The sequence below is a fragment of the Chenopodium album genome, chromosome 2 (assembly GCF_948465745.1).
Source record: "Chenopodium album chromosome 2, dcCheAlbu1.1, whole genome shotgun sequence".
NCBI lineage: Eukaryota > Viridiplantae > Streptophyta > Magnoliopsida > Caryophyllales > Amaranthaceae > Chenopodium > Chenopodium album.
This window is the reverse complement of record NC_137835.1, coordinates 80,161,539-80,282,954: the sequence shown is the minus strand read 5'-3', so window position 1 is coordinate 80,282,954 and position 121,416 is coordinate 80,161,539. Positions and strand designations below refer to the sequence as shown.

General features: G+C 34.3%; 11 protein-coding genes and 3 pseudogenes across 16 annotated transcripts; 6 read left to right on the top strand and 8 right to left on the bottom strand.

The window, feature by feature from the left end:
- The first annotated feature begins 10,250 nt into the window (after nt 1-10,250).
- LOC145602642 (uncharacterized) lies at nt 10,251-15,821 on the top strand. The gene is made up of 8 exons (XM_081658814.1): nt 10,251-10,527; nt 12,379-12,875; nt 13,360-13,525; nt 13,609-13,659; nt 13,766-13,948; nt 14,096-14,195; nt 14,360-14,997; nt 15,279-15,821. Exons 2-8 carry the CDS (start codon nt 12,412-12,414, stop codon nt 15,627-15,629), a joined length of 1,953 nt encoding a protein of 650 aa, XP_081514940.1. The 5' UTR covers nt 10,251-10,527; nt 12,379-12,411; the 3' UTR covers nt 15,630-15,821.
- An 818-nt stretch (nt 15,822-16,639) lies between these two features.
- LOC145589364 (LIM domain-containing protein WLIM1-like) lies at nt 16,640-19,438 on the bottom strand. The gene is made up of 5 exons (XM_081645904.1): nt 19,076-19,438; nt 17,832-17,928; nt 17,705-17,742; nt 17,294-17,383; nt 16,640-17,193 (listed from the first exon to the last, which is right to left on the bottom strand). The coding sequence occupies exons 1-5, from the start codon at nt 19,211-19,213 to the stop codon at nt 16,897-16,899; spliced, it is 660 nt and encodes a 219-aa protein (XP_081502030.1). The 5' UTR covers nt 19,214-19,438; the 3' UTR covers nt 16,640-16,896.
- A 2,537-nt stretch (nt 19,439-21,975) lies between these two features.
- LOC145577063 (large ribosomal subunit protein uL6m pseudogene) lies at nt 21,976-22,305 on the top strand (annotated as a pseudogene).
- Nucleotides 22,306-26,067: 3,762 nt separating this feature from the next.
- On the top strand, nt 26,068-27,688 carry LOC145602631 (uncharacterized protein At5g50100, chloroplastic-like; annotated as a pseudogene). The gene is made up of 6 exons (XR_014104579.1): nt 26,068-26,251; nt 26,363-26,508; nt 26,597-26,796; nt 26,888-26,948; nt 27,055-27,098; nt 27,455-27,688. The product of XR_014104579.1 is annotated as an uncharacterized protein At5g50100, chloroplastic-like (transcript).
- On the bottom strand, nt 27,554-30,425 carry LOC145602610 (UDP-glycosyltransferase 74B1-like). Its single transcript, XM_081658794.1, has 2 exons — nt 28,858-30,425; nt 27,554-28,426 (listed from the first exon to the last, which is right to left on the bottom strand). The coding sequence occupies exons 1-2, from the start codon at nt 29,494-29,496 to the stop codon at nt 27,686-27,688; spliced, it is 1,380 nt and encodes a 459-aa protein (XP_081514920.1). The 5' UTR covers nt 29,497-30,425; the 3' UTR covers nt 27,554-27,685.
- A 13,019-nt stretch (nt 30,426-43,444) lies between these two features.
- On the bottom strand, nt 43,445-47,643 carry LOC145602574 (succinate dehydrogenase subunit 7A, mitochondrial-like). Its single transcript, XM_081658763.1, has 4 exons — nt 47,434-47,643; nt 47,238-47,306; nt 44,876-44,978; nt 43,445-43,939 (listed from the first exon to the last, which is right to left on the bottom strand). Exons 1-4 carry the CDS (start codon nt 47,485-47,487, stop codon nt 43,881-43,883), a joined length of 285 nt encoding a protein of 94 aa, XP_081514889.1. The 5' UTR covers nt 47,488-47,643; the 3' UTR covers nt 43,445-43,880.
- Nucleotides 47,644-50,693: 3,050 nt separating this feature from the next.
- On the top strand, nt 50,694-52,891 carry LOC145602620 (uncharacterized protein At5g50100, chloroplastic-like). Its single transcript, XM_081658798.1, has 8 exons — nt 50,694-50,916; nt 51,028-51,173; nt 51,259-51,366; nt 51,777-51,833; nt 51,934-51,999; nt 52,091-52,151; nt 52,258-52,301; nt 52,658-52,891. Exons 1-8 carry the CDS (start codon nt 50,781-50,783, stop codon nt 52,694-52,696), a joined length of 657 nt encoding a protein of 218 aa, XP_081514924.1. The 5' UTR covers nt 50,694-50,780; the 3' UTR covers nt 52,697-52,891.
- On the bottom strand, nt 52,757-55,362 carry LOC145602601 (UDP-glycosyltransferase 74B1-like). Its single transcript, XM_081658785.1, has 2 exons — nt 54,062-55,362; nt 52,757-53,629 (listed from the first exon to the last, which is right to left on the bottom strand). The coding sequence occupies exons 1-2, from the start codon at nt 54,698-54,700 to the stop codon at nt 52,889-52,891; spliced, it is 1,380 nt and encodes a 459-aa protein (XP_081514911.1). The 5' UTR covers nt 54,701-55,362; the 3' UTR covers nt 52,757-52,888.
- A 149-nt stretch (nt 55,363-55,511) lies between these two features.
- LOC145602584 (calmodulin-binding protein 60 A-like) lies at nt 55,512-60,621 on the bottom strand. Of its 2 annotated transcripts, none has more exons than XM_081658769.1 (7): nt 60,187-60,616; nt 58,957-59,023; nt 58,447-58,499; nt 57,838-58,328; nt 57,205-57,365; nt 56,728-56,934; nt 55,512-56,633 (listed from the first exon to the last, which is right to left on the bottom strand). In XM_081658769.1, the coding sequence occupies exons 1-7, from the start codon at nt 60,303-60,305 to the stop codon at nt 56,037-56,039; spliced, it is 1,695 nt and encodes a 564-aa protein (XP_081514895.1). In that variant the 5' UTR covers nt 60,306-60,616; the 3' UTR covers nt 55,512-56,036. The 2 variants fall into 2 exon arrangements, with proteins under 2 accessions (XP_081514895.1, XP_081514902.1); XM_081658776.1 differs by having other exon boundaries at nt 56,504-56,633; nt 56,706-56,934; nt 60,187-60,621.
- A 13,660-nt stretch (nt 60,622-74,281) lies between these two features.
- Nucleotides 74,282-80,024, bottom strand: LOC145602555 (alpha-mannosidase I MNS5-like). The gene is made up of 15 exons (XM_081658747.1): nt 79,689-80,024; nt 79,161-79,203; nt 78,997-79,062; nt 78,852-78,913; nt 78,655-78,754; nt 77,760-77,942; nt 77,349-77,397; nt 77,087-77,266; nt 76,860-76,980; nt 76,490-76,571; nt 76,311-76,396; nt 76,118-76,218; nt 75,283-75,424; nt 75,033-75,183; nt 74,282-74,911 (listed from the first exon to the last, which is right to left on the bottom strand). Exons 1-15 carry the CDS (start codon nt 79,823-79,825, stop codon nt 74,681-74,683), a joined length of 1,734 nt encoding a protein of 577 aa, XP_081514873.1. The 5' UTR covers nt 79,826-80,024; the 3' UTR covers nt 74,282-74,680.
- A 1,809-nt stretch (nt 80,025-81,833) lies between these two features.
- LOC145589350 (F-box protein CPR1-like) lies at nt 81,834-84,531 on the top strand. Of its 3 annotated transcripts, XM_081645889.1 has the most exons (3): nt 81,834-82,106; nt 82,428-83,214; nt 84,228-84,531. In XM_081645889.1, the coding sequence occupies exons 1-2, from the start codon at nt 82,006-82,008 to the stop codon at nt 83,194-83,196; spliced, it is 870 nt and encodes a 289-aa protein (XP_081502015.1). In that variant the 5' UTR covers nt 81,834-82,005; the 3' UTR covers nt 83,197-83,214; nt 84,228-84,531. The 3 variants fall into 3 exon arrangements, 2 of the variants coding, with proteins under 2 accessions (XP_081502015.1, XP_081502009.1); XR_014101661.1 differs by lacking the exon at nt 82,428-83,214; XM_081645883.1 differs by having other exon boundaries at nt 81,834-83,214.
- A 16,517-nt stretch (nt 84,532-101,048) lies between these two features.
- On the top strand, nt 101,049-101,768 carry LOC145577040 (F-box/kelch-repeat protein At3g23880-like). Its single transcript, XM_081634728.1, has one exon. The coding sequence runs from the start codon at nt 101,049-101,051 to the stop codon at nt 101,766-101,768; it is 720 nt and encodes a 239-aa protein (XP_081490854.1).
- Nucleotides 101,769-103,460: 1,692 nt separating this feature from the next.
- Nucleotides 103,461-106,441, bottom strand: LOC145589334 (putative DNA glycosylase At3g47830). Of its 2 annotated transcripts, none has more exons than XM_081645869.1 (4): nt 105,863-106,441; nt 105,122-105,322; nt 104,713-104,769; nt 103,461-104,633 (listed from the first exon to the last, which is right to left on the bottom strand). In XM_081645869.1, exons 1-4 carry the CDS (start codon nt 106,274-106,276, stop codon nt 104,400-104,402), a joined length of 906 nt encoding a protein of 301 aa, XP_081501995.1. In that variant the 5' UTR covers nt 106,277-106,441; the 3' UTR covers nt 103,461-104,399. The 2 variants fall into 2 exon arrangements, with proteins under 2 accessions (XP_081501995.1, XP_081501999.1); XM_081645873.1 differs by having other exon boundaries at nt 103,461-104,624.
- A 2,972-nt stretch (nt 106,442-109,413) lies between these two features.
- Nucleotides 109,414-111,543, bottom strand: LOC145602545 (U-box domain-containing protein 41 pseudogene; annotated as a pseudogene).
- Nucleotides 111,544-121,416: the final 9,873 nt, after the last annotated feature.

Here is a 121,416-nt window from a genome sequence, read left to right as displayed (position 1 = left end):
TTTAATAAGGGCCTACAATGGTTCCAAGTTGTAGGATGGTTTTATTTTACTTCGTTTGACTTTGGTTTTGACTTTACTTTCGTTGGTTGACTTTTCAAGTTGACTTGTTTTGAACGGTTTTGAAGTTAGTCTTCCGCTGTGTGTCTTTGATGGTTGCCTTAGCCGTTTTCACGGTGGCGGTAATATCTTAGATATTCCTATTTAAAATTTTAAACAGGGCAAAAACAGGTATTTTAAAAGAAAGGAATTTCTAGGGTGTTACAAGATTAGACAGAAGTCATCCAATTTTTTTATTTATTTATTTATTTATTTATTTATTTATTTATTTATTATTATTATTCTGCATGAAGATGGAGTAGCTTTAAAGCAAAGAAGTGCATCATCTGCGAAGAACAAGTGGTTTATTTAAGGTGCTCTTCTAGCTAGCTTGATTCTCGATCTACAACTCTCCTGATTGTTGAAGAGCATTTAATCTTCTCGACAGTACTTCCATCACAAGGATGAATAAGTAAGGTGAGAACGGATCACCTTGTCTTAGCCCTGCTTTTGGAAAGAAAATCTCACCTCATTCACTAGAATAACATAAGAGACTGTAAAGATACATTTATCCAGCTTGCTGACAACTCCATTTTGACTAGGATTCTTCTGACTAATTTCCAACTCACTCTATCATAAGCTTTGCTACGATCAATCATCAAAATACCCTCAAATCTTCCACCCCTTTTTTAACCCTTGACCCTTGTGGGAATCTCTAGAGCTATGTAGCAATTATCCATCATAAGCCTCCCAGGAACAAAAGCATTTTGAAAATCACCAATTTACTCTAGGAGGATATAGCTTAAAGTCTATTCACCATGCGTTTAGAAATTACTTTATATAGCGAATTGCATAAGCTTATCGGCCTAAATTCATCAACCCTTTTTGGTTGCTTTGTTTTCGGAATGAGAGTGAAGTGTGTCATATTTGTTTCCTTTAGCATTCTCCAAAATTTGAAGAAGTGCTGAATTCTATTTATTACATCACTCTTAATGGAATTCCGGTTCTCTTGGAAGAACAAAGGGGGAATTCCATCTCGGGCCAGGAGACTTTAACGGGTGTGGGACAAAAACCGCTTTCTTAATTTCATCTTCTGAGAAGGGCCGGTCCAATAAGAGTGTATGGGCTTCTGAAAGTCGTGGTAGGCCCGCTAACCATTCTTCCATCATGAGTGTAGTTTCTTGGGACTGTTATTATTACTATTATTATTAAATATTTATTATTATTATAATTATTAATTTTAATTATATTTTTAAGCAGAGTAGAGTAGAACGGAGCAACTCTAAAGAACGGGGCCTTGATGGAATGCCAGTTCTTTGGAAGAACAAAGAGGGAATTCCATCTGGACCGGGTGACTTTAACGGGTGTGGGACGAAAACCGCTTTCTTAATTTCATCTTCTGAAAAGGGGTGGTCCAATAAGAGTATATGGGCTTTTGAAAGTCGTGGCAAGCTCGCTAACCATTCTTCCATCATGAGTGTAGTTTCTTAGGTTTGCTAATTTGGTCCACCTTGAAACTATTCTTAGGTGCACACTCATGCACCTAGAAATAGGTGTAACAACAACACAATATGAACATTAGCTTTCCAAAAAGTGAACATTAGCTTTCTTCTCCTCTATTTTTCTCCTTCATTTATTATTTTCTATCTCCTCTGTTTTTTTAATTTCCCCCCTTTTTTACACTTTCTTGATTGAATTTATTTCTTACAACATGAAAGTAGTTATTAAGTATGAATTTTTGTGTGAATTTTGATTTTGTGATTTATTGATTAAGATTTTATGAATCTTTGAATTCACAAATTATACTATGTTTTTTCTCTTTCCTTCTTTAATTCCTTTTTCCTCTGTTTTTTTTTTCTATTTTTCTCGTTTTCCGATTTAACGATTGAATATGTTCCTTACAATATGAAATTGGTTTTATTTATCTGATTTTTTGAATTCATATGAATTGAATTTTTTTAGCTTTGATCAATTTTATCTGTGTATGTATTTTATCTGATTTTCTGCATATTTTTTTTTTATCAATGAACATAATCATGCAAAATATGAACAAATGCATAGGTTCCCATAAATGTGAACATTAGCTTTTCAGAAAGTGAACATAGGCATGAAACATATGAACATATGCATTTCAAAAAGTAAACATAACAATTCATAATATGAACGTAAGCATTGGTTTCCTTAAAGTGAATGTAACCATTTAAAAGGTGAACATATGCGTAAAAAATATGAACATGTGTATTTAAGAAAGAGAACATATGCATAAACAAACTTAATGACGATATTTATGAACAATAAATATTTATATTATGAACATATAAAAAATTATTATGAATATAAGGCATTTAATTATGAACATAAAAAATTGAAGAAATAAAAAATAATATGATTATGAAACATATGCATCATAAGTATTAAAACTATGAACATATGCATTCAAAATATGAACATATTTATTGGTTCATTTTTTACTGCGTATGAACATATATAATTAAGCATTTCAGAAGTTGAACATATACATAAAAAATATGAACATATGGATTTAGAAAGTGAATATAAGCATTTTAGAAAGTTTACAAAAGGATTCAAAATATGAACATAAGAATTCAAAATATGAACATATGCATTTCAGAATGTGAACATAAGGTATCCGTTTGATTTCACTAATTTTTTTTAACAATTCTAATAACAAATTTCAAACAATAGAGTTTCGAACAATAGAGTATCTAACAATATTCAAACAAAATTAAATGATAATCATATAGAAGAAGAGTTTTGAGTTTGGAAGTGGCGTTACATTTATTGGGTGTGGGTGAGTGTATTGGAATTTCCGTGTTTTTTAGTTTTAGGGTTTTTTTTTAATTGGGTTGTATGTAATTGGGCTTTTGGGCTGTGTTGTTATACACCTATCTAAGGTGACTAATTGCAAATTACTAAAGAAAAATGGAAATTGGGCTAATCTCTTAGTTTTCTGTGATCCATGACCCATTATCATATTGTAAAGCCCTTATATAGTTATATCAGCTTTCGAATTTCTTTCTTTTAACAATATCGCAGAATAATCCCAAAAGCCCCAAAAACACCGAAATTAGGGTTAGGGTTCATAGTTTTTATTCAAATTCCAATTGTTATTCAAACCCCTATAATAGAGGAAATTCAGTATTCGTTGGAGGTTTTATGTGATGACTAAATGCTGAAAATTCCGCTTGAACTCCCAATTGATCAATTAATAGTGATCACATTATTAATAATAATAAGAACACCTTAGATGAAATAGTTAAGTTTGAAGGGAAATTTAAATTTTTTGGGCAGTCAAGGGGTATACTTTTGATTCAAAATAAGAGAGATTGTTACTATTTAATCCAGATTGAGAAGTAAGTTAATTCTTCCTGAGTTGCCAACTGATTCTAACACTTATGAAAAAGAAGCATTTGTTGGTGATCCCTTTTATTTGTTTCAATGTTTTGCTGCTGCACCTTATTTGAATGAATTTGAATTCAAAGTTGTAGCCTATAGAAGGATAGGAGTGGAATTAAGAATGGCTATACTATCTTTTGAGAAGTGTATATGGAATTGTAAAAGTTATGAAGTTAAATACATGTCAAAGTGATCATGTCTTTCCTTATTAAAGGAAGAAGTTGTGATTTTGTTTGGGATGGCAGAGCTGGTTGGGTGAAACGAGATTTTCACTTTGTATGGGAGGATATCAAAATTCTGATATTTGATTTCCATAAAGAGAAATTTGGGGTTGTTTTTTTACCCAACCTGAGAGATACGACATGCTTAAAAGGGGTGTTTATATCGGAGGAATCTATTGTAGTTTTTGTTATATAAAGAAAGAAATGGTGGATCAGAGTACATGATAAGGAAGTAAGTAAATGGATCCAATTAATGACTGGTAAAGGTTTGGACAAAGTGTTTTGATTCATGACAGTGGGATATTCTATGTTGTATCTATTCAAAATGAAAGTTTAGATGTTATAAAATTCAGCCCTGCAAATCCTCTGGAATTTACCTAGAAATCTCTTACTTGGAAACATACACCTCCTTTTGGCCCTATGCGTGGGTATTCCTAACATTACACTTGGAATCTCAAATGAGATTATGAATTGTTAGAGTTTTTTTTTTTTTTTTTTTTTTTTTTTTAGCATGAGACTTGAATTTAGTAATTTTTGAGTTTCAATTGAATAATTGATTATGCTAAAGTCTTTGTTGTTTTTATGCATATGGTTTATTCTGCTTGATTTGGTTGAATTTAGAATATATAATTTTATATACTATGGAGTACTTTTATTGCATTGTGTTTTGCTCAAATTGCTGAGGCTTAACCCCAAGTATTGCTCCTAGCAAGTAAGGCAACGAAAGCTAAGTAAGTGAGAAAGTAAGTAAGAACACAAGAGAGTAAGCTTAAGAGAAATTGTATTGCTTGAGAGTGAGTGTTTACAAAATGCTTGGATGGTTTGCAAAATGAGGGGAAGGTCGTTATTTATAGGACTCCCAAGTACCTAGAGAGTTCTACTCTATAACATTCTAACCTCTTCAAATGGAGGGTCCTAAAACAAGGTTGTTCTAGAGACTTCTATACAATTCTAAGTTACATCTCATATGTAAAACATTCTGGAGTATTCTATAATACTCTAAGCCTACAAGAATGTACAAGAATATCCTAGAAAGTTCTAGAAGCTTCCAGACGCATCCCGAGACACCTAGCACGTTTTGGAATGTTCTAGACTTCTCCTTGAGAATTAGGCTTCACCATTGTCTTTATTGGGCCCAAAAACGGCGGACCCCCAAGTTTGGGCTCATTTGGGTTTCATTTGGTCCCCAAATGACCCATTATTGTGTTACTGTCAATTGGGTGTTCACTAGGAAAACTGTACTAGATCAAAATAAAGCTCTTTAGGGGAGTGGTGCTTCCTAACACTCATGGGCAACTCCCCTGGCTCGAATGGTTGCCTAGTGCCTAATTGACGATGCTGCTGCCTTGGTGGGTGTGGGACTTGAGTCGTGACATTGAGCTAACTACTTTGCATGATTGTAATTTGTTCAGATTAGTGAACCTCCTAACTACTTATCTTATTTGATGTTTTTTTTTGGAGGATAAACCTCTCTAAAGTCTAAATACTTTGGTTGTAATTTTTTTTAGTCTCCATTAAAGAAAAAAAAAAAAAAAAAAAAAACAAACAAACTTTGTGCTCTATTCTATTTTAAACTTTGTCTATTCTTTTCTCAAATCTAGAACGAGAATAAGTTAATTTTGTTCTAGAATTTGGTAGTTGTGCTCCATTTAATGTGGTAGTGGGGCTAAGGGAACATTGTTAATTTGAAAATAAATCACATACAAACTAGTCAACTATTTGTGCACCTCCGAAGAGAGTAAAATACAGTATTTGACATGCAAAGTACATTTTAACAGGGAATTCTCCATGGTATACTCACTTTAAAGACATAATATGTTGTATAAAAAATTTCGCTGAGGTCATCTCTTTTAATTATCAAAGAAGCATTGACACAGGAAGGCAACACAGATTAGTACTTGTATATTATAACTGCGAGTTAATAGACAATGCAAAATCATCAATTGGCTTTCAGATAGTTGACTACATTGAATAAGAAAAATGAAGTTTCTTCGTGCAAAACTATATAAACAAATGTATTACATCAAAATAGCATATTCCTCTTTATGAGTTAGAACCCAGCCAGCCAGCTGGTTGAGCAACTGCATTCTTGCTAGCCAACTTATTTGAATCCCCAAAACGAAGGGATTTAAAGATCCGAGAGCTAGCAGCAGGAACTGCAGTGAAGCTATCATTATCAAATTCCAATCCATCTTGTGTTGATCCAGCTGAAGCACCTTAGAGTGACCATTCCTAGTCCTAACAAATTTACATGGATCAGCTAGAGATGTTGGTGAAGGGGCAAATGCTCCAACATTGCGCCTTTGTTATTTGCTCTCTGACATGATCCAAGTAAAATAAGTTAAAACTAAAAAAAATCGAGCAGTTATTGTACTACAACTAGTTATACTATAGATCTCCCTAAAGGAAAGATGTGTGAATGTCAAAGATGTTACATTACAAGATGTTACATATTACCCCCTTAATAGTGTTTGAAGTCGACAAATTAGTTGCTTCCCTTGATGATGGATACAGGCGGCGAGCTTCTCCAAGCTAAGGCACTGGATTTGGAGTCCTAGTGCAACAGAAAGTGTTGTCACAAATTTAAAACTTCAATGAATCATGTTCAAATTTAATAATACGAGTTGATGTAAAACCCTATAATGTGAAAAAGACAAGCTTTAATATATTATCTACGTGAATGAATAATATCTGGTTAACACCAATCTTTAAACATATCTACGTGAGTGACAACTGAATACCTTCAATTATGTCAGAAGCTGTTTCACGCATATGAGGTGGCCGATCAGGTAATGATTTCTGTGATCCGACAGGTAATAGTTCATTGACACGAAACCAGACCTATAATCACGAACACCACAATCAGAAAAGCCCCTTTAACACACTGACAATAGTACCTATATCATTTATACTGATGATCTAAACTAACCTAATTTTATGGAGATGCCAATCAAGCTAAGTGCTTGCCAGTGTGATATCTGGTCTGGATTCTGGGGAAGAGTTTAGCATGTCTCGAATAAAATTTGTGATAGGTGAATTGTATTTCGGTAAATCTGGGATAAGGTAATTTCCATTCAGAAATTAAGTGTTAATAAAGAATTTCGTGGAACAATTATCTTACTGATTAATCCAATTACGAAGATCAATCATATAACTAATATATAAAGCTAAACTTTTAGCCAGACGACGAGGTAGTGACACTTGGCGTTCCAACTTTTCGCCAAGTGTCGTGCCACGTATGATAGAGTTATATAGAATTCAATTTGTAACATAAAAAAGTTAGTTTAGAATTTTATTTCAATCAAATTTGGATAGAATTTTAGGATAAAATTGTTAATTTAGAGTTTTATTTTTAAAGTACCAATATTTTTATCATAGAATTTTATTTTTTAATAAAGTACAAATTGAATTATAATTTTATTGAAAAAATAGTTAGATTATAACTCTCATAATTATCATATAAATTTATTTTTTGTATCATAATATTTTTCTGGAGCGAAAGAATTAGTTCAAAATGTACCACATCCATTGTTTATAATATATTATAATCAATTAAAATAATATACTTTACAGTCTAATATAATTTTATTACTGTGTGTAGACCTGTAAATCAGGTCGGGTTACCAGTCATTTTACGCAGGGTCATTATTTCAGGTTACGGGTCAAGACATATTTTTCACCAATATTATTATTAGTAGTCATTACATGTCTACAAGTTTAAATCGCCACAAAAATACATCAATTTCTAACTAATTTTGTATCAATAATATGTTTTAACATTTGACATATAGATTAAAAATATATCTTAAATTCAATAAACAACCCGGGCATCGCACGGGCACAAAACTAGTCAATCAATAACTATATACTAAAAGACACTCTTGTAATGACACGTGTCATCTCCTGGTGTGTTTTTAGTGGCTTTTTTTTTAAAAAAAAATAAAATAAAAACAATTATAGTATAAAACTTATACAAAATAATTTTTATATATGTTAATAACAAAGATAATTACCTTAAATAAAAAAAAAATTGATATATTTTTTCCCACAAACATAATTTGTAGCTTTTTTGGTGCAGCAGGCGCCAGGCCACACCTGCCCAGTAAATAAAAATAACGGATTCTGACGTGCGCATAATGAGGTTACTATTCACGCGCATAACGGGGTTACTGGTTTTGTTAGAGTTACTTGTATTTTTTAGGAGTTACTTGTATTTTTTTTAGGGGTTACTTGTATGGATTACTTATTCAGGGATTACTTGTATTATTTTTTTTCAGGAATCACTTATATTTTTTTCAAGTGTTACTTGTATTTTTTTTTTCAGGGATTATTTGTATGGGTTAATTCAAGGGTTATTTCAAGGGTTACTTGTATGAGTTACTTATTCAAGGGTTACTTGTATGAGTTACTTATTCAAGGGTTACTTGTATGAGTTACTTATTCAGAGGTTACTTATATAAATTACTTCAAAAGTTACTTGTATGAATTACTTACTCAATGGTTACTTATTACTTATTCAAGGGTTGCTTGTAGGCCTCATACCAAACCAGTAACACCCTTGACCAAAACCAGTAACACCATACAAGTAACCCCTGACCAAACTAGTAACACCCTACAAGTAACCCCTGACCAAAACCAGTAACACCCTACAAGTAACCCCTGACCAAACCGGTAACACCCTACATGTAACCCCTGACCAAACCAGTAACACCCTACAAGTAACCCCTGACCAAACCAGTAACACCCTACAATTTTTGACGTAGAATGTTCGATCTAAGATTCCACGAAGAAAATGAGCTCAAATTTTTTTGGTTCTCATTGATTTCACTACTTCAAATGTTGTTGACGATCTTAAGGATAATTAATCACAATTTTTCATAGCAATTTGACACCTAATTTCTACAATTTCGGGCTTTAATTGCACCAATTTGACAAAGAGGAGAGAGAACATGGGTGGAGTAGAAATATGCTTGTTGATGATGTGTGGTTTGACTTGAAGAAGAAACTAAGAAAAGAGGAGAGAGAAAATGGGTGGAGTAGAGATTTTTTTTTTTTTTTTTTTTTGGGTGTTTAGAGAGCCACAAAGGGGTGGAGATATGGTTGTTAATGATATGTGGTTTGGCTTGGATAAGAAGCTAAGAAAAGAGGAGAGAGAAGAGTTGTGATATTTAAAAAAAATAAAATAAAAATTGTGGTTAGCCACACCGTGTGGCCAGCCACATAGAAAAATTTGTGTTTGCCACATAGTTTAATTTACACATAGTTTAATTTACTTCGAGAAAGTATTCATAATTTCACTAATAACAGTAGTTGTTTATTTAAATTTTTGAAAGATAAACAATTACATTGAAAAATTGATATTAATTTTTTAAAATTACCATGACATGGAACTTAAGCTAATTTCGTATTAATTATGAGTAAGTAATACTTCCTCCGTTTCTATTTAGTTGACGAGTTTAATTTAGACACATATATTAAGGAAAGGATAGAGAGAGAATGAAAAAGTAAGTGGGGGTATTTTGTAATAGTTGGACTTGTGTGGACCCGGTCTACAATAAATTATTGTAGACCCAAAATTTGACACTTTCAAATAATATAATCACATTCTGGATGATATAATCACATTTTTAGATGATATAATTATCTTTTTGTGCAAAAAGACTTGCGTGGACCTGGTCCACAATAATGTTATTGTGGACCCGAGATTTATACACACGCAACTGACATTATATTGAACACAGTAACCTTTAATTTTTACATAGTAACCCTATTTTTAATATAGTAACCTTTATTAAACTTGTATAACGTATAATATTATTGTGAACTTAAAGTATAACGTTATGACCCTAATTTTAACATAGTGACTTTTATTATTCATATTAACCGGTATAGAAAATATTTTATTAAAAAAATTAACCTCTTATAGCCTATATATTATCAAAATGACTTTTATTTCAACATAGAGACCTTTTTTTCTATTATAGTGACTTTTTTTTAACTAATAAAACAACCATAGTTTTCCTAATGTTAGTGGTCTACAATGAATTAGTGTGAACCAGGTCCATTTAAGAATTTGTACTTTTTGTGAGTCATATTTTGAATTATATAATCTCATAGTAAATCATTTAATGAGATTATTTAATTATCTTTAGGATGATAAAATTTAAAAATCATCTTTTGAATGATGTAATTTATTATTTGATACTTTTTATAATGATAAATTCACTTTTTGAGTGATACATATACATAATAGTTTCAGGATAATATAATCACTTTTGTAGTAATATAATCACATATTGTATGATATAATCACATTCGTATGATATACTAGAAGGTTGGGTCTACAATAAGTTATTGTGGACCGGGTCTATTCTAGTCTTTACTGTAAATGCAAGGTAAAAAGGTTACCCCAAAAGAAAACGTGTTAACTAAGAAAAACTTACTAAAAAAGGAATACATATCAACTTAAAAAAAACAAAGGTAGAGTTGGTGGACCCTCATTTGCAACCCAAAAAAATGAAAAAAAAATGTAGTCGGTGATCATTGTGAAATTGAATTTTAATTTTGGTTTCTGCATCTTACACACAATCATGTTAATCCATCAAATTAGAAATGTGTGCTTAAAAAAAAAAAAAAAAAAATCAAAGTAAAAGTGATTAGCGAAAACGCGGAGATAACCTAATTCAGATCTAAAATCTCTTTCTCTCTCCACCTTTCTGATCACTCTTTCTCTCTCCTCCATTGCTTTGCTTTCCAGCAATCTACCCATCAACATCTACTAATTCCGATCTATTTCTTACTGCAATTCTTCACGAAATTCGCCGTTAACACACTTCGATTTTTACTGCAAAAGGTTAGATTTAATCTTTGTCTTTTCATTTGATTTAATTTCTTAGCTTATCTTTATTCTTCAATTCCATTATTTATAGTGTTCTTTACCTCATAATGTTTGTTTGGTGTTAGTTACAATAAGTAGATGTGAATTATCCGATCAATTAGTTACTAAGCTAGAATGTAATTGCATTTGATTTATTTGTGTTAGATGTTTTGGATATTGGAATTAAGTTTGTTATGGATTGAAGCTACTTGCTGAATTTCTGATCGGGTTTTGTATCCCGACGACCCATTTGGTAGGCGGTAATAAATCATAATAATACTTCGTATTATATATTTGTAATTTTGTTCGGAAGAACTTGTATGTCAGTATTCCAGGGTTAGGGTAGGTATAATTGCAAATTTGTGTTTTAGATTACCGTTCATGAACATTTGGGGTGTGGTATTGGGAGAATTATTTGAAGATGGTAACTGCATTGCCTTATCTTGATGGACTTGTTTTGGAGATGGAATAATGCAGAAAGTTTTCTTGGCGAAATTACTCGTAAAATTCAATCTCATCACGGTCTTAACTAGCGACTTATATGTGTTGCAGGATAGTAGACCAAATCTTGATGGAAATTGGGGTACTATTAAGAAATGAATTAAGTAGCTTACGCTATAGGAAGGGAAGTACTTTTGCTGTATGTCGTTGTTGTAATGAATACGTGCACCTAATATAACCTGTAGTACTTGATTAATGGAGAAAGGTGTTTTGGATGGGGTTATTGGTTTCGGGGGGGGGGGGGGGGGAAGAGAAGAGAAAAGGAGAGTCCATGTAAGGTTGGTTTGGAGTCATCCTGCTGTATGTAACTAGATGGACAAGAGTGTGAGGAAAAGTAATAAGGAAAGGCTTAATAGGTCCACCATTCCACAAATCTTTCACGATGAGGGGAATCAGGTACTAGGATATAACCATTGTCATACAGCTGAAATTATGATAATGGCTGCAATTCGATTAGTGGGATTTAGAAGGGAGGGGAAAGAGAGGAAGATATTGCGGTGAAATGTTATAATAGCTATTATGTGGACCAATTGGTTAGAACGGGATGCACAAAATTTTTATGGAGGTACTGCTTCCTGTGTTAGATTATGGAATGAAGTTTCTTTGTTAGCATCTTTATCGGCAAATGCAGGTGGGGCTTTCACAAATTATTCCATTGTGGAGATACAAAGGAACTGGGCTAATGTATGATTAAATTTTGTGAACCTTTACAAGGACACCTCGTCCTCTAGTTGTTTTCCTCTATTAGAAAAAAAAGTACCAAGTTATAAATTGATTCAAACAATATCAGAAAAATCTGTAAATATATCATTTACTTACCTAACATATTGACATCTTGTCTAGTAAAGAATGCCAGGAAGATATAGTATCTTGGCCAGTTGGCCTTGGGAAATGGCTTATTAATAAGCAGTCTGTGATTTAGTCATTTAGGCTCCGACGAGAGGTGAACATAATTTTTATAACATTTCGGCAGCAGAATGCAGTCTGTAAATGCAATCCAGTTGAACATAATTTGTGCATTGCATAGACTGCATTGCTGCCCTCTTGATTCGGCAGCAGTCTGTAAATGCAATCACAAGAGTTAATGCAATAAAGTCTGTACTGCCGAATCAAGAGTGCAGCAAACACTTTGCAATAAACTTTTGTGTATTGCAATGCAGTCTGTAAATGCAATCCAGTTGAACATATTCAAGAGTGCAGCAATGCATGAAAAATTAATTGCTTGTGATGTATTCATATGTATTCTGTAAATTTTCCTAAGATGAAGAAGTTTACAGCATTATTGGATGGTTAATGCTCGCAATTAACTTTTGTGTATGCCTGCAGTGTGCTTTATTTCACTTGTATTGAGCACCAACCATGTGGAAGTTTAAGCCCTTTGCACAGAAAGAACCAACAGGACTTGAGGGCCGCTTTTTTGATGTCGGTGACATTAAAGTTCATGTCAAGAATGTCATTGCTGAGGGAGGATTCTCTTGTGTTTACTTGGCTAAGGATGCATCGAATGCATCAAAGCAGTATGCTCTAAAGCATATCATATGCAATGATCAGGAATCAATGGACCTAGTAATGAAGGAGATTAAAGTGATGAAATCTCTCAAAGGACATCCTAATGTAGTTACTCTTTATTCTCATACTATATTGGACATGGGTAGGACGAAAGAAGCACTTCTTGTGATGGAATGTTGTGAGAAATCTCTGGTAAATGTCTTGGAGAGTAGGGGAACTGGTTACTTTGAAGAGAAACAAATCATGGCAATTTTCAGGGATGTTTGTAATGCAGTCTTTGCAATGCACTGCCATTCGCCACCAATTGCCCACCGGTAATAAGCAGTGTATATGATTGGTTATGTACTTATGCCAGGTTATTGTTTGATTCATTAATTAAAGTCATCCCTGTATTCTAGCAACAAACTCTGCTGTTCCTGGTAGCTAGCCTGGCTCATAGACTCTTGTGTGGCACCTAAGACTCAAATCTGAAACCCTTCCGCATCGCATGGCTATTTGTGGCTCTTAAAATGAATATTGTGATATGCTTACATGTCTTCTCATAAAACTTATCAACTTAATTTTTTTTAATTTTTTTTTTAATTTTTTTTTTTTTTTTGTGAATATAAATAATTTATTGTCTTTTAAGTTTTCTTTACTTCTTTTCACCCCCAAGGTTGGTAATGCGGGAATAGTTTCTTTTCTAGTGTCTGAAAATTAGAATGGCAGTTGGCTAGATTTTATTTTTGTCATTTTTAACACTTTAGTGTCAAACTGCCCACTGCTAACTGTTTCCTTTTCCTTCATTATGTAATTCAGTGACTTGAAGGCAGAGAATCTTTTGCTGGGCTTAGATGGGCTATGGAAATTGTGTGACTTTGGTAGCACCTCTACCAATCACAAGCGCTTTGAAAAACCTGAAGAAATGGGCATTGAAGAAGACAACATAAGGAAGCACACAACCCCTGCTTATAGAGCGCCTGAGGTTGAAAGCACTTTCATGCATTTATACTTTGCATTATAAATCAAAATCTGAACTTGACATTTTCATGTTTTCTTGTCTGGAAGATGTGGGATCTTTACAGAAGAGATCTCATTAGCGAGAAAGTGGACATTTGGGTAAGTTGATTTTCCAAATGTTTGTCTATAAGCATGAAACTGTATCATCACAGGCTTGTACAATTTATGAGTTAGCATCTAATATATATCTCCTTGCTTTTGCTAGGCTCTTGGTTGTTTGCTTTACCGTATTTGCTATTTCAAATCAGCATTTGATGGCGAGTCAAAGCTTCAGGTTCTGAATGGAAATTACCGTATCCCTGATTTACCAAAATACAGTGCGCCTATCACTGATTTAATTCGAGACATGCTCAACTCTTCCCCAGAGTCCAGACCAGATATCACACAGGCAAGCACTTAGCTTGATTGGCATCTCCATGAACTTAGGTTAGTTTAGATCATCAGTATCGATGATATAGGTACTGTTTTCTTAATAGTTAGCACTATTGTCAGTGGTGTTAAGGGGCTTTTCTGATTGTGGTGCTCATGGTTATAGATCTGGTTTCGTGTCAATGAGCAATTGCCTGTTGGATCACAGAAGTCATTACCTGATCGGCCGCCTCATATGCGTGAAACAGCTTCTGACATAACTGAAGGTATTCAGCTGTCACTCACGTAGATGTGTTAAAAGATTGGTGTTAACTAATATGTTAAAGTTTATCGTTTTGAAATTATAGGGGTTTACGTCAGCTCATATTTTAAAATTTGAACATAATTCATTGAAGTTTTAAATTTGTGACAACCCTTTCGGTTGCACTAGGTATCTCCAAGATTATGTCGAGGACTCCAAATCCAGTGCCTCGGAGAAGCCCGCCACCTGTACCATCATCAAGTGAAGCTACTAATTTGTCGACTTCAAACACTACTAGGGGTGGGCTTGTAGGCGGTGCTTTTTGGTCCACAGAGCATGCTAAGGATACTCTTGTCCCAGAGGAAAGAGGTGCACCGAAATTTGATGATGAAAAGCCGTCCCAGAAAGAAGATAGGAGCCGGTCAGAGAAATATAATTTGCATGGTAAAGCCAGTCCTTCTGGGAGGGAAAATAGTCAGGCTAATCCAATGAAGTCTAGTAGTGCCTCAACTTTTGAGAATGAGGCTTTCAACAGCTTTGTTGCTGATTTTGACACATCTAAACTCAGTCCTACTGGCAATGACACGAAATCAAAGAAGGATAATTCCTTGGAAGCTGAGATAAATAGACTACAGGAGCAATTGAAGCAAGCTAATGCAGAGAAGGCAGAAATTACTTCAAAGTATGAGAAGCTTACTGCAATTTGTCGATCACAGAGACAAGAACTACAGGAGCTGAAGCAAGCGTTGGCTTCCAGAACTCCTTCACCTAAAATGGAGTCTACGAGGAATCAACCATCCTCCAGCAGTAAAGTCGCTACTTCTCAGGTATCAATCCCCCCCCCCCCCCTCCCCCTCTCCCCCCTTAACATACACAAAAAGAACTCTATAACAGTGCGGAGAGCTTTATTGGTAATAACCTTAAAGTATCAATTTGTCTTCCAGAAAACCTAAACTTTCGACATACTATGAGTTACTTAAAAGCTATAAAAGCTACACATCTTGTTATGAAACATCACATCTTTCCTTCATGGAGATCTTTCGTATAATTAGTTGTAGTAAATGTTCAATTTTTTTGGTTTTAACATAGTTTACTTTGATCATGTCAGAGAGCAAAAAACGAAGGCACAGTGTTAGAGCTCCAACAAGGTTTGCTTGACAAAAATTCCACAACCCCAGAATTGAAATCATGGCAAGCATTTTCCCCTTCACCAACATCTCAAGCTGATTCATCTAAATCTGTTAGGACCAGGAATGGTCACTCTAGCAAGCAAGGTGCTTCAACTGGATCAACCCAAGATGGATGGGGATTTGAAAATGAAAGCTTCACTGCAGTTCCTGCTGCTAGCTCTAGGATCACTAGATCTGGCGAAGGTAGTACTTCCCTACGTTTTGGGGATTCAAATAAGTTAGCAAGCAAGAATACTGCTTCTCAACCAGCTGGCTGGGCTGGGTTCTAAGTCTTCTAACTCAAAAGGAAGAATACATATTCTCTGTAAGCCTGTAATACTTTTGTTCATATAATTTTGCATGAGAAAACATCATTTCTCTTATTCTATGTAGCAACCGTCTCTTAGCCAATTGATGATTTTGTGTTGGCTATTGACTCACAGTTATAATCTACTTATAATCAATGTTGCTTTCATTTGTTATGTCTGTTTTATAATTAATAGAGATGATCACGCTGAAATTTTATTGAATTACGTATTTATCCCAAGTAGGTATACCATTAGAGGAGAAATCCTCTGTTGCAATGTACTCTGTATGTCAGATATTGTATTATCCTCTATTTGGTGGTGTAATTATCAGGTATAGCTATTATGTGATGCACAAATAGTTGTATATGAAATCTTTTCACATTGATAGAGTTTCCTTAGCCCGACTACCTGATTATTTAAAGCACAACTACCAAATTCAACAACAGAACTAACATATACAGGAATCGGGAAAAGAAAAGAGCAGAACTAATGAAGTTTCAGGTAATACGTATTGACATTTTTCATTGACTATTGCCATCTTCCTATCAGGTTAAGGATTAAACCGAGCAGCCCAACTCAAGGATTGAATATCTGAATCGAATCACTGCCCTGAATACATAGGAGGTGTGGGCTACAGTTCGGAATAACTAAGAACTGATACTGTCATACTGATCAGCCAAAAAAATACAGTGATGTACGGTTTGAAGGGAAAAAAAAAGTTTGGGTTTATAAAGGCAGACAATTCATTAGAATAAGGGGAAGCAATAGTAAAAGCCACATTTATAATAAAAGACTTTCAAGTTTTATTTTCATTTACATGTAAGACTTAATATTAACAATATATGAAGTACTAGTACAAAATATACGGATCAAACATGGCCTATTCATGAATGGAGGGAGACTGTATAATTATTTTGAATCCTATAATAATAATTGTATACTACATACAATTTCTAGATTTCATGACTTGTCTGAGAAGTTCAATAAGCTGATAAACAAACAGTTCATAAACAACATGACAATGAAGTGCTGATGCTACAAAATTCACTCGAGAAGAGAAGAATTCAAAGGCGAGAAATACAACACTAGTATAAATTGTTTATGCTTGAAATATGTATAAAACACGCGTGGGAAAATTCTCTCAGTACTATACTCATTACTCAGCAAGCTGCATTTCACTCTGGAAATTACAGAAGTAGCATCTTCTGAAGCAAAGATTACATTATAAAGATAAGCATATAAGGCTTTTTCAGGCCGAGGCCACTGTGTTCTCAGTCACCCCTTCAGCTACTCCGTTTGCAACACCATTAGTAACTTCACTTGTAACCCCATTAGAAACTCCATTTATTACCCCATCAGAAATTCCATTAGCATGATGTTGAGTTGCCAATTGACTGAAGTTACCCTTTTGTTTGAACAGCTGGGAGTGATGGTGTCGACAGTACAGACGATGCTCATGGGCTACATAATTTGAAGGACTGATAACACATCCTCCATGACAGCATCTGAAGCATCCCTTGTGATAAGAACTGCCATCAACTGCTACCTGAAAGCCGAAATATATATACCAATTACCATTCAATGCTCAGAAAGCTTTAGATATGATATGAAATGTAGAAATTACAGTAATTAAATTCAAGTCTCACCTTTTCGATTGGATAAACTGTTTTCTGGCAAGAGACACACTTCTCTTGAGTACCACCAAACATGCTAGAGACTTTGCTACTGGTTTGAACCTGCTCAGATCATCAATTTAGACAGTATAATGGGATAAAGACGATTAGACGATAAACTTACTTCTGCTACAATTTTTTTCCTCCTTTTAAACCTTTCTAAGATTAGAGGCAGAAGGCCTTCCCATAGAGTCCGGCTAATTGCATAACAGTTAGTCGAATAACAGGTGGTCAAATGATGATTGTAGCCTAACTTGTTTAGCTACAGTTTGTTGCTTACTAAAGGTTTTCAGGATGGTTAGAAAAATTGACTTCTTTCGAAAAAACATAAGAGGAAAGGAAACATCAAGAAATAATAAGCCACTTAAAGCTTAACCATCTTACCTGTTCAGAAGATCTCTCTCTTACAGCTCTTGGAGCAGCTGCAAAGAATAAAAGCAACAAAAGCGTTACTAAAGTGTAGGTATCGCGATGCATTTGAGAAACCATAAAGAGGGAAGAAAAGATTCACCTTCAAAACTTTTGTCCAAACTACCAGTCATCTTGAAAAGCTGATCAAAGTGAGGCTTGCAATATAACACCCCTTCAAATGAGCTATAATTGTGCAGCTGCAAAAGGAAAACAATAGCAAATTAAATTGCAGAATTTATCAGACAAAATATAATCCAAACTAATGAAAAGAAGTTTGTACGAAATAATATGAAACAGAAAAGCTCAATCATATCAGACTTGGCAGTGTAAAGTTTAATGGCATTGTCAATGTTAACCTCAAAGTTTTTTGAAATATGCTACTGTCTCAGACTCATTAGAGTAAAGCTGATCAAGTATGTTTCAGCCTGGCCTGATTATACCGGGCTTGGGTGCACCTTTCCTACCCCATCCCGAAGCAACAGGCTGACTTATTAAGCCACCTACCCGTCCATGATCATTACAAGTCCGTGCTTAGTTAAGACCATCATAAAACCTAATTTTTGTACTACCTCCGCTTATTATTATTCGCAACAAAGGGGTATTATTTGTGAGATAAAATATTTCTTTGTTGCGAGCAATAAGAACCAGAGGTAGTATTACAATCAGTTAATTGGAAGAAAAAAAAAAAAATGGAGAGGGTACTTCATTGAACAAGAAGTAGTGTCTATAGTACCACTTCCAATACTTTATTGAGCATCCAGTATAATCTAGCTGTAACAACCTTAAATTACATTAAAAACAGTAAAGTAACTGTCATTATTACAGAGGATTTCAAAAACTGAACACTCCACCAATCTAGAAATCTCTTATTATTGATCCACAATTATCTTTGGAACCTAATCAAATTCAATCTAGTTAATATAAATAAAGTGTCATTAAATTCAAAAAGATCCTTTTGTTCACCTAATTTAAATTTAGGGAAAAAAAAAGGTATAATGATCTTATTTGTTCACCTACCCCAAAACACTCAAAAATTGAAAATGAATCAAAAAATTAATCTTGACCAAATAAAATAAAAACAAGTTCAAACAATATCAGAGAATACATGATCAACATCTTCAAGAGATAAACTTTGAGTTATACAATACCTTTTTTTAATCTATTGAACATAACTAATATCGAATTCGAAAGGGTGATTCAAGTTGTTCATCTATTAAAAAAAATTGAAATGAAATAAACCATTCAATAAACATTAACAATCAAATTTGAAAGGATGATTCAGGTTACATAAATAACATAGAAATAAATGCAAATTAAAATTTCCATTAATAAAAAGAAATAAACCTTGAGGGTGCTCTTGCAGTGATGACATCTGAAACAAGCTTTATGATAAACTTTACTGTCAGCTGTAAGTTGATCAACCAAATATACAGTCTTTTCACAGGCTTTACACTTCTGAGTTGTTCCTCCAAAACTTGCCATTTTTTTTTTTCCTGACACTTTGATTCTGTGATTAATTTCACAAAAAACCCAGAAAATTTGAAGTAGAAAACTTGTAAACTTTTCTTTCTTTGATGCTTTTCTTTTGTTCTACCTCTTTCTCTCTCTAAAATTTCTTTAGTTGAAGGACTTTTTGTTGCTCTGCTTTTATGTAAAATATGACTTTGGGTGCTTATGAGATTATGACAAAGTTTGCATATGTTGGAGTTACAGCTCAGACTAAACTTATTTTCAAAAACTGCAAAATTTAATTTAATGCCTCTCATGTCCACTGCTGACCTGGGGTTATTTTTGTCATTTCGCATAATAGTCATAGGCATATTGTACATTTGTTCTTATCTAGCAAATCGGTGGTCGGTTGATCAGGTTGGGTTCGGGTTGGGTACTGTACTTTGTATACCTATAGTAGTATACAGTATGATAGGTCTGTGCTTTTAAAATTAACACTTAAATTTTTAATTGAACTATGTACACGTTCAGGTCATTTTTAGATCGAAGGTGGGTTAGGAATATGTGAATTAGTCTCAATCTTCGGATTTTAAGTGCATTTTATGAATAACTTATGCATAATGAGCCAAAACTTTGTGCTCGGTTTACTTTTTAACTCCTAACATGTGTTTTTATAGCATCAATAATATAAATTGAGTTTTTTTTTTTTTATTTTTTTTTTATTTTTTTTTTATGAATAGTACTTAATGTGATCTATTGATTAACCTATACTAAAGCAAATCATTTCATGACACTGTCCACTTCTTATTCTAGACATATGCAAATAAAATCAGCAACAATAATTTATCACAGCAAGTTGAATTTAATCTTTTTTATATTTTGACAAAAAGTTGAATTTAATCTAGTAAAGAAATAAAAATAAGCAACAATTTAATAAAGTATTTTTTATTCTTTGAAGGGTCTCATTGACACAAGGATTTTATAATAACTTTTACTAGGTCTTAAAAAAAAAAAAAAAAAAAAAAACTTTTACTAGGTCAAATGGCGCAAGTAAAATAAAACCCAATTATATAGGTTTGCTGGTTTGGGTGGTTTATGTTGACACTATTATTAGGTCAAATGACGCAAATAAAATAAAACCCTAAACCCCTTATACCATACTTCTAAACCCTAAATCCTAAACCCCTAAAGTCCTCACTTTCTTCTCATAGGCAATTCGACACTACTTAGCAACAGTCTTCCGGTAAGCCAATATCGATCACAATTTCACAAAATTAATTTTATTTATTTTATAGCTTACTAGTGCCTGTTAATCAGTTTTATTTTGAAATTCATATTGATTTTTTTTTCAATTTCTCATGTACGAATCTAATTTAATAGATTGATCAGAAGGAAAATTTTGATGGTTTTTTTTTTTTTTGTTTTTATGATACTTTTTCAAATTTTTGTCGATATTGATTAATGATTTGATCCTAAATAATGTAGTAATTATGATTTTGCAGTTGCTAGTATGTGTGATCAACTATTAAAGGATAGTTTAATCACTTTTCTTTAGTGATGAACGGATGATGATGTGATGTACAAGAGTGCTTTAAACTTGAAAATTTGTAGAATATACTTTTAAATTTGAAAGTATTGAATGTTTTAATCATTTTTTTTTTTGGTCTTATATTGGAAGTTTGGAACTAGTCCGATTATTGGTCAAAGATTTGGGTCTATGATTGAGACCTTCCAAATGAATAAAATAAAATAAAATGGAGGGAGAAAGTATAAAAGAGAGTTAGGGTCTATTCTGTTCACCTTATTTTTCACTTATTAGGTTAAGTTTAGATTAGTTTAGTTTAGGAAAAATAAGTTTTAATAAGGATTATCCAAGTACAAATTACAACTAAAATAAGTTTTAATAAGGTAAAATAAGTTCAGAATCAAGTGAATAGAATTTATCCTTACTATGTATGCATTTTGATTAAAGCTTCAAACCTTCTGCTTATAATGTACTCCCTCCATTTTTTTACATGTTGAAAATAGGATTGCGCGGAGTTTTAGAAGATTTAATAAAATAAGATGATAGTGGGGGTAGATAAGGTTATTATTTTGTTGAAAAGTAAAGTGGTGTGAGAGGAATGAGTATCATTAGAGGAATGGGAAATGATAAAGTAAAAAATAGTGAATTAGTGTGTACATTATTGGCTATAGATATTCTAGTATTATTAAATTGTACTCTCTCCGTCCCATAATTACAGGCAAATAACTCTAAAAAGTACGGTTTTTAAGGAGGATGGAAAAAGTAGAGGAATATTGTATGAAAAAAGATAAAAAGTGAAAAATGTTGTATTGGGATAATAAAAAGTAGAGAATATTGTATAGAAAAGTTAAAAAGTAAGTAATGATTGTTTGGGTATGTGTGTACTTTGTATGAAAAAGAGAAAAAGTAAGTAATGATTTTTTAGGTATATGTTATTTTTAGTAATAGGAGGAACATTTTGGGACACCCAAAATAGTTTATTTGCCTGTAATTATGGGACGGAGGGAGTACGAGATTTTCAAAAAGGAACTATTAACTTATAAAAAAACCTAAGAAAAAAAAAAAGTGGGAGTATAAACAATGTATCTGTACAACTGTAATAAGTGTTCTAGCTTGATGAAAGTTGTAATCTTGTAAATATGTTCGTTCTCTAGGGAGTAGCGGAACTTGGGAAGTTAGATGCTTGTTCAAGATTATGCATTGTGTTGTTTGTTTAATTTCGTGTTTGTACTAGTTTTTCATTTGAAGGTGAAGATCGAAGTACTTATGTATGGTTTTACCTTTAAAATCGGTTAATTTTGAGTTTAGTGGGATCAAATGGAAGCAAGGTATATATTTCCGAATCCTAAGGCTATTAGGAAAAGGTAACAGAGCAAGAGCTGAAGCAGATGGTCGCTTGTTGCGCCTAAAACTGGGTTACGGCCATGAAGTTGAGTTGCCAGTTCCGCCTGCTGTTCGTGTCTTTTGCTTTAAACTTGACAAAATCTGCTGTGTTGGAATCGATAAGGCAAGAACGCTTCAGTTTGCTGCTACTGTTAGGAGTGTTAAGCCACATGACACATACAATGAAATAGGTATACGTTACAACGATGAAGCGTAAAGATGAAGCCTGGAAAGAAGGGCAGATTAAAGAAAAAAGGTTACATATTCTGAGATGGTATATGTTACTGAAATGCTGAATCTCCATGAGAAATTTAGATTAACTCGAATAATGTCTATCTTTGAATTTCATGTACTACCTCCGTTACATATTATGTGCAACTTTGGAAATTTTTTCTCTTTCAAATAATACCCTAAAGTTGCACCTAATATGTAACGCAGGTAGTAGCATTTTTTTCAAAACCCCTTTTAGATAAGAGTTGTACTAAAATGTTGCTAGGGATCCGCTCTCAGAGTCTCAAGGTTGAGCTCTGTATTTTGAAGACACAACTGTTAATTTAATTGGACTTTACGACTTTCTTCCTTCCTTTATCATTTCTGTAGGCTATGCTGTTAAAAAAAATCCACTTCATTTCCGATCACAAGTCTATAAAAGGCTGTTTGTAGCTCTTCATTTTGCATTTGATCAATTAATTTTCTGTTGAAACTTGGGTTTACGCTAGTTAGGGTGCTAATTGAGTTGAGCAGCTTGCGAGCAACTCGAACTCAACTCGGTTAAAGCTCGGTCAAAACTTGACTCGATTTAGCTCGACTCGAGATGTTAACGATCACGAGTTGAGCAAGCTAAGATCTAACTCGGTTCAATAAGTTAGTGAGCAACTCGATGATAAATTTTATTAATACATAATTTACAAACTTAGTTATCATGTTTAAAGAAATTTGACACCGTAGATCTCTAATAATAAACAAACAAAAAACAAAACTACATAAAATGAACAAAAAATTAAATAAAGGCACATAATTTTAGAAGGATCAAAACCTTAACGAGGAGATCATGAGGTACTCCACTCGACTTGAAATTTTAACGAGCACGAGTCGAGCAGGTTTTCTTGGACTCGAAACCTTAGCGAGCATGAATTGAGCACAAGTAAAAAGTTATAGAATTGAGTCGAGCACCCCTCAGCTTGTGATCGACTCGCTCGATTAGCACTCCTAACGCCAACAATCTAAACAGTACTTCTAGAATTCTTGTTTTAGATTTGTGACAAAAACGACAAGGTGACATGATTAAAGCCCAGTTCTAGCAATTACGTTGTACTCCCTCCGTCCATTAATATAAAGCCTCTTTTGGTTTTTGCGCGGGAATTAAGAAAGTTGTAAACTCTTTAAAACTGATGATTAAAAGTAGATATGTGCATGTGTGGTTAGAGAGAGATAGAGAGAAAGAAAAAGTAGATGGAAAAATTAAAGAGGAAGAGAGAGAAAGTGTTGGAAATTGATGTTAAAAATACAAAAACGTTAAGGAAAAAAGATGATAACTCACCATATAGAGGGTAATAATGTCAAAAAAAAATACAACCTTTAAATAGAAAGAGACATTGTATTTTGGTTTACCCAAAAAGAAAATAAAACTTTATACTACCTCCGTTAACTTTTATTTGCAACTTTGGGGTATTATTTGTGAGACATAAAATATTCCAAAGTTGCAAATAAAAGTTAACGGAGGTAGTATTAAGAGACGGGTGGAGGGAGTATCAATCTATGTATTATTATGGTTATTGAATGACATCTCAAGCTAGCCCAAAAATTCATCATTTGCAACTCAAATTAGCCAAAAATCTTACTTGTATAAAGAATTATACATCCACGTATACAATGATAATTAGTTTGGCAAGCAATGAGGTCAAATTAGATAATGAGAAAGATATGTTGTCACCACTCACCAGCAGTATTTAATTCAAATATCCAACATTAGGCATTTGTCACGTTCCGCATTTCAAATTTTATTGGCGCAAAGTTATGGGCTCCAACCAAAGTAGCACTTTTAGGGTTATTTTTGTATAATACATCTTTTTTGATGAAATTTTGAGATTTCGGGGACCGGTGGCAAAAAGTGTTGAAACCCTAAAGGTATTAAAAACTGACCCGACCCGAGTACCCGACCTTGACCGACAATGATCTGAACCCAACCTATACTTGAACAATATTGCCACTTTTCGCCACCGGGCCCCAAAACCTCAAATTTCCTTAAAAAGCGTGGATTATAGCCTTCAATTTTGCAATTTTTTTTACCTTTTTTTTGTCCGGATATAAAAATAGCCGATATGTTAACCATGGTCCATAATACCCTCCAAGAGTCCAATTTCTCCGGTGGAACCATCGAATATACTCTTAAACGGCCATTTTACCCGTTCACAACTTGAAGTGATTTCGTAAAATCAAGCCTACCACGGACGTTTATGACAACATATAATGATCATATGTGGTTTCAAATGGAATTATATGACCCTGAGATGTATCCCTTAGGGTCTCAAGTTTTTCGCCACCGGGCCCTGAAATCTCAAATTTTCCTCAGAAAGCGTGGATTATAGCCTTCAATTTTATAATTTTTTGACTTTCTTTCGCCCGGAACTAAAAATTTTCAAGATGTTTACCATGGTCCCTAATACCCTTCAGGAGTACAATTGAGTTGGTGGAACCATCCAATATGCCCTTCAACGGTCATTTTACCCATTCACAACTTGTAGCAATTTCGTAAACTCAAACCTACCACGGACGTTTATGACAACGTATAATGATCATATATGGTTTCAAATGACATTATATGACCCCGAGATGTATTCCTTAGGGTTTCAAGGCTTTTCGCCACCAAGCCCCGAAACCTCAAAATTTCGTGAAAAAACGTGGATTATAACCTTCAATTTTATAATTTTTGACCTTGTTTCGCCCAGAACTAAAAATTTTCAAGATGTTTACCATGGTCTCTAATATCCTTCGGGAGTACAATTGGGTTGGTGAAACCATCCAATATGCCCTTCAACGATCATTTTACCCATTTACAACTTGTAGTAATTTCGTAAACTCAAACCTACCACGGACGTTTATGACAACATATAATGATCATATATGGTTTCAAACAGCATTATATGACCCCGAGATGTATTCCTTAGGGTTTCAAGGCTTTTCGCCACCAAGCCCCAAAACCTCAAAATTTCCTTAAAAAGCGTGGATTATAGCCTTCAATTTTATATTTTTTTGACCTTTTTTCGCCCGGAATAAAAATTGACGAGATATTTACCATGTTCCCTAATACCCTCCAAGAGTCCAATTGGGTCGGTGGAACCATCCAATATGCTCTTAAAAGGTCATTTTACTCGTTCACAACTTGAAGTGATTTCGTAAAATCAAGCCTACCACGGACGTTTAAGACAACATATAATGATCATATGTGGTTTCAAACAGAATTATATGACCCCGAGATGTATCCCTTAGGGTCTAAAAAGGCTTTACGCCACCGGGCGCCGAAACCTTAAAACTTCCTCAAAAAGCGTGGATTATAGCCTTCAATTTTGTATATTTTTTACCTTTTATTCGCCCGAAAATAAAAATTGCCGAGATGTTTACCATGGACCCTAATATCCTTCGCAAGTCAAATTGGGTCGGTGGAACCATCCAATATGCCCTTAAACGGTCATTTTACCCGTTCATAACTTGAAGTGATTTCATAAACTCAAGCCTACCACGGACGTTTATGACAAAATATAATGATCATATATGGTTTCAAACGGCATTATATAACCCCGAGATGTATCCCTTAAGGTTTCAAGGGTTTTCACCACCGGGCCCAAAACATCAAAATTCCTTAAAAAACGTTGATTATAGGCTTCAATTTTGTAAATTTTTTGGCCTTTTTTCGCCCGGAAATAAAAATTGCCAAGATGTTAACCATTGACCCAAAACACCATAACAATATTCACAAACCATCAAAGACCCCCTGAAAAATCAGTTTTTTCCTACACAAATCTCAAAAATGGCGCTGAGAAATGCAATTTCCATAGGAAGAAGACGAGCAAACCCAGTATTACATACATCAGCAGCAATTTTTGCAACTTCAAAGACTCCCTCTCATTTCCAACGTTCATTTCCTTTTCAACAAACCAATCCTGGTATAATGCTATTTCATTTTTAAACTTGATTTTGGAATGAATTTGATCATTACCCATGAAATTACATTGTAAATTCTAACAGAAATGATTGTTTTGATGGGTAATTTAAAGCTTTTCGACATTCGATTCGTGCTATTCAAGATACAACATTGAACCCAGTAACACCCAACAAAGATGAAGAAAAGAAGCAAGATTATGATCAAAATTGGAAAATTAAAATGCTGTATGATGGAGATTGCCCACTTTGTATGAGGGAGGTATAAATAAAATTTATTCCATCAATTTTATTTATTTATTTTTTATTTTTTTAATATAGAATTGTGATGACTTGAATTGAATGATTAGGTGAATATGTTGAGAGAAAGGGATAAAAAATAAGGAGCTTTACTATTGCTAATCAATAATCAGTGATGTCTGAAGTGTGATTTGGTATGGCACATTTTACTAACATAGAAACTCACTGATAAAATTGACTGCAGGCTTTCAGGAAACTGTATGAGGCTGTTGGCCTTGGATGGGTTTACGCAATCACGAAATTTGAGCCTGTAAGTCCTCTGCATCATCTTTTCTCAGTACATCAGACTATTTAATTCTACATATTGTGTTAATGCTAGTTGGGAATTATTTCTTGCTCAGGTTGCAACTATAGCAGAAGCAGTTTACGGTGTATGGGCAAAATACCGTCTTCAGATAACAGGTAATTCATACTAACCTATCAATATTACTCCAAGAGTGTTTTATAAGACCTAATTTTCATAATTCTTTACATTACAGTAATATATACTCCATATTTGTAATTTCAGGCAGGCCGCCTATAGAAGAGATCCTTGCATCAAGAAGGAAGAAGGTATACTCTGCAGTCAGATCAATGCTTTGAATTTAATAGCATTTTCATTATAGTACTCCATATCTTAAACGCAAACGCTTTATCAATTTATCTTGCATTTTTTATACTTCAATATTCACATCCCAATATAATATTTGAGAAAATCCTACAAGTTTATGCCATCTTAAGCTATAAACATCATAAAATGTCGAACTTACTGCCTTTGCGTGTGTGGGTGTGTGTGTTTTGACAATCACTTCTATTTTTGTAAGCTGTCTTGTTTAAGTAGCTCTTATGGTATCTGATTTCCTGCTAAATTAAAGTAGATTTATTCAAATTCTGCCCTCCGTAACTAGACCAACTTCTTTTCCCTACAGGATGAAATGTGTAATGACAGCAAATCTTGCAAAATGTAAAGATTCCAAGAGCTTGAGGAATGATCAGGATGTCTAAACAACACTTACCACTGACAATCCTTGCAGTCAAAAGCAGTGAAGCACCCCACTGTATATATAAAGAAAGCTCTATATTGTAGATTCAGATGAAACTTGAATCCATATTGTACAACTAATATGGCATATTCGAAGTACACATTAATTATTTACTCTCTACTTATAGCTTTGTGCTGCTTTTTTTTTCTGCAGCGTCTGCAAGAACTTGTCTATATTTGACTCAGAACTACCGCCTTTGCTTACTGTCCTAACAGCTTGCTTACACCAGCTACAAGAATTTTTCTTTATTTCTTCGCTGCTCAACCCTGCTATAACCTCCCTTACACTTCTCTCTATTTCTTCCCGACTTACAATGCCTTCACTACCCTTTTTAGCTCTCACTCCCACTTTCCAAACGTCCTCCATCATCTTCGCATTCATAGGCTGGTCACTCCATTGAGGGATCGCTAGCATAGGCACACCAAGACTCAGGCCCTCCAACATTGAGTTCCACCCACAGTGTGTGATGAAACAGCATATGGCTGGATGGGCTAGCACCTCTAACTGATTGCACCATGATACAACTACTCCAATTTCATCGTTGAGTGATGAGAGAAACTCGGGAGGTAGCTTCGTATCTGATTCCCTGAAAACCCAAAGGAAAGGGCTTTCCAAGTTTTTCAAACCCCAGGCTATTTCTTCTACCTGTTTTCCTGGTATCTCTGCCATGCTTCCAAAGGAGATATAAATTACTGAGTTAGAGGGTTTTGTGTCTAGCCATCTTAAGCAGTTTTCTGTGGCTTGATTCCAGAGACTTCCTCCATATTCTCTGTCCTCCATTTGTTGTCCAAGGTATGCAGATGGCAACATCGGTCCAACCATCATCAATGGCCATTTCTCTGACATCGCCTTTTCTATCTAGAAACAAGGAACCAAAAAAACAAAAAAACAGAGAAGTGAATTGGAAACTCTTAACTTCTGCAGACTGCAGTATCAACTACTCTACCTTGTAAATTCTACGATATTGATACCAATCTAGCAAGTCAGATGTCATTGTTTCAGCTAGAATCTACAGCTCAACCTTTCGACTTCATAAGATAATAACTAAGATTGATAATTTAACCTCTTCTTCAAAATTAGTCATGTTTAGATCAGGTTATTACTTCATTTGATCCCAAATTACTGGAACTTTTTCGATCCTCTTTTACCACTGTTAAGAAACCTCACTTCATCTCATTATCACATTTGCTTATATTCATACTTCATTATTTTTCTTAAAAAAAGTATTTCTGATAGTTGGATCAAATTACAGTACAGTACTACAGTAGACTACATTATCAGAGGCATACCTCGGTTTCCAGTTCTGCAAATGTATTGATAAAAACCCAATCATTTTCCTCCAGAGTAGAAAATTGCTCCATGATTGATCCAAGATACTCGGAAAACTCCAAAGGGTGCGCGATGAAACTAGGCAAGTCAGAAGGCTGAAGATCAGGAAGTCCCGGCAAAACCAGAGGAAAACTATCAGGTGTCAGAGGCAGAGAAAGAAGATCATGATGAAGGTACCAATACAAGGAGCAAACAGAAGCAGAATTAGTCAAAAAAGCAGCTTTACAAACTCCCATTTCCTTAGCCACATCAAGTGCCCAAGGCAGTAAAGAATCGTAAACTAAACAGTCAACAGGATAACAGGAGTTACTGAACTTCTGAATCAACTCAGTAAGTGACTTTGAACCTATGACTTTGAAAGAGTTTAAGTAGGCTTGTAGACTTGAAGCTTGCTTGAACCCACCTTCATCGAAACCATCAGAAATGGGCTCAATGGTTATACCAGGGGCTTGGATGGCGGAGGCAGTGTAACGAGTGGTTGCAAAGGTGGCTTTGATTCCTTTCAAGGCCATAAGCTTGGTGAATTGTAGAAGGGGGTTTATGTGGCCTTGTGCTGGGTATGTTAGTACCATGACATGCCTTGAAGTTTCACCCTCCATTTCTATGCTGTTTTATTTGACAGTATGAGTTTGTTACTTTTCTTCTTGATCACTAGTAGTCCAGTACCAGTCATGTATTTTATCTAAACCACCAAACTTTAGCTCAATTATTTCAACACTTTCTTTAACTTGACTTTTCTTTTTCCTTTCCTTTTCTTTTCTTATATTTTTGTCTGATAACCAGTCAAATGTGTTATTCTTGATGCTGATGGATAATGAATTCACTGATGCAGGCCATTCGTGACTATGATGTGTACTCTCTCGGTCTCTAAATAAAAGTCTCATTTGCTTTTTTACACAAAACTTTAGGAGGAAAAATACTCCCATAGATTGAATGAAGAAAAAAAAAAGATAAGGTCTAGATTAAAGGTGATTACAAAAGCAAGATATATATATTAGTGAATAATTGTTAATAAAAATGAACATATATTACCTCCGTTTCATATTTTTTTGCAACTTCTACCAAAAATGAATACTACACATTATTTGCAACTAATGTGATCTTTCTTTTTAAGGTTGTCATTTCTCACTATCTCTCTCTTCATCACATGCGTTCCTATTTTTCTCTCTCTATCTTACACTCACAAACAAATTTTGCCTAAGACTCCGTGCACCCTTCAAAGTCGCAAGAAATGTGAAATAGAGGTCGCCAAGGTGAATTATCCGTTTAAAAAAATAAAAAATAATAAATAAAAAAAAGAAAAAGAAAAAAAGCCTTGGTGAATTAAAAATGAATTGTAGAAAATGAAAAGCTAGTACCATATGATCAAAATAAGGATATGCACCCTTAAACGGTCATTTTACCCGTTCACAACTTGAAGTTATTTCGTAAAATTAAGCCTACCACGGACATCACAGACAACATATAATGATCATATGTGGTTTCAAACGGAATTATATGACCCCGGGATGTATCCCTTATGATCTCAAGGCTTTTCGCCACGGGGCCCCGAAACCTCAAAATTTCCTCAAAAAGCGTGGATTATAGCCTTCGATTTTGTAATTTATTTCACCTTTTTTCATCCGGAAATAAAATTTGCCGAGATGTTTACCATGGTCTCTAATACCATCCAGGAGTCCAATTGGGTCAGTGGAATTATCAAATATGCGCTTAAACGGTCATTTTACTCGTTCACAAATTATAGTGATTTCGTAAACTCAAGCCTACCACGGACGTTTATGTCAACATATAATGATCATATATGGTTTCAAACGGAATTATATGACACCGAGATATATCCCCTAGGGTCTCAACACTTTTCGCCACCGGCCCCAAAACCTCAAAATTTCCTCAAAAAGCGTGGATTATAGCCTTCGCTTTTGTAATTTTTTGACCTTTTTTCGCCCGGATATAAAAATTGGCGAGATGTTTACCATGGTCCCTAATACCCTCCGGGATTCCAATTGGGTCGGTGGAACCATCCAATATGTCCTGAAATAGTCATTTTACCCGTTTGCAACCTGCACCGATTTCGTAATCTCAAGCCTACCACGAACGTGTATGACAACATATAATGATCATATATGGTTTCAAACGGCATTATTTGACCCCGAGATGTATCTCTTAGGGTCTCAAGGCTTTTTGCTACCGGCCCAAAACCCCAAAATTTCCTCAAAAAACTTGGATTGTAGCCTTCAATTTTGTATTTTTTTTTTTTACCTTTTTTCACTCGAAAATAAAAATTGTCGAGATGTTTACCGGTCTCTAATACCCTCTAGGTGTCCAATTGGGTCGATGGAACCATACATCCAATATACCCTTCAACGGTCATTTTACCCGTTCACAACTTGCATTGATTTCGTAAATTCAAGCCTACCACGTACGTTTATGATAACATATAATGATCATATGTGGTTTCAAGCAGCATTATATGACTCCGAGATATATCCCCTAGGGTCTGAACATTTTTTGCCACCGAACCCCGAAACCTCAAAAAGTGTGGATTATAGCTAGAGCTGTCAAAAACTGACCCGACCTGAGAACCTGACCTTAACGGACAAAGATTTGAACCTAGGCTGTACTCGAACAATGGGGTGAAATTAGTGACTTGTAACCTGACTTGAACCTGACCTGATCTTTACCGAAAACTCATTTGATCCAATACTTTATGACCTGAACTCGAACCTGCCCCGACCTGATAGTAACCTTCAAACAATTTAATCCGACCCGAAACAATCCGAACATGAACTAGTACCCGACTCAATTAAAACATGGACCCGATTCATGGAAGGTTTAATAATATTTTATATACCTTTTATTCAGCTTATATACTAGTATAATTCTGTAAACGTTCAATCCGATTTAATAAAATCTTTTGTTCAGCTTATTTAACTTTTGTTCTCTATTACTCGTATATAGGTTTCATAAAATCTTGATGATGCTTGATCAAATTATGGATGGCGTAATTATATAGTTCAACTTGACCACATCGATAGTTATTAGAATTGAACTTGAACCAGAACTCGACTCAACACTAACCCGAACCCGAATGTACCATCTCGTTAACCCATCCAAACCCGACTCAACACAACTCGAACCTGAAATTGAACCCGAACTGATTTTAACTCGAATTGAACCCGACCTATATCCGAAAAGGTGAACGAACCGTTATAACTTCAACTGAAAGTGGCCCGACCTGAACCTGAACCTGATCTACTCCTTTCTACCATGATCGAGTTCTTTTGAGCTTAATGTAGTTGGAAATGGAAAATTGAAGAAGATGATTCCAAGTTTTATGTAGTTGAAGAGAAAGATACATAAAAAAAAAAAAAAAAAAAAAAAAAAAAAAAAAAAAAAAAGTGAAAGCATAAAAGTCGTGTTATCCAAAAATTGAGATCGAGTTCCTTGTACAGCATTTTACCCCTTTGTAACTCTCTTTGTAAACAAAGAAAAAGAAAAAAGTCTAATTAATCCTACAAAGTGGGAATTCACCTAAACAGTAAGCACAATATCAATTAAACTGAATTAATTTCTTGTTTGGCATCATTTTTGGTTTTCAGTTTTCTGTTTTTTTTTAAAAAAACTAAAAACCAAAAACAGGAAACAAGAAACAAGAAAAAGGTGTTTTCACTTTTTTGTTGCCAGTTTTCAAAATTATCATGATTTTAATAAGTCTTAATATTTTTTTATCCATTATGTAACATATGTAATATACTTTTAAAAAACCAAAAAACAGAAAACCACAGCGATACCAAACGGACCCTTAAACTTTTGATTGTATTTTAAAATCCTTCTATAAATAGAACTAGTTTAGTACCCATGCGTTGCACGGTGATGATAAATATTTTACCTAATTTAAATTTATATTATTATTTGAAATTAATCATTATCATGTGTTTTTTATTTAGTGAGATTAAAAGTTTACTTGTTCTTATCTTCTTTTATATATATATATATATATATATATATATATATATATATATATATATATATATATATATATATATATATATATATATATATATATATTTCATAATCAAATTAATATGTTGAAGTAATAAAAAAAAAATAAAAGTAGTCGTACTTTCTTATACTCATCATAACATATTGGCCCGTCAAAAAAAAAAAAAATCATAACATATTGGACATTTTGGTTTAGATGAATTTTACAGTAAAAGATGTGAGTATATATTGTATAAAAATAAGTTAGCATTAATTCGATAGTATCTAATCTCTATATTAATTGTTTTGTATTTGACTTAAGTATTTATTTTGAATATATTATCAATACCTTTTAATCGAGAAATACCATCTCAATACTATAAGTCATTTGGATTATCAATGTTTGGTGGCTTCCATAAGCGTATTATTCATATCTTAATTGTCATATTTTCCTTCATTGGAGTTATGTTTTCAATGAACTCATATTGTTGTGCAGTGCATGATTAAAAACGTTAATACCGAATAATCATAATAATTGACATCACTATGATCGAGCAAATTTAAATTGTTAATTGAAATGTGGAAGACAAATATTTTCATACCTTCAAATACATAAGACACACAATGTTAAAAAAAGTTACAACATTTAAATATATATTAGCAAATGCTCCACATGATCACCGTGCATTAGATAAAGTTTCATATTTAAATATATATTAGCAAATGCTCCACATGATCACTGTGCATTAGATAAAGTTTCATATTCATAGTATAATTATTAATTTTTTTTTTATTATTATTATTTACACTTATCCTCACAAACTTTAACTAATGGATGTTATCTAATTATCTAATAGTGTATAATACTTGAATTTAGAACAATATACAATTTGATAGATAGCTACGTAATTATAGGCAACCAACACCAAAACAAACTTTATCTAATGCAATTTGATACAACCATATTTATAGTTTATAATATGCATCTATCTATCTATTATCTTATTTAATACAATATTTATAATTTGATGCAACTTGTATAAAACAAAATGGCGGGAAAATTTTTAATGTGGAAGTGACACGTAGGACAGAGAGGGGGGTGTATAATGTCAGCAAACTTTTGTTTTAGTAATAGTTAATAGATACCCGTAGTAGCTAGATTGGACTAATGCCATATTGCCACTTTATAATAATCAAGAAGTGTGACTAAAAATTATAAACGCCCCCCCCCCCATCATAAAGCCGAAAGTAGGCCTATACTGTATATCATTCATACGAAGTATGTCCTACTAATTTACTTTTGTCATTGATTGCTTACAATTAGTAAGCAAAGACATATTCGTAACTAAGAAGCCTAATTTGTCCAATTAAGTATAGAATGGCTAAAGGGTCTGTTCTTATTTACTGAACTGAGCTGAACTGAACTGAAATTAAGCTGAATAAAACATGCCCTTAGCATACTCCATCGATTTTTAATTGGTGACAAAATTTTTTTGAAAATTGATCATATATGAAAAACTTGTTTGGTTGTTGGTTATCTCACCTAGTAACTAGTTTAACCATTTGGATTTAAATTAGATGTTTTTATTGGTTGTTTACAAAAAATGTTTGATAAAATGATATACTAACTATTTATGTGTTCCAACTTCCAACACAACTACTCGTAAAAAGTAGCGTTAAAAAAAATCCGAAACATTGGGTTAGGATATATTATGACCCAACCCGAAATGACTCGTGACTCAAAGTGACCCGACCTGACCCGACCGATCCGATTGACAGGTCTAGGCGCAAGTAAAATAAAATCAATGATATGGGTTTGCCGATTTGGGTGATTTTTGTTGACACTTTTATTAGGTCAAATGACGCAATTAAAATAAACTGATTCAGGATTTGTTTAATTACAAATTTACAACATTTCTCCTGCCGTATCTAAACCCTAAACCCCTAAAATCCTCACTTCTTCTCACCGGCAATTCGACACTGCCTAACAGTCTTCCGGTAAGCCAATATTGATCACAATTTCACCCGTTTATTTTTATTTTTTTTTTAATTTTCTTTTTATAGCTTACTACTGCCTAGTAATCAGTAATTCTAGATTTGGAAATTTATATTGATTTTTTTAACTTCTCACGTATGAATTGCCATAATTAACTAGCATTTTGGCCCGTTCAATGCACGGGTTATAATATAGGTTATTTTTATATAAATGTATGCTTTTCAATAGTTGAAACTCCGAAGTTATTGTTACATGACTTTAAAAGTAAATGTTGTGAGAACTTTTTTTTTTTTGGTTAAGTATATATAATTGAGAAAGAATAATTAATTTAGTTAAGTATATATACTCCAAAGGAGTACATGAATATTGTAGAATATAAAATGACATATTAGTTTAAGCTATATTTTAAGTTTAAGAGATAAGACTATTTTTATTATACTTCATATGTTTATGTAATAGTTAATTCAACTTTATTCTATCATGATAGAAATTAAACACTTCATTTTCTTACTTAAATGTGCAAGTTACGGAATGTACAAAGACTTTAACATTATGTAATATTTTTAAGGGAAATTCTCATTGGTAGCCCTCTATTTTTGCTTATTTTCAATGGTAGCCAATTTTTATTTCGATTATCTTTGGTAGCCATATACTTTTATAAATTTTCAATCGTAGCCTTATTAAGTCTAAATCCGTTAAATAACCGTTAACTTTAACCACGGTTAACCTTATATCTCTATTTAACCATATTCTTTATCATTCCCTTATCTTTGATGGCTGCCAGGCACCTGCCACCGTGCACTAACCCCAAATCCCTCCACCAGCAACACCTTCCACAGCAAAAAAACCACCCCCTCTCCATCCCCTCCACCGCAACCTCCCCCAAAATCGGTCATCGCCAACCCCAAACCCCACTCAAAATACCCTCCACCCACAAAAACCACAACCCACCAAAACCTCACCCACGAAAATCCCCCCACGAAACCAGCTGGCCACCCACCAAGACCCTACCCAAGAAACCCCCAACCCACAAAAACAACATCCGCCAAAACCCCACCCATGAAAAATACTCCCTTTCCCACGAAACCGATCACCCATCAAGACCTCACCCAAGAATCGGTTATTTTTAGTGCTTGAATTAGGGTGTGGCTTTGATGTTCAATTATCCAATAATGGTGCTAATCCATGAGGAGTAGAGAATCAAGAACTCTAATTTTTTTTTTGAAGAGGAACTCAGGAAAGAGGGGAATGAAAATGGAGGGGGATTACTCTGGGTACTAACTACAAGCACTACATTTTTTTTTTTTTTTGAAAAAGTTAACCTTAGTTTTTTAGTCATGTTTGATTTAACTGAATTTTAACGAAAAAAATATCATTAAGGTTACGGTTGAGAATTTATAAAAGTATATGGCTACCAAAGATAATCGAAATAAAAATTGGCTACCATTGGAAATAAGCAAAAACAGAGGGCTACCATTGAGAATTTCCCTATTTTAATTTAATTTTTTTAATATTGAAAAGGTAAGGGAAGTAACATTTGCATATGAGTGAGTTGTGAGGACATGTGGCATACGAATAAGTTGTGAGGACATGTGACATATGAATGATTGTGGTTTGAGTTTTTAAATACTAAGTATAGATTTGATTTTAGATTGATCAAAAGGATAATTTTGATGGGATTTTTTTTTTTTTTTTTTTTTTTTTGGTAGCACTTAATTCTTACTGATCGATAATATGATACTTTTTCAATTTTTTGTCGATATTGATTAATTATTTAATCCTAAATACTGTAGTTGTTATGATTTTGTAGTTGCTAGTATGTGTGATCAACTATTTAAGGATAGTTTAATCACTATTCTTCTAGTTAGTGATGAACGGATGATGATGTGATGTACAAGAATGCTTTAAAGTTGAAAAATTGTACTCCCTCAATCCCCTTTTAATAGTGTCTTATGGGCATTTTTCACGGGAATTAATAAATACAAATAAAAATAGTAAAAGTACATTGAAAAGGTAAATTGACAACAAAAAAGTAGAGAGCGAAAGTAACAAAAGTACATGGAAAAGTTAAACTTGCACAAATATTGTTGCAAATTGGAGGGAATTTTAGTTGGTCTTATATTGGAACTAGTCCGATTATTGGTCAAAGATTTAGTTCTATGATTGAGACATTCCAAATGGATAAAATAAAATAAAATGGGGGGAGTATAAAAGTGAGTTAGAGTCTAATCTTCACCTAATTAACTTATTTTTAGATAAGTTCAGTTTAGGAAAAAATAAGTTCTAATAAGGGTTATCCAAGTATAGATGACAACTAAAATAAGTTTTAAAAAGATTTAAAATTAAATAAGTGATAATCAGATGATTAGAATACACCTTTACTGATGTATGCATTTTAATTAAGACCTTAAACCTTCTGCTGATAATGTACTCCCTTTTTTTTTTATAAGCTAGAGATGAGATTGTGTGGAGTTTTAGGAGATTTGATAAAATGAGATGATAGTAGAGTAGATAAGGTTATTATTTTATTCTTGTCAAAAAAAAAAAAAAAAAGAAAAGAAAAGTAAAGTGGTGTGAGAGGGAGTATGGACCATTGAAGGAGTGGAAAAAGATAAAGTAAGAAAGAGTGAAGATATTAGTTGGTTAAGATATTTTATGAAATTGTAAGAGATATCCAAAAATAGAACTTGAGTTTATAAAAAAAAAAAAAAGGTCGAAAATAGTAACTCTAGCTTATAATAAATAATGTATTCGTACAAGTGTTCTAGCTTGATGAAAGTTGTAATCTTGTAATAGAGTTTGTTTTGCATCGTTTTTCGTTTTTAGTTTTTAGGTTTTATAAAAACAAAACACCAAAAGAAAAAAAAAAAAAAAACAATGAAAAAAATGTTTTTCCTTTTCTGTTATCAGTTTTAACAATCATCATGATATTAATAAGTATGATTAATTATTGATTCATTATATGTACTATTCTCTAATATGTTCGTTCTGTGGTGACTGGTGAGTGGTGGAACTTGGGAAGTTAGAATGCTTGTTGAAGATTATGTATTGTGTTCTTTCTCTAATTTCTTGTTTTAGAATCACAAAAAGTGGAACGAAAGTATAATGTAGAATAAAGTAACTTTGTTCAAACTTTTGGTATAGAAAAATTTTAATCTTTGATCAACTTTTACAGGTTTTTGAAAGTGTAGTAACTCCGATTAAGTTTAGCTTGGGAACCTGACCAATACCCATGTTTAACCAATATGCACTGGTTGTGTTTGTACTTGTGTATGGTTTAACCTCTAATATCGGTTAATTTTGAGTTTAGTGAGATCAAATGGAAGCAAGGTATTTCCGAATTCTAAGGCTATTAGGATTTGGTTACAAAGCCAGAGCTGAAGCAGATGGTCGCCTCTTGTGCCTAAAACTGGGTTACAGCCATGAAGTTGAGTTGCCAGTTCCGCCTGATGTTCGTGTGTTTTGCTTTAAACCTGACATAATCTGCTGTGCTGGAATCGACAAGGCAAGAACGCATCAGTTTGCTGCTGCTGTTAGGAGTGTTAAGCCACATGAAACATACAAAGAAAAAGGTATACGTTACAAGGATGAAGTCATAAAGTTGAAGGGGCCTTCTCTCAGGTGGCCTGCTCTCAGTTAAAGACAAAGATCCACTTGATTTCCGATCACAAGTTTGTAGAACAGGCTGTTTCCACTTTGTAGCTCTTCATTTTGCATTTGAATTGATTTCTAATCTTCAAATTTTCGTTTAAAATTAGATTCTATGCCAGCAGTCTAAAAGAGAGAAACTTGCTACTTCTGGACCTCATGTCTAAGATTTATGACCAAAACGACAAGGCGGCATGATATGAACCTAGTTTTAGCAACAATGTACTCACTATCAATTTATGTCTATAATTATGGTTATAAAATGGCATCTCAAGCTAGCCAAAAAATCATCATTTACAACTCAAAATAGCCAAAAAATTATACTTGTATGAAGAATTATATATCTGACCGCGTTTTGTAAGCCATACCATATGGCCGGACAAAGTAACCCCTATAACAGTACTAATAGAGTAAGAGTTTGTTCTCATTGACTGAACTCAGCTGAGCTGTACTGAACTTATTAGAGTTGAATTGATTTGAACTTAAATGAATATTTTATAAGAGAAGGAAATTAGGAGCTGAACTGAACTTATTAGAGCTGAACTGAACTGAAAATATACGTATGAGAACAGGCCCTAACCCATATAATACCGACCAAGTAACACAAATTAGATGTTTTTATTGGTTGTTTACAAAAAATGTTCGACAAAATGAGATACTAACGATTTATGTGTTCCAACACAACTACTCGTAAAAAGCAGCGTTAAAAAAAAAAAAAAAAACCGATAATCTCTTTCAAAATGGATGAAAAATCATGCGGAGTAATACCAATCATACGCTTTTTTTGTTGTTTGAACTCGTGAAAAACCCAAAAAATCAAACTAAGGTATAATAGAGACCCTTCAAGACAGTCGCACATAGGGGTGTTCAAAAAAACCCGACCCGAATGTCCCGGCCCACTGTCCCGCTGTCCCGGCAACTACCCGATGGGATTTTTTTTAAAAAATCATGTTTTTGCGGGTCGGGTTCCCGACCCGGGAAAACTGCCTTCAATCCGGGTCGGGATATGGGGCAGATTTTTTAAGAAACGGGTACCCGCATACCCGAATTAAAAATTAAAAAAAAAAAAAAAAAAAAAATTTACCCTCTCACTCTCTCAGACAGTCAGACACTCAGACCCACCCCCAACCTAATTTCGTGACATTAGGTTTTCCCCACTCACCGCCGCTCCCTCTTTCCTCTCTTTCTCTCTCTCATCCTGCGGTTCTCAACTCTTTCTTCTTGCCTTCTTCGTTCTTCCCCCTCACGAAACTGCCTTCTTCTTGTTTCCCCTCACTCTCTCTCAGCGATCCGAGTTCCAGTCCAGGTAATTTCAGTCCAGCGAGTTTCAGCGAGTTTCAGCGAGTTCAAGGCTTCAGTCCAGGTAATTTCTATTCTCATGTTAATTTCGTGCTAATTGATAGTGTATTATGGTGTTTAATTTCTATTCTCATGTTAATTTCGTGCTAATTGATAGTGTATTATAGTGTATTTCGTGCTAATTGATAGTGTTTTATGGTGTTTATTCTATTCTCATGTTAATTTCGTGCTAATTGATAGTGTATTATACTGTATTTCGTGCTAATTGATAGTGTATTATGGTGTTTAATTAGATGACAAATTCATACATGCATGCTCGAATTTGTTCTTATCTTTATTTTTCATTTTTATTTTATGCTGATTTGCTCGAATAATGGTGCATTATTTTGAATTATTTCATGTGTGACCTGAATTTTAGTTTCAAGATATTATGTAGATTATCAATTCGGTATTTAGGCATTGACAGAATAAGTGATTAGTGTACATTGTAGTCTTGTACAATGTAATTTTCAGCTTTAAAATGAATGGACTGATTTATGTATGTTTGTTTTTTTACCAGAAAATGTCAGATTCAAATGACATGATGGTGACAAATTCAAATGAAACAGTTGGGAACCAAAGATCTGATGATAGTGATGAGGCAGAAATTTTGGAGAAGGCTCCGAAAACATGGCATAAGAAGAAGAGAGCGGGGAAAAAACCAAAAGCCGAAAACAATGGAGGTAAGAAGAAAAAAACCTCTGATGCTTGGGATCACTTTTGCGTGCTTGCAAATGATGTAGATCATGCTAAATGTGTTTATTGTGGAACAGTAATTGGTTGTAAAAGTTTAAATGGAACTAATGGCATGAAGAGACACACTGAAAGGTGTAAAAAAGCTCCATTTTACAAAGATAAAACTCAAACAATCTTAGATTTTGAGTCTAGGACACAGATTAATACCGATGGGACTGTTCAAACTGTTAGTGTTCCTAAATTGTGGAGATATAATTATGATGAGATTAGAAAAGCACTTGCTAAGATGTTGATTGTAGATGAGCTGCCTTTTGCATTCGTTGAACGTGAAGGTTTTCGTCAGTTTTGTAAAGTTGCTTGTCCTGAATTTGTTACTCCCTCGCGTGCTACAATTACAAGGGAGTGTTATGGTCTTTTTATTGAGAAAAGGAAGGAGTTAATGAACGTTTTCAATAATTTGTCATCTAGAGTATGTCTTACTACAGATACATGGACATCGGGTCAAAATTTGTCATATATGTGTCTTACTGCTCATTTCATTGATGATAATTGGAAATTGCATAAGAGGATCATTAACTTTTGTCCTGTTGCTGGTCATTCTGGGGAGCTTATTGGTAAATCTGTTGAAAAATGTTTGTTAGAATGGAATGTAAAGAGGGTTTTAACTGTAACAGTTGACAATGCTAGCTCAAATGATTTGGCTATAAAATACTTGAAAAAAATCTTTAATCTTTGGGATGGGTGTGTGTTGAATTCTGAGTTTTTGCATATGAGATGTGCCGCACATATTTTGAATTTGGTTGTCAAAGATGGCTTGAAAGATGTGAATGTGTCTGTTTTAAAAGTTAGAGCTGCTGTGAAATATGTGAGGTCTTCTCCTTCTAGGCTTCAAAAGTTCAAGTCTTGTGTTGAAGAGGAGAAAATCACTTCCAAAGGTCTTGTTTGCCTAGATGTTGAAACAAGGTGGAATTCCACCTATTTGATGCTTAAGAGTGCTTTAGTGTTTAGGAAAGCCTTTAAGAATATGAAAACAAAGTTCTCTCCTTACACTAAAGAGCTTATGAAGCAACCGGTAGGGGGTGCTCCGGATGATGAGGATTGGGATAAAATTCAAAGTTTCTTGCCTTTTCTTGAAATTTTTTATAATGCTACTTTGAAGTTGTCCGGATCCCGTTATGTGACGGGAAATACTTTTGTGGAGGAGATTTATGATATTGGGTACACAATATATGACTATGTTAATGACCCGAATGATGATGTTAAGAAAATGGCAATGCAAATGAAGTTGAAATTTGACAAGTATTGGGCAAATGTTCATAATATTAATATTTTGATGTTCATTGCATTGATTCTTGATCCTAGGAATAAGATGAAGTATACGGAGCACATTGTGCGTAATTCTTATGATGTTAGTAGTTCCTATACTTTGTGTCAACGCATTCAAGATGCATTGAATTTATTATATGAGTCTTATGCACAAAAAGTAGAGTCATCTTCTTCTAAACTTGCCTCTACAAGTCAAAGTGAAAAAGGTGGACAAGAGCAAAAAAAGGGTCTTAACAATGTATCTCGGTTAAGGGATAGTTTTGTAAGGGAAAGTGGTAATGATTCATCTTCCAAAGGAATGACCGAATTGGAAAAGTATTTAGGGGATAAATTAGAGCCTAGTGATGTAGATTTCGATATTTTGGTATGGTGGAGTGGACAAGGAAAAACATACCCAATACTTATGACTATGGCTCGTGATATTCTTGCTATTCCGGTTTCTTCCGTTGCTTCCGAGTCCGCTTTTAGCACGGGAGGACGTGTTCTAGATTCCTTTCGGACTTCTTTGAGCACAAAAATGGTAGAAGCTCTTGTTTGTGGCCAAGATTGGATGCGTAGTTCTAGTGTCCCTATTACTATAGAGGAAAATTTGCTTGAGTTGGAAAGTATGGAAGAAGAAGGTGATTTAATTAACTTTATCTATTACTTTATTTTACTATGTTATACATAATATATTTGATATGTAATTATTTTTTTGCATTATTTGGTTTTGTAGGAATTAAAGACTTGGTTTTGGAGCAACCAACAATTATTATTGATGAGACAATTGAAGTTTCGGATCTCACAAGTGAAACATGACCTCCAAGCTTATTTGATTTGCATTGTGGCTTTGTTCTATTATTGTACTTTGTAATTTGTGAGTTTGGAATTATGTAACTAATTACTTTCCCTAAACTTTAGCTTTTAATTAGTACTTTAATTATGTTAAGACATGTATTTGAATATGTTCATGCAGATTTTTACAAAATTAAAAAAGTGCAGCAGGTTTCTTATAATAGGCAGCAGGTTTTAACAAAAAAAAAATAAAAATAAAGCAGGTTTTTACAAAAAATAAAATCTGAAAATCTTGAATTACAAAAAAAATGCAGCAGGTTTTTTATTAAAATAAATTAAATTACAGCAAGGATAAATAGTTAAATACATAATATTAAGTAAAAAGTTAATTTAAAAAAAAAAGAAAAAAAGATCCGGGTACCCATGTCCCGACCCGAATAATCCGGGTACCCGAAACCCGGGTACCCGGATTATTCGGGTCGGGACATGGGACAAGCTATCAAGTACCCGAAAACCCGGGTACCCGGATTTTCGGGTACCCGAAAACCCGGGTACCCGGATTTGAACACCCCTAGTCGCACATACCAGTATAATTAAGGCCAAAAAAGTACTCAAATTTACTAATGTTACCCATTATGCAATTGAATAAGATCTGCACAGAGAGAAAGTTATGCAACTCAACAGAAATGTACACTACTTTCAAAACAAAAAAAGCAAAGATTTTAGTCTGAGAAATTTTTATAAATAGTCGTAGGACTTGGTGACTTGAAATTTTATGGTTAATATGCTGAACAATTGAACATAGCAAAATAGATTAGACGAAAATAAAACATTCAACATAAATCATGAGTTCACCTTTAGCATGTAACACAGCAACGGCCAACAACATAAACCTTAGTTTGAAGCTGTGTTCCAAGCTGCGTTAAATTGCTAGCAATAATAGAAACCAGAAACACGTTCATTCTGTAATTTCTTTGGCAAACAAGCAGTAATCAGTTCATCCAATACTTCAAACCGGAAAACTATTTATGATTGATGTTGGAAAAAGCTGTAAATTTCAGAATACAGAAAAGAACCTTAGTGCCAAAGAATTATGTATGCTACAAGCAGTTGAAGATGACTTAGTTGGGCCTACTTATTCAGGTACTAATAGCAACCAGATAGCACCAGCCATAATCACAGGAATGTAACAAAAAAACTCATGCTTGATTTTGCACTTCAGCATTACTGCTTCCTGGAGTCCTCTCGGGTAGTAAACCTAACATAGAGCTCGTAGATACAGCCTACAAGCAAGACAGCAAAAGGCACTTTTAGGTTAGAGCGCAAGATGAAGCCAGACCAGCAAACTCCAATGACAGCATCACATTAACTCGCAAGAAGACCAGGAAAATGACTTTTTGACAGATATTTGAGAGTTCCTTTCAGTTGGTAAGAATGGTCCCTGATTTACATATAACTACTCGGAAATGCACAAAAATCCTAGGGAAGGGAAGCCTAAAAGAACCAAGCGCCTAAATAAGCAAGAAGCAGAACATAAAAGTGAGTGTTCAGATGCCATTATCCAGAGTGGCGATTTCATCATTCCAAAAGTTTGCATTGCCACCAACTCTATTTACAAGAGCAAGGGTACCATAATTAATCAATTATCTAGTCAAAACTCAACCCAATCCTATCTCCTAAGCCAATAGTCTAATAGTAACATTAATTTAGAAGTAATAATGATTAAAAAGATGACACAAGTTAAAAGGTCATAGTGGACTATATTGTTTTAATAACTTTCAAGTGCTTACAAGCTCTGAAGCTCATTAATAAAAGTCTTCGTCTTCTGATTTTACCAGTTTAAAATTAAGAACAATTGTTCTAAAACAGATTATAACAATCAGGGAGGGGAAAATTTCAGGTGCAAGTGAAACAATAGCAATCTTAACAACACGGAAACAGCCACATGGCTTTGCAGCATAAGATTTAATACAGTCAGCCAGTTAACACACTCATTCAGATTTCAGATAGTAAGTAGTGCACAAGTCATTGTTGCTTATCCAACATTATTTGTCACAGGCTCACAGCAGCTTACCACTGCCCCCCCCCCCCCCCTCCCAAATAAAAAAAAAAATAGTAATAAAAATAATATAAAGACCAAAATAAAGGAAGAAAGAAAGGAAAAATCCCAAATAAAACAACAGCACGTCTCAAAGTACTTGTAGAAAGCAGAAGAATACCAGCCATAACAACGATCGTGAGAACATCTCCTGCTTTTTTAATTCTCTTTACAGTCTGTGTACTCGACTTGAACCGGCTCAATGCTGGGTCCTTTTCCAAGAGCTGTGAGGAGATTAGATAACTAAATCAGTATGCAACAGAAAATAAATGCTCTAAAGTTCTTCAGCAAATTATAATGGATATTCAATCCTTCTAGCCATAAAACTTCTACAAATAAAATGTTGTAGATTAATACCTTCTAGCATATCAAGTTGATGTGTTATGAAAAAAGCATAGTTGTAAACAGGCTTTTTTTTTCCGTCGACATTGAAAATAAATAAATAAATAAAAAAACTAACAAACTATGGCATAAGTTAGGTCACTAATCAGCAACTGACAAACACAAATTCAAATGACACTCAAGAAAAAATAAAAACTAAGCACAAGAAGCAGAATTTTGGAAACTATTGAGCGTCAAACAATCTATTAAATTTGTGCCTGATTTCTTTTCCAACAAAGCTAGATTAGTTGTTTTAGTAAGTTTTGAGATACTCGAAACAGTTTCCTAAGGTGTCATTGTCATATAAATAGGCAAATATAGGATTGACATGAAAATAACTGCATAAACAAGACAAACTGTGAGACTTGATCAAAGATAATTTACATCAGTGCCAGTAAACCTGCTATTCTAGTTAACGACAAGGTCACAAACCAATAACAAGTCAAACACCATGATAGTGTATAAGGTAAATCAAAATTTTCCTCTAAAGCAAATTATAAATCATATATAAAAGTCATTCTATAACATTAATGCAATAGTAAGTGTAAATTAAGATATCAATTTAATATGAAGTATTATACATCCCTACTTTCTTTTAATTATTCCATTTTAAAAGTGCACATTTGCCAATACACAACTTTCCCCTTTAATATCAACTTTGTTGCTAACTCCCAATTAGTACAAATTATAAAAAGTTGATTTTATAAAAATATACGTTCAGTAACTAACAAGATCCAACATGACTAATTTCTATGTACTTCATAGATAACTAATTAATGATGGTCAAAGTGAAGTATGTAAATTGTGTCAAAAAGTAGGTCACGTAGTACTATCAATGGAATAGCCATTTCAAAATCAAAGACATATATAAATCCTAGTCCACAATTCCAATTGTAGTTTCCAACTTTCCGCTAGATACAACTTACTCTTGAGTCCAGTCTTGAGACTCTTGACAAGTACTTCATATAAGAATTGTTAATTGAGTTAAATTTGGATGAGGGGGAGGGTTAGATATTATTCTAAGGGCAGGATTACTGCCTTGATTTTTAAAAAGAGAGCCTCAAGAGCCAAGACACCTTTCATGGAGTCACTTAACTCTAGAGTCTGGACCATATTAGGTAAGGGCATCAAGAAGAATCATGTGAACCAAATCAAACGCTTCTGTTATTCTCCGTTTCCTGGTCCATATTAAATATAGATTGCTAATTGAGGTAAAGAACTACAATTCAGCAACATGATAGCAAGTTAATGTTTCATAATGGACAAAATGTTGTCAAACTATTTAAAAGTATACTAGTGAAACCTTTATGCCTAGAGTCAATGATCCATGCACCTATGCCTCACACCTTGCGCCTTAAAATTGACATAAAGACCCTTTGAGCTCTAGTCACCAGTATATACTGTGCCTTTTAAAGCAAGCTTATCATTGCTTATGATGCTAATTGAATTGGCTGAAACTTGGTAATGATCTTTATGTTTGATGATCTTAGTGTTTGAGTTTCTCAAGCCCCATTGGCTACAGCGAAGCAAAGGATGTAGAAGCTTGGGTTAGCCTTACATAAAAGGTAAAATCTAATGAACCCGCCATCTAGGGCGTTGAATGGAAAGGTCTGTTCAGAATTTTTTTGGATACCGGAGTGTTAGAGTGTTGGACATACCATGGAACAAACAAGCAAGCATGGCTGTCTCTACAGGTTCAAAACACCAATTATGCAAGTACATTCCTAAATAATGGTACTGTCAAATAAGAGTATGAGACATATATCAATTTACTAATATCACTAATTTTCCAAAACCTAATTTTCCGTATCCTCGTCAAACCCTCCAATAAACATCTATGATGTAACCAATTTTATATCCATGCTAAACTGTTAAAAATCAATAATTGTAACTAAAACCCAATTCAATTCAATTCGAGATTCTACAATCAATAGCTCCAAATAATACCCAATTCAATCAATTTCACACAGCAGCAACTCAGCAAGAAGCTTATTAGACCTGATCAATCAAAATTTCTAACCAATTATTAATTTCATAAAATGATCCACGAATCTGAAGAAATAACAATATTGATTCAAAATCAAAGAGAGAGAGAGACATACAGCTTTCTCACGCTCGCCGAGGTCGATGTGGAATTTCCGGCTTGGCTGCGCGAACAAACTCTCTTTCCCCTAATTTCCAGAAAAGTTATTTGCAATGAAGATTATGAATCGCTCAACCCATGAATTGCATTTGATTATAAAAAATTAATAAAATTGAAAAACTAGGAAAGAAGAGAAGGATTGAATTGTAGATTACCTGAGGATGAGATCGCAGATGAGAGAGAACTGAAGATTTGAGAAAGGACGCCATTGATGTAGTTGAGCTTAAAGCTTCTTCTGGAAATGGTAGAGACGATGAAGGAAGAGTTGGTGAAAGTTTTCAATTTGTTCTTCTTTTTGTTCGGTTCATAAATTATTACTCACACGAGTCAGTCCGCCCCGTTGTTGGCCCTGGATTTGTTACGACTTACGAGTACTATTCAACTACGATTTGGAATTATTAGAAGTAAATCGCTCAACACAACATCATCAGCAAGACAGCGACATAAAAATTGAAACGATATTAACTAGTATTTACAAGAAATAATTTTTTTTCTTTTATTGGTGTTTAAAGAGCCACAAGTCCGAGTGATGAAAATCGATTCCAAGATCACTTAGAGCCTGGAGGCTGGAGGGGAGCTCTAACTACTTGAGTTATACCTCATTCTCACCAGAATAATTTTCTAGCATTGATAAAAGTTAATTAGGTAAATGGTGTTAAAACTCAAAAGTCTCAAACAAGCACTTTAAGAACATTGAAGGAGTATTAGGAAACGTAAAGTTTAAATATATTCGGATGAGAGTTGTGCATAGAGATCAATTCTTAATACGGGCATGAGCATAACAAGTCGACTTGTTCAACTTCAACCAAATAATAAAACACCTAAGCATTATTAAAGGGACCTTCCAACACGGCCTGACTTAACATATGCGTTAGCGCTGTGCCTATGCATCATAAACCTTGTGTATGGAAGCATGGGCAAAGCTTAGTTGAGGCCTAAAAGGGCCATGGCCCTAGCCCCTAGCAGTGTTTCGTCTTACTAATGATTTGTCCTACTTACACTAATTGAAGTAGCATGGATGCAGATTAGACCTACCCCCTCCTCAATCGCGCTTATTATACCAGCCCCCCTCCTCAATCAAGTATGACTTTACCCTTGTATGGAAGACTAACACGAATCTAATATCGCACAACTAAGGCTTCACCGCTTCCACCGCCCCCTTATTCTCACTCCCTGCTCGCCGGCGACTGGCGCGCTTCGCCGCCTAGCCGTCGCCGGCGAGCCCAGCCTTCCTTTTTTTCCCCTTCCCTGTTTGTTTAATTTTCATTTTTTGGGTTTGTGGTGAAGAATTGAGGGTTTCTCTTCGGTGGTTCCGTTTGTTTGGGTTCATCGTCAAGTGTTTTGCGGCTTGCCTCAACAAATCAAGAACCAAAGGCTAGTCTTAACGCCACCGTCGAAAGGAATTTCGTTAATTAATTCTCGGCGGTAAAGGTGAAGTTAAGGTTAGGGTTTCCTCGCGTATCCACGGTTAGGGTCAGTGAGGGGTTCTTCGTGTAGCCGTTGACGATTGTTCTCGGTGTTGGGTTGGATTTCTGCCGGTGAGGTTTTCAGGTTTCGTTGCCTTTCCTCTGTTCTCATGCTAGTTTGTATGCTGGTTTTCTTTAGTTGTTATATTTTAGTTTTGGTTTAGTTGATTTATGTTGTTCTTGTTTAAGTTATTTATTTTGTTGCTTATGTTTCTGTTTTTTTAATAAGTCTCTTTCTCTACTTGGACTTGAGTTAGTTCATGAGATAGAGAAGCATAAAGTAGTTCTAGTTATGGAGGGTTATGAAGTGTTGTTGTTCTTGGAGTCTTGTTGGTTGGTTTTAGGGGTTGTAAGGATAAACAATCCCTTGCTAGTTTGGTTGGTGACCCTTTTAGTTGCTTGTTCGGGGTGGGATCGTGTTATGGGAGGTTGTCATGTTGCATGTATGGCTTCCCTCTTTGATAGTTTGGGTGCTGTCTTCTGTGTTTGTGCTCTTTTCCAGAGGCTAGCGGTATTTATGCAAGCAAAAAGTATCCCCTGCATTTGGAATTTGCAGGAAGAAGGTAAGTTTGAGGGGAGAGGTTTGTTCGCCTGTCCTGTTGCTTCTTGGTTGCGGGATGATTTGGGTCTTCATTCATTGACTATCATCCCAGTGTTGGTGTTGGTGATGACAAAGACAATCATCATTAAAAATTACAATCTTGAAGGAGGCTCCCCATCTTTAATGTTTGGGGTAAGCAAAGTCCTCCATTTTCTTGCATTCTATATAGGTAGAATTGCAGGAAAGAAATCTGCATTTTGGTGTAAGGTTTCACTTGGTAGAGCCGTGGAAAAATTCGGCTCTCGAGGTTTGGCTCCCGGACTCTTAGGAGGTGGCTATGCTCTTCAATACCTAGGAGTGGAGTCATGTGATGGGTCTTTTTTCCGGCAACAGGGTGCTTTCGACTTTCGGGTGTATTGTCTCTACACTACTTCCACCGGGATTTTGCATAGGTCTTATAGCAAGTTTCGGTTCCCTTCTTTAGTGTTCGCTTGCATTATTTGTCCTTCTCCAAGGTGTTGGTTCGTTTGGCAACTTGTGGTCCATGAAAAGGTTTTGGTCAAAATCTTTTGGTTATCCGAGCTCCGAGGTATTTGGAATGATGTACAAGGGTGTAATCATTCACTTCGTTTTCCCTCCAATGGTTTAGCTAAATGGGTTTGGTTGTTTTTAGTTGTTTATTTTAGATCTCCTAGGTTGTAATTTGTCCTTTATTTATGAAGTACTCATTGTCTAAAAAAAAAAAAAAACCTAAGGCTCCGTGGCACAATAGGTGAGCCAAATCAGCATGGCGCATGGCCTCCTCCTTTTAAGAGGAAGTAAATTTCTAGGGTAAAATGTCTCACAACATAAAATAATGTAGTAAATGTACTTGGAAGAGGGAGAAAGGAAGAGAGAGATAGAGAGAGTGAAAAAAAAAGGTGAGGTAGGACCCACCTTTGGAGTCAGAAATGGTTTCACGTGCAAAAACGACAAAAAAAAATTGGGACCACAACTACTGAGAGTATATTTTACACCACTGAGGATTTTTATAAGTACCACTAAAATCGCATTAAGTACCACTGGGAGTGTATTTTGTACCACTGAGATGTAATAGTATTATTTGACAGCCTAATTAGACATTTGAAACTTTTTTTAAATACCACTAAAATTATATTTTGTACCACTGAGAGTGTATTTTGTACCACTAAATCTAAACTGACAAAATTTAAATTCTGCATAAAATGACTAACTTACCCATGTGAAACAATTCTAAATCTCTCTCAACCCTCCGTTTATATAACCTCCTCCTTTTAATTGGGCCCTTGGCACACAAACTTTTTACGTGGATCAATTGTTGCCACGTTACACAACCATAGGCAGCAAAAAAAAAAAAAAAAAAAAAAAAAAAAAAAAAAATCATAAAATCAATTCATACACCATAACAAATTAACAATAATAACAAACCATCAAAGATCCCCCGAAAAATCAGTTTTTCCCTACACAAATCTCAAAAATGGCGCTGAGAAATGCAATTTCCATAGGAAGAAGACGAGCAAACCCAGTATTACATACATCAGCAGCAATTTTTGCAACTTCAAAGACTCCCTCTCATTTCCAACGTTCATTTCCTTTTCAACAAACCAATCCTGGTATAATGCTATTTCATTTGTAAACTTGATTTTGGAATGAATTTGATCATTACCCATGAAATTACATTGTAAATTCTAACAGAAATGATTGTTTTGATGGGTAATTTAAAGCTTTTCGACATTCGATTCGTGCTATTCAAGATACAACATTGAACCCAGTAACACCCAACAAAGATGAAGAAAAGAAGCAAGATTATGATCAAAATTGGAAAATTAAAATGTTGTATGATGGAGATTGCCCACTTTGTATGAGGGAGGTATAAATAAAATTTATTCCATCAATTTATTTATTTATTTATTTATTTTAATATAGAATTATGATGACTTGAATTGAACGATTAGGTGAATATATTGAGAGAAAGGGATAAACAATATGGAGCTATCAAGTTTGTTGATATAGGTTCTGAAGATTACTCACCGGAAGAAAATCAAGGCCTTGATTACAATACTGTAATTTCTTCATTCCCCTTCTCTCCCCCCCCCCCCCCCCCTCATTTAAGTAACACAAACTTTTAAATAATGAACATCCGTTATAAAGTGACAATAAAATGTGCAAAAGTTACACTAAAACGCACAAAAGTTACCGTGACATATATAAGAGTTATTTATGCTTTATTGATAAATTTGACAAAAGTGACACTAAATTTGACAAAAGTGACACTAAATGTGACAAAAGTGTACCTGATGTACAGTAAATTACTGAAAACTGGGTGTATACAAAAGTTTTCCTTTAAGTAATTGAATGTGATTTGCATCATGCTCTCGAGTGTAGGATATAAACGCTAATCTTTATTTACGGAAATTGCAATAAATACTCGAAAGTAACTGATGTTATGTTGTTTTCTTGCTGACTTACATAGGTTATGGGTAAAATTCATGCCATTCTTGCTGATGGAACTGTAGTAACAAATGTTGAGGTACTTTACTATTGCTAATCAATAATCAGTGATGTCTGAAGTGTGATTTGGTATGGCACATTTTACTAACATAGAAACTCACTGATAAAATTGACTGCAGGCTTTCAGGAAACTGTATGAGGCTGTTGGCCTTGGATGGGTTTACGCAATCACGAAATTTGAGCCTGTAAGTCCTCTGCATCATCTTTTCTCAGTACATCAGACTATTTACTTCTACATATTGTGTTAATGCTAGTTGGGAATTATTTCTTGCTCAGGTTGCAACTATAGCAGAAGCAGTTTACGGTGTATGGGCAAAATACCGTCTTCAGATAACAGGTAATTCATACTAACCTATCAATATTACTCCAAGAGTGTTTTATAAGACCTAATTTTCATAATTCTTTACATTACAGTAATATATACTCCATATTTGTAATTTCAGGCAGGCCGCCTATAGAAGAGATCCTTGCATCAAGAAGGAAGAAGGTATACTCTGCAGTCAGATCAATGCTTTGAATTTAATAGCATTTTCATTATAGTACTCCATATCTTAAACGCAAACGCTTTATCAATTTATCTTGCATTTTTTATACTTCAATATTCACATCCCAATATAATATTTGAGAAAATCCTACAAGTTTATGCCATCTTAAGCTATAAACATCATAAAATGTCGAACTTACTGCCTTTGCGTGTGTGGGTGTGTGTGTTTTGACAATCACTTCTATTTTTGTAAGCTGTCTTGTTTAAGTAGCTCTTATGGTATCTGATTTCCTGCTAAATTAAAGTAGATTTATTCAAATTCTGCCCTCCGTAACTAGACCAACTTCTTTTCCCTACAGGATGAAATGTGTAATGACAGCAAATCTTGCAAAATGTAAAGATTCCAAGAGCTTGAGGAATGATCAGGATGTCTAAACAACACTTACCACTGACAATCCTTGCAGTCAAAAGCAGTGAAGCACCCCACTGTATATATAAAGAAAGCTCTATATTGTAGATTCAGATGAAACTTGAATCCATATTGTACAACTAATATGGCATATTCGAAGTACACATTAATTATTTACTCTCTACTTATAGCTTTGTGCTGCTTTTTTTTTCTGCAGCGTCTGCAAGAACTTGTCTATATTTGACTCAGAACTACCGCCTTTGCTTACTGTCCTAACAGCTTGCTTACACCAGCTACAAGAATTTTTCTTTATTTCTTCGCTGCTCAACCCTGCTATAACCTCCCTTACACTTCTCTCTATTTCTTCCCGACTTACAATGCCTTCACTACCCTTTTTAGCTCTCACTCCCACTTTCCAAACGTCCTCCATCATCTTCGCATTCATAGGCTGGTCACTCCATTGAGGGATCGCTAGCATAGGCACACCAAGACTCAGGCCCTCCAACATTGAGTTCCACCCACAGTGTGTGATGAAACAGCATATGGCTGGATGGGCTAGCACCTCTAACTGATTGCACCATGATACAACTACTCCAATTTCATCGTTGAGTGATGAGAGAAACTCGGGAGGTAGCTTCGTATCTGATTCCCTGAAAACCCAAAGGAAAGGGCTTTCCAAGTTTTTCAAACCCCAGGCTATTTCTTCTACCTGTTTTCCTGGTATCTCTGCCATGCTTCCAAAGGAGATGTAAATTACTGAGTTAGAGGGTTTTGTGTCTAGCCATCTTAAGCAGTTTTCTGTGGCTTGATTCCAGAGACTTCCTCCATATTCTCTGTCCTCCATTTGTTGTCCAAGGTATGCAGATGGCAACATCGGTCCAACCATCATCAATGGCCATTTCTCTGACATCGCCTTTTCTATCTAGAAACAAGGAACCAAAAAAACAAAAAAACAGAGAAGTGAATTGGAAACTCTTTAACTTCTGCAGACTGCAGTATCAACTACTCTACCTTGTAAATTCTACGATATTGATACCAATCTAGCAAGTCAGATGTCATTGTTTCAGCTAGAATCTACAGCTCAACCTTTCGACTTCATAAGATAATAACTAAGATTGATAATTTAACCTCTTCTTCAAAATTAGTCATGTTTAGATCAGGTTATTACTTCATTTGATCCCAAATTACTGGAACTTTTTCGATCCTCTTTTACCACTGTTAAGAAACCTCACTTCATCTCATTATCACATTTGCTTATATTCATACTTCATTATTTTTCTTAAAAAAAGTATTTCTGATAGTTGGATCAAATTACAGTACAGTACTACAGTAGACTACATTATCACAGGCATACCTCGGTTTCCAGTTCTGCAAATGTATTGATAAAAACCCAATCATTTTCCTCCAGAGTAGAAAATTGCTCCATGATTGATCCAAGATACTCGGAAAACTCCAAAGGGTGCGCGATGAAACTAGGCAAGTCAGAAGGCTGAAGATCAGGAAGTCCCGGCAAAACCAGAGGAAAACTATCAGGTGTCAGAGGCAGAGAAAGAAGATCATGATGAAGGTACCAATACAAGGAGCAAACAGAAGCAGAATTAGTCAAAAAAGCAGCTTTACAAACTCCCATTTCCTTAGCCACATCAAGTGCCCAAGGCAGTAAAGAATCGTAAACTAAACAGTCAACAGGATAACAGGAGTTACTGAACTTCTGAATCAACTCAGTAAGTGACTTTGAACCTATGACTTTGAAAGAGTTTAAGTAGGCTTGTAGACTTGAAGCTTGCTTGAACCCACCTTCATCGAAACCATCAGAAATGGGCTCAATGGTTATACCAGGGGCTTGGATGGCGGAGGCAGTGTAACGAGTGGTTGCAAAGGTGGCTTTGATTCCTTTCAAGGCCATAAGCTTGGTGAATTGTAGAAGGGGGTTTATGTGGCCTTGTGCTGGGTATGTTAGTACCATGACATGCCTTGAAGTTTCACCCTCCATTTCTATGCTGTTTTATTTGACAGTATGAGTTTGTTACTTTTCTTCTTGATCACTAGTAGTCCAGTACCAGTCATGTATTTTATCTAAACCACCAAACTTTAGCTCAATTATTTCAACACTTTCTTTAACTTGACTTTTCTTTTTCCTTTCCTTTTCTTTTCTTATATTTTTGTCTGATAACCAGTCAAATGTGTTATTCTTGATGCTGATGGATAATGAATTCACTGATGCAGGCCATTCGTGACTATGATGTGTACTCTCTCGGTCTCTAAATAAAAGTCTCATTTGCTTTTTTACACAAAACTTTAGGAGGAAAAATACTCCCATAGATTGAATGAAGAAAAAAAAAAGATAAGGTCTAGATTAAAGGTGATTACAAAAGCAAGATATATATATTAGTGAATAATTGTTAATAAAAATGAACATATATTACCTCCGTTTCATATTTTTTTGCAACTTCTACCAAAAATGAATACTACACATTATTTGCAACTAATGTGATCTTTCTTTTTAAGGTTGTCATTTCTCACTATCTCTCTCTTCATCACATGCGTTCCTATTTTTCTCTCTCTATCTTACACTCACAAACAAATTTTGCCTAAGACTCCGTGCACCCTTCAAAGTCGCAAGAAATGTGAAATAGAGGTCGCCAAGGTGAATTATCCGTTTAAAAAAATAAAAAATAATAAATAAAAAAAAGAAAAAGAAAAAAAGCCTTGGTGAATTAAAAATGAATTGTAGAAAATGAAAAGCTAGTACCATATGATCAAAATAAGGATATGCAGCTATTCAAAAAAAAAAAAAAAGGATATGCAGCAATTATTTAATTTCTCATTAGATTGCGAGCCTCTACTTAAACATAAAGTTTAGCGGGCTCTATTGGTCGCAGAAATGATTCTATACAGGCACCAAGTTCAAAAGATTTTGACTTCAATTGATGAAAACCATTCACAAGACCTAATTTAGTAACCTACTTTCTCAGAATAAGGGCTTTAATATTTACATAAACCCACATTCTCAAAAGTAAAAGAAAAAACTACCTTAATCACCAAGTCATCCATTGTCCCGACCACTCACGAGTTGATACACAACATTCACCTTACCCGATCAGGCTTGATTCATAAGTTCTAATTGTGTTGCTTCGCAATTAGAGAACTGATGACGTGATATTCCTGCACCGTCTAATTACTCCAAAGGTATCTCTCAAGAATCGCCTAAATTTACAGGTGATATATACAGCCAATAGAGTCTCATACCTCTCACATTATGAAAGCACGTGCCTGAAGGCAACTTCTAGCTCCTATATCTGCAATCTCCAGCCAAAAAAATGAAAAACCTAGCGATATCTTTGTATCCTGGGGCAAGGTGCTCGTCTAACAAGCCATCTTAGAACACTTGAAACAACTCTCCACCTTCTGTAAGCTTGTCCCCTAACAGCTTGACTAGAAGGACGAGACCTTAAGAAACCACTATATACACTCTGTAATTCAGCTTGCGAGTCCAAGATCATGTTTGTAGACTGCATAGTGGGGCAATCGATGTCCATGAAACCTAGATGCTCATCATCATGGAAAGCTTGTGTTATGGAGTGAGAAGGGGAAAACAAGGAACTAGAGATTTGTAAAGGTATATCAAGAGTTTGGTCATATCTCAGATCTAAGGCATCTAAACCGGGCAAAGAATAATCATCTGGGCTGTTCAAGCTTCCCAATGTGTAGAGAGGAGAGAAACCATCAGAAGGAGATGTGCTTGGTTGTGCATAGTCAATACTGCCTATCTGTTGCGATGTCACAAGCTTATTTGCATCTGAAGTCTCCGTACTCGCAGAGCTTGCTGTGTGTGAAGACATACCAATGAGGGAGTTCATATCTTCGAATGTTATCACTCCATCCCAATGTTGAAAAGCTTCAGTGGCCATTCTTTGTGCATCAATCTGGAAAGGATGTTGATCGAAATTTTGTTAGAATTGACATACAAGTACACATAGAAAAAAGAGGCATCTTACATTTAGAAGTTAGAAAGCATGCCTTGTCATTTTCGGATAGCTTATCAAATGGAATGTACTGGCTTTCCGAATAAAATCCAATTACTTGTCCCACAACATTGAAGACCACACCATTCTTGTGCTGAGACATAGGTGAATAATACAAGTATACTCTTTTGTCAAGTACACATGTCCGAGCATGCTCTATGGTTATTTCCCACATCTTGGCAGACATACCAGAGCCCAATATCTGAATATATGTCCAAGAACAACTTATGAGAGATAAACCATGTGGCCTAGCACAAAAGAAACGCACAAAGAACACTCAAAGTACATATATAGGCATGAGTAGTTTTAACCATATTTGATCACACGATAGTGAGGGGGAAATCAAGAATCTAGCTTAGAAGGTGTTACATACAGTCCAAAAGATACTTGCTCCATTTTTTTAAAAAATAAATATATATTGTAGATTCTTAAATGGAAATTTAAGTCAGGTATATAAGTCCAAGATTCTTACATTCCTTAGCCTTGCAGGATCTAGATGGAGCAAAATCAGGAAGTCCTTCACAGTCCTCACTCTGTCTATGCTCAGTCGTTTGTGGAATGCTCCATCTTTTCCAATCTTTTCCAGACGCCAAACTTCATCAGTTAGAGATGGAGGATGGTGTTTCTTGTACACTGCAAAAAGGCCCGATAGCTTTCTTATTCAACATGGTAAGTATAAAAAGGTTGCTTTAATCCTCAAGATATGACACTAATAATCATCAATATATATTTTGAGTTTAATCATCATCCAATATCAACTCAATGAGCACATAATATAACAACAATTTGCAATTACTATAGATAAATTCATCCAAGTATCCAACTATTAAGAAAAAAAACAATTGATCTTGTAGACACAATCTCTTTAGAGTAAAGAAACAAATCTGTATAATAAGCATTGTTTTTTTACTTCAAATAAGCAGATAAAATTCCCAGACCACTATAAGAGAAGACAGTTACGTGTAGATCAGTCATACATTGAAGCTAATTACTAAGGTTAGCATTGTGGCATCTTCTAGTGAAGGTTCTTTCGACAGATAATATATATACCAATATTCAGATTTCCCATATAAATAAGAAAAAATAGAGAAATCAAGCTACTCACATTCTCCACGATGATCCCTGACAATGAAGGATTCTGTCTTTGCTTCTCTAATCCTATATCCATCAGAGTTTCCAACCACCCTGGCCCCTAGTCTAAATCTGCGGCTCCGTGTCCAGCTTGAGTTATCTGTGAAAGAAATTTCACCAACAGAACCAATGCCCTCTTTCAGATATACATTTACATCTCCTGTTAGAAGAGGTTTCTTTCCTTCCCGTTCTCTCACAATATTGTTTTTAAATTCTTCTATTGTCCAGTTTTCACCCTCGTCACCATCAAAATCACCTTCAAGAACTACAATTTCTACTTTTGCAGAGGATTCATTAGCATACTGGACAACTTCATCAGTAGCAGCATCTATTAGAACAACTTTAATTGCAGATCCATCTTCGCCTTCTATTCGGGTTCCAGTAAACACAGGCAGAGAGAGAGTGCTCAAAAACTTTAGCTGCAGATTTCTAGATTCACAAGGAAATAAATCTTCATCGGAATTCCTAAGAAAAATTCAGAAGATTGAATTATGTTAAAATAGTCATTTCTGGCAGTAAATCAATTTCAGTAATACTATAGCCATCTTTTAGCCAATAATGTCATCAAAAGACAGTTTCTTACCGCTTCAATTTCATGACATGCTTCTTTATTGCTAACTCTACCTCTTCCTTGACCTAAACACATGCGAGAAAATCCATATATCATGGTATCAGAGACAAGTTTGACAGGGTTGAGACCGCAACTATCTAGAGCCACCAATTTATCTAATGTAGTAACTGTTGGCTGTATAGGGTTATCTAAGTTTACAATTACATTTTTCACAATCCAAGCCAATTTGTTGAAACCACCACAATAGCAATTATGGAGTAGCATTTATCTTTAACAATTGGCAACTGGTATAGCAACCAATATCACACAAGACAAAATGACCAAATAGTATCAATGCATTTAAAACAAGAGTAAATCAAGAAAAGTCTTGTTGCATTTTTTGCTAGTGAATGAACTGGCTTGACTTATATTTCACAAAAATGACAAAGGCAAAATAAAATGGTGATTCTCAGTGACATCCTAAAATCATCAAGCATATGTTCCATAGTCTACAGAAAAAAAATAAAATTTCAGTGAACTTACAACTCTACGAAGCATAGGCTCCAATGCATTTTGAAAGCTCTTTTGTCTCATCACCTCCAGAACCACACTAAAATGTCAAAGAAAAGCATCGTTAATTTCTATTGCATATAACTATGACTGCTAATATTCAAAATGAATTAACAATACTTAATCTACAACCAAATAATTAGAACCCAGCATAAACCACATTCTGAATGATGCATAAGCAAAGCTTCAATGGATAAGACATCAACATTGTGACAATCTGACAGAAAGCCAAAGTGGAAGTTGCATTTCCTTTTTTTGGAAAATTCAGTCACTCCGCACTCTACACTATTATAGAGTGCTCCTTCTCATTTAACCTTCTTAAGTGCTGTAAATATTGTTGAAATTATTTCCTTCCCCCCAACTTGAGTCACTCAAGCATTCACTTCTACATTAACCTTTAACTATGGAATTATGAGCTCTCTAAAATGGATGCCAAGTAAATTCTCATAGAAGAAACTATTGCATAATTGCAATAATTAGCTTTGAACTTAGGGAGACCAATGATGGCCCATCAATTACTACTAAGTCATATAAACACCATGAAAATCCTCTTTTAAAATGCTTAAATAATTATATATATATACCCTTTAAAAAGGCTAGTCCAATTTGACAATGTAAACTACTCCAATAATGTCTAATAGTACTCTTATTCTGAACAATTCACTAAAATTTCTGATCACCACAAAACGAAAATCATTTCTAATTTCACAGTATGTACAAGAATCAACTCATTGCAACCAAATTTAAGAAGTAAAACAATTTCTCGTAGCAAAAAGGTATGTAATTTATTAACAATAACGTCGAAAAAGTAATTGAATTCTCCATTTTCATCACTACATATTAAATTACCATACTCAAGCCACACTCACTACCTCAGTAAACCCAAATTGCAAAAAAAAAAAAAAAAAAAAAAACCCTATAAACCTTATACAATACTACTTCAATTAATTTTCTAATATGCGCGCCCAAAAACCTAATAGGACGATTATTTGTGGACTAATGGATTATTATCATACATACAATTATCAAAGTAAAGAAGAAATAATCATCAGTGCATGTTTCCTCAAATGGGTATCAATGGTTGCCATAATCAAGTCAACCCCACAACCTAATTCCATCCCAAAAACAACCAAACCAAGCAAATTCACCATCAAAACAAACACAAACAAAACCCCAGAAAACAAAAGAGAAAAAAGAATTCACCTTCTAAAAGAAGGAACACTTTTATGACGCTTATCATCAGGAATATGAACACCCTCTAAATTACCCTTACTAAACCCAGAAGCAGAAGAAGAATCATCCTGGGTTCTTTTCTGAGACATTTCATCAAACACATAGAGTGCAAACCCCAGAAAACAACATGAAACACAGAACCAATTGTGGGCAATTATATATAGCTAAGAAATTGAAGAAAAATAAGTAGAATCCAAAATAATTTCTGTTGTTACTCAAACACAATCTCCATCTCCCCATATCCTGAAAGAGAGAGAAAATAATACTACTTCACTCTTCTTCCTCAAGATTTGTGTTGTTGTTTCTACACTAGGGGTTGTTTTGTATGGATGGTACATAAAATAAAAATTTAATCTTTCAGAAATTTTTACCCAGAATTTTGAGGAGAGAGAAGAAGTGGGGTCCAGAGTAAGCGCGTTAAAGGTTGGAGGAAGAAGAATAAGAAAGGGTCATCCAAACAAACAAACGCGGCTTTATTCGTTTTTTGAGTTTGACGTGTCAATGGTGACTCGTTTGTCTGTCCACGTCAGCTTTCATTACTTGGACTTAGACGTCAAATTTTTTTAAAAAAATTTGGTATTAGTGATAATAATAATAATACTATAAGAATTAGATTATATATCAAATGGATTAGGAAACTTGATCATTAATAATGGTGGATTAGGGCAATTAGGCCATTTTTATAAAGGTCAAATGTTCCATATTGGCCTTTTAGAGATGACAAACAGATAAATATGGATTGGATCGGTTGCAGGTTCGATTTTGTGTCAATATTGAGTTATCCAGCAAATATATCAAGTTCATTTGTGTATGTGTTATGTTAGATTCTTCGATAACTCTAGCATGCACTTTGATCGAATGAAACCCTTCACGCACAAGTCCATCGTGTATGTACAACTTTCAATACCTAATTACAATGTTGTTTGAAGTGATGTATCAAATTGATCATGTACTCGCGTTTCCAAGGTCGCAACCGCAAACAATGATTTTTTTCTATCTATCAATATACACTTTTCCCATACACAAGTGTATAAATAGAGGGTAAGTACACAATACATGGTAAAGTTTTTGGTAGATGATGCATGAATACACAAACTATTTACAGTATTAAAGTATTACGTTTTACGTGTGTTAACCCTATATCTTTACCATTGCTATTGAATACGAAATACTTCCTCCGTTTTTTTTAGTTGACACATTTTTTTGGTCACATTTGTCAATGCACTTATTCAATCATTAATATCTTTAATTATCGATAAGCAAAAAAATATGAAAAGTTGATAAATTGAAAGTATATAACGTGACGAATCTAACAAGATCCCACGTGACTATATTTTTCATTACGTATAAAGCACAAAATACGGTCAAAGGAAGATGGATGAATAGTGCTAAAGTCAAAACGTGTCAGTCAGGGCCGTTTATGAGGTTTTGGGGGCCCAAGGGCGAAAAAATAAATTGGGCCCTACTTTATGTAATTTTTTTTTTCATTATTACTTTAATTTGAACAAATAATCTTTCTAAAAAATAAAAAATAAAAAAAACATTTTCAATAAATAATCTAGTTTTGACTACTGTTTAAAAAAAAACCCTTATAATAATTAAACTATATACAATGCCAACAATGGTAAAATATAATGTACTTCTACAACTATATGGTATGATAAGGACATAACGTTATGATCGATTCTCTCTTGCGAATGAAATTGATCTTGTTCATAATCTATAACCATTATATTTTATTTTATTTTTTGACATATTTTATTATAATAGCAAAGATAATAGAAACAAGAATTTAAGCTGTAATTATAAATTTACAAAAATAGTTAAATAACAAGAATTTAGGCTACAATTATAAATAAACAAAGAAATAAAAAGTTCCTTTAAAAAAAAAAAAAGAAAGATGGTTACATAAAGTGGTTTATATATAGTTTTTAAAAAGTGGTTTATGTATAGTTGTATACATCAATATATAGTATTTTAAGGGAAAAAAAAAAAAAAAAAAAAAAAAAAAAAAAAACAAAATGTGGCTAATGGTAATCAAACTACAGATCAAGAAACAAACTTTTACCTTAAATATTTACCCTAACCACCAAGCTACACAAACAAACATGATGACAAATGTATCTCTAAATTTAATATATCGGTAATTTTACTGAACTTAAAAGCTGAAAAATGGGCCCTCCCCATCCGTGGGCCATGGGCGGTTGCCCCGGCTGCCCTGGGTCAGATACGGGCCTGGTGTCAGCTAAAAAGAAACGGAGGTAGTAGTAGTTTGCATTGCTTGACTGCCCTAATGCCCTATGTCCCTAAATGTACTAGAAACCACATATATCAATTAATGCATCAATAATAATGTACCCCATAAGGTAATCTCTTGATTCTAAATGGACAAATAAATTTATGTAGACCAGTTAATTACTTATAAACTAGCCTTCTTACCCATGCAATGCACGGGTTATTCATATGAAACTGTATTTAGAGATAAATGAGGAAATATCTGCAAGTCATTATAAGATATAATATGTAATCGGAAAAATTGTATTAAGAGATAAGTGAGGAAATATCAGTAAGTCATTATAGGGTATAATATGTAATCGGAAACATGATTAAAAAAATTAAAATTTTGGAACTTTAATCGAAAAGAGGCTTAAATAGAAGGTGGAAGGGCTAAAATTAAAGAGAGAATAGGAAAAGGTTGAATTAAAGGGGAGAGATGAAGTGTAAGTTTAATGAAAGAATTAAAAAAAAAATGGTGTAAAAAAAAAAAATAATAGTGTAAGATGACATGTGGCACTATGGTTAGAGAAGTGTAATAGAATGGATGGAGACATGTGCCTTTCTTAGTTTCTTGGTTATACTTTTTAAATACTAAGTATAGATATAGATTTTCGGTATAATTTGATGTGACCTACCTCAAGTACTCAATATTTAAAATTGCATCTATAAGCAACGAACAAGAATTACTAGTAAATAAAAAAGAAAGACATAGCTTGGTCCATGCCATTATATTGATGGGCAATAGCAAAGAAAGGTACTCCGTACAAAACAATATATTCCGTTCATATTAACCATTTACATTAAGGGTCAAGTTGCCATATAATACTTCCTCCGTTTACATTTATTTGACACATTTGATTTAGGCACATATATTAAGAAGATGAGAGAGAGTGAGAGAGAATGAAAAAGTAAGTGGGTTAGCTTGTAAATACAAGGTAAGAAATTTACCCCAATAAAAAACGTGTCAACTAAAAAAAAAAACCTCTTAGAAAGGAATAAGTGTCAACTAAAATGAAACGGAGGTAGTATAACATATTGTATATGTAAATGTTTGACGACACTTATCATACTATACGTCTATACTATGGGTCTGTTCTCATTAATTGAACTCAGCTAAACTGAACTGAAATGAATCTTTTATAAGAGAAGGAAATCAGGAGCTGAACTGAACTGAACTGAATTGAACTGAACTGAATTTCAATGTATTAGAACAGGCCCTATATCTGTTCTTTATAAAAATTTCATTTGCATTTTGTACCATGCATGTCTAATAATGCACACTTTTGACTAAAAATATTATTAGTTTGACATTATTTCATAGTGATGATAATGAAACATTGTTTTGAATAAAATAAATAGATAAATTGAATAGAATAACAAGATTTCACGTTTTTGGAGATTATTTTGATCATTGTCCTAATTATACCTACTCCATATCAAAGCTTTATTATTAATTTTGGGATAATTGAAAAAACATGGACTTAATTAACTAATCAAGGATGTATGTAGGAGTATGAGATAAACATATAATTATCTTGAAATCAGATAATCACATAGTTCAAATATAATACTACATATTACGAAGTATTTACTAGTATTTCATTCATAAAATATGACTACATGAGCAGTTGAGTATGTAATAGTTAACATGATTTCGATTCTATGCGATCTTTGGCAGTGGCGGAGCCACTATAGGAACATGGGGGGACAGCTGCCCCCCATTTAAATAAAAAAGTTTGATTTTCGTTAGCATAAAAAGATATCGTAAAACGTTTATATACATTACATAAACAAATATGTATCACAAAGTTAAGAGATGGTTTAGTGGTTGTTGGGCCTTGAATAAGGCTTCATTTTCTCCTCTTGTTCCTAGTTTTGAGTCTTTTGACTCCTTCCTCATACATTTTTTTGTATACTCCCCCCCTCCCCTCTTTTTATACTTAATATTTATTTCATTTTATAGTTTATACAAAGTGTTGTCATTTAACTTATTTTTCTTGTTTTTGGAATTTTTCCTTTTTTTATATACTTGTTTTGGATTTCATTTTATAATATATAATTTATAAATTTAAAGTATTATAAGTTCTTAAACCTCTATGGCCCCGTTCTTTAGAGCTGCTTTGCTCTGCTCTGCTCTGCTGAAATCTGCTTTGCTCTGCTCTACTTCAATCTGCTCTGCTCTGCTCTGCCCTGCCCTGCTCTGCTCTGCCCTGCCCTGCTCTACTCTGCTCTACTTAAAATTAATACTTAATATTAAATTATTATAATAATAATAATTAATATTTAATAATAATAATAAATAATTAATATTTAATATTTAATAATAATAATTAATATTTTATAATAATAATAAATAAATAATATTTAATAATAATTAATATTTAATAATAATTAATATTTAATATTTAATTATAATAATAATTAATACTTAATAATAATAATAACAATAATTAATTATTGATATTTAATAAAAAATAATAATAATAAATAATTATTAATATTTAATGATAATAATAATAATAATAATAAATTATTAATAATTATTAGTAACAATAATAATAATAATAATAATAATAATAATAACAATAATAATTAATATTTAATAATAATAATAATAGTAATTATACTAATAGTAATAATAATACTTATGACTAATAATATTAATTATAATAACAATAATTGATTTTTATAATAGCAATTAATATTAAGATAATAACTAATATTTAAAGATAATACTAATTATTAATTTTTAATAATAATAATAATTAAATAATATTTAATAATAATTATAATTAATATAATAATAATTAATATTTAACTTTAAAAATTTAATGATTATAATAATAATGCAATAATATTAGTAGTAGTAGTAGTAGTAGTAATAATAATAATAATAATAATAATAATAATAATAATAATAATAATAATAATAATAATAATAATAATAATAATAATAATAATAATAATAATAATAATTAATAATTAATATTTAATAATAATAATAATAGTAATAATAATAATAATAATAATAATAATAATAATAATAATAATAATAATAATAATAATAATAATAATAATAATAATAATAATAATAATAATAATATTTTTTTTGAGGAAAAGGTAGTACGAGCTTTTATTAAATTAAATCCAATTCCGCCAAAGTAATGGTACTCTGAGGGAACGGTCCAGTACAAACAAGTTCATCACAAGTTCCGGTATCCCACCTAGCAATGTGGTGAGCTACCGTATTACAAGCTCGTCTAACATGAGAAAAAACGCAAACATCAAAAAAAGCTTTATCATGCCTAATATCCTCATAAATAAGGTGAGTTGGAGTCAGACCTCTTCTCTTGCCTTGGACACCACGTATGACACTAGTAGCATCACTCTCCACATAGACAATGTTAAAGACGAATCTCTTGGCAATTGATAGACCATATCTAGCAGCAAGTCCTTCGGCAATAGCAGGGGTTGTAAAAGGAATGCGCTTCACACCAGCTACCAAGAGCTTCCCCCTGTCATCTCTCACCACTGCCCCCAGCCCCACCATACTACCAGCACACACATATGCATCCACATTGACCTTTACCACTCCACTTGTTGGACAAAACCAGGCAGCAGCATTGCTAACTAACCCATTGCTACGTCCAACAACAGGAACACACCCCACCTTCTTCACATACTCACCATAATCCTCTACCAACTTCGCATATCCAGCAGCAACAAGGACTACATTGGCTCTTTCATTGTTGATTATTACCTTATTTCTGCAAAACCATGCTGCCCACATTAAAGCACCCATTGATCTCAGCTCCTTTGTCTTCACCTTACATGCTAACCAACACCATCTCTCCTTAAAAGAGGCAGTAGGTGCCCCGACAAGCAAATTCGCCATATTGCTATGCCTCCATATCTCTGCAGCAGCATCACAATGAAAGAGGGCATGGATAATAGTCTCGCTGCCAGCACCACAAACCTGACAAGTCTCAACATCCGTAATGTGCTTATAAACAAGCCGCTCTTTCACTGCTAAATTTCCTTTACACGCACTCCAAATGAAATGCTGCAGTTTTGGGGGTCCTCGAAGATGCCAAATCCCTCTCCATAACTTGGTATCCTCATCATTCATATCACCTGCCAATAATTCACCAGTTCGTGCAAGCCAGTAGCATGATTTAACATAAAATTCACCATTTTCTGTATGTTTCCAGAACAACAAATCTTTCGGAGTCCTGTTAGACAGAGGTGTGGCTAAGATTGCAGCACTTATATCATTAGGGAATAGATCATTAACTAGCTCCCTATCCCAAGACCCACCACCCTCCACCATCAAATCACTGACTTTCATATCCATGTCATACTGGCCATATGGATTAGGATACACCACCTTTCGGTCCTCAAAAATCCATGGGTCAGTCCATACTTTGATGTCATGCCCATTACCAACCCTCCAACCAAGTCCATCACGTAGCACTGATTTTGCCCCCCAAATGCTCCTCCATGAGTAACTGGGATTATGTCCGCGATTTGCCTCAATGACACTAGATCGCTTATAATATCTCGCCTTCAAAGTTTGGTGTAGCAATGTATCACCACTCTTTAAGAGCCTCCATGCTTGTTTTGCTAGTAAAGCTTGGTTGAAACTCTTCAAGTCACGGAACCCCAATCCCCCCATAGCCTTTGGAAGACATAATTTTTCCCAACTCTGCCAATGCAACTTCCTAACATCCTCTCTCGAACCCCACCAAAACCTACACAGGAGAGTATGAATTTCATCTAGCAATCCATCTGGAATCTTGAAAATGCTCATCATATATGTCGGTATCGCTTGAGCCACAGCTTTGATGAGTACTTCCTTCCCCGGTCTCGATAACAGTTTCTCCTTCCACCCATTTAATTTTTTCCAAACACGCTCCTTTAGGCACAAAAATACAGCTTTCTTTGATTTTCCAATAACAGTCGGAAGCCCCAAATATTTCTCATGTCGGTCTACCTCCCTAACCCCCAAAGTCTCAACAATCTCCATTCTTCGATCTAGTGGCACACATTTGCTAAAAGTTACCTCTGTCTTATCTAGATTGACTTTTTGACCAGACGCTCTTTCATAAGTACTGATGATATCAGCGACCACAGAGCATTCCTGCAGAGTAGCTTTTGCAAATAATAAACTATCATCTGCAAAAAATAGATGTGAGACTCTGCTGAAATAATAATAATAATAATAATAATAATAATAATAATAATAATAATAATAATAATAATAATAATAATAATAATAATAATAATAATAAAATCTGCTCTGCTCTGCTCTGCTTTGCTCTGCTGAAATCTGCTCTGCTCTGTCCAGAAGCTCAAAAGAACAGGGCCTAACTATTCTCAGTTAACTATTTAATCAAGTACCGCCTTTTTTATAATGATTAATAATGTGCTATTCAACTATTTGTAATGAACACATATATCCGTATTTTTTTATCTCTTTAATTATGTGTGCTTAAATTAAATTTTTTACTTTATAGTGTTTGGAACTAAATTTCTAATTTTATTTTTACAGAACACACCGTAATAATTTTACTAGTCAAATAAAGTTGTGTTTATTTTTCTTCGAATGTAACCCAAATTCCTTTAATTATATCTATTTTCATATTGTTTAAACGGTTATTATTTAATAAATCGTATTTTTCAATTATCGGGGATCACATAACTTACAATTGGGGTTTAGCAAATAATTTTTTTTTTTTTTTTTTTTTTGATGATTTTCTTAATATGCAATCAAACTTATAAAAACTACTCTTTTGCCATATAAGAATAATTGTCTTCTCCATAACAAAAATATATACTCGTATTAAGCAATTTATGTGATCATCTTTTTTTTTTCTCAAAATTTTTGTCGATTTTATTAAACATTTGAAATTTGTCCCCCCACATTATAAATCCTGGCTCCGCCACTGATATTCTTTGGATCGATTTTCATCACTTGTCGACTTTTTAACCACCAAAAAAATATATAGACACAAAAAAAGAATAGTTTTTTTTTAATTATTCCAATCATTAATCCTTTAGTTCATTGAGAAATGATCTACATACCTACGGATCTAATAAATTGGCATTTCATTAGATGGTGTTTGGTACCTAACATTTAGGCATGCATTTAGGGTTTATGATATTGAATAGAGTTCATACTTTTCATGGAAAAGTGATAAGGATAGAAGACCTAACAAACTTAATTAGTATAAGGAGGCAATTAATGTTGATGATTTGACCTTATTTTACTATTCAAGACAACGTATTCTACTCTATAAATTTGAGCAACAATATTAATACTACTAGTAGTCATACTACGAGTACTATATTGGGAGAAATGATCAGCCTATACAAGCTTTCAGCCATTTTCGATTTTTGCTTTTTATAAATTAAAAAAAAAAAAAAAAAAAAACAAAACAAAAAAAACAAAAAACAAAAAACAAAAACAAAAACAAAAATTCTCATACATATTTTAAAATGGTGTTTTAGTCTTTAAATCAAACAAAAATATCTTCAAAATTTATTTGTTCATGCTTGTAAATTAAAAGTATGACTTACAATTGATAATAGTGAGTTTCTTGGTCTTTGATGAAAGATTAAAAAAAAAAAGGGGCGGGGGGGGGGGGGGACTAAACATTTACACATCGTATGTATTAGCTAGTTAAGTATTAAGCTTTAGACATTTTTTAAATAATGATATATTAATTTGCACCTGATATATATATTCTTTGTAAGGACTTGGCCTAGTAGAAAGGTTTGCACCTTTCAACCTCAAAATCGTGGGATCAAACCCCATTACACGAACACCGTGGGTTAGTGGGGATTCCCTTACCCCCTCCTCCCATTCCCAAAAGGCTTTGCCTACGAACCCTGACTAAAATGATTCCTACATAAACTTTTACACTATTCACTTAAGATGTTCGTTCAATCGTTCTTGTATTGCTGATAAGGCTTCTTACCACTTCACTAATTATACTTTTTTAATAATATATAGTTGAATCATTCTCATTTTCTTATACTTTATACATCAATCAATCTTTTAATTATTTTATCACTCAATCTTAATACAAATTTATAATTATGTAACTACAACTCGTATTATAAACTAGATGGATAAAATAGACACATATATCATATTCCGTATATCATCGTGACTGTACACTTGTGTGTGTAGGGTAACTTAAGACATAGATATGATTGAGGTAGAGGATCAAACAATAACTAATTGAACCTTCAACAAGAAGTGATAACGATAGCAACTCATATGCAAAAGATCAGAGATTTCAGCGACCCACTACATATGTTCATGTTCATGGACAACAACTAATAGTGACATGACCTTAAAAACAAACACAAAATAAGACCGTTATACCTTTTTGGGAAGCTTCCTTCTTTAACTCCCTCATTTCGTTGTTTCTTTTCAATATTATATCATATAGTATATTTTTGCTTGCCAAATCACACTATAATGCTACATATATGTAGTCAAAATAAACTCAAATTCAAGGTAAAAGACAAAATGGGGAATTCCCAAATGCCATGATTTATGTTAATTTGAAATTTAACATTTTGTAAAAAGTTGCCTAATAATAATAAACTTGTAGATATGCATGGGACCATGCACATAGTTGTGTTTATATGCTATATATTCTTTTATAGCATGCATGCAACAATCTAAAGATTTTTTGGGTATTTGCACGTAGGTTCGTGGAAGGAGCTAGCAAGCAAAATCCATGCACATGCATTTGTGATCACAATGCAAAAATCATTTTAACCTACATATAGATGATCTTCAAATATATAGATTCCTTCTACTATGTTAGTGACGTGTAGGTATGCATCATTGCTTGTATAAAGGATAACACTAGTAAATTTATTGAAAGTGATAAAATATAAAACTTATTCTTGATCCTCAAACATCACGTACCTTAAGTTTTTTTTGTTGAGAAGGTCCTTTAATATAAAATCAAGAGTATGTAGTCAACATGATATAAGGGTCACGAGTTCGAATTTCATTAACCCTTCCTTTTCAAAGTGGAATTTTAAGCATTATAAAACCTATCCCGGAAGTTCAATTATCAGCTAAAATTTTTTGTTCAATTGAGACTCATATAAAAGATTATTTAACAACATAGATTTTTTTTTTTAATTTTTCTATTTCTTTTATATAATACAATAATCAAGGGATGTTAACAAGCTGAGTTGAGGTCAATATCCATCTTTAGAGTACGCGGTTGCTTGTTAGCATGGATTATAACACTTTCATTGAATTCAATCACTACAAGAAAATTGGCTTTTTGTAGCGATTATTTTGTAGCGATTGTACATTCGCTACAATATGCAAGTATGTTTGTGAAATAATTAAGGAAATTGTATCATTTTACAATCGCCATGGTTTTCCCATATAAAATCAATTCGGAAAACATAATAATACATATCCACACTATATTTGCACAATTATAAAATTATGAGAAATCGTATCATTTACATGCAATCGCCACTAAATCCCAAAAATCATTACTAAAAGCCTTTTCTACACTAGACATATAAATATTATTTGACAAAGAATACATAAAATATGTCATAATTTATTGGTGAAACATTTAATATAAGAGTTTGAGGTTGCATATTCGAATCTTATAAAGATCATATGTATAATTTTTTTTTTTTGAGAAAATAAGTTCAACATTTATAGCGATTATATAATCGCTACTACAATCACCACGATTGGATGTAGTTTTTCGTATCGATTATTGAGGCCAACCCCAGCAATATTGAAAACCACTACTAAAGGCTAAGGCAACATGGAATATTGTATCGAATGACCATTCGTTGGGAAAACTTTTTGTTGCAATTACAATCGATACTAAAGGTTAAAATAATCGCTACGAAAAGGTTATTTTCTTATAGTGAAGTCCAAGTAAAATTCTCTCGAAATTCAAGAATAAAATTTCAAGTCTCTTATTTTCTTAAACTTTATCTTGCAATCTTATAGTTTGATAAAAAGTTACTCTAGCTAATTCTTAACTAGTCAACCTTTGAAATATGTAATCCTCCATATGAAAGTATTATTTAACAATCTAACACATTGCTAGTTTTGGCAAGAAGTGAACAACATAGATCAATGTATTCTTCTTTGACGATTTTGTTTGATATTTTTGCATTTGGTATCAAAACACTTGATCATTCATGCATGCTAAGCTACTCCATAAAACATTTTCATAAGTTTTTGTTTTTTCCTTGAGCTTCTCACTAGTATTATTGTGACTTTGTGAGATTCTTGAGTCATATGTGAACTAAAAATTATGATTAATTAAATTAAATAAATAAATATAGCAAATATGACATATTTGATTCATAATATAAATCATGGAAAATTCTTAGGATTGCATATAAAAAACTAATAAAAGAAAAGATTGAGAATAGCTACATTAACTATGTGTATAAATTGTTTAATTTATGCGTGTTTTTATCATAACTTCTAAATTTTATACGGAGTACTAATATAAACAAATGTACATAATGTTTATTTGCATCCCTTAGGGTTGTATATACGTCATTACTCATATAACATTATAAGAAATTTACACAAATTGTGATTAATATATTAGAAATTAATTGTGCAAAATGATGTAAAATGGTCACCAACATCAATTCAAACTCTTCCATGCTACTCTTGGTTGATTCGCTTGCTATCTTTTTCTGAATCTTCCCTCAACAAATTGCAATAAATAATTTGGTTAGCTGGATTGAGGGTATATCTACAACAACGACTTAATTAAACAATGACTTAAAAGAGCAACACTTTGCAAGATAGTAAATGAATTAAAAGTATTGTCTTTCTATTTTTTTTAATTTTTATTTTTTTACAGGACTAAACAACAATAATAATGAATAGTCAACACTTCTAGAATTTCAAATACATTAAAATCTCACAATAAAATAAATTTATTATTCTGATTTAAAAATAATTTACTTTACTCAGAAGACGTTTCTAACCAAACAATGTACGAGTATATAGTATATTTCGTACATGTCCTATTGTACCTCTTACGCAAAATTGGTTAATGTCAAACATCGAAGTTGCATTAATCATGCACTAATTGATACTCGAGTACTAGTGTTTGGTGACGCAACCAGCCAAGCAGTGGCATGTACTCGAACATGTTAGGTTACCATTGGGTCTTGTCCCTTTAATTTAAACAGACTTTTATTAAGAGAATTTATTGATATCTTATTAGAAAAAATATATTTCTATGGAGTGTATATATAGGAGTAATTTAATTGCAATACTTTGACTTTTTACTATTCGTATAATAACTTTGGCCATATAATTTTTTTTTTCCCCGAGAAACTGTACATTTTGACTAATCTGTGATGTTCAAAGCACACAAAGATTATTTTAAAAAATAAATGGTTATTACAATAAGTTCATTATATATCTTCTTGGCATATTAACATTTAAACTTTTTTTTTTTTCATTAATATGAGTAGGTCATTTTAGTACATTGTTTAAAGTTGTACGTTGACGTGCGTACTAATCAAAGTATTATAGTCATTTTTTAAAATGGTGGAATTTTTTTCGAATTACTTTTCAAATTAAAGGTCCACAACTAGTGGACAAGGTTTACTTAATGAGATTATTGATCCCATAGACATGTAAATGTAATGGACCTTAGTTGTTTGTGTTGGCTATAATGTGAAACACTGGAGCGTCACACAATCTGCAAATGGTTTGACACGTACGCATGAACTGGAATCTTCGGTGACAAAAATTATGATGGCCACGCTCAAGATAACACCAAACTCACTAAATTCACTAGGTTGCTCTTTCTCTATTCGAAATTTGTCTATTTTGATCGATTGATTGCAATTTTGATAGAATAGAATTCAATTGGTGATTCCTAGTGTTTTGTGGTTAGAAATTAGAGGGCCTTTACCACTATAGTTTTGTCACTCTCTGTTTAAAATCTGATTACCTAGATTTCGAATGTCAGTGTGAACACGCCACACTGTCAATTGATAGCATGACCCGTCATATAAGTTAAGACTTGGAGTTTGAAAATAATTTGAATTAGGCAAACAAGATTAGACTGTATGTATTATGTTAAATAAATTAATTCACTAGTTAAAACTTCTATTCAACTGCATATCAAATATTCCCTCCGTCCCTTAATACAATGTCTCTTTCTCTTTATTATGTGAGGAATAAATGCTCAAAAGAGGCATTGTATTAAGGGACGGAGGTAGTATTATTCTTCATGGCCTCTCAAAGTGATTTGCAACCTTCTTTAACAAGGGGTTTATAGCTTAATTTTAGTCGTTAAGACATTTTCCTTCTAATTCAATTGATCTGATTGTAGTTGAAGGATTGGTCTCTTATATAAACCACTAAATAATTGTTAAAGACTTAATTTGTAATAGACTCAAACTTGCATTAATTCCACCATAGAGTAACTTAGTTATTTTCGACCTATATAACCCTAATTTTAGCGAGTTCCGGATAGTATAAAAAAAAGGGGAGAGACAAAGGAAATGGTGGCATTATCAAAGAATGCTTTAGAATATAATATCAACCTTGTTGAAGAGCAAAGTGGACCAAACCATTTTCATCTAGAGAATAGAAATGACATGGAAGTTTCATTTGCCCCACAACAAAGAAAAATAGGACCATCAAATTATTCTTTTTCTGTCCTCTTACAATGACGAAACTTTGAGAGATTCGGCCCAAAATTTAGAAAAAATGAGTCAAGCTAACTTCAAAATATTTGTGCTATATGATACAAGTAATTGATAAACTACTGCTACTTCTTCATTCTCAGTTTTCACTACAATAATTCAGTATACAAATTACAAAGGTACAGTTTTGTAATAGATGCCGAATACTCATGTTCGATCAACATAAGTATTATGTCCAAACCTCAAAGCTCGTAACTTCAACACCGTATAACACTATTCCCACTTCATGCTTTAAAGCTTTACATTCTGTACAACTTAATGTATGGTTGTCAAGAATACTGTTTTACATGATTTACGGAGTAAATGACAATAAATAATATTTATCTCTATACTTAATCTACTACCTTCAGCAATGAGGAGATATTCGAGTATTTATCATTCTAGACTAGACTGATTGATGGAGATAGTAACATGAATCTGTAGACTGTCATACAAATAACCACAGCCCACAGAAGCCAGCTATGCTGCATGACCTTCGCCTACAACTGGTTGCATCAACACCACAGTCTTCATCAGTCAAACATCTATAATCGATACGGGCATCAGCGACATGGCATGCACTTTCGAGTTTCTGGTAGGCTTGTCTACTAGTGCTTGCAGTCATTGCAGGACATACCTGCAGTGACATCGCACTAGCTCGTCTCACCTTACTTGCTCTCTGTAAATAAGAAGGTTTCAGATTTTAATACAAGAATTTTATATTAACCCAATTATTTCTCTCCATACTATAATTTTTTCAGTTTATGTGAATTGGAGTTAAAATTTCCAAAAACGATTACCTGAATGAAAGTATTATTTGCCAAGGTATACTCTTCTGGAAATTTATCATGCCAGGCAGAAAGCACGGGGAGAGGGTGACCTTCAGTTGTGAAGATGTAGTTCCGATCAACTAAAAATGAGTCATCATAAAGTAGATACAGGTATTTGCATCTGCAGATACAAATCGGAAATTTTGTAAGGGGATTGATATATATAAATAAATAAATAAATAAATAAATAAAAATCTTTCATTGTTGAGTAGAAATATACGTCTCAGCAAGGAAGAAACTGTGCTGATGGTCTTCCAACACCATAGTTGAGACATCTCGAACACTAGCAAAACCACCTTTGACTTTGGTGTGCAAATTTAGAGAGTCTGTAATTGATTCACCCACTTCTAGGTACCACGGATCTGACAATAAGGACAAAATGAGAAATAATTGGAGCACGGATACGTAATAATTTGTTTAGGCCTATGCTATTTTTGACTCTTCATTTTGTCTCAACTCTTACATACCCAGGAGTCCAAGACAGACCCTCGACACTAATACAAGGTTATGTAATCTATTTTCACACATACACCTCAATTTTCTTACACCAAATATTCATGAGAAAGAAAAATGAAAAAAGTGAGAAAAATAACATATGATAATGAGACATAAGCTCACAAACAGACTAGAGAGTAGAGACAAGAATTTAACAAGAACTAGTGACCAAGTTCAACCTAAAAAGCATACATGTATCTGAAACATTCATGCAAATGTTTTTGAGATTAAAATTATATTTCATGCAAGCCATAAGTTAGTGTCCAACTTTGAGACAATTTTGCCGCGTCTAAAAATTTGAGACCTACATGTCCAGCACTTGGATATGTACCTATACCTAACCCAACACTCATACTGGTGTATAGAAACATAGGTTAGGTTAAACAGCAAGGACAATTGTATGAGTATACCTGCATCCCAATCACATTCGAGCAGTGCGATAGCAATCTCGATTATAAAAAAAAAAAAAAAAAAAATTTAAAATAATAAATAAAAAATTGATGAAAACTTGTGCTACAGTGCTACCTATATTAGCATTGTTTGAAGGCTAATTAGCTAACCTTTGGTAGCTTGATACAAGTAGAAGGTTGATTCTGCCAATTCAGGACGTAGCGGATAATACTTTTCTGTTGGATGCAGCATTTGATGGTCAAGAAGATATCTAAAAACAATTGAGGCTCAATTCAGTGAAAAGTAGGGAATTCCCATTAGTTTAACAAAGAGACACAATAGAGGTTGCAGCTCTGATAATACCTTTCAGGCAAAACACCAAATCTCTCCCAAACCTTGAAAAACTCACGGTGTGAGGAATTCGCAGCTGCAATATCTCCAACAAGAACCTATGCACAACCGCATAGATATAGCTATCAGATTAATCAGAATAATTTTGCTACACTAAACTGTAGCCCCAGACAATATCATTTCAAACTTGCCTGTACTCCAGGCCAAAATGCTTGGAGGCTCGTAAGTTGCCAGTAAGTAGCATGCCCAGTTCTCATATCTGCTTCATGATACCTACTCAATAAGAAACAGTTAACAATTATTAAAGGATCAACTATGCATGCCAATCACTCTATTTTTTACGAACCATATTCCTAAGGGTTACATATAAGCAAAATTCCTAATATGGGAATTCATGACAATATCAAGAATCAGTGTTATAAAATGCTTTTAGGCTTTTAGTATTCTATAATTTCTAGTTATACTTGTAGCCCTTAAGGTCACGTGTAGCCTTAGCATTTCAATACAACAGAAAACTTATTAGCTTTTCAAATAAGAAAGCAGTGTAATTCATTATTATACCATGGACCATGTCTGAAATATTTCTGGACAGCAACATAAGCAGACTGAAACATCCTCCAATACTCCTCCTTTCCAAAGAGAATGTAGGCTTTGACTAAATACTCATAAAATGAGTCAACTCCTACACCGCATCAAAAATAATTCAGCCACAAGAAAAGTAAAATTCAAATTCCTTAATACATGCAGATAAAATTACACAAGTGACGATTGAAAAAATGACAGCTTACCAGCACCAATCCCAGAAGAATGCTCTATCCACTTTCCAGTAACCACGTCCAGTGTTGTCCCCAACAGATTCAAGGAACTTCTTAAGCTCCATAACTTACGCAAAGCACGAAAAGCTGCAGCTTCATACTGTGGGTTTCCAGTCAATTTTGATAATGCCCCCATTTCGAGAATCAGGGAGCCTGACATTAGAATACTAAGTAAGCCATACTTATCACTAAATCTCCAAAATTCATATGACTGTATCCAAGAAAATCTCCTCACCAGAACCAGATGTGCTTGTTTCCGTTGTCTCATTCGCCATTACTCCATACTGTTCACATAATTTTGCATTCATCCTGAGTCATATATCCTTCTTACAGCAAAACCAGTGGATCATCTTCATATATTAAAAAGAAGTCTAAGCAAAACAATAACATTTCACTCAGCACAAACTAATAACAAACTATCTTTCATCACAATGTGACTATGCCGAATTGCCAAGTTTATTCTAAAAACCCAAAACTAGGGAAAGGGATTCTGTTACAGAAAAAGAAGCACTAAAAAATGGCAGAGAAAACCTTGAATGGAATGACTCACAGAGTGAAAAAGAAAATGTGCTTAGCTACACTTATATATTTCCTGATAATATTCTACTCTTCATAGTCAAAAACACATTCTAGGAATTGGCATTACCTTAAGATTAATCCATGCATATGGTAATCCCGTTGGTGTACTAAATGCAGGCAAAAAACGTTGTCCCAAGTCTTCAGCTAGAGTAAGCAGCTCATTCTTGTAAGTTCCTGGAGTGAACCTGTTTCTAGAATCAATTGCAAGCATATGAGCAGAAACAAGTCCCCCAAGAACTCTTATGTTGCACTACAGATTGTCATCAAGAGAAGGAAATATCAATTAAGTTCTACATAAGCTAAGTTTATATGGCTTCAAGCATCAAGTTAAGGAACATTTATGAAATTTGAAATACATGCTGAAGGATACACATCCTTAGCATCTATTTTTGTTTCATTTATAGTGTGCTGCAAAAACTCAAATGATAATGAAAACATTAGAACTGGTTCCATTTCATCAACACATGCCGCTTGAGTTCTATAGGACTCTCTAGGCAATGTATTCCTTTACACCCAAATTTAATTACCCTTCCCAATAAATGAATCCTGTATTGGAGCCTTGGAGGTATTACTACAGCTAGCTCAGCAACTTGGGATAACAGAAATTAGTTGGTTTGTTAGAGCTGTGTAGCAAACTCTTTGTAGTATAACATACTCTTCTGTTAGATAGCTGGTAATGAGAATTGTATAATTATTCAACCAACAATTCTCTCTATTTTTCTCTTCTTCTACATTATTCTATAGTTGCTAAAATAAGCAAAGGCCTCTGTTTCATCATCCATAGTTCCTTAGTATCAAACTAGCCAATGTGACACTAACAAAGAAGCTAAATTCTACAAATGATATACATCCAAGGAATTGTTTTTAGAATAAGAAAAAATGAAAATCATACAACCACTAGAATCACAATTGTGCTAACATGAATATCTTTGAACAAGATGTTTAATGCCTATAAAGCGTACCTCAAATAGATTCACCCTTGCATCCACATCAAATGTTAGGTTTTCAGAAAGCCAGGACACTGCCCGTTCAAACTCTGTATTGTTACCTAATATAAGAAGACTGAAACAAAAATTTTATCCTACAGTCAAAACACAAGGCCAACAAAACCGAAAACATAAACGTATAAAATAAACGCCCTCTATTACTAAATGAGTACCTGGATAATGACTCGATAAGTGTAAGTGCAGAACCCTTGTAATTTTGTGGCAAGTGTTCTAACTGAAAAAATAGAGCAGTAATCAACAAAAATGCAGGTGTAATAAATGGGATGTTAATCAATTTCTATGCAAAATATCTCTCACCCTCAAATTTCCTAGCTCGCTCAGCGAGTCCGTGAAAGATTTTGTCAGAGGTTTCAGCTCATCATGCTACAAGAATTACAAAACAAATGAAATTAATTTAAGTATTAAAGTTCCTACAAACTGCAATAATCGACGGAATTGCATATTAAGGAGCTTATACGAACCGGAAAGGCGTATTTCATGTAATTGTCATAGGCATGATAAAACCTGAAATGGAAATGTACAAGCTCATACTGTCAAAAGATCAAGCTCGATAATTGAATTCAAAAGAGCAATGAAAGATTATAACTTTAGGGATAAAAAATTGAAGATTATGTTAGTATAATTATCCAACATATTGAAATTTGAAAAGAAACTGTAAATTGATCCTGCTAAAATGATTTGAAGGCCAGAAATAGTAAGCTACAAGATTCTACTGATGCCTTCAAATTTATGAATTGATCATGTGGAATTGGCAACAAATTGAAGTAAATTGAACATACAAATCAAAATTGCAAATTGCAACAGATTTTAAAGAAAACAAATTTAATGAATCATGAATTAGAACACTGTAATTTAATGGGAAAACCCCAGAACATGAAAATCAACAAGATTGAGCAAAAAATGGAGTACCCAATAAGAAATTGACAGAAAAAGGATTACAATTGAAACAAGAATTGAAGTAGAAATTGTATAAATAGCTAGAATCTTACATACGGCGGACTTTCTCTCTCATCAGAAGTTTCTTACGGCAGAGATGGGAATCGGGATCAGATAGAGAAAGCTTGAGAAGGGCAGTCGAAATCAGGAAAATTATGAGAACCCATGTTCTCCAATGGCGGATTGACATGATTTTTCAGGTCAATCCCCAGTTACTGGGGATGGGATGATGAAGAGTTGTTCTTGTGGATGTTGAGGGAGGGAAGATGGTGGTAAATGTTAATGAAGGGAATCAGGGAATTCAATTGAGTCATGGAGATCTAACGAGAATTTGATGCTAACTTGGCTCTCCCGGGGTCGGTTTGTGACCCCGGCCAAGTTATGCCTATACGATGTGGCAATGGGTCACACATTGCCTATATCGACTAAAAACAAATGAGTGGTTGTATAGTTGTATTACTCGTATATAGAGTGGTTGTATAGTTGTATTACTCGTATATAGATACATTGTTGATGGGGATTTTAGTTGATTTAGTCTAACATCAAAGTCAACATCATTCTAGAGCTTAATGCGTGGAGTCTTTTTGGTCGATTTTATTGGATTTGCGGTAATTTTAATACAAGGATGAACAAGGGACAAAGGATCTTTAACAAGTAAGGAGAAATGGAGAATATTAGGGTTAATCTTAGTTATTTTGATACAAGGAGATCAAGTGACACGATTTTATGATGATCGTTTTACAAAATAATACTCTCATTTTGATTGTACATGTTTGCTAACATATTACTTTGACAATAAATATTTTAATTGCATAATAAGTAAAATTTCAGTTTAGTTCAATTCAGCTCCAAACATAGTCCTATTGACTCTTGTTAGTAAATATTTACTTATTATGCAAATTTTTATTTTATTATTATTATTTTTTACTTATTATGCAATTAATTTTTTTTTTACTTATTATGCAATTAAATCTTTTAACTACATAATAAGTAAATATTTTTAATTCAGTTCAATTTAGTATAGCTCCAATCAGTTCAGTTCAATTAAGCTCCTAATTTCCTTCTCTCATAAACAATTCATTTCAGCTCTATTCAATTCAGTTAAGTAACTCAGAACATGCCCTGAGAGTAATTTAGAAGTTTTTTCATCTTATGAATTCAAGATCCTAAGTGATAATATTTTTGAAACGGAGGGAGTACATTGAAATAGTTCATCTCATATGATTATGTTTTAACATAATTATAAAATACAATCAGAAAAAAAATTTGTAAAACAATGTTAAAAAGTTAAAATATGTCAATTTACTCGTAAAAAAAGTCAATTTAAAAGAATTGAGTAAATGCTTCATTTTCAATACTTTGTATTTTACACTGCCTTTGTCCCTTTATTTTTGCTCCATAAGCCATATCCATTTTTAGGTCATTTGACTATAAATTGCCGTTAAATAATCTATAAGAGATAATATGGTCATGGGATCATCAAATTTTATATAATTTTTACGCCTATGAAAATGAAGATATATACAAAATGCATTTTAAGACGCGACTTAAAACCGTTAAAAGTCAAATGAGGAAAAAAAACGGGGCCGGCAACTCGGGGAGTATAAGGTAAGTCGAGGAGGAGGAAGTACAAATGGAGTGTTGTGAGACAAATGTAAATGTCTCACAACCATTAAAATAACATAAAAGTAAAAAAAAAAAAAAAGAGAGAAAGGAGGAGAGAGATAGGAGGAGTGAAAAAAGTGGTGTGGGCCCCACTAAAAATTTTCAGAAATGATTTCACGAGCAAAAACGACAAAAAAATTGGGAGCACAACTACTGAGAGTATATTTTGTACCACTGAGGATTTTTATAAGTACCACTAAAACCGCATTGAGTACCACTGGCAGTGTATTTTATTAGTTAATTTTGGCTTTGTTTTTTGTTTGTGCGTTTCCTGTTTGTTTGGCTATGCCTCTTTTGGAAGGGAAAAAAAAACAGTCTAATTAGACATTTGAACCTTTTTTTAAATACCACTAAAATTATATTTTGTAATACTGAGAGCGTATTTTGTACCATTAAATCTAAAAGGCAAAATTTAAATCCCGCATAAAATGACCAATTTACCCCTACGAGACACTTTTCCCTCTCTCTCAACCCTCCGTTTATATAACCTCGTCGAGGAGAGGATAGAGTTGGCCACAAGCTGAGCTAGTCAAAGTAGGTCCCGCTAATTTCGGATAGGAGTCAAAAATTAAGGTCCCGCTAATTCCGTTTTTAAGTCAAAACAGGAAATTCATTCATTCAAATTCCCTCAAAAAAATTCCCTAATCTTCAAATACTGTAACAAAGTTGAGCCATATCTCTGATTATTCGAGTGAATGATCAACCATGGAAGAAGAAAGAGTGATTAATCCAGCCGATAAACTGCTGCCGGAATTATGGATGGAAATCTTCTCAAAACTTCCGGCAAAAACCCTGCTAAAATCAAGGTCTGTTTCCAAATTTTGGCGTTCTTTAATCGATAACCCTAGTTTCATTTCTATGCATATCACCCATTTCAAGAACAATTCCAACAAACATTTCGTTTTATCCTATGAAACCCGGAATACAATGTGGATTTTAAATGAATTGGAATTGAATATTAGGGTTCGAACAATGGGTAAATTTAGAAAACGTGAAGAAATTTTGGAAACAATCTTTTTATCATCTGAGTATCATATTGATTATAAGGGTTATGTTGATGGGTTGATTTTATTTGGTCAATTAATTGGGGATAAATATGATTTGTTCTTGTTTAATCCTTCAATTAGGAAGCGTATGTTGTTACCCCAGATACCCTTTTGTCCTGGTGGTCGTGCTGATACTGTTATCGGGTTTGATCCTGTTATTAATGATTATAAGGTTGTTATGATTTTCTTTCCTTTCGTGTTGTCGGAACTTGAGGGGCCGGCTTCGATTCTAGTTTACGAGCTTGGCACAGGATGTTGGAGGGTTAATGTTGGTGTTGAGGTTCCAATTATGTGGTATTTTGGAGATAAAGTGTTAGCTAGAGGGGTTATGCATTGGATATCATTTAGTCTTGATGAGCGTCCTTTGCGTACGAATTATACCCATATTGTTTCCTTTGATTTTGGTAGTGAGACGTTTAGCTACACTGAGTTGCCTGGTGATCGATGGGATGATAAGGATAAATTCACTTGGCCTTTCCTTCTAGGTGATCAATTTGCTGTTTTGGATGTTGCTCGTGCGAGTGTTTGCATATGGGTGATGAAGAAGTGTGGGGGGAGTGGGATGGAGGCGTGGAGTAAATGGTATCACACTACAGATTCAGACACCTATAAGTTTTTTCTGGAGCACAAAGCTGTAAAAAATTTGATATATATCGAGAGTATCCACAAGTTTCTGTTGGAGGTGGATGGAGTAGTGAAATCTTATGACTTGGAGAGCCATAAGATGAAGAATCTTGAGGTCACTGATTGTTGCTATGTTATGGATCCTTATGTGGAGAGTTTATTGCTGTGCAAAGGATTGAATGATCAGTTTTCAACAAAAATAATGGAGTACGGTGGTTTTGGCTGAGCAGCAGGGGAAAAATTGGTATGGCATTAGACTGCTTGTTTAATTTTTATCTTCAATCTTTTAGAAAGTAAATTACTTTACAAATTTAATTTACAGTGCTGTTGGCCTGTAACATCTTCTATGCTAATATTGCAATTTTCTTGGTAGCATGAGTAGAGCATATACAGCAATTTTCCTTCATTCAATTGGGTAATCAACATCTTTTCCGTCATTTTGTTGTGGCAGGCTTTTACACTTATGTCTTAAGATTATTGTGGAAGACTATCAAAATATTCATATAACTCTATAAAAACTTGAGTTGCTTTTGTATCTAATTCCAGACACTACATTTGAAGCAGAATTTTATGTAAGGTTAAACACTTTCTTGGCCTGTACTAGCTTTCTTTAAATTATCACAGATCTATGGCTTGATATTCATAGTTGGGAATTGAGTTACATAGCTCATGGATATGATACGTCTTGTGCAATTGAAAACGTACTGCATTTTTGTTACTCAGCTCACTTGCACAATAGACATAGCTTTTGTTACAGAAAAGAGTATTTAACTTCTTTTGTTAATGGAAATGACCTCAATGTATGTGTGAAGTGTGAATCTTTGTGATATGTATAACATAATCTATCTCAAGATCTCTTCTTGTTTTCTTTATGTAATGAAAAATGTAACTTGGATTGTGAAAGGATTGAATTGCTTACTTTTTGTATTTCCATGGCAAAGGCTGAAAAAACAGAGAAGGGTAGTTGCGATGTTATGTTAAAATTCCTATTGCTACTTTGTTTTTACGTTCTTGTTCCTTTTCTTTTTATTAGTAAATGAGATCTCGTTATTTTCACTCTACCATTACTAGTTAGCATTGCTTAATCATTACAAAGGTGATCCTCTGTTTAATCTTAATGTTTAAGGTAGATTGCTGTTATTATGATACAACTTGTATATTTCTTCTGTGCTTGCATCCCTTTCATAGATAGTTCAAGTATTTGTTTGCCATTATGTTATTCCTCTGTAGCTTAAACTTTGTTATGTTTTGTTTTAGGGAATTAACAGCTTATGATTAGGTGCCGATGAAGCTAAAATCTGTTGCAATTTGACCATCTGTTTGGTTATCAAAGCCTACTAGGCAGAAGTTTTTCACCGCCAATCAACAGCATATTGAATTTTGGTAATTTAATCTGCATCAGACTTCCTCTTTTAGTACTATGATCACAGTAAAATAATTGATGTTTTTAACTGCTTTTCATCTTGCCTAAGTAATTCGTTTTATGAGCCAGACTCCTCTAGATCCTGGTACTGTTCCTTTTGGTATTCTGCAGCAATTTAAGTGATGAGTATTATTATTACTTGCGACTTTACGAGTAATCTTCTAAATTTTTACTACTCCGTGTCTCCGTATAGTATATACCTACATTCTGAACTGAAATACATTTACATCTTGATGCTTTACGTATGCTTGGTTCTGTCCAATGCACGTGCAGATGGGTTCGTTAATAACGTTTGTTGCACTTGAGATCAAATAATTGGTTGTGTTTGAAACTGTTTTTCACTAAGCCATAACGTCAGATCAGCCTACAATGCTACTGATAGAAGGTCAAATTTTTATGCTGCTGATACTAGTCTGTTTCCCTTTACTGATTTGTTTTGTTTCTGGTTTCTTATTCGCCTAGAGCCTTTACTGTTATTCGGGAAAACCTTGAGGAGGCTCCCAAAACAATGGTCAAAAGCTTATAACTTCCATATAATAAGTTATTTTGATCTTTAAAATATGTTTATACTAGTTTATTACTCAAAAGATTGAAGTAGGAGATTGACTTTGGTAGTATGAAAATTCTATCTATTTTGGGAAGTTTTTTTAGGACAAGTCTTATTTTAGAAAGTCCTTCATGGAAACTACCATGATACTCTGATTACGATGAAGAAATAGATGACATTGAAGAAGATTTAAGGATTCGAGGAAGCTGATCAAATTAAAAGGTTGTGTCGAAAACTTGGTTATTTGATACAAGCTAAAGGGGGTAACCGGTAACGATAACATAATTCTAGAGCAAGACCCAGACCCTGATCCGGCTTACTATTATTGATAATCAAAGAAGCGTGTAAAGTTTAAGGTTGCAATAGGAATAAGCTAGGATGCATGGATACTTCATCCAACTGTCGTGTTCGTGTCGGACATGTCGGACATAATGACAGACACTCGTGAAACACGCGACGATACGTCTCATTATGATATGGGTTCAACTTTTTTTTTTTAATGAAAAAATTTAAGTAAACTAAGATAAATGAGATAATTATTAAATAATAGGAGTGTTTTCATATAAATTTCATTGTTAATATTATACAATATGATCAAATGAGCGGATGGAATGTCAAATATATGGTCAAATTCTTTTTTTAAAATATATTATCTGAATTTTAACATTTTGTGCCCGTGTCCTTTATTTTGATATAGATGTTTTCCCGTATCCGTGTCAATATCCGTATTTGTGTAGCCTAGGGAATAAGTACTTCAATTTGAACCTACGAAAGCTTATGGAAGGTTGAGTTAGCTAGTTTTCTAGCCCTAACCCATAAATAGATTGTACTCCGTAACAATTTTTTGGGTTCAAGCATGGTTGTTTATCCTGGCCCACTGTTTTATATTATCAACTCTTGTTACAAATTCTTACATAGACCCTGGTCCACCTATCCTATGTGGACCAGGCATTAAACACACTCTTCTCTTAATTAAACACAACTTCACCTTGTTCTTCAAATCCCGCCATCTTAACTTTTTTTTCCCTTCTTTATAAGATCACTCTTCCCTATTTAATCTGATTTTTTTACTTCTTTTTCAATCATAATTTAGATCCACAACATTGTCTAGATCAAAGAAATCATTAACATTATCTCTTCTTTTTCTTTTTTTCTCCTTAATTTCACTCTTTTGAACTTCCTCTTTCTTCTTCTTAACATTTTCTTGCTTCTTCTGAACTTTCTTCTTTTGAGACTCTTTCTTAGCCTTCTTTTGAGCTTCCTTTTTAGCTTGATTTTCAGTCTCCTTTTGACTTTCCTTTTTAGCTTGATTCTCAGCCTCCTTTTGAGCTTGATTCTCAGCCTCCTTTTGAGCTTGATTCTCAGCTTCTTGGATTGGTGTTGGGTGGTGGATTTGGGTTGAAGTTCAGATTGGTTGCTGTAATAAAACAAATGCTTCTTGAATTAAAAAATAACAATATCAAAATTTGAATAGGAATCACAAATTATATGAAATAAAATCATAAAACATTTGAACAGTAATAACAAATTATATGAACTAAAACCACAAAATATTTGAACATTGATCACAAATTATATGAACTAGAACCACAATATATTTGAACAGTAATCACGAATTATATGAACTAAAAACACAAAACATTTGAACTTATAAAATAAATGCTTCTTAGTTTAAAAAATAACAATATCAATTTTTGAACAGTAATCACGAAATATATGAACTAAAACCACAAAATATTTGAACGATAATCACAGATTATATGTACTAAAACCACAAATCATTTCGACAGCAATTACGAATTATATGAACTAAAAACACGAAATATTTGAGCCTATGATTTACTTGGTTTCTCCATTTTCTGAATGTTGCTTGTCTATCTTTTTTAAAATCTTTGGATCAACAATTCGACTTGTTATGTCCATTTTCTTCTTCCTTTTGTTTCGGATTTGAGAAATTGTCCTGTTCAAACTCAAGGTTTCAATTCATCATTTAATTTCAAAATTCAACAATTATATAGGGTTTTAATTTACTTACAATTGATCTTCATCACTATCAGAAGAATTTGGGTACCTAAAAAATGTGAAAATTGTTCAAAAATTATACCCAATTTACAAATACTACGAATGAAATTTTAACAAATTATAACAACTACGAACGAGTAATTGCAAATTCAAAGAAATTTAAACAAAAGTATAATTTCAGAAATTTTATTTACCTTTCTGCATTGTTTTCTTGCTTTTCATCCATGGCTATGCTTGAATTTTCAGAGGAGAGAGAAACGAGAATTTTTCGTAGTGTTTGTGTTGATGGCTATAAGTTCAGAATTTATTATGTCAGAGTGTTGTTGGAGTGGAAAGAAAGAAAGGAGAGGTTGGGCCGCTTTATTTGTAATGTGTTTGTGATGATGGATTGTGGTATTTGGGCTAGTGGTCCACCTATTTTAGATGGACCAGGGTCTACCATAGATCTATTGAACTCTTGTCTCTACAAAACTATAACCCTAATAACTAAAAACCCTAGGAAGTAACATAAACCCTAGGAAGTAAAATAAACCCTAATACCCTAATATAAGAAGCAGCATTTTGCGTCTCAGAAAAATTAAACCAGCCCCAAAAGAAAATCAAATCAAAGCTAACAAACCAGCCATGCCAAGAAGAAGAGGAGGGCGAAGAAAAGGAAGAAAACCAAGACGAAGGAAAGTGAGACGTCTTCCGAATGATGTATTAACAGACATATTTCATGTTAGGAAGATATTCCTTGTCTTTCTCATTGATTTGCAATGTATAAATACAATCAGATTCTAGGTAATTACAATCTAGGAAATAAAATACTCTCTAGGGAAGACTATACAAATATTAATGTATCAACCTAGGGAATAATGTATACATTGCATCTAACAATACATTGTATCTAATACACCCCCGTAGTCAAAAGCGGGAGGTAATCGGACGCTGAGGCTATCACGAAAGTCTTCGAATAAAAGTTGCGGTAGTCCCTTAGTAAAAATGTCAGCCACTTGGTAACGAGAGGGAATGTGAAGTACTCGAACTTGACCTCGAGTGACTTTTTCACGAACGAAGTGGATGTCCATTTCAATGTGTTTGGTGCGTTGGTGTTGAACTGGATTGCCGGTGAGGTAAACCGCACTCACATTGTCACAATAGACCACGGTGGCTTTCTTGATGGGGCAACGGAGCTCAAGAAGGAGATTGCGTAGCCAGCAGGACTCGGCTACCACATTTGCCACACCCCGATATTCGGCTTCAGCACTTGATCGAGACAAGGTGGGCTGCCTTTTTGCCGACCAAGAAATTAAGTTGTCTCCAAGAAAAACGCAATAGCCGGAGGTGGAGCGTCTCGTGTCTGGCAGCCACCCCAATCGGCGTCGGTGTAGGAGAGAAGACCCGAGAGAGATGATGGATACAAGTGTAAACCAAGCTTCAAAGTACCTTGTAGATATCGCAAAATGCAGCGAAGAGCTTGCATATGTTCCTTGCGAGGGTCATGCATGAAGAGGCATACTTGTTGAACGGCATATGAGATATCGGGGGGCGGGTAAAAGTCAAATATTGTAGAGCACCCGCCAAGCTTCGGTATAGAGTAGGGTCCTCGGTTGGTGGGCCGCAAGTAGCACTTAATTTTGCTTTGGTGTCGACAGGGGTGGATGATGGCTTGCATGAAGACATGTTAGCTCTAGCTATGATATCCTTGGCATATGCTTGTTGAGATAGAAATATGCCGTTGCTGTGGTGTGTGACCGAAATGCCAAGGAAGGAGCTAAGTATGCCAAGGTCCTTTATTGCGAACTCCGAACTTAATTTGGACATTATAGACTTGCGAAGAGTATCGGATGAAGCGGTGAGGACGATGTCATCAACATAGAGAAGGATGTAGGCCACTTGTTTGCCATGACAATATATGAAGAGAGAGTGGTCGGACTTGCTATGAATAAACCCAAGAGTGGACACAAAAGTAGCAAAGCGGTGGTACCAAGCCCGAGGAGCTTGCTTGAGCCCGTATAGAGCTTTATTGAGGAGGCAAACATGACCCGGTTTATTTTTGTCACGAAAACCGGGTGGTTGATGCATGTACACGGTGTAACGCCCCATATTGTTGAACTAATAAATTTTGAATTTATTATGTGTATAATGTTGTTTTCTATTCAAATCATAACACTTTTAATTTATGATTGATAAGAGTGTAAAACTAATTTGAAATATTACTTGTTAATTATTTATTTACGGTCTTTAGTTGAGCCGGTTGAGGCGAATTATACCGAGGTTACTGTTATGGACCGAATCAAATCTAGGTGTTTGGGCTATAACCTAAGAGGTGTTTGGGCTGATTTGGGCGTGGGATTTGAGTAGTGTGCTAGTATTTGAGTTGGTTTTGAAAGTTAGATATTGGATTCTTTCATTTGACTCTTTAGTTGCCAAGTTAATGCTCCCCTTAATTCTTGCCTTCAATTTATATTCTCTTGCTTCTTATAACACCCAAACCCATTATATTTGCTGCCCTCATTAAGAAAATAATGATCAGTTTTCTTTCCCATTGACCGTGAGAATCAATCCTCAAAAGTATTTGCACTCTTCCTTCATTCACCTCCATAATATATCTCCTTCTTCCTCAATTCTTGTGAAACTGTGGCTGGGTTTTATTTTTGCAAGGATCGCCATACTTTCCCTCTTGATTTGGCTGTGAAAAATAAGTAAGTTTAATGGGTTAAACCCTTTCCTTTTTCGTCCCCTCGTGTATGGTTTGTTATACATACATCTAGTTTATTTCAACCTTGTTTTGTATAGGTTTTCAAGATCATCAAGAGGACTAGTTCGTATTGAGTTTTTTCTGGTTTCTTGGGTTTTATCGGAAGTTTATCGAGGTAACTAGCATTATTCCTTTACTTTAGAAATCAAGATTGGGTTTAGGAGGGGTTAGATATGTTTTATAGGATTTGTGGTTCAAGTTTCGGTTGCGGTTTTACATAAGTTTCCATGCGTGTATCTTGAGTGGTGTTTGACAGGTTTCCCTTCCTTCCATGCTTAATTTAGTTTGATATCTATGCTTGGTTATTACGTAATGTTCCTATGATGATTTCATGGTGTTTATGAATAATAATTTTGCGAGTTATAAGATGTGTTAAATCCAAAATAATTGTAGCCGCTGCCTATAGAAATTGTGCGTGTGTTTGGGGCTACTTATCATGTTGTCTGACTAATTTTTTCTAGCTTGTTCTGAAGTGATTATGTCAAGGTATCATTAGGGATTATTTTTAGATTGTTCAAGTTGTGAAAAGGTGGGTCTTATCATGGTTGTTAGGCCTTGTAAGCCTAAAAACGTTGCTGTCAATGTTCTATGGGTTTACAGCTCTATTTTTCCTTGATTTGCTTGGTTTTTGTGTCTATTATGGTATAGCATCATGTTAGGTATATCCCTAAGTTAAATTATCATGTTTTGGGGTGAGTTTTGATGTGATTATAAGCCTAAAACAAAGCAAGGTGCTGCTGCCAGGTTAGTTTGTTAGGTGCGTGAATTGAGTGGTTTAAAGTGATGTATTGTAGAATATTTATGCCTAATCTTGTGTCTATCCTGACCTATGTTGTTTTTAGAGTGTGTATGATAATGGGCTAAGGTTAATTGGGAGTTTAAGGGTTGTTTTGGGTGAATTTGTTTTGCAATGTGCTGCTGTACTTCTAATTAGGGGCTGCTACTTTGTCATGTTGTTTTTACCATGTTTAAGACATGAATTTATGCCTATATTTTACATATATATTTCTTAATATGTGGTTGAATATGTCATAGTTTGATTTTATCATTTTTGGCATGAAGTATGTAATTGTGAATATTAATTTAAAATCATGCGTTCTAGTGAGTTGATTTTTTTTTTTCTTTTACATTCTATATAATTAATTCTTGTGCTATAATAAAATGACTTTGAAGTGTCAAGTAAGTTGTCGACGTCGTTGTGCTTTAAAGTAGAATAACACTGTTTTTAGCACCGCTTCGCCAAGGGTTGTGTACGGAGTGTATTGTAATATATTGTTATAATTAGCTTCGTACCCAAATCCAGACAATAAGAGGGACACCTTAGTGTGATATATGGGTTATTTTATATTTTGAAGTTAAACTCTTTTGAAGAATTTATATTGAATTTTGGTCTTAGAAGTGAAGACCTGCAGTATTTTAAATTGGGGTTGATGATCCCTAAATGTGTTTTAAATGATTTTTAAGAAGTATGTTTATAAATGTCATATATTTTTGTGAGTGTAAGACAACCATTGAATAGGTTGGAACATGCCAACATCTTGGGCTGCGGAATTCGAGATGTATTTTCTAGGTTAATTGTTGTCGTCCGGAACTACTCGGGCTGCGGAATTCGAGTAGGAAAACTGGGAGTTTGGCCATTCTTAGACGCAGACGGCTGTGGAATCGTCTGTAGGTTCGTCCTGACAAACCTTTGATGGTGGGCTGCGGATTTCACCGGCGTTCATATTTTATATGCTTGCCTCACTAAAAATCTTATTTTCAAAAAGGGTTAAAATTTATTTATTTTAAAGATACTATTGTTTTGGGAAGGGACCTTTACAAGTGTTAATTATCGTCTATATGAGTTACTATTTGTTTTGAGTTACTATATTCAAAGTCTGAATTCTTGTGGTAATATTTTTTTTTTCTTACGTTGTTATATTTACATGCTTGATCTGTATTATAATCATGATTCCATGTTTTATTTATTTATTTATTTATTTATTTATTTTTCCCTCGAGTTTAACTGGTAAATATTATCTGAGTTGATGTTCCCACATGTTGTTAAGTTTTGTGTTAGTGTCTAAGCTCTTCTGTACTTAGCTTTGTATTTCTACAAGTACTGGGAGAACTGCTAGTTACTCCCCACTGATTGTGGAACCTTAATGATATTTGCAGGTGAAGAGTAGTTCCTGTTGAGTGTGGGCTGAGACCAGAGTGTTTACTTTATTTCTTAGCAGTTTTATAGACTTGCTTTAGTTTCTTTGGACCTTCTCTTTTGGGATTATCAGATTTGAGGTTGTTTTCCCTCATTGGAAGTGTTTATTGTTCATTTGGGATTTCTTTCACTTTATTTTATTTGTCTCAGATATTTTAATCTTTGTCTTTATTTATTTTATTATATTTTATTTTATTTTTATTTTATTGGTAACCTTTAGAGTGACATATCCGTCTTGAAGTTATTTCCGCGAACGTCATGCCTTATGTTTTAGACGGGGTGTTACACACGGTCTCTTCAATATCACCATTTAAGAATGCATTTTTAACGTCCATTTGATGAATGGACCAAGCTTTAGACAAGGCGATGCTAAGAACGGTGCGAATGGTTGCCGGTTTGACTACCGGGCTAAAAGTTTCATCATAGTCAACTCCAACCTGTTGGTTCCTGCCATTAACAACAAGTCGGGCTTTATGCCTCTCAAAAACACCGTTAGCATTTTTCTTGTGGCGATAAAGCCACATACAAGGAATAATATTGGCATCACGAGGACGAGGGACCAACTCCCACGTCTTATTATTAATAAGAGCATTGTATTCCTCAAGTATGGCATTTTTCCAATTATGGTCTCCAAGTGCTTTTATAGGATTAGTGGGGAGAGGAGAGGGAGTAGCAGTAGTATGGAGATTAAAGTGGCGTTTGGGCTTAAATATCCCATGTGAGCTTCTAGTAGCCATTTGAGGAGAAAGAGATGGATTAGGATGTTGAGTAGGCTGATGATTGGAAATGGGCCTTGGAGAAGTAGTAGCATCATGGTGGAGAAGAGGGGAGGCGGGCTGGGCCTCGTTGGGGGGAGAGTAAGGGAGGCGTGAGATTGGTGAGAGAGGAGGAGAGTGGGCTGCAGTGGGGGGTACCACTGTTTGGGCCGTGGGAGTGGGGTGGGCTGCAGTAGGAGGGATTTGTGAGTGTAAGTGATGTAGAATAGTAGGGGAAAGGCCATGTTCAAGAAAATCATAAGTGTTGGCAGTGGGAGTGTGGATTTTTGAGAAGGGGAATTGAGTCTCATCGAATAGTACATGACGGGAGATGAATATTTTGTTGGTGGACATGTCATAACACTTGTATCCTCGATGATTAGGAGGGTAACCCAAAAACACACAAGGGGTGGATCGAGCTTGGAGTTTGTTGATAGAGGTAGAGGGGAAAAGTGGGTAGCAAAGGCACCCGAATACTCTAAGATGTGAGTATGATGGATCTTTGTGGTAGAGGATTTTTGTGGGGGAGTTGAGATCAATGGTTTTAGAGGGGAGGATGTTATGTAAGTAGGTGGCCATTTGTAGAGCATGGTGCCAAAAGGAGGGAGGCATGGAGGAATGAGCAAGTAGGGTACGAACCATGTTGTTTATTGTTCGGATTTTTCTTTCGGCTTTGCCATTTTGAGAGGAAGTGTGGGGGCAAGAGAAGCGAAAGAGCATACCATTTTGTTCACAAAAAGATCGGAAAGGACCATTATCATATTCTTTACCATTGTCACATTGAAAACATTTAATCTCTCGTTCAAATTGTGTTTTAGCATATGCACGAAACTGAAGAAAATAAAAATGAACTTGAGATTTCTTGCATATAGGAAAAGTCCACAAAAAATTGCTAAAATCATCCAAAAATAATACATAGTAAAGATGTCCTCCCGAACTTAATTTAGGTGATGTCCAAAGATCACTGTGAACAATGTCAAATGGCATAGAAGTACTAGACATAGATGAATAGAAAGGAAGTTTAACATGTTTTCCAAGAGGACAAGAAGTACACATGCTAGCAGTGTAGAAATTCTATTACAATCCACAAAATTGTTCTCTTTTAAAGAACGCAAAATATTATTTCCGGGATGCCCTAGTCTATCATGCCATAGAGAGGAAGAAATTGCAGCAAAAGTTGAAGGTGAGGGAGCTTGAGATAAGGCAGTGGTGAGGGGATATAAGTCGCCGGAGCTATCACATCGCATAAGAGTTGTCCCCGTCAAAAGGTCTTTCACAGAAAAACCAAACGGGTCAAACTCAATAGAAACCCAATTATCACTAGTGAATTTTCGAACCGAAATCAGATTTTTGATTAATTTGGGTGCATGGAGAACATCATTGAGGGAAAAGGGAGGAAGGGGAGATGGAAGGGAAGCACAACCGACACCATTAATTGGAATACCATGCCCATTGCCAACAATAATATGACGTTGTTTGCTCAAATTAAAATAAGACGAGAGAGTACCTTGGTTGAATGTCATGTGGGAGGCGGCGCCGGTGTCCATGTACCACCCGTCATCCGGTGGTGTGAGGGAGAGAGTATGCATTGCGGCATCAATATCAGTTGGAGCATAATTCACTATTGAAGGAGCTTGGGCCGAAAATGCTTGTTGTTGTGGGCGTGGGCCAAGGATTCCTTGCTGCCTGTTGCTTGGACCAGAAGAGCGAGGCCATGAAGTTGGGTAAGGGCAAGGAGGGGCAGCCCATTGTGGCTGGGCCCAAGGTTGGTAGTGAGGCCACGGAGCCCATGGACCCCAGGGCTGCCACTGTTGCTGCTGGTTGCGGTGGCCCTGGGGTTGCGGGTTGGTGTTTTGTCCGCCACGGTTGTGCCCGTGGTTGCTGTGGCGACCTTTGCCACGACTAGGGGTGTACATTAACAGGACCGGACCTGAAAACCGACCGGAACCGGACCTGTTGGGACCGGACCTGACCCAGACCTGTAGATTCAGGTTCGGTCCCGGTCCTTGAAATTTAAGGATTCCGATCCCGGTCCGGATCAGGTCTAAAACCGGGGTTTTCAGGTCCGGACCTAAAACCCGGTAAAATTTTGTTTTTATAAATAAATTAAAAAAAAAGCTTTTTTTTTCAAAACAAGAATCTGTATCATTTCTAACCCTAACTCCCTCACTCTCTTACTCTCTCAAGTCTCAAGCCCTCAGCCGACACCCACATCGGTCAATCCCTCACGCTGCACGTCTGTAAGCTCCCCTCAGGCGACCACCAGGCGTCCACTAGCGAGAAAACTGCTCTTGTACGCTATATCAGCCACCGCACGCGAACTCAACGGACGCGATTGTATAGACCACGACCACCAGATTGTGCGGCTCCAACGACTGCAACCACCAGAACGCGTGGCTCCAGCAATTGCAACCACGAGATCGCGTGATTTCGGCGACCCAGCAGTCACTACATCTGGGCTTACCGTTCTTATGGATGCTGTGTTGAGGTGTTTCCTGCAATCCTGCTGCCTGCTAATTAAGTGCTAACTGCCTTGCTCACCTCAGCAAGCATTTTGGAGAATCAAGAGTGTGGATTGATGAGGAAGTTCATCATGAAGCAATTTGTTTTGTAATCTCTGACTTCGCAGCTTTTGGTTAATAATTTATGGGTTGTTTTTCTGTATTAAAAATAAAAAAATAATAAATAAAAGTGCTTATTGCTTCCTATTTTTTTTTTAAGTTGAATTTATAATTATTATTTTTTTTTTTGAAAAAGAAGAATCTAAAATTAATATTAAACATCAATATAAACCAGTTGAATTTGGTTAACATGTATTTTCTTTTTTTCAAATTGATTTTTTTTAAGTAAAAAAAAAGCAGGTCCAATCAGGTCCAAAACCGGACCGGACCTGTTTTTTCAGGTCTGGTCCGGAACCGGACCTGTTGATTCAGGTCTGGTCCGGAACCGGACCTGTTGATTCAGGTCCGTTCCCCGGTCCTCAAAAAATAGAGATCCAGGTCCCGATCCCAACAGGTCCGGTCCGGTTTTGGACCGGTGTACAGCCCTAGCCACGACCACCGCCCCCACGGTGGCGGCCGCCGCGATAATTGTCGCGGTTGTTGCGGTTTGAGTGGCAAGAACCGTCTTGAACGGAGTGAGCTTCACCCTGAAACTGATCGGGGTCATTTGCGGCGGTAAGGAGAGCGGTGCCGGCGGCGAGTGCCTCAGACGCGGCTTGGTTGGAGAGACGAGATTCCTCAAGAACAAGCATGGATCGAGTTTTGTAGAAGGAGGGTAAGGGCTCGGTTTGTTGGAGAATTGCAGCAACACCATCAAACGATTTTGGAAGGCCGCAGATTATGGTGAGAACAAGCCGCTGGTTGTTCACCGGAGCATCTACGTCGGCGAGTTGGTCAGACAGCATTTTCACGTGTTGACAGTAAGCAGAGACGTCGGAGAAATTTTTCATCTTGACGGTGGAGAGTTGTCCCTCTAATTGTACAGCCCTTGTACATTTGTTATCCCGAAAAATATCTTTCAATGTATCCCAGGCTTGTTTGGCCGTTGAATTTGGTTCAAGAATTGTGGTGAGGAGGTCACGAGAAATAGTACCGTATATCCATTGAAGGACGATAGCATCAAGGCGAGTCCAGAGAGCGGCGTCAATGGAGTCATCTTTCTCATCTGGAGGGATTATGTGGTCAATGACCTCGTAAGCGCGCGCCTGAACTTTGAACAACTCTGCCCAAGAAGAGTATAATGGAGTTTTGCTCATCTCCAATGTAATTGGGATAAGAGTTTTGATGTTGGGTACAGCAAGAGCGGGGTGGAATGCAGGAGTTTTTGGTGGGTCAGGGGCCATGGCGGCGGTGAGGCGGCTGATGATTAGAGAGGAAGAAGAAGAAGAGGAAAAAGACAGAGGATTCGAATTAGCCTGATACCATGTTAGGAAGATATTCCTTGCCTTTCTCATTGATTTGCAATGTATAAATACAATCAGATTCTAGGTAATTACAATCTAGGAAATAAAATACTCTCTAGGGAAGACTATACAAATATTAATGTATCAACCTAGGGAATAATGTATACATTGCATCTAACAATACATTGTATCTAATATTTCACAAATTACCCTGCAATTCCATGGTTCGCTCCAAGTTAGTATGCAAGGAATGGTACTCAATAATCTCTAATCCAGATTTTATGCAGGAGTATTTTAAGCGCATTGGTAAACATTTCATCTTTTTTGAGTTTGTTTCGTATAGGGAATTTAACATTTACGACGTTAATTGCTCTAATCTCATTAACAACGACACAGCAATATTATCATCCATACCTCCTTTAGAAGATCCCCGTAAATGGGGGTGTAAAGATGAAAATCTTGAGATAATTGGTTCTTGTAATGGATTAGTTGCATTAGCTAATGGTAATAACTTAATTTTATGGAATCCTATAACTAAACATTACAAGTCTTTTTCGGGGAAATATTGGTTCTTTGAGCCTCGTTGGGAATGGAATTTCAACCCTCGCATTCTATGGGGGACTTTGTTATGATGCTGATCGCCAAGAGTACAGCGTTGTGGTAGCTATAGACTATCAGAGTCCGCCTGTCTCACCCACGAATTTCGATGTTAGTATAGATTATGAAACTGAACCTGTTTACGTAGTGGATTGCAAGACGGGAATAGAACGGAAGCTAAACAATTATGCTCTTCCAGGCAGACTACTCGACTGGAAACTATTTATTGGAGAAGCAGGGAAGGTTGTTAGTGGTGTACCTCACTGGGTGGTGAGGTTTTACGATTTTCAGAATCCATGGGTTCAAAGAGAGATCCTTTACTTTGATAGCAAGGAAGATAAGTTTAAGAAGATGGCTGGGCCGAATCAAGGAGGTGTTGGTGGTGGTGGAGATGAGAAAACAATGCTCGGTCTAGCAACCTTGTAAGGAGAACAACAACTTGGAATAGTGTTACATGAACGCGTCTACTCTTGAGGTATGGGTAATGAAGGAGTATGGAGAGGTGGAATCATGGTCTAATTTGTTCGTGATTCCATACTTGAGCAATATTGCTGCTGATTCAATGGATGTGCTTGGATTTATGCCGAATGGGGAACTTTTGATTCGAAGCAATTATCTATGGGCTCATGATCTTGAAAATGGCACGTCGAAGAAGATAGAGATTAAGGATGGGGCCAAAAGATCATATTTTGTTACAGTTGAATACGAGCCTAGTTTAATTTCGAACCCTGGATCAGAGAAGGAACACAAAACCGAAAAGAAGACGAGGTCGAAAGGAGCTCAAGTGCACAAGTAAGTCTAAGAGATGTGTGCTAGGAAAACACTAAGCTAGCCAGTGACTAGTGAGAATGATATGCAAGTTTCAATTATGGTGTCTTAAATTAATTACAGGAATCAGTTTTTATTTACTGTATTAGTCAAGAGCTGTTTGATTTTTATTTTTTGCACCTTTTGATAACAACATAAACTGAAAATTAGTGCTTGTATTAGCATTTAATTATGGCTATTTACTGGTGTTTTAATCTCTATTAGTCTTGCTTATCTTAATGATGCCATATACTTCGTATGTGTTTCCAAATGACAATGAAAACATTAATTAATTATATATTCTCATGTCTCGTAGGATGTATTTTGCTTTGTGATAGAGCTGGCAAGTAGTTGATCGATCGTTTGAAATAGGATTATCATAATGTTTTAATAAATTATAAACTTCGTATGTTTTAATGATTATATATGTAGTTCATAATTGACGCATTTTTCTCCAAGTAATTAATTATACATAGTACTTGTATTACTTTATTCACTAAGCCATACCGCCAAATCAGCTTACAATGCTACCAATAGAAGGTCAAATTTTTATGTTGTTGATTCTAGTCTGTTTCCCTTTTCTGATTTTGTTTTGTGTCTGGTTTCTTATGAGCCTAGAGCCCTAGAGCCTTTACAGATAACCTTGATCGAGGAGGCTCCCAAAACAATGTTCAAAAGTTTAAAACTTCATATAATAATTAATTATCTTTATTTAAACATGTGAATGATTTCCCTAAAAATTGTTTAAATCAAAATTATTTCATACTTTGCGTTGTTTCAAAAACTTATTCCCTTATGTCCACTTCGGATTGAGATTCTAATTATTTTAATTATTTTTGTAATAAATAAAACTACTAAAAACAATAGCGGTTTAAACAAAAAAAACTGCAATCAACATTGGCGGTTTTATTAATATATAAAATTGCTGACATGTTGTCGTTATTAAGCCCAACCTTTTGCATCCTTCTTCACTTAGGAACTGTTCCGATTTACTGAAAAAAACTTAAATGAATTGTTTATGAGAGAAGGAAATTAGTAACTGAACTGATTGGAGCGGAGCGGAATTGAATTGAATTAAAATTAAGCTCAACAGAACATGCCCTTAGTTGGTCCTTTATTCCCATATTTCCCACAATCATCACAACCGAAAATTTAAGAACCGAAGACTGGATTGATCAAGCTAGGTTCGAACCGAAAGAATCGGTTTAAAACCCGGACCGGACCGCTTTGGACCGATTTAAGAATTTTTTTAAAAATAATACTAAATTTTAATAAAGTTATGGAAAACACGAAAAAAGTAAAGGAAAAATTATATTTTAACGTCATTTTTACGTCTTTTTTTGTATGTTTAGTACAAAAAAACTTATAAAGTTAAAGTTTTCTAAGCTATTAAGGATAATTTTAACCATTATTTAAGGTTCACGCATATTTTTTAATAGAAAATCGGTTTGGTCTAAGACTGGTTTTTATAGGGTTTTGGACCAAACCGAACCGAAGACCGATAAAATGAATTTCAAGACCCGAAAACCGGACCAATTAATTCGGTCCGGTCCGATTTGTAAAATTGCAGTTGTAAATGTAAAATCGCTACCATCAATTGTGGTCTATATATGCAAAACCGCTATCAACAATTGCAGTTCTACATTTAAAAAAAAAAAAATCCAAAAGTAATATCCGATCTTACATGAACACTATTCAGGATTAAGGTTATAAAACGACACAAAGTAGGAATTAATTTTGATTTAAACAATGTTTATGAAAATCGTTCTTAAACATGTTTATAATAGTGTATTAAAAATATCAGATTAAAGTAGGAGATTGACTTTGGTTGTATGAAAATTCTATCTATTTTGGAAAGTTTTGTAGGACAAGTCTTAATTTAGAAAGTCCTTCATGGAAACTACGACGATACTCTAATTATGATGGAGGAATTCTTATCCTCAACTAAGTTGGGTCCTCTTGGAGATACAATAATCCTCATAATGATGAAGAAAAAGCTGACATAGAAGATGATTTTGACTTATGATCTGAGGAAGCGAGCTGGTCAAATTAAATGTTAATGTCAAAAACCTTTGTTATATGATATAAGCAAACGGGGGTAACGATAAACATAATTCTAGATTTCTAGAGCAAAACTTTAATCCGACTTATTATTGATAGTCAAAGAAGCGTATGTTGAGTTTAGGGTGCAATAGATGAACAGACCCTAAGTACTACAATTTGTACCTATCGGAAGTGTTTTTTTTTTTTTTTTTCCTGGTGTTTAGAGAGCCACAAAGGCGGGGGTAAGAATTGATCCCAATATCTTCTAAAACTAGGAGGAAAGCACTTATCGGAAGCTTATGGAAGGGCGAGTTAGCCAGTAATCTAGCCCTAACCAATAAACGGATCGTACTCCGTAACAAATTTGTGGATTCAAAAATGATGATGATGCTTTGCCAGTATTTTATATTATTCTACAAAACTAAAACCCTAACACATAAAGCCTAAATTCCCTAAGAAACAACATAAACCCTAAAACCCTAAAATAAGAAACAGCAAATTGCGTCTCAGAGAATAAAACAACCCCCAAAGAAATTCAATTCAAAGCAAACCAGCCATGCCAAGAAGAAGAGGAGGGCGAAGAAAAGGAATAAAGCCAAGACGAAGGAAAGCAAGAGCACGTCTTCCAAATGATGTGTTAACAGACATATTTCACAAATTACCCTTCAATTCCATGGTTCGCTCCAAGTTAGTATGCAAGGAATGGTACTCCATAATCTCTAATCCAGATTTTATGCAGGAGTATTTTAAGCGCATTGGTAAACATTTCAGATCATCTTATATATTTATTATCGTAAATTTAAAATTTACGACGTTAATTGCTCTAATCTCATCAACAACAACAACAACGCAACAATATTATCATCATCTATATCTCCTGTAGAAGATCCCTGTAAATGGGGGTATATTAATGATCTTGAGATAGTAGGTTCTTGTAATGGATTAGTTGCGTTAGCTAATACTAGTAGCATAATTTTGTGGAACCCTATAACCAAAAATTACAAGTCTCTTTTGGGGGAATATTGGTTCTTTAAACCTCAATGGGAATGGAGTTACATTCTACGGGGACTTTTTGTTATGATGCTGATTGCGAAGAGTACAGCGTCGTGGTAGCCTATGAAACTCAAACAATTTACGTAGTAGATTGCAAGACGGGTAAAGAACGGAAGCTAAAGAATGCTGCTCTTCCAAACGGACAACTCGACTTTAAACTGTTTAATAGAGAAGCAGGGAAGGTTGTTTGTGGTGTACCTCACTGGGTGGTGAGGATTCACGATTTTCAGAATTCAAGGGTTCAAGGAGAGATCCTTTACTTTGATAACAAGGAAGAAAAGTTTAAGCAGATGGCTCGGCCAAATCAAGGAGGAGGTGAGGAGAAATATATGCTCGGTCTAGCAACCTTGGAAGGAGAACGACAACTTGGAATCGTGTTACACCATTTGAGCACGTCTTCTCTTGAGGTATGGGTGATGAAGGAGTATGGAGAGCCGGAATCATGGACTAATTTGTTGGTGATTCCATACTTAAGTGATATTGCTAGTTTATTTGGTTTAATGGACGTGCTTGGATTTATGCCCAATGGGGAACTTTTGATTCAAAGCTTGGATATATGGGCTTATGATCTTGAAAATGGCACGTCGAGGATGATACAGTTTAGGGATGGGGTCGCACAACCACGTTATGTTGTAGTTGAATATGAACCTAGTTTAATTTCGAACCCTAGATCAGAGAAGGCTAGGAACTCAACACCGAAGACTTGACCGAAAGGAGCTAAAGTGCACAAGTAAAAGATGTGTGCTAGGAAGTAGGAAACACTAAGCTAGCCTGTGACTAGTAAGAAAGATATGGAAGTTTCTCTCTTAATTATATGCCTATTTCTCTCTATTAAGGACAGGGAGTACAGTATTATTTGAGAACTTTTTTTTTTTTTTTTTTTTTTTTTTTTTTTTGGCATTTCTTGATTACAAAATAAATTGAAAATTAGTTTTGCTTATCTTAATGATGTCTTGTATGTGTTTCCAATGATAATGAAGAACATGGATTATATATTCTCATGTCTCGTAAGATGTATATTTTGCTCTGTGATAGAGGTGACAAATATAGCTTGACAAATATAGGTCACTCGGATATGATTTGATTAGGATCATATTAGTATTCAATCATTTGAGTAAGTTGCTTCAGTTTAGAATAATATAAATTAGTAATATTTGAGTGTGGTTGCAAATGAAAATTGGCTTTTCAATTAAACTTTGGAAAATGCTATATATAAACATTAAATTTACTCTTGCAAATTTTGAAAATTGTAAAAAGTTCAGAAATCATAAAAATATAAACACTAATTTACGCGTGCTTTTGTCATGATTTTCTAATTTTATACAATTTTCAAGGGTGAATTTAATGCTTATATATAGCCCTTTGGGCTACATATAGCATTACCCTTAAACTTTAGTCGCATTTAATTATGACAAAAAGCTAATGGACAGGACTTCTTAAGGAAATTAATGTCTGCGGAGTACTCCGTATAATCATTTACATCATATTGGTAACGATGAAACGACTTGAAGATCAATAAAACGGCTTGAAGATCAATCGGTAAAAACTTTTAAAAAGAACTTATTTTAAACCTTGTTCATTAAAATTAAAGATAAGTTTTAGTTAAGATTAGGTTGATGCTACTTGCCTAATCCCTAATGTGCAGGGAAGAAAGCAAGTACCCTCTTCTGTTGTGAAACACATAAATTAGAACTTTAATCAAAACAATAGAAAATAGATAAAAAGAAGGCGCAAAATGAAAGAAACAATATCTGGATTGCTTGCATCTTTTTAGACGAAACAGCAGTGGAATACCTTTTTGAAAGCACATTTGATACCTTATCTTAAGATATACCATACTTTAGATTCACTAACCTATGCTTGTTACTCTTTTTTTTTTCATGATTATGCACGCAAGAAAACTTTGGTTGTAAATTGCAATTAGCATACATAAGACGTATTAAATTCTAAAGCTCACCAGCTTAGTGGAACAACTTTAAACCATCTTTTGGCATCATAAAGTTGGACGCCAAGCCGAGCCGCCTATTTACGTTTCATATTAATCTATTTCGCTACATTTAGCCTGATCAAGTAATAAAATCTCAATTCCGAATAATTAAGTACATGTATAGAGTATAGACTAACGTTAGATTTTATTTATCCGAATTAGCCACAAGGACGTATAGACTATTGTGGAGTGGGAACAAACTTTTATATCCAAATTAATCAAATAGAAAATGAGAAAGTAGACAAATAGGCAAGCAACTTATCTAAAACCTTTACTTTTAGTACAGAAAACAAGTTTAGCACTTCAGCAATGAAAACTTGACTTGGATTGTGATCTGCATCTTTACGAGTTGAGGCGAATAAAGCTAACGTATAAGAAAAAGAAACATAGGAGTAGCATCAAACTATAAGTGATAAAGTTAAGTCATATAGATATGATTCAGATGTTTTTTTTTTTTTTATCTGTAAACAAAGATATGCTCCAATCATTCATAAAGTGCAACAAGTGCTTTTCTATCTATCCTAGGGACAACCATGAGAGAAAAATATAGTTGCTCTCCCTTTTCACAACTTTTTGAACCCAGGTAAAAGATGTGTGTGACTCCTATTTTAAGCTGTTTGGAGCATCTTCTTACCAGCCCTTGGGTCACAATAAAGCAAAAAGATCTTCCTATAACTTCTGCAGAAAGAAAAATTCGCACTAGAAAAGGTCAAGAAATTTGAAACATGATTCGATTGGGTTGATGTTTAAGTTCGCTTGATACACACAGAATTGATTAATCGGAAAATGACCCTAAGCACTCTGTTATATACAGCACTCCCATCCGAAACAACCAATATTGCCCCCACAACCTCACTTCCTTAGCTAAAAAGTACTCCCATCCGAAACAATCACTAAACTCCTAGGTGAGATCGTCTCACATTAATTTCTTGTGAGACTTACAGCTATCCAATAAGAAAAGTAAAAAGAGAAAGCCAATTTGGTCTCATTAATCATTATAAGCTATTGCAAGATCAGCAATAAAAATGTTATGCTATGGTTCTAATAAAACAAGCCTTCTTACTCCATATTTTGATTCTAATAGAACCGTTTGCTATGCTAACAGTCTCTTAGAAGTTAGAACCTTTACAGATCATGTTGCAAATCTTGTAAACCAAGTCAATAGTTTCAGAAGCAACCTCTCTACTAGTCTCGACTAATTTGGAGTTAAGTCGCATTCACCTATACTAAGATTACTAACCCAGCAAAACGGTGGGACCTATACAAGGTTCTCTGCTGTTGTGACCATGTGAACAGGGATAGAATGACATAGAGATATAACTGAAGGAAGTTGCAATGTACACATGCATCTCTAATCAGACTTCTTACAGTGGTTTAGTAAAGGACAGGGCTTATTGACTGATTCTTTCTTCTCATGTTTTACGGTTTTTGTAGAGCAACTATTGCACATCTTACCATGTGTAAATAGAAGGCAGTTCAGATCAAATTTCAGTTCATTTGGAATTCTACGGTTTAGGTGAAGATACGTCTTCTTCGCATCAGCTCCTTCTGGTACCCAACCAAGAGTAGTTGCTATCTGCAAAATCTGGATTTATAATTCGGTTTTAGAGGATTTTTCAAACATGTGATAGTCTTTTCACCAGCACAAAAAACTTAAAACTTACATGTGTGTCAACTGGAAAGTCATCTAGCTGTAAATGGAACATGAGAACACAAGCTACCTGAAACCAATTACCAAATTATCACAAAGCCATAAAGAATAACAGAAGTTTATCTATTCTACTCATAATTTACCAAAAGACGTCATTAATGAAAAGGACTCAAACACCAGGAAGCTTATAAGTAATACGCAATTGACAGAAATGGGCACATATCTATGTTTTCGGATTATTAGGCACTATTCCCATATCCACATTTTCTTTTAACCACACATCCTGCAAAATTGCCTAACAAACAGCTAGTAACAAAAACTAGACACATAACACAATGTATTCCTCCTGCATGACATAGCATCTCACAATGCAAATAACATGTACAGATCACATATGCAATGAAACATAAAACAATACTCACAGTTTTAGGTCCAATTCCTTTGAAAGAGGAGAGCTCGGACTTGATTTCGTCTATTGACAAATCCCGCAAGTATTCCAAGCATAACTTCCCACTCCTCTCCTTGAGGCAACTCAGAATGTTTCTAATGCAGGAAGCTTTAGTTGGAGCTAAACCTCCGCATCTGATGGCATTCTCCAACAAATTTTGTTCAGCAGCAAGGACCTAATATTAATACATAAGTTACTAACAGATTACACAGACACCTAACAGAAGGAATAGGATTTCCAAACTCGCGAATCTCAGCAAAAAAAAAAACTGATACACCAGTACACCACCAGCTATTAGCTACCACTCATCATAAACTCAACAGCTTTCATTCCTTCAGAATGGTTACTGATAAAAGGAACAATGACATTGCACATTTGCACCAACTTAAAACTAAAACCTTATTACAGAACCTTCAGTAGTATTGTATATGTGTCATTGAGCAATTTGAACCTAAATAATTCCCCATTAAACAAAATATAGCAGAGAACATTTAAATAACATCTTCATTCTTAATTTAACATGCATGATTTTTGCACATTCCAAAGTATACTTTCTAAACCAAGATAAAATCAAAAACCTGAGTTTTCCCACCAGAAAACAGTACAATCAACACCCACAAAAGACTGAGAACCCCCTTCCCATTTGTATTCAACAATTAAACCATAAATCTTAAAATAAAAATGAATAAAATTCTGAAAATTAATGCAAACTTACAAGTTCCCAAGTGGGAAATGCAGCTTTAAGAGAAGCAAAAGCCTTTTGAGAATTAACATCAGTAGTATTCTGGGAAAGAACAATGCTCACTAAACCATCCAAAACGCTTAATTTCTCAGCTGAAACCTCTGATTTCACTGACCCATTAATCAAATTTGAAGAATTAGGTTCTGGGTTTTCTCTCTCCTCGCGATACTTGGCGAATTCTTCAGGAAATCCTTGAAATTTCAATAGTTCATCTCTAATGGCTAAACAATCTTCTGGGGTTGGTCTTAGGTGAGATGGGTATGGTTCAATTGCATCTAATTTTGGGTTTTTCTTGGTTTTATTTGATTTGATTTTCGTAATTGTGATTTCTGAATGTTGTTTGTTGTTTTTGGAAGAAATTAGCTTCCTTTTTCTGGCGTTCTGCATTTTTTTCAGCCGGGTATAGATTTGCAATTGAGAAGGAGATTTTAAAAAATTAGCTAGATTAGAGATTTACTTATTGTCTATTGTATTTACACTTAATTTTGCCCCTTTCTTAATTTTCTCCCTATTTTTTCTTGGTCTAAAACATACATTTTGTTGGTTGGTATTTTCCACTAGAAAGTGATTGCAAAGTAATCTAACTATTAGCATGATATAGGTTTAAAAAATTTAATTACATAATGCAAGACATTGGCTAACTATTTATAAGTTTGATAGACAATTATTGTTTGTCAAGATGATAAACTCGTATTTTCTCTAAGCACACACAATCTATCAATAAGGTCTTGGCTTAATGGTTAAGATTTAAAATTGGGAGTTTGTGTACGATAGGTAGCAAGCTTAATTCTCTTGGTCCTCATTGTATATGATTATCATTGTACAACGCAAATCTATTTTAAGCTCACGAGTTTAAAAGATACACGAGGTCAAGGAAGAAATTAATTAACTACTAAGGATTTTGATTGTGCAACGCAAGACCATTTTAGTTCATATATCAACTCAAGAGATTTGTAGCAAAGAATTAACATTGGTTATAGACCTTATAGTGTTATACCATAGAAGTTTCCTTTTTAGACCCTCTTGAGCATATTGTAGAGCTAACATTGATTATACCATGCATTAACATTGGTCTCCCGAGTCAACTTTTTTTTAGATCCTCTTGAGCCACCACTTGAGCAACATTGTACCGCAGTATGCTTCTAAAGAAAAGGGAAGAAATTTCCTTTAAATTTTCTAAAGCTTTTATTCCAACAAAACACTTCCCTCCAAAAATAAACAAACAAACAAACAAAAACTTAACCAGTGAAAATGACGATCTACATTGTCAAAAAGTGGTGGTTGTTGGTAGAGTAGTTGTTAATAATATAGTGATTTCTTGACAATGTATAACATTTCCTAAACCAACCCCAAACTGTATGTTGGGGTCACAAACTACATTATAATTTCATGCTAAAAAGGTAGCTATCATTATTAATGCACATTACTTGGTTTAAGATGGAATTAAAGAAAGTGGCTTATCCTGATTCCTATTTTTAGTTGATCTCATGCGCATAGTTTTACTTGCGTGGTTCAAATGTTCAATTCATGCATAGAGGAAGCACATGAAAATGGCCAAGGAAAGTAAAGTTGCTTAATTATTAATCCCACAATTTCCACTCATTAATTGATGTACAAATATGAAGTAGCTCACACAACTAACCCACAACGGTTAACGGTAGACCTGGTTATTGGGCGGGTCGGGTCACGGTCGGTGCAGATCGGTAGCGGGTCAGGGTCAAAGAGGGTCACATTTTATAGGGTCAATATAGGGTCGGGACAATGCGGGCCGCGAGTCGATAATGGACGGGCCTACAAAATATCAATTAAAATAAATATTGGATAAAGCCATTATTAAATACATATGAATACAAATTAATCTATATAATTATTTTTACATTATGTATTTTCTTTATCAACTAAGGGCCTGTTCATATTTACTGAACTGAACTGAACTGATTGGAGTTGAACTGAACTGATTGGAGCTGAACTGAACTGAACTGAGCTGAACTGAACTGAACTGATTGGAGCTGAACTGAACTGATTGGAGCTGAACTGAACTGAACTGAACTAAAAAATTAAAATGCATAAAATTGAACTGAACTGAACTGAAAAATTAAAATGCATAAAATTGAACTGAACTGAACTGAACTGATTAGAGCTGAACTGAACTGATTGGAGCTGAACTGAAAATAAGTAAATATGAACAGGCCCTAAATTGGAAAAACATGTTAGCCCTATATTGACCCTACCCAATAAGGGCTCCGTGCATTAAAAGCCCTATAAGCTTGGCCCTGACCGTATTATCATTGGGCTATCCTGTCCAATAACCACCTCTAGTTAACGAGTATTGTGTTATGCAAAGCGTAACGAGATACGAGTACTTAGGATACGTGATGTTGTAGACTTGTAGTACGGTAAAGACTGTAATAATGTAATGTAGATCGAGTTGGTCCTATGCGATTATAGTTATTTTAAATAAAAGAATATACATATAATGTGGTTTTATTTTTATTTATTATACTTCGTATTAAATTAAAATGTGTTGTGCTTCATAATTAAGCATTGTTATTGTAAGATAAATTATAAAAGTATTTATAATAATGACATTCGTAGGCCTACCACATCAAAATTTATTATCATTCACATATAGCATCATACTTCCTATATAGAAAACAATTTGGAATTATCCCATAAAAGATGGAACGAAATCTTCAATGAAGATAACATCTGATATTATTAAAAATTATTCAGCATTCTACTTCAATAAATAAAAAATCAAATTACAAATTACATATCAGTATATCACTGTCTTGAAATTTATTCAACAAGTCTTCCCAATTTAAAAATAATACAGTCAATATCATATAAATTCAATACTGCTACGAGTAATAATTAAAGTATTAAAGTCTTGTAGTCCACTTTGCTGGATGTAACAACTTCTCATTAGTTAATCTTAATGGAAAATATATTAATAGTGCATCATAAAATTATATAGAAAGGGTTGAAAAAAATGGCAGTGACATAAAAAGATCTAGTTACACCAATGAGAACGAGGAACCTTAACATTTAAGAAATCAGATTTCTTCTTTCAATGTCTACTTTGTGGTCATAACCTCATTCCCCTGCTACTTCTATCTAGTTTGTAGTACTCCATATTTATTTTATAGCTGCCAAAAGAGAAATTTAAAAGTTATTTTATTCAACAACTTTAGTTACACGTACATTTTGTTACGTTACCTTCACTAGTGATTAGAGTATAGCGTAATTTGAATTCGAGTCAGGTCATATGCTACATCCTAATTTAAGGAAAACTAAACACGTTATTTGAACATAACTACGAACTACCTTATTGAGCCAAAATAATATGACGCATAAAATAATACAATTACAATAAGCACAAACATTCCATAACAGAGACAAAATGATGCATGAGAATAATAGTGAGATTGTGAGAAGAATAAAACGTGTTTAAAGAGACTTTCCAAAACCATCCATATTTCCAAAATGTAACACTAATTATTTACATAATCCACAAGTATTGATAGAGAGAATCCACAATAAATATAAATTAAATTCCCCAAATTAACAAAAACCCTTGACCAACATCCAGCAAATAATAATTACATCCTGTACCTAAATTTAATACCCAAAAAGATAATTAATCAAACACCAAATACTACTTCCGTTACAGGTTATGTGCACATTTTCCCTATCTGTTTTATGTCAAATCGTTGCACATAACCTGTAACGAAGGTAGTAAAAAAAAGTCAAATAGTCAAAACTCAGCTGTTTTACCACAACCAGGACCATCACCAACTCGGTTCCGAGCCCGACTCAGCCCACCACCACCACCATCCGACTCAAGAATCGCCTCCCAATCAATACTCTCCCCTAACCCATCCTCACTCTCCCTCCTCCCCTTCAACACAACCATTATCCGCCTCGCTTTCTCCTTCGCTCGCTCGCTACCGTCCTCCTCCACCTCCTTCAACACCTCCATCACCCTCGCCTCCTTCGCTAGCGCCTTGAACCTCATACTCCCGTGACTCAGCGCGTACAACGCGGCAACACAGTTCTCCCGAGTTGACTCGGACTCGAACTCCCCCTTCCCCTTTTTCAACATCCACACCAAATGCGCCACCGCATTCCCGTCCAACATCGCCGCCTTCCCCTCCGCACTCGCCGCTAACTGATACAGCACCAGCAGCACTCTCCCGGCGATCGACTCCTTCTCCTGCCGGAGCACCGCCAACAGCGGCGGCACCGCGTTGAATTGCTTCACGAGTTTCACTCTATTGCTATGATCAAGAGAGAGATTATACAGCGCTAAAGCTGCGTCACTCCGAGTTCGCTCCGATTCCGACCTTAACAAGCAGTTCAACAATGGCGGCAAAGCGCCGAGAACTCCTATTGCTGTTCGATTCTTCTCTTCTAATGAGAGAGAAAATATCAACCCTGCCGCGTGTTCCTGCGCCTCCGATAATCTCCCTCGTAACAACTGAATCACCGTCGGAACGATTCCTGACCTTACGATCTTCACCTTGTTCGTCTTCTCAAGCGAGAGGTTTACCAGCGCAGCAATGGCGTTTATCTGAACTTTCTCGTAGCTCGAGAAAAGCAACGATCCAAGCGCAAGCAACAAACGTGGCGTACACGCTGATTTCCGCGCTTCTTCATCATTTCTCGTCGCTTTTCTCAGCGAAATCGCACCTTGTTCCTGTTCATACGGATCACAACTCTTGAATTTCGCGATGAATTCCTCGTCATCGGAGATATCAAAGCTAGGGTTAGGGTTCATCGCATCGTCGGAAACTAGGGTTTCCGATGACGAAGTATGAAACGGCGACCAACACGAAGCAGGCCGAGTTGTGAACGGCAACGGCGTAAGCGGACTCGCCGCCGCAATCACCGACTCCTCCGAACTCGTCGACGAGTCAAACCGGTTAACCCGGTGAGTCAACTCGGTTACAGCGTGAGAAGCGTCTGGGTCAGCCTTATCCTTTACCGACTCAATGAGAAACCTTTCCGACGGCCGAATCAAGTCGTTTTCTCTCTCCTCTTTCTCAATCATCTCCTTCACAATCTTCTCAATTGCAACCTTATCATTCTCCTGCGGCAAAGCGACGCCGTTTTTGGAGCACCAAGCAGGGATAGCAGAGCGCAGGGCCAAATTGGGGATTTTGGTGGAGAAATCGGGTCGGGTTTTATCTGGGAATTCGGGTTTATAGTTATGGGTTTCGCAAACCTCGGCACAAAGACGGTCGACGGTGTGACCCGACCCGACAACAACCGGGTCGGAGAAGAGGGAATTACAAACGGGGCAAATATACTCCGGTGGTGGTGTGGAAGAACGTGAAGGTGAGTTTCTGTGAAATGAAAATTTTAATTTGAGGAATTTGCCATTACCCTTTCCCCCCATTTTTATAATTGATTGAATTCGATTGGTTTTAATATATGTTTTTCATTTGGGATGAGAGAGAGAGTGAAGAAGAAGGAGGAGAGAGAAAGAGAGGAAGATATTGAGGAGGTTGAAGAAGAGACTGAGTCGTAGGAAGAGAAGATGTACTTTAGTATTCAGTCGAGATGACTCAAGGAAGAGTGATGAATGAATGATGATGATGAGGTTTTGAGGTGAGAGTGAGACAAGAGAAGGGAGGGAGAACTAGAGAAGTATGGGAAGCAACTACTTTTCTTTTCTATTTTTTTTTTTTAAAAAAAAATTAATATAGATTATAGAAGGAAAAGTAATTAATGATAATGACTTTATTTTGTGTTTGGAATTAATGGTCATGCATTGATGTATTTGGTTATATGGTATATCCCGTATTGCTTTAGCATGATTAATGATCTCTTATTTATTTTGAGATTTTTTTTTAAGAGGAAAAGTTTACAAGGGTATTTTAAAATGTTCTTTGGAACTTTCTTTCGAAAAAAAAAAAATTGTTTTTGGAACTCATTTTGAATGAATGAAAACGAATTGAATTGAAAAAAGTAACAGTAATGAATAGAATGAAATTGAATAAATATAATTTAAATGATCTAAACTAAACTTAGGGTTTGTTCACATTTATTGAACTGAGCTGAGTTAGAGTCTGTTCTTATACGTTGAAATTCAGTTCAGCTCAGCTCAGTTCTGTTCAGTTCAGCTCATAAATTTCCTTCTCTTATAAAATATTCAGTTCAGTTCAGTTCAGCTTATTTCAGTCAATGAGAATAGGCCCTTAAGCTGAACTGAACTGATTGGAGCTAAACTGAAATGAATATTTTATGAGAGAGGGAAATTAACTTACTGCTTATATGGCTCTAAGCACTACATATAATATTACCTGGGTAATAATATATGTAGCCCTTTATATATAAGCATTATATATACTTAAAATGGAATCAAATTGGAAATTCATGATAAAATTACGCTTAGATCGGTATACTAAATGTTAATTTATCCCAAATAATTCTTTTTTTAACATCTTATACATAGCCCTTATATGTTTACCATTTTCCAAGTAAAATTTATACTCCGTGAGATTAAAATTTTCCTAACTAAGTTTGGGATGCGATTTTATCTTCAATTTTTTTTTTTTTTTTTCTTATCGATTAAGAGTAAGATTTTGGTAAAACTTTTCCATTAAAAAAATGGGGGAGATAGAGATTTTAGTGTGGACTTCTTATTAAAATACCTCGATTAAAAATAAGAGATATTTGATGAGAATAATGGCCTCGTACTTTGGGTGATGTTTATGTTTATGACTTTAGTGGCAATAAATAAATAATAGGTCCATTCTAATTTGTCTGGTATTTATGTGGGTGTGTGTTGGTGTGCTTGGAATGGATGCTAAAATTGACCAAATTATAGTGTGGTCAATACTTAATAACAACAACTGTATTGGGTAAAGCGTTGACAGCTGAGACTTAAAACAGGGTTCAAGAGTAGAGTACTTCTTAAGGCTTTCAATTAGACGGCTAATCATAACATTTAACCATTTTTTAAAGATGATTATTAGAAATAATGTGTGCGTTATAATGCCGATATATTCCATCATTTTCTATTTTATGCTACGATTCAATATGTCATTTTCATTTATGCAACAAACCTTATTTTTATTTGAGAAAAATTAATAATATTGGTGTTCCTAAATAATCGGTGTCAACAATGTCACTTGAGAATCGCTCAATTAAAGTTAATTAATTTAGTTTTTTAGATGATTCAAATTTTGCTTTAATTGGAATATGTGATGTATAAATTTTCTCCTTTGAACTTGGTCATTACTTTCTATAAAATTCTATAGTACTGTTACAGTAGAATTGAAGTTTGTTGCATGTCACATTGTTTTGATGTAATAATCACAATTAATTTCATAATGTTTGAGTGAATGCAATAATTGTCTTATCTATGATCTAGAGTGAGTGTGTATGATATACCTTAGATTTGATCTAAGGTCTTGAATATCTCATTTTAAGATTTTAACTAATACATCTAGCTAATATCCGGAATAATTATTCAATATGTTTTATATTATGTCACCTTAGCATTCGCATATTATACATGTAAAATATTCTCTCTTTTAGGAAAGTAAAAATATTTTGAGTTGCAATTATTCTTTGTATGTGGGTGATAATTGACAATAGATTAACATAGTGTTGCTATGGTTTGAGATGTGTGTGAATGTTAAAATTTGTCATGTCATTATATATGGACATTTAAGAAACCACCAAACTATAAACTAGGGTTTAAAACTTTGTTTGTGGCCAAAACTAGTTTATGAGGGTTTAATACTAGTCAAGTAGTAGCACTCCTACCAATTGGTTATTGGTGTAGTGGTGATTGGGACTACACTTGGTAGGGAGGACTCGTGTTCGATCCCCCGCAACAACAATCGGGAGGGGACTGGAACCTTACCACCCAAAACTGATCCCCGAATCCGGATTAGCCCAAAGGGTGAACCGGGTAGAACACCAAAAAAAAAAAAAAAAAAAAAAAAAAAAAAAAAAAAAGTAGTAGCACTCCTGAGCTCATGCCTCATAGCAAGGATTAAGTCCTTATCTACTAAAATGAGAAAAGACGCTTGCTAAGTTGAGTTTATAGGTCCTTATCTACTAAAATGAGAAAAGACGCCTGCTAAGTTGAGTTTATAGGTGAACCCTAAAAGTGACAATCAATATGAATTTCAAATTCCAAGTACTAATTTATACGAATATGTGATTTTAATACAAGTATATACAAGTCCTCGCGAATGAATTAATACACTACTTTAACAAGTCATAATAGGTGCTCCCCTAAAACTACGGAGTTATATGAAAAACACATATATCAAACATTCAAATAATTTTACTCAATATCCAATATTTATACTTACGAAGTATATAAATTATGGGAAAATACAAGTTAATCTGCGAGATAAACGATTTTTTGCTAATCTGATGGCATATTTGTAAATATATGGAAAAAACAGGGTCATTTATTCAGTATTTTTGGTGAACTGTCCAATTACTGTTTGTAACTTGTTTTTACTGTTTGGTGAGGAAATTACACATGTACTCCTCAATTAGTACATAAAAAGACGCATATACCCCTCTATTGGTACTTAAAAAGACAATTATACTCCCAGATAAACAAATAATCCACTTGTGCATATTCAAATAAATTAGTCCTTTTACACATCAAAGTTTGTAACATAATTATTTGTTTTTACTTGCAACTTTCGCAATTTAAGAATGTATTTGCAATTTTGCATATAATTTTTAATTTCTACAATATCTATAATTTGAGCATAAAAGTAAGGTCCACTTAGGCCTCGTTTAGTAAAAGGGGTTCAACTATTGTTGTGATTTTGGGTAGGGACATAAAGGTGGAGAATCATGTGGTTGGATTAAGATGGTATGCTCAGATATACCAAAAGGTTTACTTCTTTATTGAGGCAGGATTGTTTGCCTTTTTAATTGATTTGATGTTTCTTGTACTATTTTCTTGGCATTTAATACTCATTTTATCATTAATATCCTTATAATGAGAGAAACGTGATATTTTTCCTCTTATAACTTGTGATGTAAATTTATGCTGAGAATGAATCCCTTTCTTGCTATTGTGTTTATTTCATCTTATAAGAGATATGATCTTATTATAAAAATAATATAAAGATGATAACATTCAAAGAATTGCATAGAAAGTATGTAAGTATCTTGGATGAAAGCGGTTTACAATCATTTATTGTAAGAGTCCAAGAAATTTAAAAGGTATCATTGTATGAAAATGATAAATATAGTAGAAGAAATTAAAGTTGATGTAAGAATTGAGATAGGAAATTAAAGCAATTAAATAGCTTATAACAATATTATAATCTATCTAAAATGTAATACAATTGATAAGAACTTATACGAGTATTATTTAACAATTACTTCTCTAGTTCTAGTAAGCCATAAAGACCTATAAAACCACTAAAAAATCCCAAAAATATTGAATTCAAGTATTCTTCAAGGTCAAACTGTTAAAGAACCGTTAGGAGAACCAACAAGTTAGTACTTCAATAGAGCATAGTTTAAGTTACAATTTTTTAAGCTAAGATCCAGCTGTTACTTAAGAAAGACAAGATTAAATTAGTATTAATTTATTATTAGTATAAATACATATAGATTATCCATGTAAAAGTCAACTTAATTGGTGGTTAAGATTAGTTAGTGGACGATTTGGTAGTATGGAACATTCTAGTGCATATTCAGGACCTCCCCACTAATTGAACATCAATTTATTTTTTTAAATAAGTGGCCCAATTGGCCCATATATAATGTAATAATGTTGGGCCAGGATCGAGTTTGTATCAATACTTAGTAGGCCCAATAATAGTAGGAATTGCCTATTTTTAAAGAGGTCCACGCATTTCACGCTCCAAAAGATCAGCAAACTTTAGTTTCAGGTAGAGTTGATGATTAAGCATGCCAAATTTGATTTAATGTTAGTTTATTAGAAGTACATTGTTCTAGTTAGCTATGACTAATGATTTAGAAAAATATTTTTGTATAAAAATAAAAATAAAAATAATAAAAAATAAAAACTTGTATGAGATTTCTATCAAACTCTTACAAAAACTTGCTTATGTAGATATTCGTGTAGAACATACTACTAAGGTCATGTTGATCATTAGTCTCAATTGTTTCACAACACGAGGCCGGGCTCGCCCAGGGGCGGAGCCGGGGGGGCTGGCGGGGCTTTGACCTCCCCTTGGCTCAAGATAATAATTAAATTTGCTCTTAATTGTCAATTTCAATACGTAGGTATAATCGTGGCCCCCTCAGTTAGAAATTTTGGCTCTGCCACAAGGTTGGCCTATGATTTTGATATCAGTGCGCGGAGACGGATTTGTTCAGTTACAGGCTACTCAATAACAACAAAGCCGTAGTTCCAAAATAATTGGGTATGGTAGATTGGTAGTTGTAGGGCTTTGGTACCATACGTAAGGGGAATTTTGCTGGTTCAGCTTCGGCGTCATTGAGGTTGATTGGCTTGTGCAGTACCTCTTGGAGGGTTTGCAGTCATAGTCTTGAGCCGTCAACATAAGGGTTCAATCTTCCTACGATTTAAATCTTGCAACTCCACCCAAGTACTCAACCCCAGCTAGGTGGTTCTGGCTTGGTCAAAGAACCAACTAGCTTAGCTTGTACATTCTAATTAAGACTGAACATGTAATGTATTAGGCTGATGGTTGAGGCGCAGAAATATGTTTCATACTCTATCAATTATGACACAATAATACAGCGTATTATGTATGTAATGTATCTTATGCCACCAGACTGAACGATATAGGTTTAAGGATCTTTGTCACAAGCGAAAGCAGCATGGTATGTACCAAGAAAGAGGACAAAATGATAAAATCTTTCACTGATAATGGATCGTTGTTACAAGATTTTGAGTATTTGTATTGTTGAACCAGCAATTCTCTGTGGAATAGCGGGTTGAGACCTATCAACAACAGCCATGACATGAAATAGTTCAAGCCTAACACATCAAATTTCGACTATGGAGGGCTTCACTTGTACTAAATTACATGTTTTTGAAAATAAAAAGGGGTTTCATTAGTATTGGAAGGTCTATATATATTGACATTTGACAGTAATAGGGTTGCATTTGGAATTTGAATCCTATGCAAAATTCGAATACAACTCTACTAAATAAAGAAAGAAATTAAACTCCTTAAACGAGACTGTTTGCTAAGGGATATAGATGGAGAAAATATAGTCAAATATTCTTGATAATCTATGATTACACATTTGATCAAGCATACAATTTATTTTGTCTTAATCATTTGAAGGAGTTCAACAAGGGTCGTTTAAGCAATTTAATTGCTACCAAATTAATTAACATTAACCTTCAAAAACAAAATGGTACTTCGTATCTATACTCTATATTACTATTGGTTGACACCGAGATGATTTAGAATTTCTATATATAATTAAACCATGGTTCATACATCGTCTCTACCAAAAACTTGGGTGAACTATGCTGTGGATTATACGTACCTAAATTAGGTTTGCAATTAATCTGTGACGAATGATGTAAAGTTGTAAACCGTAAAGTATTAAGTTACGCGTTACAGGGTTGTTTAGTGTGTTAATGGAATTTGCTTTGTGAAGTGATGTCAAAAATAGAGCTTAAAAGATATGGCAATAAAACATGAAAACAACTTACCATCTAAACTTGTCCTATTTCACTACTTAATTAATTTTTTTTGTTAATAACAGTCCTAATTAGAAAGGAGGAAAAGAATAGGAAATATTAGCACCGTGAACACCGGGTTCAAAATATTCAACAATATGATTATAAAGCAACAACGCAACCCTAAATCACTCAAAAAGACTTAATTTTTGGAATCTTTAACAGTTTATAACTTTACCAATAAACTTTTAAATTAGGAAATGGAAAAACAAGATTAAATAATCAAGAAGAGATAGCCAACAAGTACATTCATTGATCCATACCATCTTTGCATATAAACTATACTTTACATTTTTGGGTTTTGAGGGAACATCATAGTAGACCTTTATAACAAAAGTGACTTCGTTTGTTGCAACAAATTTCAATATTGACAGTAAATTGCATAGGAAAAGATGAAATGTGTCGCATCATTGTAGAATTTTATGAGGCTTGAAATTATAGGACATATTGAAAAAGGATCCTTAGCTTTGTTGCTATCAAAACACGGAATATTATTGTCATCTACTAAACATTTTTTTCCTTTGGTAGTTTGACAACATATTATACTCCGTAGTTAACTTATCTACTCCGAACCAAACAAGACCACACATTATGCACATTTTTAAAGATGGCGGCTCGTTTACATACGTAGTATATCCTTTGTATAAATGAACTATAATTTCTATGTATCTTGAAGGTTACATAAGATCGATATGTAAAATTTATACGAGTAATAAACTTTAGAATAATAGAATTACCTTCTTATATGTATCACGTGTCAACTATACATGAAGTATATTATATATCAACCTTAGCTTAATTGAATATGCATGCATGAAGATAGCTAAGTGAGCTAGCTTGCTTAAAGCAAGATCCAAAAATATGCTATATCCAATCCTAATACTACGTATTTCTTTCTGATCTCTAATACTATACGTAACAATTGATAAAAAGTCAAGAAAGTAATCCGAAGCTCTAGAAGCAACAAATTAGAATCATAAAAGAGTTGAAAATTTAGCAAATTTCATGAATCTAGCTATCTAGTATGTCATTATTTCAATCCTTGAGAATTTTAGGTATGATTAGATTGGAGTACTATGCTCATGATGATAGACAGCTCATTCATAGCCAGGCATAATCAAAGATTGGGGTGACCGCCGGGTCAATAGGTTTTGTATACATCGATTTATTGTTTTACAACATGCTTAGTCACCTAAATCGCATAAAAACCAACAATACTTATCAAGTTGTTATACGAAGTATAAATGTGACTTGCGATGTATAAGTCTACAATATACAATACACTCGTTATATTCACAATATTGATATTTATTTGTTGACTCGATGCAAGCAAAATAGTTCATACATAAAATCATACGTACAGTACAAGTATATACTTTCTCACATACATATAATCATATACTTAGATTTGTTCTTGGCAACATCTAATAAGGTAAGACATTAAACTAGATACATAATTAATATACTTCGTAGATTATCTATACAAACCCTAACTTGTAGGTTAAAGATTATGATATAATATATTCTTAATTAATAAACATGGCATCGATCATATAGATGGATTACACTTGCCCGATATGAATTTTGTCATGAAATAATTCATAATATAAACTTTTTATCAATTTATTAGGAACATAGGTTGATTAAGATCGAGTGCAAAATATCATTATATATCACACAAGAAAAATAAATAAAACAAAATCCATAATTCCAGAAATCAAAGGAAATATACAAAGTACAAATCAAAGGTAAAATCAAAGAAAATTAAACAAGCAATAATAAAGTTTATACTTATGAAATAACTTTGTTTCAAATTAATACAAAAACACACGAATACAATTAATTAAAAGTCACACGACATTAACAATACAGAAATTAATCAAAGAAGATAAAAACTTAAAATTTTGACGAAGATCTTGTGAAAAGATTTAGATCTACCTAATTAAACAAACCAAAAAACCAAGTAAGCTAGATGTCTAGCCAACTAGGGCTTATTAACGTAGAAACAATCGGACCAAGATGCTTGATTCCCCGTGATGAGCAACTAACAACTCAAGAGATAGAAAGAAATATTTAAGAGAGAATAAATTAAACCTCTTTTTTTTAATTTCTTCAACTTTGTTGTGTTTGTTGCTTCAAATAGTAAGAAGAATAGTCATCATGTTGTTGTTGTAGCTCTTCTTCTAGTTGTAGTTGATGATGATGATAATAATAAGGTGTCGTGTAGGTGTGTTCGAGGGGGAGGTTGAAATAGCGATAGTAACAATAGCAGTACTGGACGATTATTTGAGGACAGAGGGAGTACGACGAGAGGAGGAGGATAGTGGTGGAGGAAATGATGGTGATGATGAGAGTTGAAAAAAGGAATAAGAAGATGAGTGAGGATGTAATGATGATGATGATGAACAAGAGTCAGAGTGTAGGGTAATAATAATAAGAGACTAGTAGTTTTAGAGGAGGAAGAAAACATCATCATGAAGATTTTTTTTTTTTTAAATTTTTTTGGGTGTTTAATTTTGATGATAATTTTGTGTGAGAATTTAGGTGTTTATTTTTTTTGGGATAATCAAGAAATATTCTTTGTAATTGAGTAGCAAAAATGAAAGAGGCTAAGAAGAAAAAAACAAGAATGGTTTGCGTGCACTCACCATCATCATCATTTTCATTCTCTCTCTTTTAATTTTTTTCTCTCTCCTCTTTGTTTCTGACTCTCACACATTCTATCTTTGAGATGGAATTATGATGATGGAGATAATTATGAAGAGGGGAAGGAGGCTCTTTTTGGTGGGTCCATTTTTAGGGGGGGTCATACACCCTTATTCTCTAAAGTATGTGCCCTAGCTAATTCATCACTATTTTTAATGGTTTCTTCCTTTTTTGTATTTGTGGTGGACGTATTTATATCATGATTCATTGAACTTTTTAATATTTTTTTCCCGAAGAGAAAAACCGCCTTACTGAATTGAGACTTCTTACAGGTTAATTTAGTCAAATTTTGTATGTGAGATTAATTAAAAATGAGGGAAAATGATACTTAGTAAGATAATTATTCTCATTATTTTAAGAGTCTAAGTGAAGTTTGATTTAGGATATGTTCTGATTTACTGAACTGAAATAAAATTAAGTTGAAGAGAACAGGTCCTTAGTACCATAATCTTTAAGTCACGAGGCAAATTTCTTAAGAAGACAAATGAAGAATAATAATGAATGAGGGATAAAAGTAAGCAATTTACAATAAAAATAAGTTTAATAAAAGTAAGTTTAATAAAAGTAAGTTTTATAGTAAGTGCATGTAGATAAATTCAAATATGTGAACATCATGTGATTGAAATGAACTCTTAGATTATGTATACTGTTTTTAGCAAAACCAAAGTAATTGATTTTAGCATTCCTAAAGCTAGGATTGTCATGTAATCATCCTCAAAATGTACGTTTACCTTATATTTTATGTACCTCGAATCCTAAAGGCACTTATCCGGTTATCCCAAGTCCTTTTCAAAGTGCTCCATAATTTTGTTAACATTAAACTTAATTAAATTTTACACTTTCATATCCTTGTAAATTTATACTCTCGTGATCATATAACAAATGAAGACATCATATTAGTGCCTGTTCTCATACGTTGAAATTCAGTTCAGTTCAATTCAACTCAGTTCAGTTTAGTTCAGTTCAGTTCGGTTCAGCTCAGTTCAGCTCCTAATTTCCTTCTCTTATAAAATATTTATTTCAGTTCAGTTCAGTTCAGCTCATTTTAGATCAATTCAGTTCAGCTGAGTTCAGTCAATGAGAACAAGCCCTTAGTATGCCCTTAATTAGTTATTCCATATTTTTTAAAAGGAAC

What these genes read in the sequence shown, in the direction of transcription:
- LOC145602642 (XM_081658814.1), top strand. Translation starts at nt 12,412, where the DNA reads ATGTGGAAGTTTAAGCCCTTTGCACAGAAAGAACCAACAGGACTTGAG. An exon ending in CCAGACCAGATATCACACAG is followed by an intron (nt 13,949 to 14,095) that starts GCAAGCACTTAG and finishes TCATGGTTATAG; the next exon opens with ATCTGGTTTCGTGTCAATGA. An exon ending in AGCTTCTGACATAACTGAAG is followed by an intron (nt 14,196 to 14,359) that starts GTATTCAGCTGT and finishes CGGTTGCACTAG; the next exon opens with GTATCTCCAAGATTATGTCG.
- LOC145589364 (XM_081645904.1), bottom strand. Translation starts at nt 19,213, where the DNA reads ATGGCAAGTTTTGGAGGAACAACTCAGAAGTGTAAAGCCTGTGAAAAG. An exon ending in GAGAGAGATCTTCTGAACAG is followed by an intron (nt 17,384 to 17,704) that starts GTAAGATGGTTA and finishes TGATCTGAGCAG; the next exon opens with GTTCAAACCAGTAGCAAAGT. An exon ending in CAGTTTATCCAATCGAAAAG is followed by an intron (nt 17,194 to 17,293) that starts GTGAGACTTGAA and finishes TTCGGCTTTCAG; the next exon opens with GTAGCAGTTGATGGCAGTTC.
- LOC145602610 (XM_081658794.1), bottom strand. Translation starts at nt 29,496, where the DNA reads ATGGAGGGTGAAACTTCAAGGCATGTCATGGTACTAACATACCCAGCA. An exon ending in TTGCAGAACTGGAAACCGAG is followed by an intron (nt 28,427 to 28,857) that starts GTATGCCTCTGA and finishes CCTTGTTTCTAG; the next exon opens with ATAGAAAAGGCGATGTCAGA.
- LOC145602574 (XM_081658763.1), bottom strand. Translation starts at nt 47,487, where the DNA reads ATGGCGTCCTTTCTCAAATCTTCAGTTCTCTCTCATCTGCGATCTCAT. An exon ending in ATCTGCGATCTCATCCTCAG is followed by an intron (nt 47,307 to 47,433) that starts GTAATCTACAAT and finishes TCTGGAAATTAG; the next exon opens with GGGAAAGAGAGTTTGTTCGC. An exon ending in CACGATCGTTGTTATGGCTG is followed by an intron (nt 43,940 to 44,875) that starts GTATTCTTCTGC and finishes TCTTGCTTGTAG; the next exon opens with GCTGTATCTACGAGCTCTAT.
- LOC145602620 (XM_081658798.1), top strand. Translation starts at nt 50,781, where the DNA reads ATGGCGCTGAGAAATGCAATTTCCATAGGAAGAAGACGAGCAAACCCA. An exon ending in AAGGCCTTGATTACAATACT is followed by an intron (nt 51,367 to 51,776) that starts GTAATTTCTTCA and finishes TGACTTACATAG; the next exon opens with GTTATGGGTAAAATTCATGC. An exon ending in ATACCGTCTTCAGATAACAG is followed by an intron (nt 52,152 to 52,257) that starts GTAATTCATACT and finishes TTGTAATTTCAG; the next exon opens with GCAGGCCGCCTATAGAAGAG.
- LOC145602601 (XM_081658785.1), bottom strand. Translation starts at nt 54,700, where the DNA reads ATGGAGGGTGAAACTTCAAGGCATGTCATGGTACTAACATACCCAGCA. An exon ending in TTGCAGAACTGGAAACCGAG is followed by an intron (nt 53,630 to 54,061) that starts GTATGCCTGTGA and finishes CCTTGTTTCTAG; the next exon opens with ATAGAAAAGGCGATGTCAGA.
- LOC145602584 (XM_081658769.1), bottom strand. Translation starts at nt 60,305, where the DNA reads ATGTCTCAGAAAAGAACCCAGGATGATTCTTCTTCTGCTTCTGGGTTT. An exon ending in AGTGTTCCTTCTTTTAGAAG is followed by an intron (nt 59,024 to 60,186) that starts GTGAATTCTTTT and finishes TTGACATTTTAG; the next exon opens with TGTGGTTCTGGAGGTGATGA. An exon ending in ATCCTGCAAGGCTAAGGAAT is followed by an intron (nt 56,935 to 57,204) that starts GTAAGAATCTTG and finishes ACATATATTCAG; the next exon opens with ATATTGGGCTCTGGTATGTC.
- LOC145602555 (XM_081658747.1), bottom strand. Translation starts at nt 79,825, where the DNA reads ATGTCAATCCGCCATTGGAGAACATGGGTTCTCATAATTTTCCTGATT. An exon ending in ATGCATGGATTAATCTTAAG is followed by an intron (nt 77,398 to 77,759) that starts GTAATGCCAATT and finishes TTATGTGAACAG; the next exon opens with TATGGAGTAATGGCGAATGA. An exon ending in TTTGGTGTTTTGCCTGAAAG is followed by an intron (nt 76,219 to 76,310) that starts GTATTATCAGAG and finishes AATTGTTTTTAG; the next exon opens with ATATCTTCTTGACCATCAAA.
- LOC145589350 (XM_081645883.1), top strand. Translation starts at nt 82,006, where the DNA reads ATGGAAGAAGAAAGAGTGATTAATCCAGCCGATAAACTGCTGCCGGAA.
- LOC145577040 (XM_081634728.1), top strand. Translation starts at nt 101,049, where the DNA reads ATGGGAATGGAGTTACATTCTACGGGGACTTTTTGTTATGATGCTGAT.
- LOC145589334 (XM_081645869.1), bottom strand. Translation starts at nt 106,276, where the DNA reads ATGCAGAACGCCAGAAAAAGGAAGCTAATTTCTTCCAAAAACAACAAA. An exon ending in AAGGAATTGGACCTAAAACT is followed by an intron (nt 104,770 to 105,121) that starts GTGAGTATTGTT and finishes AATTGGTTTCAG; the next exon opens with GTAGCTTGTGTTCTCATGTT. An exon ending in ACTTTCCAGTTGACACACAT is followed by an intron (nt 104,634 to 104,712) that starts GTAAGTTTTAAG and finishes TTATAAATCCAG; the next exon opens with ATTTTGCAGATAGCAACTAC.